Source organism: Natator depressus, chromosome 24 (genome assembly GCF_965152275.1).
Source record: "Natator depressus isolate rNatDep1 chromosome 24, rNatDep2.hap1, whole genome shotgun sequence".
Classification (NCBI taxonomy): Eukaryota; Metazoa; Chordata; order Testudines; family Cheloniidae; genus Natator; species Natator depressus.
In genome coordinates this window covers 9,358,533-9,488,527 of record NC_134257.1, presented here as the reverse complement: position 1 = coordinate 9,488,527, position 129,995 = coordinate 9,358,533, and the positions used below count along the sequence as shown (strand labels likewise).

At 56.6% G+C, this 129,995-nt stretch overlaps 1 protein-coding gene across 1 annotated transcript; it reads right to left on the bottom strand.

The window, feature by feature from the left end:
* Window positions 1-33,375: 33,375 nt before the first annotated feature.
* SEMA6C (semaphorin 6C) lies at window positions 33,376-123,185 on the bottom strand. Its single transcript, XM_074938548.1, has 19 exons — window positions 123,048-123,185; window positions 94,626-94,706; window positions 67,521-67,723; window positions 66,916-67,030; window positions 65,679-65,736; window positions 65,042-65,098; window positions 64,075-64,176; window positions 63,253-63,343; window positions 62,434-62,556; window positions 61,783-61,871; window positions 60,716-60,933; window positions 58,969-59,100; window positions 58,309-58,464; window positions 57,071-57,244; window positions 56,459-56,596; window positions 52,626-52,703; window positions 48,627-48,682; window positions 47,848-47,898; window positions 33,376-35,525 (listed from the first exon to the last, which is right to left on the bottom strand). The coding sequence occupies exons 3-19, from the start codon at window positions 67,636-67,638 to the stop codon at window positions 34,336-34,338; spliced, it is 2,946 nt and encodes a 981-aa protein (XP_074794649.1). The 5' UTR covers window positions 67,639-67,723; window positions 94,626-94,706; window positions 123,048-123,185; the 3' UTR covers window positions 33,376-34,335.
* Between the last annotated feature and the right edge of the window lie 6,810 nt (window positions 123,186-129,995).

Sequence of the window (129,995 nt, the reverse complement as noted above, 5' to 3'; positions counted from 1 at the left end):
AGTCCTCCTTTACTTTTTGCGGATACAGACTAACACGGCTGCTACTCTGAAACCTGTTCCATCTCTAACTCTCTTGGTTAGAGAGGGCTGGTGTCATACCTATCCGTAGCCCTGGCTGTGCTGACTACTGACCGACGCACCTCTGGGTTTAATCGTTACTCCCCTGCCCTGGGGAGGTGGAATTTGGCCCAGCGTAGATGGTATGTAGAGCAGGAAAAACATCTTTCAGCTATAACTTTTTCAGCAAAAGATGCAGGTTTGGTGACATCAGATTGTTTTGTGAGTTCATGGAGCTTTCATCAAATTGTTCATTAAAAACAAAACAAAATTACACCCCTCCCCCTGCAAAATGTTTTGATTTTTTTGGTTCAAAACACCTTTCTATTTGTCAATTTCTTTTAATTTTATTTTAAATTAAGAACATAAAAGTGCTTGAAACTGGGAGTTGAGCAATTTGTTTTGGGTCAAATTAAACATTGTGCTTGACCCAAAATAAGTTTTGTGTGTGTGTGTGTGTGTGTGTTTTTTTTAACTTTATGATTTGCCAAAAATTTCAAAACATTTCCATTTTCAGTCTGATCTGAAATGAAATATCCCCCCAACTTTTCAAAACTGCCAAAAATTCAGGCATGTGTCCAGCTCTGATTGGAAGCTGTTTGGGACAGAGATTTTCCTTTTGTTATGTTACAGAGCTAGTGCAAGGGGGCCCTGTTTCTTGACTGGGGTCTCCAGTTGCTACTGTCATACCCCTAATAAAGAAATGATGACATCTGTGCAGCCCAGAACACCGCAAACAACTGCCTTCAGTGTAACAATGCACTGGTTGGGCCCCTCCCAAAGAGTCGTGGGGGCTTTACAAGGGTCTGATCCTTGCTAGAAGTCCACTGATGGTACCAAATATTGGCTCAAATCCTGCCCATCGCAAGATGCCTGAGGAAAGACTGCAGGATCAAGCCCTTAATTACAACCCCCACAAATGATTTTGTGTACAGTCAACAAACGCGAGCCAATGAGTCAATCCATCCTCAGCCAGAGATTAATGAGTCATGGATGCCTGCACAGAACTGTGCAGATTCCAGAGCAGCTCGTCCCATCACCCTGAAAGCAAGGTTCTTAAAGATTTGATTGGTAATTTTCCCTATAGTTGCTAACTCTCCTAAAGCGCCTTAGGGAAAAGTGGGAGTTGAGCGGGCTTGGATCTAAAGTATGGCTGTAATCTCCAAGGCCTGTCTCTGCATGGGAGGCAGTGTAGGGTGCTAGCCCAGAAGCATGGTTCCGAAACATTATTGAGAAGCCCCAGCCAGGATCAGGACCCCGTTGCGTCACGTGCAGAAAATGAGAGAGCCCCAAAGAGTTTGCAGTGTAAGTTTCATTGGGTGTTTGTGCAACGCCTCGCTCCAGTGGGGTCTTGATCCAAGACTGGGGGTCCTAGGAGTGCTAAATGAACAAATGAGGGCGAGATGGCGCAGTCATTTAGACAAGGTCACGCAGCAGCTCAGTGCTGGAGTCACAACTAGAGCCCGAATCTCTTGAGTCCCAGACTAGTGCCCTCCCCACTAGGCAATGCTGCCTCTCCATCAAGATTCTCTTCACAGCCCAGCTGCTAGCTGCTGTGAGCTCCACTCACTGGAAGGGGATTAGAGATGAGCAAAGCGTTGCTGTGTCAGAGGAGAGGTCTCTGCCAGGCCAGAGCTTCTCCTGTTCCCAGCTGGCCAGTGCAGGATGGTTTCCATGCAGTGTAACCATCTCTAGTGATGGGGTGCCTGCTGCTTACCTAGGAAGTGTGCTCTAGTGAGTTGAACGCTGGCCCATGACTCGGGTCACCTGGCTCTGGTCATCTCTCTGTGCCTCGGTTTCCCCTCCCATCCTGTGTCTATTCGGGCTGTAAGCTCTTTGGGGCAGAGACTGTCTCTCACTCTGTGTCTCTGCAGCACCCACCCCAATGGGGCTCTGATCCCACTGGGGGGCCTCTAGTTGCTATAATATTGCATCTTAATACCTGTCCCTGTCAGGGAGTCTGGCCTGATTTTCAGTGTTCAGGTGTGATGTGATGAGCACCCGAGAGGTGGCCATAACAGTTGATAATCACCTTTTCCTTTCGCTAATTTCACGCCATTGATCTTGGTCTATCTTGGGGTTCAGCACCTTCAAATACATGTACCCACCCCCCACCCCCCATTGCTTAGCAGTCAAACTCCTCCTTGGTGGGCCTGCCTAGATCTCCACCAGGTCTAAGTATGGCTGAGCCAACTCTTTTTAGCCTTTGGCTCCTAAGTCAGCCCGGTGGCTAGTCGCCCTGAGTACGATCCCATCCGAGACATTAGGTATATACTCAGACTGACAGCCGCCCCGCTGTTTGCACCACCTGGGCCAGCACGGCTGTTTTCAGCATGCTAGCTCAACCAGAGCTGGTGCACATACGTCTATCCAGCTGCTGTGTTGAGGTACCGTAGGTCTCTTTGCCTCTGCCTTTGCTCTATCATTGTAACATAAGAACGGCCATACTGGGTCAGCCAATGGTCCATCTAGCGCAGTCTCCTGTCTCTTGACCGTGCTTGGTGCCAGCGGCTTCAGCAGGAATGAACAGAACAGGGCGATTATCGAGTGATCCATCGTCCAGTCCTAGCTTCTGGCACTCAGAGTTTTAGGGACACCCAGAGCATAGGGTTGCATCCCTGACCATCTTGGCTAGTAGCCATTAATTGATCTCTTCTCCATGAACTTACCTAATTCTTTTTAGAGCCCACTTATACTTTTGACCTTCACACCAGCCTCTGGCAACAAATTCCCCAGGTTGTGGCTGTGCACGGTGTGAAGAAGTATTTCCTTACATTTCTTTTAAACCTGCTGCCTATTAATTTCATAGGGTGAGCCCTGGTTCTTATGTTATGAGAAGGAGTAAATAACACTGCCCTATTCACTTTCTCCACACCAGTCATGATTTTATAGACCGGTATCATATCCCTTCTTAGTTGTCAATTTTCCCAGTCTTATTAATCTCTCCTCATGTGGAAGCCGTTCCATACCCCTCATCATTTTGGTTGCCCTTTTCTGAACCTTTTCCAATTCCAATATATCTTTTTTTGAGGTGGGGCGACCACAGCTGCAGACCGTATTCAAGATGTGGGCGAACCATGGATTTAAAAAGCAGTGCTTGAGAGTAGAACTGGTGGAAAATGTTTTGTCCAAACTCGTTTTAAGACCAAAAAATGCCTTGAAATGAGAAAGTGAATAGGGCAGTGTTATTTACTCCTTCTCATAACACAAGAACCAGGGCTCACCCTATGAAATTAATAGGCAGCAGGTTTAAAAGAAATGTAAGGAAATACTTCTTCACACCGTGCACAGCCACAACCTGGGGAATTTGTTGCCAGAGGCTGGTGTGAAGGTCAAAAGTATAACTGGGCTCTAAAAAGAATTAGGTAAATTCATGGAGAAGGGATCAATTAATGGCTACTAGCCAAGATGGTCAGGGATGCAACCCTATGCTCTGGGTGTCCCTAAAACTCTGAGTGCCAGAAGCTAGGACTGGACGATGGATCACTCGATAATCGCCCTGTTCTGTTCATTCCTGCTGAAGCCCCTGGCACCAAGCACGGTCAAGAGACAGGAGACTGGGCTAGATGGACTTGAAAAATTTCCTTGAAATCAAAATCTTTCCAAGAACGTGTAGATTTTGATTACATTTAGCTTTTTTGGGGGAAAAGAGGAAAGAAGCGTTTGCTAACATTGAAACACCCTGTTTTGACTTGTGTGGATGGGGACGTTTTGATTTTTCGGTTTGAAATGACTTTTCACAATGAAATTCATTGTTTTCTATATAATAAATCATTGAAAACACATTTTTAAAGGGTCAAAAGCAGAACAAAAACTTTCTGTCTTATTGGAATGAAATGTTCTGAACGACCTAAAATAAAACCACGTCGGAATTTTGTCCCACTGGAATTTTTTAAATGTTTTTGGTTTCTTTCCATGTGGGAGCAGAATGTTTTTTCAAAATTACAGAATTTCCTACGAAATAGAAAATCTGGTTCCTGCTCTGGGTTTGAGCTTGCAGGAGAGAGGCACAAGGGACCCCGTGGCATTGTCTAACAAAAGCAGGCAGTGGGGGATGGGGAAGGGTGGCCCACGGGAAGGGGCTTGGTAGTGCACAGTGGGCTAATATGCTGGGCTTTCTGCTCTAGAAGACCACGTGTGAATATGGCTTAGGTGTGAAGGGCAGGTGGGGGTGTCAGGACTGAGTAAACATGGGTTGCAGCAGGTCACACTCGAGACGCATTGGTAGCGCTGGAGGGCATGTGGGGGTGGTAGTCCAGGACTAGGGAAGGCTGAGCCTTGAGACTGAGGGGCATTGGCAGAGCTTGGGCAGCCACACAGGGCTGGGATAAAAGGACAGGCTGCGGGTCGGGATTGAGGGGCACCAGCAGAGCTGTCGGGGGAGCCCAGGGCTGGGATAGCAAGGGGCTGTGGGTCAGGATTGAGGGTCAGCGGCAGAGCTGTGGGGGGAGCCCAGGGCTGGGATAGCAAGGGGCTGTGGGTCAGGATTGAGGGTCAGCGGCAGAGCTGTGGGGGGAGCCCAGGGCTGGGATAGCAGGGGGCTGTGGGTCGGGATTGAGGGTCATCGGCAGAGCTGTGGGGGGAGCCCAGGACTAGGATAGCAGGGGGCTGTGGGTCAGGATTGAGGGTCATCGGCAGGGCTGGGATAGCAAGGGGCTGTGGGTCAGGATTGAGGGTCATCAGGAGAGCTGTGGGGGGAGCCCAGGGCTGGGATAGCAAGGGGCTGTGGGTCAGGATTGAGGGTCATCAGGAGAGCTGTGGGGGGAGCCCAGGGCTGGGATAGCAGGGGGCTGTGGGTCGGGATTGAGGGTCATCAGGAGAGCTGTGGGGGGAGCCCAGGGCTGGGATAGCAAGGGGCTGTGGGTCAGGATTGAGGGTCATCAGGAGAGCTGTGGGGGGAGCCCAGGGCTGGGATAGCAGGGGGCTGTGGGTCGGGATTGAGGGTCATCGGCATAGCTGTGGGGGGTGCCCAGGGCTGGGATAGCAGGCACCAGGGAAAGGGCATCAGGTTGGGAACTGAGGGTGATTGGCTGAGCTGTGGGGCAGGGTGGGCAGGACTAGGCTAGCAGGGGGCACTGCAAGCCCAGACTGAGGAGCAGAGATTCCCCCCATTCACACCCCATAACCCCTCCCGCTCTGTTCTTTGACAGCACATTTGAATGTGTGTCTCTCCCCACAAAGGGTTGGGGCTGCGTTTTCACTCATTGCATCATGGGCCAACCTCCCCAGGGCCCCTGCATCCATCTCACATAGGGTTAAATCCTGCACCCGGGGGCAGGAGGACCAGCCCTTATTCTAAGCACCAGCCTTATACAGGGCAATCCCTTGGTACCAGCCCACCGCAGGTCTGCTGCAACGTGGTGTCATTAACAGGGCAGGCACCCTCAGGGAGTGGGGGAGCAGGTGTCACTGGGGGGAGTCAGCCGAGCAGAGTGTGTGTGTTTGTGTGTGTGTGTGTGTTCTGAGTGTGTTTCCATCTGCGTGTATTTGTGTGCACACTGCGTGTGTCTCCCTCTGTCCATGCCTCCATCTGCTTGGGTATGTGTGTTCTGCGTGGGTCTCCGCCTCTGTGCGCGTCTGCATCTCTGTGGGTGTCTGCATGTGCCAGGCTGCCACCTCGGAAGTACAAAAAACATGGGACAGCCGGGATGACCCTGGCCAGCTGGGCTGTGTGCACCGAGCACCTGGCAGATTTCCTGGGTCAGTTATCTCATGAAAGGGATGATCCTGGGAAAAACTGAACAGAGGCCAAACCGGTCTCCAGCTGTGCATACATATATATGTGTTAGCCAAGCCAGTGCCTCCCGCAGCAACCCCCAGGGCCCCCCACTCTCACTCTCTCCCGCTGCACCCCCTCCGTTTAAATGAGGACCAGGGCAATCTACAAGTACCCTCAAACTCCTAGACAGCAATGCTGCTGACATTGCCCAGTTGGGATGCTGCATCCAGACTCCAACCTGCATCCAATTCCTGCAAATGATCAACCCCCGTGCCCCAAAAGGGCTGGCAATACCCACCCCCATTCAGGGCCAGACTGCGCTCTGTTTGCTGGGGCAAATCTGGGGCAGTACCAGTGACCCTTTTGGGGTCCCTGTGCGTTTATGCTGAGGGAAACAGAGCAGAATCTGCCCCCCTAAGCCCGTTGGCTAGTGAGGAACCATCCGAGACCCAGCCGGACCCTGTGCCGCACAGAGACAGCTGGAGTGGAAGGACCTTACCAGGAGGGCAGGGAGGCGAGGGCAGCAGAACAGAAAGTACTGTAAATAACTTGTGGGTCTGGCAGGGGGGCCAGCATGTAAGATGGAGCCAGCTGATAGCTGAGGGCTCGGTGTGTGACAAGGCGCCGTGAGGTGTGTGGGGAAGCTAAGGAGGGGCTCTGCATTCATCTGTGCTAGGGACCCAGGTCTCCCTGCCTCTCCCCATCAGTTCAGGATATAGACACACACACACATACACACAGCCTGGCCTGCCCCTGCAGACTTGTGTGTGTGTGTATACACACACACACACACAGAGCATGGCCCGTCCTGCCCCGACAATTTGTGCATGCCCGTACACACACACACACACACAACCCCCTCTCCCCATCAGTACTGGATATAGACACACACACAGCCTACACAAACACATACTTCTCCCCATTAATACAAGGTATGGACAAATAGCCTCTCTCTATATACAGTATATACCAGGGGTCTCAAACTCAAATGACAACAAGGGCCACATGAGGACTAGTACATTGGCCCGAGGGCCGCAACACTGACCCCCCCACCCGCTGCCCTGGCCCTGCTCCCACTCCACCCCTTCCGTGAGGCCCCACCCCTGCTCCGCTTCTTCCCACCCCTTCCCTGCCCCCATTCCAACCCCTTCCCTGAAATCCCCACCCTAACTCCGCACCCTCCCTGCCCCCAGGGGGTGCAGGAGGGATGTGGGGTGCAGCAGGGGGCTCAGGGCAGGGGGTTCTGCTGCAGGAGGGGTTCGGAGGGTGGGTCCGGCCCAGCGCGCACCGGGGGCAGGGCAGGCTCCCTGCCTGCCTGCCCTGCCCCCGCGCCGCTCCAGAAAGCGGCAGGGACCTGGGTGAGGGGGGGGACAGGGGTCTGTGTGTTGCCCTGGCCGCGCCTCCAGGTACCCTGTGCTCCCACCCCCAGGTCCAGGCCGCTTTCTGGAGCGGCGCGGGGGCAGGGCAGGGAGGGAGCCTGCCCTGTCCCCAGTGCGCGCCGGGCCGGAGCTGCTCTAGGTAAATGCTGGGGGAGGGGAGGGGGGCCGTGGGGAGCTGGCAGGCCGCAGAAAATAACCCCGCGGGCCGCGTGTTTGAGACCCCTGGTATACACACACACACACACCCCTTCTCTATCATTACGCTATCTATATATGTATAGTGTGTGTGTGTATACATACATATACAGACAGACAAACACATTATACACACTCATGTTACATGCAGACATGCACCTTTCCCCACCAGAACATTATATCTGAATCACACACCCCTCCCTCTGTTCTAGAGCCACACACACACACGCTGTATGAGGGACACACAGCACACACACGCTGTATGAGGGACACACAGCACACACAAGCTGTCCCCTGTAAACACAGCACACCCTGGAAGTTGGGAGGATCGGTGACTGTGTCCCACTCCAGAGCATCTCTCCGCATGAGCGTCTCCGAGATCAAGCATCCTGCCCCTCTCCATCCCGCCCCCTGCACAAGAACGAGTGGGGCTGGGGAGCAGGAGAGAGCCACACACCCCAGGAAGAACCAGCCGCGGGCACTGCTGGTACGTACCGCCGGTGCGCAGAACTCCATGTGTGGCGCAGTCCCTCGCCACCCCGGCCAGCGGCTCTGCATTGGCAGCAAGGCCCACGGGGATGCGGAGCAGCAGGGATGGCCTGCCAGGCAGTTCCCTCTCCAACTTGTTGGTGCCCGAGCCGCAGGGTGCTGTACGGAGACGCCGCTGGCTGCCCAGCGCGGGACACGTTCGGTTCATAGGGTCACGGATTCCAAGGCCAGAAGGAACCGCTGTGATCATCCAGTCTGATCTCCTGGATAACACAGGCCAGAGAAGGTCCCCAAAGTTTAACCCTACGCTTGGCCCACATTGGACCCCACGCCCCCTTGATCTCCCAGCCATGCCCCTCTGCCCATTTCTCAGAGACGGCAGCTTGATGACCTTCGATCTCACGTGCACAGCGATGCCTGGGATGCTTTGAAGCAGTTGCCCATGCCAACCAGTATCTATAGCGACGCCCGAGGTAACTCATTTGCTACTAATCCAGTGATGCCCGAGCCAGCGTCCCTGCCCACGCTCTGTGCCCAGGGGCCGGTGCTGCCCCTGGCGGTGCCCAGACCTGCCAACCACCGGGCGGGTGGGTGCCAAGCGGCTGAAAGTGCAGAGGGCTCCAGCAGGGAACGCCTTAGCTCTGCGCGGGGCCCAGGGCATCCCCGGCTCTGCCAGCTGCCGCGTAGGGTGACACGGAGCCCCCAGCAGCATCGTCTGGGCTGGGAATGCACGGAGAGGGGATTGGGGTGGGAATGCACGGAGAGGGGTGGGCCTGCGGGCACAGGGGAGAACATCTGGGGTGGGGTATTTGCACAACAAACACAGAACCACAACCCCCGCACCCACTGACTGGCCAGCATGGACCCCACCGCCCCCTGCAACCTCCCTTCGCCTCACACACACTGATCAACCCCCCCACACACACTGACACCCCCCTCACATACAGACCCCCCACCTCACACACACACTGACCAACCCACCCACAGAACCCCCCCACCTCACACACACACTGACAACCCCCCCCACAGACCCTCCCACCACACACACTGATCAATCCCCACACACATGGACCCCCCTATCTCACACACACATTGAGCAACTCCCCCCCACAGGCCCCCTCACCTCACACACACACACACTGACATCCCACATATGCTCAGACCCCCATGCCTCACACACACCAACAAACCACACACACACACTGACCATCCCCCCGCACAGACCCTCCACCTCATACATACACTGACAACCCCCACACCACCTCTCTCTCACTCTCTCTCTCACACACACACACACACACTGACCATCCTGCCCCCCACTGACAGACACACTGACCCCCCCATTTCACACACACACACACACTGAACCCCCCCACCCCACTTTACACACACAAACAGACCTCTCACCATGCACACGGATCACGACACATACACAGACAGACCTACCCTCCCACCCCCCACAAAGAACGCATGCATGGCTGCCCACACAGCCCCACACCCCTCACGTATACCCGCCACACATACACACAAAGAACACATATACAGACCCACACACCACAACCTCGCCTCTCACACCTACACAAGCCAGACATCTGCACACAAACACATACACCAGACACCCCATCACCCCTAAGCTCACATGCTACATGCTGACCAACACAAACGCACCTACCAGAGACACACACAGGCCAACACAAACATGCCCAGTCCCAGGCCCCGCAACACAAACACAGACCCCTTCTCACACACTCCCACCCAGACCTCCGGCCTCTGGCACTGCCACCCAGATCCACTCACTGTGCGTCTACCTCTCATATACACCCGGTGCCAGCGCTTGTGTTACCAGCACATGCAGCCGGTCGACGCTGAGCCAGTCTCCCACTGAATTCCCTACAGAGACAGTCTAAACAGACGAGGCAGGTAAAAAGTGGGAGGGGAAACTGAGGCACGGGAGGTGACTTGCCCATGGTCACCCAGCAGGGTGGAACTGGCACCTTTTGAGGTCCAGTCCAGTGCACTGTCCACTACATGACACCAGCTGGCAATTCCACTGTCCCTCCCACACCATGCTGGAGACTTTGGAGACTCAGGTGGCCTAGCCAGGCCTCATGGGGCTTTGATAACACTCTGCAGCGTGTGGTGCTGCTAACCAGCAGTGCTGAGCAACCCCTCAGGAATTCCCCAGCCTTTACTGCGATCCTTCCCATGCCATCCCCAAGCACGACATTCAGCCATGTGGGCACCCACTCCTGGAGCGAGCCACAGCACCGTGGCCCTGGCGGGGGGCAGGAGGGGGGTGGGTCAAACCCCTTGCGCCCAGGGGAAAGGGTTTCTTGCAGGAGTGTAGACAGGGGAGGCTCTAGGTGCCTAGAGAAAGGGAGATGCAGCCTCTTCCCCTAGGAACTCCTGATCACGCACAAGGGCCCAATTCTTAGCCCTCCCGCAGGGACACATACGTGCCAGCTGCTGGGATGCTCATCTGCAAAAGCCCCCTCTCCCAAGAGGCCCTTCCAGCAGCTGAGCAAAGCTGGAGTGCCTCTGCCCGGGCCATGCCATCACCTCTGGGCCACTTGGGGAGCTCCCTGCACTGGGGGCTGGTTTAACAGGGCTTTGCAGCCAAGCGCTGTGGAGGGGGGGTGGGGTGCGCTCTGAGCCCTTGGACCCCCTTGAGAGCTGCAGGATTCTGGGACCAGGCCGACCACGCTGGGGAAAGCAGCAGGTGACCGTAGTGCAGCCATCATCCATTCCAAGAGCGCAGGAGCCAGCCCCGGATTGGAGGGAGCCTGCAAGAGCCAGAGGGAACCACGGGGCCTGTCTGTATCCCGCAGCCTCTTCACTAAAGAAGCCCCCTTTGTGCTCATTGCAGCCCAGCCTGGTCCCTTCTCTCCCAAGGGAGCAGGGCTGGGGGCACCGGTGACTCTCCACCCACCCAGCTCACGGCCCATGTGGAATCACAGACTGCGCCGTAGCCCAGCGAGGGGGGAATCCAGAGACAGTGACGCCGGACACGGGAGTTTAGCCTGACATGGCCTGAAGTGGCTCCATGCCAGAAGAGACCAGTCCTGGAGTCAGGGACCTGCACTCCCACCAGCGGCTCTGGAGTTCGTCACAGCAAATAAACTTTGGGGGGTGGGCAGTGGGATCTGAATGGTTCTGGTTCATTCCCCCCTCTGAGCATATTTAATCAGAATGAAACTGAATGAGGAAAAGCTCCTTGCTGCCGAGCTTGGCTGGGAACCTGCCAGCAGCCGGGAGCATGAGCTGGGCGGGTGTGTTGTGGGGTGTCCCAGCAACAGCAGCCTGCATGGGGTGGGGGTGGGGGGCAGTGCCTGGTGGTTCTCCTCCCGCTCACCCTGCGTCCCTGTGTTGGCCCCGGTGCGAGCGAGAGTGGGAACCAGAGCCTCGGGATTCGAATCTACCCAGCCCTTTCTAGTGACACCTCCCCACCCATCACCCTGGCATCTGGGGACAAACCCCAGAGCCGTTAGTCACCTGGGCCGCACCAAATCCCCAGTGCATCGTGGGAATAAAAATTGGAGCTGAGCAAGGATGGGGGGAGGGGGAGTATCATTAATTAGCTCCTGATCACACTTCCCCATCCCATGGGAGCGCAACTGTCCCACTTGGCTTCTCAACCCCGTCACCACCCCCAGCTGCCGTTCCCTCTCCCCCTTTCTGTGGGAGCCCCACTCCTCTCTTTTTCTTGGGTGGGGGGGACGGACTTTTTTCTGATGCTTATTGATTTCAAATGTTTCCCCTTTCTGCGCCCATTTCTCACTCATTCACTGCGCTGGTGATGGCTGTTTAGATCCCAGCTGTGTTTGTTGTACCCTGGGGGTTCCTGGTTTCCTTACCTTGCATGCCTGAAGCACTGTGACCTCATCTGTAAGTGCACCAGGTTTGCACCAGGAGACTTTTCATCCCTAGATCTCAAAGTTCTTGCTAAAGGATAGAGAAACCGAGGCACAGAGCAGGAAGAGCAACTTACCCAAGTTCACCCAGCAGCTCAGAGAAGTGGGAACTGAAGCCAGGTCTTTACCATTCTACCACGCTGCCCTAACCACTAGGCCAGATGGGGTTAGCGCCCTTGATCGGCCCCAAGAGTGAATACAAGCCGCAAACGGCCAGGTACCCTGGTCCACAGAGGGCCCCAATCCTTAGAGACGGGCTGGAATGAGTGGGCCTATCAGACTAGGTGCTAGCTGGGATGAACCTGTGACCACACCAGAGACGCCTTATGGAGGCCTCGCCTGGCAAGCCCTGGTGGGAGACACTTGTGGGGATCTCTGGTGAGCTGATTATCTCTAAGTGTAAGTTCTTTTACGGGTTGTATTGTTTTCTCTGTAGTGCTTCTACCCTACGAATACCTGGGCTCGTACAGGAAGGGCTGGGTGGCACCTGCTCGCTGCAGCAATTACCCTGTCACTGTCTCTGAGCAGAAAGGCAAAGCAGGTTTGCTAAGACAGTCGGATTTGGCTGGTGAATCCACAGTATCATCAGGGAGCTGGGAAGCCCGGCCAGGAGGGAGAGAGACGTGGGTCTCTGCTAGGACAGGTGCCAGCCAGGGGAGCTGGAAGCTGCCTGGTGGCTGCCCGTGTTGGACTTTGGAAGGGGAACACAGGGGCAGTTGCCCTGAATTGTGATAATATTGATCTATTGACGTGTGTTTATATTGTGAGCTCGTCAGGTCAAGGGGCTGGTCACCCATCTTCCTGGGAAGCAATTAGCGTGCAGCTGGAACTAATCAGCATTAAAGACCAGGAGGATTTTCCACGGCACTCAGGGTTCATTACAGCATCCCACCCAAATGCCAGCCCCGCTCATCCATTCCATCCCCCAGCACCCCCCACGCCAGTCAGCTCCTTTTCACTTCCTGTCCCAAAAGGTCACTGTGCCCTGTGAAACGCCGGCCACATCCCGCCACAGAGGTGGCCGCATTGCAGCGGAGACGGCCCAACGGCCCTGTAGTTAGTCTGTCAGCTCGGCAAGGCTGGATTTTCCAAGGGGCAATGGGATTTAGGCCCTTTTGGCAATCCCATCCTAAGGGCTTTGGGATCCTTTGATGACAAGCTACCCTCAAGAGCGCAGACATTCATCCCATCTCTTCCTTGCTTCCAGTGTGGAGCAGAGCCCTGAGCGCTGCACTCGTTTCGAATTTAGTAGCCCGTGGTGCCCTACCCAGTACAGATTTCAGCTTCCTAATGGGGTTTTGCATCTGCCATTTATCCCAATTACTGTGAATGCTGCATCTATCACAATATGTGTGCCTAGGAGCGGAAGAGAACATTGATTTGCCCCTGGGTGAGCGGGGGGGTGTGCGGGGTGGGAAGAGCTTCAAATAATTCTTCCCTTTTAAACAACAAAATGACCAGCTTTGGGGCATTTGAAAAAAACCGCACAGGCTGGCTACGATGGCTGGTCTGCGCTAAGTGAAACAAATGAAGGTTAGAGAGATCGGGGCAGGGGAGGGAAATTCACTAGGGCTGGGGCTGCAAAAATGGTTTCTGAACAGCCGCGGAGACCAGGCGTTGAGCTCTTTGGGGTGGGCAGTGTCTTTTGGTGCTGTGTTCGTACAGCGCCTGGCACACTGGGGTCTTGGGCCATGACTGGGGAAGGTGCTGCCCAAATACGGATGGTAAAAAATAGCAACAACACTTGTGCCAATGTATTCAAATTCAGGGTCTTCAGAGCTGAGTAAATGAACCTCTACTGCTTGAGCTAGAAGACTAGCGTCTGTAAGCCCTGGAAGCCCTGTCATTTGAGAATGGCCAGACTGGACTGGCCAGAACCCTAGGATATAAGTTGGGTGGAGCATCCCAATACATCCTGGCTGGGGCTACCGGTTAAGTGGGACCTACAGGAATAGGCAGCATGGGCCACAGAGAGTTCACAGGCTGGAAGTCTATTCCTGGCTCTGCCGGTGACAAACTGGTTTCTCCTCACACCCTTTGTCCGTTGAGCCTGGGAGCTTGTCAGGGCAGGGTCCGTCTCTCACTCTGTGTCTTCACATCACAGTGGGGTCCTGAATTGGCTTCGGGGCTATAGGGGCTACCTGGCTAGAACGAACAGACAACAGCGAGTCCAAGCGCTGATGAGCATGTGCTGAGCTTGTCTGGCCACGAGGGGGGCCTGTAGGCCCGTCAAATTCTCCCTATAGCTGTAAATGGTGAATGTTGCGGGTCGTAGGCTGGGTTTGAAGGTTCCACCAATGTCATGAGAGCAGAGAACCCACCAGAGTCCGCCAGGGCCATGGAGAGCCCACACAGAACTACCAGGGAAGGACCAAGGGAACTACCAGGGAACAGGTTAGTGTTAATCAGACCCCAACAGCCTCCAGAGGCCCCAAGGTGCTCAGTGCTGTACATACATATGCACATTCCACGCTAACAGATCATGCCTGCCCTAAAGGGCTCACAGCATAAAGAGACAAAGGGCACGAGGGGAAACTGAGGCACAGAGAGGGGTAGTGACTCACTCAGTAGCAGAGCCAGGATAAGAATCCAGGTGTCCTGGCTCCCAGTCTTCTGCCCTTTGGGCTAAAGCATGTTGACTGATTGTTTCCCTCACTCCTGTCTGAACCCCCAGTTCTGGTTTCTCTAAGACAATAATTAATCACTTATAATTGACACGGGGCTCACAGAACCCAACGCAGCACTGCAGGTCACAGCGATCTGCTGGTTTCCCCAACGGGATTAGACGATGGTTCGTATTTTAATCCTTCAACAGCCTAAGGCTTGGTTTGGTTGGTTGGACGGGACGGGGCAGAGGTTTACACTGGGCTGCGTGTAGTAGCGCCCAGTCCTCCGACCTCCACGGCGCGTTGAGAACCCAGCAAGGCACGTGCCTCGCTCAGATGGTTCCTTCCGACCTCTATCGCAGGCCGAAGCACTGTTTTGTTTGCCATTGTGCTGCCTGGCTTGGTCAGGTCCCTCTGAAATGCCTCTAGCCGGGAGGAAGCCGAATTATTTGGCAGAATCTGCATGATTTGGCACTTTGCTGCTCCCCCTCTGAGCTAGATCATCAAGGAACAGATGAGAGGCCAGCCCTGAGCCCACAGGGAGTCCCTGGGCTATTCCCACGCGCGGCCGCAAGGGGATGGACATGTCTGGTACTTCTGTGACAGGGTCTACAACGTCCTGTTTCGATCCGGGCCCTCCTCCCTGCACGCGCCGATCCTCTAGCAGAGTTGGGAGCCACCTTAATGCGTCCTCATGAAGTGTATTAAGGTAGCACCCAGGACCAGGTGCTACCATAACACATCCCGTTGTTAGGATTAATTGTGTATTACGGTAGCACAGTCATGGAGCAGCACCCCATTGTGCTAGGCACTGTACAGACAGAGAACAGAGACAGTCACAGCCCCGGAGAGCTTGCAATAATTGTTACCAGATTTATGTGCACACACAAACACACACACATATAAATGCACACGCACAGGGACACACCAATGTGCACACACTCACAGGAATGTAATTGCACACACACGGAGAAATGGACCCATGCTCAAATGCATGCGCACACACAAATGCAAGTGCACACACCCATGCTCACATAAATGTGTGCACACACAAATGCATGCACGCACACACACACAAATGTAAATGCACACACACACACGTAATATGCACACACAGAAATGCACGCACGCACACACAAATATAAATGCACCCACACAAATGCATGCATGCACACACGCGTGCACACACACACACGTGCCTCCCTCTCCCGGTATTCCCCCGAGCCACAGGCCACCAGCTCTGCCCTCCTTCCCAGAGTCGAGCCACCTGCCCCAGATGGCGGCGGAATGGTTGAGGCGACACAGAAAGCAGACAGGAAACACGGGCAGAGAAACATTCCCAGTCGATGCAGAGAGAGTAACACGGTGCACGATGGATAGATCAATAACTAAACCAGCGGGTGGTGACTGCAGAGCAAACTGCTCCATTCCCCCCAGGGATATTCCGCACGCAGAAAAAAATCCATCCATCGGTGCTATGGTGCAATGAATCCACCGAGTTAGACGGGCGCGCATGTCCTAAGCCAGCTTTAGCCACTAGGGGAGGCTGCTGGAACAAGGACGTTGCTCCTTTTACGGCAAAACTACTTCCAAGGGCCCTGGCTGGCTCCCATTCAGAAGCTCCTGGCTGACTCCGGTTTAGCCCCAGAACCTGGTGCGGCTCCTGCTCGACGCAGAGCAGCGGCCTGGCTGTGCCCCGGGACGTGTGAGGCACACGTGTGCGACACGAAGGGTTTTGTGTGTGTGTGTGTGGGGGGGGCAGGTGTATATTTATGCGTGTGGGTGTGTGCATTTGTGTACAGGTATGGATCTGCCATTGTGCCCCAGGCCCTGCCCACGACACACGCCGGGGTCTCGCGCATGTGGCACGGAAGGGGTGGCTGGATCTCCCCGCAGGGAGCAGCAGATCCGGGGAGCAGACTCCTGCCTCGGGCCCAGTCTTCGTTTGGGGGTTGTGCAGGGCGCGGGGTGACGGAGAAGCACCGGCTGCCCGAGCTAAGCTCCGGCTGCCAGGTCAGGCGAGTCAGCCTCCAGCGGCCTGTCTCCCAGCACAGCCCGGCACGAGGCCGCCGGGGAAGCCACGTCGGCCAGGACGCGAGCCATCGTGTGATGTGGCTAAGGGCTGGCGTGGAGCCAATTGGAGCATGTCATACACAGGATTCACCTCCAGGGCGTGCTAGCAAGACACAAAGGTTTGGCCCAAAATCATTTACAAAATACGAGGGGGATTCGTTCTAGGAGTGGGACAAAAAAAAATTCCCAGAACCCAGGCCAGGCTGAAACCCGGGCTAGCCCCCACCCCCCCTATACACAGTGTGGCGTTAATTCCCTACGTCATCATTATGTTAGGAAGGCGCCAGACAAGACACAGTTAATTGGTGTGGTCTAGCCCAGGGGTAGGCAACCTATGGCCCGCGGGCCAAAGGTGGCACTCTAGCTTATTTCCAGTGGCACTCACACTGCCCGGGTCCTGGCCACTGGTCTGGGGGGCTCTGCTGCCGACCTGGGGTCCCGGCCACCGGCCCAGGGGGCTCTGCTGCCGCCCCCAGCTGTGGCCCACTGGCCCCAGCCTGGGACAGTGAGGGGGGCAGACAAGGACAGGAGGGGGAGCAGCTCAGCACCCCCACCTTAAAAATTGTTCCAGCGCCACTGTACTGGGATATTTTTAAGTCCTGATTTGCTGCTTACCTCACTATCACGCCACGTGGAACAGCGCACTGCGTTTGACGCTGAGATTGGAATGTACATGCAAGAACTGGAATCAGAATTCTCCGAGAGCTTTCAAGATTTCCAGCGGTTTGGCCCAATGCTTTCTTTTCTAATTAAACCTGAAAAGTTCAACGAAAGCGACTTGGATTTGTCTGTATTTCAGTGGATGGGTGTTGGAGATTTCGAAATGCAGCTCACTCAGTTAAAAAGCTCAGAATTGTGGGCATCAATGTTTGGAGATCTGCGGAGTGCACTTGAAGCTACCGAGAGAGATCCTGGGGCCTCTATTCTGACCTGCTGGACGTCCCTGCCAGTGAAATGTAACTGTTTGGAGAAAATTGCGTTTGCAATGCTTTCAGCATTTGGATCCACATACCTGTGTGAACAGGTATTTTCACACATTGAATCTGTCCTCTGTCCCTCTCGGAGACGGTTAACAACTGATCACTCAGAAGCATCCGATGAAGTGAGCTGTAGCTCACGAAAGCTTATGGTCAAATAAATTGGTTAGTCTCTAAGGTGCCACTAGTCCTCCTTTTCTTTTTTCAGAAGCCTGTGTGCAGCTTAAAGTATCCAAATACATGCCAGACATTGGAAAACTCATCAAGGTAAAGCAAGGGCAAGGATCACACTAAACTGATAAGATCTGCCTTTTAATTTAATTTTAAATTAAGCTTCTTAAACATTTTAAAAACCTTATTTACTTTACATACAACAATAGCTTAGTGATATATTATAGACTTATAGAAAGAGACCTTCTAAAAACATTGAAATGTGTTAGGTTTCAGAGTAGCAGCCGTGTTAGTCTGTATTCGCAAAAAGAAAAGGAGGACTTGTGGCACCTTAGAGACTAACAAGTTTATTTGAGCATAAGCTTTCGTGTTATGCTCAAATACATTTGTTAGTCTCTAAGGTGCCACAAGTCCTCCTTTTCTTTTTTTGAAATGTATCACTGGCACACGAAACCTTAAATTAAAGTGAATAACAACAGGTACAGAGAAGGGCTACTCGGATGATCTGAGGAATGGAAAACTTGTCTCATGAGACTCAAGGAGCTTGGCTTGTTTAGCCTAACTAAAAGAAGGTTGAGGGGAGATATGATTGCTCTCTATAAATATATCAGAGGGATAAATACTGGAGAGGGAGAGGAATTATTTAAGCTCAGTACCAATGTGGACACAAGAACAAATGGATATAAACTGGCCACCAGGAAGTTTAGACTTGAAATTAGACGAAGGTTTCTAACCATCAGAGGAGTGAAGTTTTGGAATAGCCTTCCAAGGGAAGCAGTGGGGGCAAAAGATCTATCTGGCTTTAAGATTAAACTCGATAAGTTTATGGAGGAGATGGTATGATGGGATAACATGGTTTTGATAATTAAATATTCATGGTAAATAGGCCCAATGGCCTGTGATGGGATATTAGATGGGGTGGGATCTGAGTTACCCAGGAAAGAATTTTCTGCAGTATCTGGCTGGTGAATCTTGCCCATATGCTCAGGGTTTAGCTGATGGCCATATTTGGGGTCGGGAAGGAATTTTCCTCCAGGGCAGATTGGAAGAGGCCCTGGAGGTTTTTCGCCTTCCTCTGTAGCATGGGGCACGGGTCACTTGCTGGAGGATTCTCTGCTCCTTGAAGTCTTTAAACCACGATTTGAGGACTCCAATAGCTCAGACATAGGTGAGAGGTCTTTCGCAGGAGTGGTGGGTGAAATTCTGTGGCCTGCGTTGTGCAGGAGGTCAGACTAGATGATCATAATGGTCCCTTCTGACCTAAATAATATCTATAAGACTCGGCACACCACTTCTGAAAGGTTGCCGACCCCTGGTCTAGGCAATAGGGCCCTCGGACCTGTGGGGGGCTGGGCTCTAATTCCTGGCTCTGGCCTGTTGGGTGTGTGACGGATTGGATCACAGAAACCCCCTGAGAGCTGCCCCCTGATGTGCCAAGACTACTTCTGCCCCTGCTTTCCTGCCCTGTCAGCTTAGGACTTCAGCTCCCTGCCTGTTTTGAGCCAGACCCGCTAGCCTGCTGCAAACCCAGACCCAGGTCCGAACCACATCCCCTAACAGCTGTGGGCTTAACTGGAAGCAGCTTACAGAAGTTTGCCTGTCTTTAATACTCAGATGCCCAGCTCTCAAAGGAGTCCACACCCTAAATAAATCTGTTTTACCCTGTATAAAGCTTATACAGGGTAAACTCATAAATTGTTTGCCCTCTATAACACTGATAGAGAGATATGCTCAGCTGTTTGCCCCCCCTCAAGTATTAATACATACTCTGGATTAATTATTAAGTAAAAAGTGATTTTATTAAATACAGAAAGTAGGATTTAAGTGGTTCCAAGTAGTAACGGACCGAACAAAGTAAATTACCAAACAAAATAAAATAAAACACGCAACTCTAAACCTAATACAGTAATAAAACTGAATACAGATAAAATCTCACCCTTAGAGATGTTTCAATAAGTTTCTTTCACAGACTGGACGCCTTTCTAGTCTGCGCACAATCCTTTCCCCTGGTACAGCCCTTGTTCCAGCTCAGGTGGTAGCTAGGGGATTTCTCATGATGGCTGCCCGCCTTGTTCTGTTCCACCCCCTTATATATCTTTTGCATAAGGCGGGAATCCTTTGTCCCTCTGGGTTCCCACCCCTCCTTCTCAGTGGAAAAGCACCAGGTTAAAGATGGATTCCGGTACCAGGTGACATGATCACATGTCCTGTGAGACCCCGAGCCTTCATTCCTCCCAGCTGACTCACAGGAAGGCCTGCCTGCAACCAGAGCCATCCACAGTCAATTGTCCTGGCTGATGGGAGCCACCTAGATTCCAAGCCACCGTTAATGGCCCACCCTTTGCATAACTACAATAGGCCCTCAGAGTTATATTTCATATTTGTAGTTTCAGATACAAGAGTGATACATTTATACAAATAGGATGACCACACTCAGTGGATTATAAGCTTTGTAATGATACTTTACAAGAGACCTTTTGCATGAAGCATATTTTAGTGACATTATATTCACTCCTCAGCATACCTTTATAAAATCATATCGAGTGCATCCCAGGGTGACCTTGGGCAGGTCACGGCCCCGCTCTGTACCTCAGTTTGCCCATTTGTATGAGGATCCCCAGCTCCGTGGCCAAGCACTTTGAACCCCTGCAGCACCAGGTAAGGGGTAGGGACAAGGAGGATTATGCTGCCTACAGCTAGGGTGACCAGATAGCAAGAGTGAAAAATCTGGACAGGGGATGGGGGGTAATAGGCGTCTATAGAAGAAAAAAGCCCCAAATATCGGGACTGTCCCAATAAAATCGGGACATCTTGTCACCCTACCTACATTCAAATGTGCCAGGCCTAGTCACACCGCTGCTCTGGCTGCTATTTGGCAGCTTCTAAAACACAGAACACAGCGAGTGTGGCTAGAAGGCTCACAGGCTATTTAAAGGGATACTACCCTATTCCTCTGCATGACACAGTCCCCTGGGCACAGTATTTGCCACTCCCTGGTATCGCTGGGGCAGCTATCAAACAGCTGTCAGGTTCTGCCCTAGAAGTGCAAAGTCCTGGTGCACCAGGCCCGACAGCGCTCCCCGCAGATCCACACCCAACACCACGCACCTGTCCATCCCGGCTCCACACACGCTCACACCCTTCCCGCCCCCGACACTTCGGCATCCACATCCCCTTCCTTTCAGAGCCACAAAACACCCAGCTCCGCACACACAAACCCCTCTGCTCCCAATGCCCACCCAACGGACACCCATAGTGACACACAGACAAACCCACCCACCCACACACAACAACAGGCTGGTCTCCAACCCAACGCGTGGCTGAGCGAGCCCTCGGGTGCATTCAGTGCATGGGGCCCAGGAGAGCTGCAGACGTGTGTAGCTGGGCACAGGCTCATGGGGAGCCCAGCAGGGCAGTACCGGGCTCCCCCCGCTCCCCTATTTCTCCCAGATCAGCTCTGACAATGGCTCCTAGCCTGGCTGCCCAGTGCTCGGGGCCCAGGCATTGTTCCCCGTGTGGATGCATTGTTTGGAGCAGTTCCTTCCCCTGCTGGGCGATGAATGGGCCGCAATAGCTGCATTCACAGCAGAGCTTCCTGCAGGCAGGTGGTGGCGGGGCAAGGGGTGTCACAGGATGCTGGGGAGGGGAGCTTGCACAATGGGGACTCAATGACACCCCATCCAGGCCAGGGAGTTAATTTGGCCCGGTCGAATTTCCCTGCAGCTGCATCTCCAGAGAGGGCTCTGCCGGCTGGATGCCTCTGCTTAGCCCCAGGAAGTGTCTGCCCCACCCCCTGCCCTGCTGGACCCCCTTAGCGAGGCCTGAGGGCAGCCAGCCTCTGCGTCCCATTGGATCCTTGGCCTCTCTGCTGGGGCTGTCCATGAGGGAGCCAGCTGGAGTGACGGCTGTGTGCCATTGGCCTGTGTGCACAAGGAACTGGGCTGAGACCCTGCAAACTCATGTCAGCAGCAGGCTTGTGAAGGGCCTGGTTCTCCCCTGCCCTGTGCAGTGCAGCATAGGCAGCCAGGCACTGGCTCGGGTGGCTTTCCCACCCACTGGGCTCTGGTGTAAATGAGTGCACAAGGGGCAGGGCGCAGGGAAATTGTGCCCTGCAGCAGAGACTCAGGTCTGATGACTTTGAATCAAATCCAGACCGGATTGGAAAACCAGTGGCAGAAAGCTCCACACCTCATTCCCTGGGATCCCCAGGCCCTAGGAAACACTTGTGGTTTCTCCAGACAAGTATTTCACTGCTGTCCATTCTTAAAAATACAAAGGAAATGTGTGTCACCAGCCCTCCGGAGAGAACAATTAGGTGTATTATGGTAACGCTAACTGAGCTCAGACTTCCACCGTGCGGGGCTCTGCCCAGACACAGAGTGAGAGACAAAGCGCTTAGGCCCAGAGCCTCAAGGGTGCATGGGAGTTAGGCGCCAAAATACCTTTGAGGATCTGGGCCTCACAGTGTAAATAAAAGGTGGCAGGGGAAACTGAGGCACAGAGCGGGTAAGTGCCCATGGTCACCCCGCAGGCCAGTGTCAGAGCCAGCTGGGACACTGGAAAAAATCCCCCAGCAAGATTTTCCCACTGGAAAACCCCAGTTTATCGTGGGACATCGGGAAAAGGAACATTTCACAATGGCAGTCCTCTAGGAAGGGAAAAATTTTTGGTTTTGTTTTGGCTTTAAAATGTTTTATTTTGGGAAATCAAAAACGTCCACTTCCATTTTGGTTTGGGGCTTTGGGGTTTATACGCCCTTGTCTATTATTGCCACTGCAGAATGGTTGGGAGAAGTTATGAAAAGGAGAGAAAGTAGCTCCCATTGGCCGTTTTACACTCTAGAATTATTTGGGGGCAGGTCTCTGACTTGGGTTACGTAGGAGGTCAGACGAAATGAGCACAGTGGTCCCTTCCAGCCTTGGCATCTTCTTCTTCTCGCTTTTTTCAGTTCAAAAAAAGTGTAAAAAAATTGTTTCCTGTCCCGATTCTAACCTCCCTGCTCTTCCACTGGAAAAGGTGGATGAAAAGAATCTAAAACTCCCGCACGTGCAATGGTTAAACCAATGGTTTGCCACAGCCAAAGAGCCAAATGAACGGCAGACGAAACCGTGCTGGGGCTGGCAATGTGGATTCAGCACGACGCTGTTTGGTTGAATTTGCCCTTCTCGGCAAATTGAAAATTTGAATGAAAATGGACAGTTGCGTGGGGCAGATCTAGTGGGAAACTGTAGCTCAGAACCCAGGTGTCCTGACTCCCAGTCCAGTGGCCTAGTCACCAGACTGGGTCACATTTGCCAAAGTGCCTAAGTCCCACTTTCAAAAGTACTAAGGCCAAGTTCCTCCAAGGTATTTAGGTGTCTAACTCCTGTGTATTTAGGAGCTTAACACCCAGCGAAATCAGTGGGCATAGGGAAATTACACACCTTGGAATATCTTGGCCTTAGTTATTTTTGAAAACGGGGCTTGGGCACATTGGGACAATTTTTACCCTACAATAAAGCCAGACTGAGCAGGAGACCCTACAATAACAAACCAGCGTTTACCTAGGCCTACGACGCTGATGGGGTGGTTTCTTGGTTTGAGGCTGTTCCTTTGCCAGTCCCTCTGAATCCCACACCAGGATTTGAATCCGTTTCGTTTATCTGAAGTGCCATTAAATACAGAATTATGCAAGGAGCACTTAAACTGCCTTTGGAAAAACTCTGCTTCAAATATTTAAGAAGGAGCAGTGAGTCCCGGATTATTTATGAACTCGGGACGCTCCCAGGCCAATCCTCCGGAGCCCACTCGTTCCACTTGCAGTCCTCAGCTGTGACAGCTGGGCCTCCCGCCGCAGAATATTAATCAGCCACGCTGTAAGAGGCGAAGGTGACGCATGGCGAGCCACCGCTCTCCTTTGAAACAGGACTCCAGCAAGGGAGCAGCAAAAATACCCCTGCTGGCCCTAGAGCGCATCCTCCCATAACGAGCCCCTGCAACACGGATGACCCTACAATAACAAACCAGCATGCACGGCCCCTGCGCCGACTGACCCTACAGTAACAAACCGGCCCCATCGCTGCTGCACAGCCCTATGAAAACAAACCGGCGTTCGTGGCCCCAGCACTCGCGAGCAGTCTGACGATAACAAGCCAGCGTGCACAGCCCTCGCACCGACGGACGAGCCTATGAAAACAGACAGGCTCAGCCCCCGTGCTGAGGCGCAACCCTACAATAACAACCCACCCTGTGCGGTGTAGCTGTCCGTTTTGCCCTCGAAGGGCAGACGAGACCCATTAGCCTGGACAGCTAAAGAACAACCAGCGCAAACACGCGCAAGAGGTTTTGGGCCAGATCTCAGCTGGTGTAAATCAGCAGGGCTCCTCAGTGGGGCTGCATTGATTTCCACCAGCTGAGGATCTAGCCCTCCGCTCTGGCCCTGGCCACAGGAAAGGAGAGGGGAAATTGGCGAGGCTCGCTCAGTTCCTGGCCTTATTTGGCTGCGATCCGTCCAGCGAGGGACACCTGCTTTCGATTGTCGTCGCCTGGCCACTAGCCAGCGAGTCGCACTGCTGTGTATATACATTCCTCTTATTATTTTAAACTAAGCCATTTAAAATCTAAGAGCGTTCGGGCATGGTGGGAAGGGGGGGGGACTTTATAAATAGCACTTGTTAGCGGAGCTGCTAGGAAAACAACCCAAAGCAGATTGGAGCAGGGGGAGGGGGGAGCTGCGTGGGGGGCTGGGAAGGAAAATACAACTTGCAGCCATGTTTCATCCTCTGCTCCCCGGGCTGTCGATTCTTTGGGGCAGCACAAGGGGGCGATGTCAGTGCGGGGCTCTGGGTGCTTCCTCGAAATATGAGGCACGCAGGAAAAAGCCTGGATGATCAGCGGAGAAATGTGTTTCACTTCCTTGCAACGTGGGACCCTTGTGCGTTTGTCTAGTCGGTTCCACCTGCATGATCAGTTGTTTCCCCCAGTTCTCTGTGGGTCTTTGCACGGAGAAGCTGCTTTTGTGGGCAAGGTGTGCACCTTTATGTTGGGAGGTGTGACTACGGGGAGGTGGGATTGGGGTGCGATTAAGTGTTTGAATGTGTGTTTTGGGGGCGTGACTGTGGGTGAGAGTGATGATATTTTGGGAGGTGTGTGATTGTGTATCTGTTGTGATTGTGTGGCGGGGTGTGTGGATTTTGTGTGTGTGTGTGTGTCTGTGATTGTATATCAGTTGTGACTATGGGTCGGGGTGTGTGGATTGTGTGTGTGTGTGTCTGTGATTGTATATCAGTTGTGACTGTGTGTCGGGGTGTGTGGATTGTGTGTGTAATTGTGTATTGAGGAAGATGAGTCACCCCTCACCTTTGACCATGTGGGGATGTGCAGTTCTATTGGCACTGGGTCAGGCACTGCTACTGTTATGCCCACCTGTCTGAGGCCATGGGAGGGGTGGGGGCCTGCAGATCAGAGCAGGAGACTGGAAGCAGGACCCCTAGGTTCTATTCCTGGCTCTGACTTGTCAGGTGAATCATTTACCCATGTTGTGCCTCAGTTTCCCCTTTCCAAAAACAGGGAGACTTCCCACTCCCAGCTTTGTATGGGTGGCCTGTATTATGCAGGGAGTCAGATTCCTGGCCTTAAAATCCGTGAAACTATTTCCCAGAGCAGACTGGACTGATCAGATGAGCTCCACACCCAGTGGGGAGAAGAAAACAGGTTAGGAACATTTCTTCCTGACCTCCTGCTGGGGATCAGTTTATGCCCTGAAGCTTGAGGATGGATGACGAGAGCTTTGCATGTAATGCATTATTCAGCCACTAGAGGACTCTGTCTGCTGTAGAGGGTGTGAGCCCTGGTAAACAAAGGAGACAGTGTTGGAACTTGAGCTGCACAGAAGCCACTTTGTGTCTGTAGTGTGTATAATAGACACAGCCTGTTCAGGGCAGCTGCAAATTCCCTAGCTCATGACTATGTGTCTCAGCCGAGCCAGCGTCACCGCTATTTCTTTGGACCTGCCTCTCACTCCTTTCTTTTTAAATCTTGCTCAGTTCTTTGTTTATCATGTAACAGTGGGTTCCGCAGGTTATTTATGTGCTTCCCATAAGTAGAGCTAGCTGCCTTTCCAGGTGGTGCCTTGGGAAGCCCAAGTGCTTAGCCACATGTCTGGTATTTATGTTCATATTAACATAGCATCTAGTGGTCCCAGCTGAGATCAGGGACCCATTGCACAGACGCAGCATGAGAGACAGTCACTGCCTTTATGAGCTCACAGTCTAAGTAGACAAGGCTGGGAAGGGAAACTGAGGCACAGAGACTTGCCCAAGCTCACCAGCAGGGCTAGGAATAGACACCTTAGTGCCAGGCCAGGGCACTATCCATTATACCGCAATGCCTATTTGCAGACCTGGGGCAATGTTCCCTGAGCTGACGTCCCAGACTCGGGGTGAGGGAGGGCTGCAGGCAGCTGCTGCATGGCCTGGGGTCTGGGGGGGGGGCGGCGGAGAGGGTGTGGTCTGACTGCATTATGTTCAGGCACAGCCGGGTTCAGCAATGGGTCTGCCCTCCCCCACCAGCCCTCCTGCGACTGTCAGAGCAGGGCGGGCGGCTCCTCCCCTTCCCAAAGCAGCATGCACCCCTGCCCTGCTGCTCCACCTCCAACGAGGTCACCCTGCAGCAGGGCCAGCTGCCCTCCACGCCATCGTCGCTCGGCTGACGGTTTGTCTGCCGTCGATTCCCGCCGGTGGGCATGGACTGTGCCACATGGAGCGGCGGGATGGCCTGCGAGCGGGGCACGAGCCCTGGGAGACCCGGGTGCAATTCGCTGCTCAGCTCCGGGCCCCCTGCGTGACCTGGGCATGTTGCTGCGGGTCTGTCTACACTTCCCTGTGGCTCCGGGTCTGTCAGACCCCGGCTGTGCGCTAGGGGCCTATTGCTGCACCCAGGTCTCCCAGCCTGAGCTAACGCGTCCACACCTGCACTACGCAGCCCTTCTGCGTCCGCACTGCGAAATGACAGGGCTCGGACCTGAGTCACAACAGGACTGGGGCTCTGACCTGCTGCCAGCAGGATCCTGGGACCTGGGTGCGTGCTGACAACGGTCAGACTGAGCAGCGGGGCCAGGGCTCAGACCTGAGTGAGACCAGTGCCCAGTGCGGACGTAACCTTAGCCTCTCTGTGCCTTAGTGTCCCCACCTGTCCCCTGGGGACAATAGCCCTGCCTCGGGGGTGGGGCTGGGGGCTGGGAGGCTGAATCCATTAAAGACTGAGAGGAGCTGGAATGGTTTTCTCGCTCCAAGCATGGGGCTGGGATTAGCTGCCGGCTCCGCAGCAGAGCAGGGGCTGTACCACGCCTGTCAGCGCTGGCTGCAGAAGGGATCTCCCAGGATAACGCTGGCCAGACCGGAAAGCCAGAGGGGCCCTGCTCCTGTGTCCTCCCCGGTGCACAGTTGCTGTTGGATGACTGCGGCCATCACAGGTTCAGGCCCTAGAAGGAGGCTGCCCTGGGGCACGGAGAGACCCTGGGACAGCTCCTCAGCCGGGGTTAATTGCCGCGGTGGCTCTGCCGAAGTCAGTTGTGTTGAGGTTGTCTGGACAGGGCCGGCCTCTCCCCATGTGCCTGGCATGCCGATGCCATGATCTCAGCTGGGGCCTGTAGCCTCTGCTTTAACACAAAGAGTAAAGAGAAGGGACCTATGAGTAACGAGGCCCAGATGGGGCTGGGGTGCAGGGCAGCACTCAGGCCTCCGCGGGGCCAGCTTGTGAACCTGGTCCCACTGATCTGGGAGCCAGCCGGAGCTGGGTTGACGCCCGGAGCGTCCGCACCTGGACTGCCGTGGTGAGAGCAGAATCGCAACGTTCTTGGATTTTTTAAATAGGTTTCCAGCCCTCGGGGATGCCAAGAAAATATGCCCGGAGTATAACCGACGCCTGCCTGAGTCTGCAGCCAGCCTGAGTCGACAGCTCCGAGAGGTGTGAACCGCCCCATTTGTTATCTCTGAAACCTGCTGCTGTACTGCGCCCCCCTGGACCGGGGGGGGCCATAGCCCGTGGGCATGTCTACAGAGGGGCACGCCGTGTGGGTGTATGGGACTGTGTTGGCTCCATTGGGCCTTCTCTATGGAAACCATCCCCAGCCTGCTGGGACATTAAATCGCTGGGGCAAATGCGGCTCGGTACGTCCGGCTGGCTGCCGCTGCAGTGTCTAATTCACTGCCCGGACAAATCGCTCCCGCTCGGGCTCAGTAATTTTCGGCTAATTTGTAGAGCCAAGGCCAGCCAATCAGATACGCCGTGTCTCGCTCACACACACATGCTTATTTTTAAAAAACCTCTCTGCTCTTGGAAGGAATTTCAGGTAAGATCTCCGGAGTGCCAGCCTCCTTGGGCTAAGTGCCCTACAGGAGCTCATAATGGGACCGGCAAATCACCCAGAACCCACCGCTGGGGAAAGGATTTTCTGAAAACAGGGTGACAAAAGGATCCCAGCCAGACCTTGGGCTGGGAAGGTGTGATCACCGCTCTTTTCCTTCCCATACCCCATCCTGGGCAAAACCCATCGCTAAGGCAGGCTGGGGTCACACTGAGCAGCACTCACAGAGCTCTGCTCTGTGGTGCTTGAGCTACCACGGTCCCCACTCTTCAGAGCGGGAAACTGAGGCACAGAGTGCCTATGGTCACGTGCAGCCCACTCCCTACTGGCTGGGTTGGCAGATCTGGAGGTGCCTGTACCCCAAATACATTGCTTGAGGGTGTGTGTGTGTATGGCTCGGACAGAAGCTGATTAGAATGGGGGGGATGATGAGGTATTACCCTAGGCACCCGTCTTCACACCCTATGCGCTCAGAGCCATCCTTAGGCATATGCAGTATACGTGGCTGCACAGGGCAACCGAAAATTTGGGGCACCACGGAGACCATAGGTTCCAACTTCTTGCCGGGGGTGCTCGACCCCCCGGCTCTCCTCCAGGCCCTGCCCCCACTCCACCTCTTCCCCCAAGCTCCCGCCCCAACTCTTCCTGCTCCTGCTCTACCCCCACCCCGCCTCTTCCCTGCCTCCTTTCCCGAGTGCACCCCGACCCTGCTCCTCCCCTCCTTCCTGGAGCTCAAACACCGCGAATCAGCTGTTTGCTGCGCCCCGGAAGCACTGGGAGGGAGGGGGAGGAGTTGGTAAGGGTGCGGCCACCGATGCGCGAGAGGCACCTGGGGAAGGGGCAGACGGGGGGAGCTTGGTGCCGGTGGGTGCTCCGCACCCACTAAATTTTCCCTGTGGGTGCTCCAGCCCTGGAGCACCCACCCACGGCGTCCGCGCCTACGACCAGGACAGCAGCTAAGAGCGGGTCAGCTCCCGCACACCCAGCGCACGCGGCAGTCTCCTTACTAGGCAGAAGGCAGGGGCCGTATTCCCAGAGCCGAATGCACCGGCACAGGGGCACCAGTATTCCCAGAGCCGAATGCACCAGTTGCGCTGGTGTAGGGGCACCAGTTTATGATGCTGCGTAGGGCCCCAGAAATCCTGAGGACGGCCCTGTACACGCTACTGCGAGGCTATTTGTAGCAAATCTGCCTTGTGAGCTATCATGCGAAAACCACTAACAGACCGGTCAATGCTGTCATTGTAAAAATCCCTGTGACCGCGTTAGATAAAATTCTCTCCCTCTGATGTCATTGGAACGTGTTTAAAACCAGACGCCCGAGCCCTGGTCAAGGCAAAGAACAGGTCTGTCCTCGACAAAGGACTGTGGATTTGCTTGGCTGAGCAGCCTGGTGCTCAGGCTGACACAAGGATGGGGCACTGGTATAAAAGATAAACAAAGCCATCAGGCTAACGAGGGGAGGAGGTAACGATGCACCCACCACCAGCGGGGGCGGAGAGCATGAAATCTTCCCTGCCCAGGAGGAGAGAAGGGACTTCATCTGAGAACGCACGGCAGCGGTTAACTGGATGATAAAGACAGGGAGGCAGAATTGCAAATGACATGCAGGTCAATAAACTGATTGCAGTAGCTAGTCAGCTCTCTTATGAGCGCTAATGGTGATGAATATTGTAACATGTCTGTGTTAACACTAGGGGAGGAATTATGGCTCCTCACTGGTGTTACACTGTAAGGTCTGGACCCAAAGGATTTCTCCCAGACAGGAGGGAAGGCAGCTGCTACCTGTCTCCAATGAAATTAACAAAAGTGAGGCCAACCCCAATGCAAACCCATTTATATACGAATCGGCAGGAGGTGGGAAGTCCCCAGGCAGGGGAGAACAGCAGGGGATCTGGGGACAAAACCGTGAGTTTAGGACGATATACGAAGCCATCCGGGCATCTGGACAGATGCAAGGGGCCAGAGCTCTTTCAAGCCCAGACAGATGGATCCTTCAAGCAAAGGGGTTGAAGTCCCTGGGCACTGACTAGAGGTGAGAAACCTGCTTAGGCAAAGATGGTTCACCTAGGAAGACAAGAGAAACCAGCCCCTTCCACTTCTGTGCACAGGCCTGACGGAGAGGTCGGCCATGGCTGGGAGGAAAAGGATTAGGCTGGAAATCCGCCTTGACCCAAGGCTGTAGCTTATGACGTCTCAGCCACTTTGTCACTTTTATTTGCTTGTCACTGGTTTATCTTTATCCCTTGGACTGGGGCTCACTTCAAACCTCCAGCTTTTGTCACGAAATGTGTTGTAAATTTAATCCGACCCCTGCCAGTGCTGTGTTTGCGTTGACGGGCTCGTTACCTCCAGGGCCAGGAGTAAGCTCTGCTTTTATCTTTATAAAGGAGGCACAGGGACCTTAATGCTCAGCGTGCTCCAGGAGAGGGCTGGGCGCTTCGGGGCAGACAGTGGCGGGGGGGGGGCGGTGTTTTGGGGTCACCTAGGGTTGCCAGCTTTCTAATCGCACAAAACCGAACATCCCTGCCCCACCCCTTCCCCACGGCCCAGCCACTTCTGAGAGGCCCTGCCCCCACTCGCTCCATCCCCCCTCCCTCCGTCGCTCACTGTCCCCCACCCTCACTCACTTTCACTGGGCTGGGGTAGGGAATTGGGGTACTTGGGGGGTGAGGGCTCTGGCTGGGGGTGCGGGCTCTGGGGTGAGGCCGGGGATAAGGGGCTTGGGGTGCAGGAGGGGCTCAGGGCCGGGGCAGAGGGTACAGGGTGCAGGATCCAGGAGAGATTTTGGGTGCAGGAGAGGACTCCAGGCTGGGGCAGGGTATGGGGGTGTGGGAGGGGCTGTGGGGTCCTGGTGGTGCTTACTGTGGCTCCCAGAAAGTGGCTGCTAGGTCCCTGTGGCTCCTAGGTGCAGGGGCAGCCAGGGAGGCGCCACTCGCTGCCCTCGCGTCCATAGTCACCGCCCTCGCAGCTCCCGTTGGTCACGGTTCCCAGCCAATGGGAGCTGCAGAGCCAGCAATCAGGGCCGAGGCAGTGTGTGGAGCCTCCCTGTGGGACCTGAGCATGGAGCAGCATGGAGCCAGGGCAGGTAGGGAGCCTGCCTTAGCCCCGGGCTCCCCCCGCGCTGCCGACCAGACTTTTCACGGCCCAGTTGTCAGTGCCGACTGGAGCCGCCAGGGTCCCTTTTCGACCGGGCGTTGCGGTCGGAAACCGGACGCCTGGCAACCCTAGGGTCACGGTGCATTCATAACCCAGGCTGGTGGAAACCAGGGCGGGGCGGCCGTGTTGCAGGCAGGCTGGCCAGAGGGCTGACCCAGGGCGGCACAGGGGCACTGGCGGCTGGACTCCGGGCTGTGAGCCGCGGCAGCAGAGCGTCTAAGGCACCGAGGGTTGCACACGCCCTCGCGCTGGGCTGGATCGCACCGCGGCACGTGACACGGGGCATGACACACGCACTCAGAGCTGCTGAACTGCCGCATCGGAGCAGGCCAATCGACCCTCTAGCTTGGCGGCCCGGCCCCACCAGAGGCCAAGGCAGGTGTGCGTGTGATTTCTTTCTCACCTGGCCACCACTGCATGCCCTGCAGGTGAGGTCGATGGGCCCTGTACTGACCAGCTGACCAACCGCAGAGACTAGCCCTGAGGGGTGAGACGGTACAGGGGCCTGGCAAAGCATCCTGGGACTTGTAGTCCAGGAGGACTGGTGGGCATTGTAGACTCAGCAGCAGTGCATGCTGGGAAGGAATGCCAAGGGAATATAAGCAGCAGCCTTCCCGGGAAACAGGGGCTTTCCCCCTCAGCATACCCCTTGGCAATCCCTGCCCCATTCTTTGCAGGCACCTGTCCATTAAAAACCAATGGCGCATTACCCTGCAATGAGTTATGTGGCACAAAACTGTAGTGAGACTGGGTCTTACCGGGTCCCCTAACACAGGCCGGCTAAGCATTTAGCCCAGGTAGAGGGACCAGCTGAGCTCCTGTCTGCCTTTGTACCTGGTTCCCGTGACTTAGTCATGGTGTAAACGGAACTGCCCCACATTCCCTTAACAGGGACAGACCCTTTAGGTCTCCTGCAGGTTCAGTTCTCTTTACACTCCAGTGGTGCACTGGGTTGGCACCGGGCGCCCTGTCCGGAAGACGTGCCCTTTGCTTCACATCCAGCTCTGCTGAGGATCCCAGCACGGCCCACTGGGAGTCACTCACCGGCAAGGTTCCCCCTCCACCCCCACGCGCTCTGCTTTAAAATCACTGGCTGGCTTCTGCGCTCAGCGTGAATCTGCCGTGACTCCACTGGGCTGAGACTCATTTGCGCCGGCTAACGCTCTCAAATTCAGTGGCGCTCCCCTGGGCCTGAAGAGCGGGCTAAACACCAGGAGCCTGCACCGGGCCGGTCAAACTGGTTTCACTCTGATTCTGGGAAGAGGGGGGTTCATTTCTGTGTAAATTAACCCTGCTCCCAACTGACTTCAGCCAAAATTGGAGCGCGCCCACGGTTCAGGTTTCAGTTCCTACCCGTGATTGAAGCTGGGCCAAGCCGAGTGCTCCCATGGCCTGGTTCTTGCCAGCCCAGTACCTTGTGCAGGGCGCCAGATTTCCAAGAGTGCTCTGCTCCCATTGTTCTCAGTGCGGGTGTGGGGAGGATTCGCCATTGTTTTCTATGCCGAGTTAGCCGTTGTTCTCTACAGGCAGGGGGGAAGGATAAGCCATTGTTCTCAATAGTAGTGTGTGTGTGTGATACTCCATTGTTCTCAGTGCGGGTGGCTGGATGCTGACACATCTGAAATTCTAGCTTTTGGGGCTGGATCCAAAGCAGGCTGGAGGTGATGGGAAGCCTCTCATTGACCTGGGCTTTGGACCAGAGCCGCATCCCTGTGCAGCGGGGGGTCAGATAGATCAGACCATATCGCAGGGTGTGTGTGTGTGTGAGATGGATCAGACCTGTACCCCAGTGGGGGGAGTGAGATGGATCAGACCTGTACCCCGGTGCAGGGGGGGGAGCAGGGAGTGAGATGAATCAGACCCATAATCCAGTGGGGGGAGTGAGATGGATCAGACCCATACCCCAGTGGGGGGAGTGAAATGGATCAGACCCGGACCCTCGTGGGGGGAGTGAGATGGATCAGACCTGGACCCCAATGGGGGCGGGAGTGAGATGGATCAGACCTGGAACCCTGTGGGCGGAGTGAGATGGACCAGACCCGGACCCCAATGGGGGGAGTGAGATGGATCAGACCCGGACCCCCGTGGGGGGAATGAGATGGATCAGACCCGGACCCCCATTGAGACTCCCCCCACACATCCCCCCTGCACTTATCCGGCGGGTCAGACGCCAGCCTGAACCCTGGCGCTCTCTGGCGGGGCCAACTCCTGTTTTGGACGCTCTGGTACAAAGCACACTGGAGGGTAACTGACCCTGTCCACCCGCACCCAAAAAACCACCCAAGACTTGGGGCATGACGAGATGCTATAATTCAGGCATCAGCGCGGGCTGTGTCTGTCCCGACACCACACGTACATGGCTGCAGCACCATTGGCTTGTGCACAGTTCGCTCTCCTACACGGTAGGATAAATTTGACTTCTCTTATGTGAAGTTACCTTGAAAGATAGATATATATATTTATAGCTATGTACAGTGTTTATATATATATTCCACAAGGCTCGTAGGGCCATCTGGCTGAGGCTTCCCAGCCCCCTGCAACCCTGTCAAGTCGCTGTCTGGGTTGGGAGCTCTCTGAGCTCCCCCCAAAAATTGATTTTTGCCCCACGACGGGCTGAGGGCTCTGAAATCTGCCCGGCCGCAGTGATGGGACGCAGTCGGCCTCGCTGCGATGTTAACGCTGCCGGGTGTCAAACCACTGGCTCCAGCACGGGCTGATGCTACAATGGGGCCTGGGCGTTTAAATGAGTTTCATCTAATAAATAAAACCAGCGAGCGGCAGGTTACCGGGGGCTTCACGGAGCTGGGGCGCGGCGGGCTGGCCTGGCTTCCGTTCCCTCGGGCCCTGGCAAGCCGCAGGCGATGGCAAGGAGGCGCTCGTGTCTCTTGGGGCGCCACCGGCCCTGCCTCCCCGCAAATCATAACGGGCCGAGCGGGAGAGGAGGCGGCTGGTTGACAGCGTCGCCCCCCCGGCAGCTTTTCATGGAGGGTGGATGTGGTGGCAGGGGGCCCGGGGGACGTGTTCTCCGCCCGCCCCATGGTCTTGAAGCCCCTTTGCTCGGGCGTTAGGAGGGGACATGTGCTGAATGCATGTTAGAAAAACATGCTCTTTTAGAGGCAAAACTACAAATCCAGGGGGCCGAAGGCAGGGCCATTTGCCCGCCGCTGCTGATTGTTCTCCCGTCCCCCACCCCGGAGCGGACGGGGGCTCAGGGGGAGCCGGCAAGCAGTGCCCCCCGGCTCATGCTGGCGGGGTCAGTAGTTGAACTGGGCGGCCGGCTTGATGGGGGACGAGGGCATGAAGAGCAGCTTGGGGGGCATGTCGGGCTTCATGGAGGCCGATCTCTTGATGCCGCCGGGCCTGGGCAGTGAGCTCTGGAAGAGGCCGGGCCCTTCGAGGGGCACCTGGGTGCCCGTGGAGTGCATGCGGGTCAGGAGCGCGGGGGGCGGGTGCTGCCGGACTGCCTGGCTCAGGCTTGGCTGCCGGGAGATCAGCCCCCCGCCCACCGCTAGGTTCATCAGCTTCTGCGCCGAGCACATCGAGTGCCTCTGCTTCTCCAGGCAGGACTGCGGCGTGACGTCGGGGGGGACGTCCAGCCTCCGGGGCAAGCTGTCCCTGGGGAGGGTGGAGGAGCTGTAATAGGGGGCACTCTCGGTGTCCGGGATCTTGGGCTGCACCCTGTTGGCGAAGGACATGGCCGCGTGGGGGCTGATGGCCGGCTGATGGCTCAGCAGCTTCTTCGGGGAGCCGCTCGCCTCATGGAGGTGTTTCAGCAGCTCCTCCAACGTCGTCACCTCCACCCCTTTGGGCAGGTAGCACTGGGAGTGGCGCACCAGCACCCGCTCCGCATTGGGGATCTTCTTTTCCTCTGGGTAGCCGGCCAGCGACGGGTCGTAGCCCTGGAGGTTGCTAGGCAGCACCATGGCGCCAGGGAACTGGAAGACCTGGGCACCGGAGACGGGGCCGGGGAACGGGTGGCCCTTGCCCTGCGACTCCTTGGCGTTGTTGCAGTTCTGGTTCTTCTCCCATTGGTTCCTGATGGCCTTCATGGGCAGCTCCGGGGTGGACTCGGGTGTGGGCAAACCAGACAGCTCCGGGTGCTCCTTCACGCCGGCCTTGCCTGTCCCGTTGTGCAGCTCCTTCTCACTGGGCAGCAGCGTGGTGTACAGTTTCGGAGAGGAGGCTTCCGTCAGCCCATCCTTGGACGGGTTGTCCAGCAGCCCGTTCATCTTAGCCAAGCTCCGCAGGGACAGGGGGCGCTGGATCGTGTTCTCGGGGTCCTTGCTGACGTGCTTGCTCTTCTGCAACACGTGGCTGCAGTAGCAGGAGACGAGCAAGCCGGAAAAGAAGGCCCCGAGGACGAATGCCACAAAGACGCAGCCGATGAGGAAGGTGAAATGGACGCTCTTGGAGCTGTCTTTGTCTTCGGAGTCCTGCCGCACGCCTAGAAACACAACACACGCACACAAAGAGAGAGTTAGATGGGAGGTTAATCCATCGATCCATCAACATCCTCAAGAGTCTCAGAAGAATTGGCTGGGGCGGGAATGGCCTTTTTGTGGGCTGGAGCTGAGTGAAATACCCTTCCCAGGTCGGGGCCCATTTTGGAGAGGACGGAGACTTTAGCTCACAGCGCCTTTCCTCTTTTGTTTTCTGTTCAGAATGAAATAGGGACAAGCCAAGGAAATCGCCAAATTTGTGCTCCTGCTGAATAATCTCTGGGACTGCAGAAAGGGGCAATGACATGGGATGGGGAATGGAATCGGATGGCCAACATGGAGTCAATGAAGGTGCAACATGGAAGATTCCTGCAGGAACTAACTCCTTTGATTTTGCCCAGGGGTGAAATCTGGCCCAGTGGCTGCTGTCCCGCATGGAAAGCTATGCCAGTGCGGAGCCAGTGCGAAACTCCAAGGGTGCCCGAGGTGGGAGAGGGAGGGGGTTATTATTTCTAGTGATGGGCATGCCACCTGAAGGCCTCATTTGGGAGCAACTTCTTTAAAGTCAATAGAGTCACAGTGATATAATGAAGAGGAGATTCAGGCGGTGGGTTCAGATGAGCATCTGAAGGTCATAGATTCAGAGGGGTTAAGAGCAGAAGGGACCATTCAATCATGCAGCTGGGCCTCCCGTATGGCCACAGGCCAGATACTGTCACCCAGTTCCCCCTGGCTTCACCAAAACCTTGCACTCGACTCAAGTTTTGGATGTTGCTCCACATTTTGAATGTTGTTGCTTTGAACTTTGGGCTCACAAACAATATGGATGGAAATCTTGGGGGAACATGGGGGATGTAGGACAGTCCCTGCCTCTGGCAGGGGCAGAAATACTGCCGAGAGAAGATGAAAAACAGCAGCCGGGGGAGGCCTGAAGAACCTGAGTGGGTTCTGGTGGAGGCTGAGGTGATGGGCCCTCACCAGTTTCCCCAGTTGCTCCAGTTAGGGACGGCAACGTGTCAGCTTCCTGTGGGAAAATCCCTTGAAATTCAATCACCCCGTTAGCTGGGCCGCTGCAGCTGTTTCTGCTCCTTTATTCTTTTCCTCCCCTTTGCAAGCCGCTGAGGATTTATTCTAATGGCACCGTACGGAGGGAGCTGATTAATTTCAAAGCTGCGTGCTCCAAACAGGGAATGGAGCCGCCAAGCCCAAGACAGCCAGGAGGCAGGCGGCTGTGGAGAGCAATGAGTGGCCTAAAGCACAGAGTGGCAGGGAAAGCAATCAGGCTGCCGGATGGCTAATTGTGAAAGCTGGCAGCAGAGAAAGAGAGAGAGAGAGAGACAAAGACCAGACAGAGGAATGGAAAACTAGCGAAAAGTGAGAGCAGGAAACATGGACACGGAGAGAGAGGGAAAGGGCCCTCCCCCACCCTGCTCCCTCTGGCTATCAGGCCAACAAGGGGGACTGAGGAGGGGGTCACCATTGGGCCCCAAGAAAGACATGGAGATAAGAGAAAAGAGATTAGCTAAAGGGGGTGTATGGGGTAGATAGATAGATAGATAGATAGATAGATAGATAGATAGAGGGGGGCATGGGGATAGTTTGTCCATAATTTGTCCACTGGCTTCCAAGGCCTTTGGGTTGGGCCGCTTTGTGTAAACTGCCCTGAGCCCCAGGCTGGCGGTATGGCCCCTGTGGGTCTTTGCTGGCTTAGCTCTTTCTGGGGGTGCCGGGTAGCAAAGGGAGAAGGCGAGTGGGGCAGCAGGGAGGGTCCTGCGGGATTTGACTGGTGGAGCAGCCATGGGGCCCGTCCCATCCCTGCAGCTTGTGGAGAGACCCAAGTGGGTCCTGCTGGGAAGATGGGTGTAGGGAAGGGAGGGTTCAGGACTCAGAGGCAGGAGAAACCCTCAAGCTGGAGAGCATAATCCAGCCACCACTCGTGGGGTCAGGAGGGAGCATTCCCTGGGGGCAGGTTCTCCCATTGCTGCAGGATCCTGGCAGCTTCCTCTGATGCAGCTGGTACCAGCCACTGGGCAAGAGGAGACTGCGGCTAGACAGAGCCCCGTCCTGAGCCACTCTGGAGATTCCCATGGGAAGGCAGTAGGGGAATAGAGCCCGGGGACCCAGCTGGGGCCATGGGGGTCAGCGGCAGGGCTGTGCTGTTTTGCAGTTATCCCAAAGAGCACGTGATGAGCACAGGTCTGTCCTGAAACGGCGCAAGACACCAAGGGCTCTGCGCAGGCCAGGCTGACGGCACGGGAGCAGCATGCTGCCCAGACACACGCGCCCTGCCCAGCCCTCCCCAGCCCCGAGGGACTAATCACACTCCGTGCAGTTAGTAATTAAACGAGAAGCATTTGTGCCACTGGGGAATTGGAGCTGCAGGGGGAGCTGGTAGCCGGCCATGGCAGGAAAGCGTGTGCGGGTGACAGCGGCAAGTAACGAGTTCCATGCAGCAACGACGACTGTCCTGGGGGATGTTGCCCATGTGGAGGGGCTGGCGCATGACACAGGATCGGGGGGCCCTCCCCCAAGTACTCACACTCACCCAACAGCTGGTCAGTCGACCAAGAGAACAAAGAGCCATGATCCATGTTTCTGTCTCCTAAAAATATCCTCTTTCCCTCCCTGGCTCTAATTGCCAGACCACATACCCTCCAGAGCCACCAGTGGAACCCAGGAGTCCTGGATTCCAGACCCCCACACTAACGTCGAGGCCCCCTGCCCTCCCAAAGCCAGGCAAGGAACCCAGGTGTCCTGGCTTTTATTCCCTTGCTCTTACAACTAGAAAAACACTTCATCTCAGTGCCATGAACAGAGCTCCAGGGTCCCGACTGCCAGGCTTCCTCGAAGCCTGGAATAGAACCCAGGTGTCCTGACTCCTCCTCCCAAGCTCCGGCAGGGTTCAGATGAACTGTGGGGGGATCGCGATGCTAAGTCATGTGGTCGTGCGTGGTCTCCCACAGCTCGGCCAGACTAGAGGCATTTTATGTTACCACAGGAGTCAGGAAGAAAGGCACCGTCTTCCCATTCATGCCTTGAATTTTTCACACATGGCGCGAGAAATGAAAGAGACGGGAGGGGGCTGATTATTGTGACCAGATACAAAACGCTTTGAGTCAAGGGAAAAAATGATTTTTTCCATTAAAAAAAAAGGGGGGGTAATAAAGTATCCATGGAAACGGGCCATTTCTTTCTACTCGGGCCGGGAGAGTTGGACATCTGTCGTTCTTTTATCCAAGCAGCCGGGAGGGAAGGGGGACCGGAACTGGGTCCGGCCAGCATCTTCCAAAGGCAAACGTCTCCCCAGAGCAAAGCTATCAAAACAGCTCCTTTGCACCCGAGCTTTTGGGAGTTAACACCCCCAACCCAGCCCCTGCTGAAATCAGCCTTTCCACTGGGCTGAGGCCGTAAATCTTAAAAATCCCTGAAGAGGGGGAAGGGGAGAAGGCTGGAAGAGAACTGGGTTTCTTTTCCTTTCTTCTTCATTTCTTTTTTTTTTTAGCTCCATCGAGCAGGAATTTGCTCCCTGGCTGGGAAAACACCAAAGCGCCACATCACAGGCTGGAACCGGTCCACAATCCATCCCACAGCCCCTTCGCCACGGACTTTTAACCCACTGGTACCTAGGAGCCCTGCAGCTCCAATGCCTTTCATTTTAGGGGACTGTACTTTATTGTTTGCTCTGTGCTCAAAGGGGAGACACAAGGGGCACAGTTGTTAATTGAGCTGGGTCCCTGTGGGGCACATGCTAAGTGCTCTTACCACAGCTGCAGCTCCCAGCTTATGATAGCCCCCCTCCACTGCCCTCCCTCCCTCCCGCCCGCGTGCTGCCCGCTTTACAAACCCCAGGCCACGCAAGGCCTTTAAAGAGAAGACAGCGTATCCCTTTAATCCGCTGCATTTCGTCGTGGGGAGCAAGGGGCAGGACTGCTGGAAACAGGGACCCTCTTGATTTTGTTAAAAATGGGAGCTTGACTAATGACACAGGAAATCCGCGTCTGTGCAGAACCAATCTGTTACTCAGCCAAAGTTCAAGGGAATCTGTGCTTTCAAATTCCCTGGGGGTCTGAACCCCCTCCTTTGGCTGGTCAGAACTTCAGCCCCCCAGCGGGGAGAGCACAATTTACGTGCAAAAGATGTTTTATGAGTGTGGCAAGCGCCTCCCCAGCCTGCCAGCGACGAGCTGTAGGGGGCCGAGCTCGTCTCCCCGTGCCACAAGGGGCCAGTTCCTCAGCTGGTGTAAATGGGCGTCGCTCCATCAGAGCCAACCATGCTACAGAAGCTGAGGATCTGGCCCACTGACTCCGATGGAGCAACGCCCATTCACACCAGCTGAGAATCTGACCCCAATGACATGTCCAGCCTCAGGGAGAGGTATAGAGACGGGGGGGGGGGGAAAGAGGAATACTGTGGTTGCCTTAGGCACACTTGGCTATCCGAGGCTGCGGTATGGGGCACCCTGGTCTGCCCTGGGACCTGCCATTTCCAGCTCTGATTTATTTCCCAGGGCAGGCCCCTTTGCTCGCACGCAGGGGAGCTGGTGCCGCCCATCTGCGCCGCGGAGCCTGTCCCAGCACGGCTAACCGGGGAAGCCACGGGGGCTGCGTGGCTGGGCAGGGAAACGTAGCGAGCCGGTGGAACTGGCATCTCAGACTGGATGTTACAGTCTGGGCATCAGGCTCATGTCTAAGCTCCCCCTTCCTTGACACCCCTCCCGATAAACTCCATGGGGCAGGCGAAGGGCTCTGGGGCACCCACGTTTAGCAGAAGGCTGACGGGGGAGCTCGGCTCCCGTCTCATTCCCTCATCCATTACGGCTCAAGGCAGAGCAATGAGTAACCCTGGGCAATGGAAGCAAGGCGGCGGAAGTGTTGCTGATGGAAAGTGGCTGGCTCATCTGGAGGGCAGGGGCTGGCATTGAGCTGCCTTGCGCTGCGGTCCTGGCTCCGCAGGGCTGGGGAGGTTGGAGCTTGGAGGAGAGACCTCCCCCCCCCACCCCCGGCAAAGAGCCTGGTGGATACAAGGGGGGTGCTGACCCCAGTGTCCAGGGAGCTGCAGTATTTCAGGGGAGGCATAACCCTTTGTGGCTGGTGACGATCCTGAGGCACTTTCAGCTAGTGTCAGGGGGTTAACCCCCCTCTCCAGCCTGAACGCTAACCTGCCTAATTACTGTCTACCCTACCCCTGCACGTTCTCTTCTGTGTCCCAGCCTGGTCTGCGGGGCTGTTAAACAGCTGCTGTGTTCCCCCCCAGAGGTGGCTGCATGTTAGTGGTGAGTGACTGGGTCCTTTATAAACAGCTGCTGTGTTCCCCCCCAGAGGTGGCTGCATGTTAGTGGTGAGTGACTGGGTCCTTTATAAACAGCTGCTGTGTTCCACCCCAGAGGTGGCTGCATGTCAGAGGGGGCTGAAGTAAGAACTGTAGCAGTAAAGTCACTCTCAGAGGCTTTGAGAGATTTTGGTTATTAACAACCCTGGCCTCTGCTCAGTCTCCCTAGAATGGCACCAAACACTCTCCTCCTTTTGCTGCAGAAGGCCCTTGAGTTGGGGACAGGCCCCGCGCTGGGGAAGGCTCACCAGGAGCCGCTCTCTTCGCCTGGCTCTGGGAGCAGTGACAACAGATGGTCCTCGACTGACTCCTGGTTAGAAGGTCACGTGAGTGACAATACACTAGGACACCCCCCTCAGGGCTCCCGCCCCCCTGACTTAGCAGGGGTCAGACGCCGTGCCCACGCAGAACTGCTCACCCTGCTGTTCTGGCCCTGCCAGCCCCTGCTCACATGAATTCAGCCTCACGGGCGCCCTGCGAGGGACAGGCGTCCAGAGTCACAGTCAGATCTCTGCTCGGTCCCTGGCTTACACCCGGGACGGATGCGTCCCATTTCCCACCCTTGATGGCTGGGGAAGCGAAGGTGCAGAGGGAGGCAGAGACCGGGCCACACACTGAGTCAGGGCTTGTTCACATGGGAACGTTATCCCGGTGTCAGGACTCGTCCATACGACGGATGCTAGCACGGCCCAGCGATGCCGCTGTAGCACCATAGTGGGGACGCTTCCTACAGTGGCAGACGGGGCTTCCCCGTTGCCGTAGGAACACCACTTCCCTGAGCGGTGGTAGCTAGCTGACTGACGCATCCGTCCACCGACCTAGCCGCGTCTAGGCCGGGGGTTAGGCTGGCACAGCCTCGGAGCGGAGGACTGTGAATTTTTCACACCCCTGAGCGATGCAGCTATGTCGACCTGCATTTTATGTGTAGACCAGGTGTGAATTCAAACCATGCTAGCTATATATAACTGACGAGGGGACGTTTTATCCCAGTATGAGGGGCTTTTTTTTTTTTTTTTTTGGTTTAGCATAATCCCTGTCCAAAGTGATATATGCCAAGCCGAAAAGAAATAGAGCTTTCTCAGGGAGGTTATCCTGGTATCTCCCTAGTGGTTTAAATTCTCATCTTATCTTATATTGGTATAACTTTCCCATACAGACAAGCCCTTGGCAGTAGTCAGAAAGAGAATCCAGGTGTCCCGGCTCCCCGTCCCCTGCTCTAACCACTAGACCATACTCCTCTCCCAGAGCCAAGACTAGAACCAAGGAGTCCCAACTCCCAGCCCCTTCTGCTCTAACCACTAGAGACCACTGCCTCCCTGTGAACAGACACCATGACTCGTGACTGCCATTTATCGGCTCTAACCACACGTGAACACTCCCCTCCCAGAGCCAACTGAACCCAGGAGTCCTGCATCCCAGTCCCGTGCTCTAACCATTAGACCACAGCCCCGCCACTGATTTTTCCAGGCAGTATATATAAGGGGCATGTGTGATGAGCCGTTTTTTCTGGGAGGTGGGGGAGGGTCCCCTGAAATCATCCCCTATGATCCTCCAGTACCCTGCTGGGTCGGTGGCTCTATCCAGGGCTCGGAGCTGCCAGCAATCTGTGGTCCTTCCCCCTGCCCATCCTGGTGCCGGTGCTGACTGGATACGGCCAGACAAGCCTTTCATCTGCAGCGGGGGGAGAAGATAATCTGGCTGCTTTTTGCGACCCATTTCCGCTCACTCCAGAGTCCTCTTCCGAGCACTCGCTGCAATTTGACGGCTATTTTCTTGCCTTCCCTCCTGCCAGGAGCAGCAACGTCTCTCGCTGCTTGGCTTTGTTTTCATAGCTTGGCGTGTGTCTGGCTGTTTTTTTTTAAACAGACATTAGTCCTAATGCCCCAATCGGCTTGGCTTTTAAAAGCCATTTCGGCTCTGGCCCTTCAGCTGTCTCCCAGGCAAAGGGCATCTGTGCCTCCCCTCTCCAAAGGGTTGGACTCATTTTCTTGTCTTCGGCAGGCGAGTTCTGCGTGGGGCAGGAGGGATGGACTGAGAGCCCTGGAGCCTGTCATACCACAAGCCTCAGGTGGGGGAAGGCATCAGAGCTCCCCCGCCTTCGGGTCAGGACGCCTGGGTTCTGCTCTGGGTCCCTGCATTGGGTTAGTGGTTAGAGTGCGTGTCAGGACTCCTGGGTTCTGCTCTGGGTCCCTGCATTGGGTTAGTGGTTAGAGCGGGTGTCAGGACTCCTGGGTTCTGCTCTGGGTCCCTGTGTTCGGTTAGTGGTTAGAGCGGCAGGACTCCTGGGTTCTGCTTTGGGTCCCTGTGTTGGGTTAGTGGTTAGAGCGGGTGTCAGGACTCCTGGGTTCTCTCCCAGGCTCTGGTGGGGGGAGGTGCAGCCCAATGCCTAGAGGGGGGTGAGGGACTGGACTTCAGAGGAGCCACCCCAGTCTTTACCAGCTGCGGATCTGTCTGTGCAGCACAACTCCCAGCCCCAGGACCCGAATCCTGATGGCTCCTTCCCTGTTGGCACTAAGAGAGCAGCAGCAAGTGCCAAGCGGTCGCTCTGATGGCAGAGGGCAGGACACTGGGGTAGCGGGGCCAAAGTTCCCACCGACTGCAGCATGGACACCGGGCCGTCTCCTGTTCTAACCACCTCCCACCCAGCACCTGGAACAGCACCCAGGAGTCCTGACTTGTGCTGGGGACAGGGTGTGGGACTGGCTCTGTTACTGATTCCCTCTGGGGCCCTGGCCAAGTCCCGGCCCCTCTTTGCGCCTGTTTCCCCATCATGACACTGGCTCTGCTGCGTGTGGCCTGGGGGATCGAGGGGAGACGAGCTAAGGATGAGCCGCTCTGTGACACACACACGTATGCACCTCTCACCACACATGTGCACACCTCCCACCGACACACACACACACAGCACCCTGTGCTCACGCCCCCCCCAGCACCCTGTGCGCATGCCCCCCCCACAGCACCCTGTGCGCACGCACCCCACAGCACCCTGTGCGCACCCCCCGACACACAGTACCCTGTGCACACACCCCCCACAGCACCCTGTGCGCACCCCCCCACACACAGAGTACCCTGTGCACACCCCCCCACAGCACCCTGTGCGCACGCCCCCCATAGCACCCTGTGCGCACGCCCCCCACAGCACCCTGTGCGCACGCCCCCCCATAGCACCCTGTGCGCACGCCCCCCACAGCACCCTGTGCGCACGCCCCCCACAGCACTCTGTGCACACACACCCCCCACAGCACCCTGTGCGCACACCTCACACAAACACACACAGAGCACCCTGTACACACGCCTCACACACACACAGCACCCTGTGCACGTGCCCCCCCAGCACCCTGTGCACATGCCCCCCCACAGCACCCTGTGCACGCGCCCCCCCAGCACCCTGTGCACACGCCCCCCCCACAGCACCCTGTGTGCATGCCCCCCCACAGCAGCCTGTGCACACGCCCCCCCCCAGCACCCTGTGCACAGCCCCCTCCCCCAGCACCCTGTGCACACAGCTCTCTCTCTCTCTTTCTCACACACAGAGCACTACAGCCGGGTGGGAACTCTCTCTCCTGGCCCTTGACAATGTTCAGGATTTCAGAACGACCCCTGCATGGCCTGGAGCTAACCCCGCGTCCTTTTGCCATTCTTCACGAAAACCCAGCCGGCGAGAGCGGCTCCGCTCCTCCCCAGAACAGCCAGCAGCCCAGTGATCGGGGCTGTCGCCTGGGATGCGGGAGACCGAGGTTCAGAGCAGGGACTTGACCGTAGGTCTCCCCGTGCCAGGTGACCGCGGTGGTCACTGGGCTATTGGCTTCTCTCTCTCTCTCTGTATTTCTCTCCCCCAGCTCGTGAAATCCCAGCCTGGCTCAGAGAACGTCCTGCGCGAACTTGCAAAAAGTTTCAGTGTCTGATGAAAACCCTGCTGCGTCACCTAATCCCCGCCCCGGTCCAGCAGCACCCCCACCTGCAGTGGCGTTCACCACCCCCCCTGCAGCATCCAGTGATGGGACACTGGGCTAGACGGGCCCTGAGTCTGGCCCCGCACCGCTCTCATACGCACACACCCCCTCGCCTCCCGATCCTGCCCTTCTCCTTGCACGCCAGGGGTTAGGCGCTGAGGGAAGCTGCCCGCCCCCCACCGAACACCACTGAAAGGGAGAGAGCTGGTTATTCTCCGCTTGCAAACAGGTGCCATGCTCCCGTGGGTTAATCCTCGCTCCGGGGAACCGCAGCCGGGGCTTGAGTTAATGGTGCCGGTGACAGCCCGTCGTGCAGCTCCATGCGGGCACATCCCCTCTTACCCTGAGTGTTTACAGCCACGCGTAAGGTGGAGCGCGGGTCGCCGGCACCAGGGGCGGGGTGGGCGTCTCGGGCCGTGCCCGCCTGGGTACGGCCCGTGGGCGCCGGGAAGGGCGCAGCACTGGCGGTGGAGCCAGCGGGTCGGACTTGCCCTGCGTTGCCGGCGACAAAGAAAAACGTCAGGGGGACACAGCAGGCTGGTGATGGCAGCATGAGCCCGCACCCCTGCGGGATCTGGGTAGGGGGTCCCCCTCCAACCTGCTGGAGGGCTTGATCACCCCCCTCCACCTACTGCATTATCACCAGTGACTCCCAGCGCCGGCACAAGGGGCCAGAGGCCCGCAGCAAAGCAGGTAGGCCAGCACCCCCTGCTGGATGGTAAAATACCCCCTCCCAGATCCATCCCACTGGAGGCTGCATCAGGAGCCCTACAGACCAACGCTGGCTCTGCACAGAGCATACGCAGGGAGAGCTTCCCCCACACCCTGCCCCCCTGCCCGGGCCCTGCCCTGGAGAGACCCCCCTTGAGGGAGCAGGAAGGAGGAGCTCACTCGCTGGGCTCCATTCAGTCTTGGCCCCATTGCTCACTGCAGGGTGGGCCTAGGTGCAAAAGCCCTGCCTGTGATACAGCCCCAGGAGAGCCCAGGGCTGGGACAGCAGGGGGCTGCTGGTCAGGATTGAGGGGCACCGGCAGAGCTGTGGGCGGGGGGAGCCCAGGGCCGGGATAGCAGGGGGCTGAGGGTTGGGATTGAGGGGCACCGGCAGAGCTGTGGGAGGGGGGGAGCCCAGGGCTGGGATAGCAGGGGGCTGCGGGTCGGGATTGAGGGGCACTGGCAGAGGTGTGGGTGGGGTGGGGAAAAGCCCAGCACTGCCCAGGAGGAGCTTGCATGGCACCTGCCCATGCTGTGCCTGGCTCCGTGTACACAGCACCCAGCGTGAGCACCATGCTCAGAGCCTGGGCCCAGCACCTCACTTGCTACGGTGCTGCATGGCTGGCCCTGTGTCCTCAGCCCCAGTCCGGAGGGGTGAGAAGATGAGAGAGAGACACCAGCCCCGCGCTCTGCCCCCTGCCACGGCTCTTTGTGACGCTCCACAGGACAGATTCAGCCCCCACCCCATGCCAGGGGGCATCGCCTGCTGCAATCTAACCCTGCTCTTCAATAAACCCAGCTCCTATTTGTGCCCCTTCCTGGCTGCTTTCGAACAGTGACTACGCACGCAGCTGTCCGCCCCTGCTTTCTCCTCCAGACCTGGCCCTGGGGGAAGACAGGTCGGGTCCTGGCTGCCTGGGGTGTGCGAGGAATTCTGCTGCTGCCCACAGAACCTGGATCTGGCCCGCTGGATTCACAGCACGACCTTAGGGGTTAGGGCCGTCGTGGCGGGGCCCGACTCGAGCCGTGGGTTCCCAACCTCTCGCCGGAGCCCTGGGGATCAGCGGCTCCGTCCCTGCCACAGCGGAGGGGGATGCGGGACGTTCTGAGTGACGACGAGCAGAGATGGCGGGTGGGATGATGAGAGGTGACGGGGTTAGCGATGGTGGTTAGGGGACGCGGTTCGTGTCGGTGTGGATGGTGACAGACTAGTGATGCAACCCCCGGCACCCATGGTGGGCACCCTCTGGCCTCTCTCCATGAGCTCCGCTCAGGGCAGTGGCTGCTTACCTCCCCGGCACCCCAACTGCCCACTTGCCAAGCCTCACTGGCTGGGGAGCTCTTTGTCTGGATGTGGTCGGGCCTGGTGGGAGCCATCTTTGGACACCAGGCTTCAGCAGGCCCGGACTCCCAGAGCAGGAGACGCCGGGCCTGGCCCTGAGGGAGCTTGTCGCTGCCCCTGTAGGATGGTGAGGGGGATTTGTGGAGGGTGTTACCCTTACCCAACAGGAAGCAATGGTGATACTGCAGACAGGGGGGTCCTGGCCAGTGGCACAATGCTAATACTCTGGGGGGTCAGGGGATTCCCAACATATGACCCTCATGGAGTAACCCAACATGGCATCACCAAGCGGCATCGCAGCATGGTGTCCCAACATGGCCTCCCCATGAGGTGTCCCAACATGGCATCCCCATGAGCTGTCTCAATGTAACGTCCCAACATGGCCTCCCCATGAGGTGTCTCAATATAACGTCCCAACATGGCCTCCCCATGAGCTGTCTCAATGTAACGTCCCAACATGGCCTCCCCATGAGGTGTCCCAACATGGCATCCCCATGAGGTGACCCAGCATGGCATCCCCATGAGGTGTCTCAATGTAACGTCCCAACATGGTATCCCCCTGAGGTTCCCCAACATGGTGTTGCCAAGGGTTATCCCCATGAGATGCCCCAACGTGACATCCCAATATAGAGTCCTCATGGGGCAGCCCAATATGGCATCCCAACATGGCGTCTGCATGGGCTGTCCCACTGTCCTGTCCTCACAGGCTGTCTCAATACGGTGTCCCAGCATGGGGTGCTCATGGGACGTCCCGATGTTGGGGGTCTCAGCGGAACTGGGACAAGCCCTCTGTGTTGTAACCCACCCTCAAACTCTCCCCGGCCCCAGGGTGGGGGGTGAGAACAGAACCGCGATGAGTAGTAAATCATGTAGGGCCCGTCCCTTCCCAGAGCTTTGGGAGGAGATGTCACAGAGGGTTGGGGGTGAGGGATTTGGGGGGCAGCAGGGTTGGAGGGAGGGTGAAAGTGAGAGGGGGGAGACGGGGTCACTGACCATATGATGAGTCACTGGCACTGTTGTGATTCCCCATGGAGGTCACGGCGTCTGCAGAAAGGAGAAGAGAGCGGTAGCTAGATATCAACAATGAACAAAGCGGGGAGAGGGGGCAGGAATGGGGAGACTGCAGCAGAGCTGGGGGGAATGTCAGGGTGGGAAACTACAGGGCAAGGGACGGGGGGTTCAGGGATTAATCCAGCACCTGGTCCACCCACTCCCTGCGTCTGAGCAGCATCCACTGGAGCGACACCACTAAGGATCTGGGCGGCCTCGCGGGTCTCAGCACTCCCAGCCAGGGAGACCTGGAGCTTGGTTTGCAAACTGGGGCGCTTGTGGGTTCAGTTGTCACAGACTACATGGGGTTTTTGGTAAGAACAGCTAGGACAGACACCCGGTCGGAACCAGAGCCCAGGGGGTGACAGGCCTAGAAAGGCAAGTCCCCATAGCCCATTCCTAGCTCCCCTGAGCCAGCCAGTGCCCCGGCCAGGGCCCAGCTGGGTGCGAGCCTCCTAGCAGCGAAAGGCCCCATACCCCCTTCCCTGCCTCCCGGATCCCTCCACTGCCCCAGAATGGAAACACGAGGATTTCCCCCCCTAGAATCCAGGTCCAAATTTTGCATCTCGCCACTTTTGTTCTGCTTGGCCAGGGCTGTTTTATGGGCAGCCCGGGATGCTGACTCATCCCGTTTCTCCTCTGCGGAGACCCCCAGCGCTTCCTGCCCCTGCAGCTGCCACTGCGGGGGGGGAGAGGGGGAGTGCGGCCCTGGCCTCACTTACCTTGACAGCTCCCCGGCTGCTTGGCCGCGTTCTCAACATCTTGTTCGAATCCAGCCCTGGAAGGAAACCAAGGGAGACGGCGGTGAAGGAGCCTGTCGCCTCGATTAAACCCTCCGCTCGTTAATCGGGGCTCCAAAAAACCATACAGAGATAAAGCTAGAGCAAGGGAGCCCCCCCCCCCAAGCCCCAGCCATCTCTCTGCTTGGAGGAGCCTGACGTGCAGGGCTTTGTTGTAATGTCTTCCCTTGGCTGGTTAGTTGGGTTGATGTCGGATGCAATTCACCGCATGGATGTTTAGGGTCTTAGTCTCATGCCAAAGGTAGGAGGGGGCAGAGGTGGGAAGCAGGGAAGGAGCTAGAGTGAAGAACCCAGAAGATCTGGAATTCAGGTGAGAGGCGGTTAGGAGACGCCTCTTCTACCCTGCCCCCTACAACCTGGGCTCAGAGGCAAATGAGGCTCAATAAAAGGACCCCCCTCCCCACTGCTCTCATTCACACTATCACCCCCGCCTCCAACCCTTCTGGATGCAGGGTCACCGCATGGCAGAGCTGGGCTGCTCTCAGGTCCACACTCTTCCCCCCGGCATTAAGGCTTCCACTTGGCAAACAACATCCAGCCTGTGGCTGCGATGGGCTAGTGGGGTCATGAGGACCCCATAAAACACCCTGTATTGAATAGACAGTGCCTCTGCGGAAGTGTGGTTTAGTGGTTAGAGCAGGGGGGACTTGGCATCAGGACACCTGGGTTCTGCTCCTGGTTTGGGGAGGGGAGTGGCGCCAAGTCACTAGAGAAAAGGGGAACTTGGAATCAAGACTCCTGCGTTTGATTCTCTCCATTCACTCCAGGCTCTCCATGCCTCAGTTTCCCCATCTGTGAGATGGGGGCACTTGCACAGACCTATCTCTTTAGGGGAAGGCTGTGGGGCTTACAGAACAGGTGAGATGGAGGGTGACCCACACGGAGAGATGTTCAGCTCAGGAGGCCCCACCCACATCATCTAGTTTGACCTCCTGGCTGACCGCCAGCCATTGGACTTCCCTGAATTAATTCCTGGTCTGAGTTGAATGCGAGCAGGTCTTTTAGAAAAGCAGCCGGTCTTGATCTGAAAATGTCCAGCGAAGGAGAGTTCCCCGCGCCACTGGGTCATTAGCTGGGCCAATAGCTGGGCCGATGGTTAATAAACCTCGCGGTTAAAAATCCCAGTCCACATGTGTCTAGCTTGAACTCCCAGCCGTTGGATTGTGTTGGATGGAAGAGCCCTCTATTATCAAATTTCTGTTCCCCTCTAGGTACCACTAGACTGGGAGCACCCCTCAATGCTCTCTTTGTTAAGCTTAACAGATTGAGCTCCTTGAGGCTCTCACTATAAGATTTTCCAATCCTCAATCTAATAATTCTTGTCGCTCTTCTCTGACCCCTCTCCAAGAGGGAGGGAGTATACATAAGACAGGGGAACAATGAGGGGTGGGATCCAGGTGGCCCGGACCAGACGACCGAAGGCCGAATGGACCCAATCCAAAAGCATGGCATTGCTACCTGGCACACAGAGTCACAGCGCCACTCAAAGCTGGGCAGGTAATCTGGGCCCTGTCCTTAGCAAAATTCTGGTTGTGCTCGTGACATAGTGCTCTCAGAGAAGAGAAGAGAGCAGGAGGGAGCAGGAGCAGTCTCGGAGGCCTGATCCACACTAGGTCGACCCAGGTATGGGACCACTCAGGGGTGTGACCAAAGCAGTGCAGACATTGCTAGACCCATGGAAGAATTCTCCCTTCGACGTAGCTACTGCCTCTAGGGAGGTAGATTAACGACAGGGATGGGAGCCCCCCCCCCCCCCGGTGTCGACACTGAAGTGTTTCACCGTAAACCATCTAACACCCGCATGATCGCAGGCACTGACAAACCAGCAGCCTCGATTTCTGTCTTTTCCCCACTACCAAACCACTCGGACCCTTTCCAGAGCCGACCAGACAATCCCCTTTCGAGGCTCAGAAATGTATTGTCCTGCCTGGGATGGAAGCCAAGCCTCTCCGACCGTTTTTGCAAAAGAGAGGAGTTGAAATGTCCAAGGACGTGAGGCCAATGGCTGGGGACGGGGGAGTCCCTGCTTTGCCTGGGTCAAAGCTGAATTTTTTGACCTGGAGCAGAATCTGGCTCTTCCCCCAGGCTACAGAACACGACTCCCCCCATCCCCCCTCCGCTCCAAAACCTGGTTCGTCACAGCCTGTCTCAAAACATTTCAGCTTCCGTGAAATTTCAGTTCATAAAAAATCTTCCAACCAGCTCCACCTTCCTCCTCTCCTCCCAGCCCCGCACAGGCATGGGTTCCTTTCTGACACCCAGATCTGGCGGGACTCCCAAGGCTGGCTGAGAACCCAGGAGTCCGGGGGGCCGCAGGAGCTGTGGTGGCTGCTCTGCGGGTGAGCCCAGCCGCCCGTGTAGCCGGGGAGCGGGGTTTGTCCCGAGCTTTCTCAGGGATGGAGCCTTTCGTGTGTCCCCCCGCTAGGCGCCCTGTTTTGCAGCTTCAGAAGGCAACGTGCCGGGGAGCCCTCTGGCTAGTGCCGCTGTGTCTCCCCCTCCGTGCGTGTTCCCAGGCCAAACCAAACCCAGAGCCCATTATTTCCCAGGCAGCTGCTCCCCAGCGCAAGATCCTAATTCGATGCAGCTGGGAGGCAGGGCTGTAATGCCACCAAGCTCCACCCACCCTAGGAGCCGGTGGTGGGGTTTATTTGTGCTGCAGCCCTAATGAGGCTAATTACAGGGTTTGTGCCCTGTGGTTTTCTCATGGTCCTGGCAGAGGCGTCTTCTCCAGCAGGGGGTGCTTCGGAGCACACGCCTAGTGGGTCCTGGCCAGCTGGGGGGATTGGGGAACCAGGAATTGAAGGGAGCGCCTGACACAGGGCAGGACCCGCTGCATGGACACAATGCTCCCGGATGGGCACAGAGCCAGCTCTGCCGCGGCACAGCGGCACTCAGCTTGCATCTGCAGTACGCCGGCTTAGCGCATGCGACTCTGTCTCCCTCTAATGGTCAGCCTGGCAACTGCACCAGCTCACTGAGAAAGGAGCCACTACCCCCGGAGGGGTGGAGCGAGGCAGCTTTGGCATCGGGTGGTGCCCAGCGCCGTGTGCATTACGCTTCCCAAGGGGACCCAGCTGCTGGCATTCCAGGGAGGGTGGGGCTGGGGAAGGAGAGCTCTGCTAACCATCTTTGCCAGCACATGGGCAGGGGAACGAGGGGGCCTCAGGCCTGACTCTCCATAGCCAGGCATGGATAGCACAGGCGGGTACACAGAGCAGGGTGCTATCAGATGGCGCCGGCAGCCTGTCACACCCACTGTGCGCTGGGGAAAACGACCGTGCAATCAGGGAACAGGTGCGCACCAGCTGTGACAACTGGATCACACTCGCCACAGCTGTGTGCGTGTGGGTGTTACACCCCCGCTGAAGGGAAGGGGCTTTCCCCACGGCACCCTCGGGACTCAGCGTGGGGAGAGTTTTCCGTATTGCCGAGCTCCATGGGGGTTTCCGGGATGGGAGCCGATTCAGACCGTGCAAGAGCGACTCGAACGGAGCCCAAGAGTTGGCAGTGACAGAGAGGCCGACCCCGCTCACCAGAGACGCAGAGGAGCGACACGGTGTGAAGGAGACCGGTGCAGAGGGGTGGGGAGAGGACAGGAGAATCTGAGCCGGACTCCCTGCTGCCCTGAAGTGGGGGTGAAAGGCCACTGTCCTGATTTGACTGGTGCAAATGAGCGCACGCCGGGTGGGCAATGTGTAACAGGCTCAGGGATTGGTGGAGTTGGCCAAGGCAGGGCAGCTAGTCAGGGACATACAGTAAATTCTTCCATCCCCCAGCTGAGTTGTGTCAGGGCACATTTGAAACCTGCATCTGGTTTGCTTCAACAGCCCTCCCTTGTGTTGTGCGCAGACACTGACCAGGGACTGGGAAGACCCCTGGGAAATCCCCCGCCCCTCCCAATCTCTAACCAGAGCCACTCACCTGATTTCTTGTCCAAAAGCCACACACGCTCCTGGCCTGAGCCAGACACAGTATGGATCACGGGAGGCCAAGCAGCTCCTGTGATGGATTGGGAAGCAGATCAGACGCAGGATCACAGAAATGCAGGGGTGGACAGAACCTCGATAGGCCACCTGATCCAATCCCCTGCACCGAGGCAGGACTAAATATTATCTAGACCATCCCTGACTGGTGTTTGTTCAACCTGCTCTTAAAAACCTCCAACAACGAGATTCCCAAACTTCCCTAGGTAATTTGCTTGAGTGCTTAACTAGCCTTACGGTTAGGAAGTTTTTTCTAATGTCTGACCTAAATCTCCCTTGCTGCAATTTAAGCCCATTGCTTCTTGTCTATCCTCAGGGGTTAAGGAGAATAATTTATCACCCTCCTCTTTATCACAACCTGTTACCGACTTGAAGGCTGTTATCATGTCCCACACTCAGTTTTCTCTTCTCCAGACTAAACAAACCCAATTTTTTAAATCTTTCCTCGCAGGTCAAGCTTTCTAGACCTTTAATCGTTTTTGTCGCTCTCCTCTGGACTTCCTTCAATTTGTCCACATCTTTCCCGAAGCATGGCCCCCAGGAATGGACACAATACTCCAGGTGAGACCTTATCAGTGCCATGTAGAGCAGAAGAATTACTTCTCGCGTCTTGCTTACAACACTCCTGCTAATCCAGCCCAGAAGGAGGTTCACTTTTTTTGCCACAGTATTACACTGTTGACTCATATTTAGTTTGTGATCCGTTATAACCCCCAGATCCTTTTCCGCAGTACTCCTTCCTAGGCAGTCATTTCCCATTTTGTATGTGTGCAACTGATTGTTCCTTCCTAAGTGGAGTACTTTGCATTTGTCCTTATTGAATTTCATCCTATTTAATTCAAACCATTTCTCCAGTTTGTCAAGATCATTTTGAATTTCTAATCCTGTCCCCGAAAGCGCTTGCAACCTCTCCCAGCTTGGCATGTCCACAGACTTCATAAGTGTACTCTCTAAGCCGTTATCCACATCCACACATATTATGAGGATATTGACTAGAACCAGACCAAGGAGAGATCCCGGCGGGACCCCACTCGACACGTCCTTCCAGCTTGACTGCGACCCATTGATAACTCCTTTCGGAGTACACTTTTCCAGCCAGTTGTGCACCCACCTTATAGTAGAGTCATCGCTAAGCTATATTTCTCTAGTTCATTTACGAGACGGTCACGTGAGACAGTATAAAAAGCCTGACTGAGGTCGAGCTACACCGCATCTACCACTTCCCCCCAACCACAAGGCTTGTTACCCTGTCAGTGAAGGATATTAGGTTGGTTTGACATGGTCTGTCTTGACAAATCCATGTTGACTGTTACTTATCATCTTATTTTCTTCTAGGTGTTTGCAACTCGATTGTTTAATTATTTGCTCCATTATCTTTCCAGGTACCCCACAGTTAAGCTGACTGGTCTGTAATTCCCTGGGTTGTCTTTAGTCCCCTTTTCACAGCTAGCTACTATGTTCGCCCTTTTCCAGCCCTCTGGGATCTCTCCCGTCCTCCATGAGTTCTCAAAGATAGTCACTAACGGCTCCCAGATCTCTTCAGCCATCTGCTTAAGTAATATGAATGGTAGCAGCCTGGACAGGGGCAAGGGATAGCTCAGTGGTTTGAGCATTGGCTTGCTCAACCCAGGGTTGTGAGTTCAATACTTGAAGGGGCCATTTAGGGATCTGGGGCAAAAATTGGAGATTGGTCCTGCCCTGAGCAGGGGGCTGGACTAGATGACCTCCTGAGGTCCCTTCCAACCCTGATATTCTATGAGTCTATGACAGGGCTAGCCAGCAACAGATCATCCTCTGAGGGCCAGGAAGTAATCCCCCACTCCTGGCCTCAGGGGTAGTTAATGCTCATATGGGGGGTGGGGTGGTTTACCTGCCTCCAAAACAACTGGCATGGGACACTGTCAGGAAACCAGACAACATGGATCACTGGTGCGTTCTGGGGCCTGATTCTGCCTTCACTTACGGCCCGATCCAAGGCCAGTGAAGTCAGTGGGGGGCTGTCCCTAGGTGTCAGATCAGACCTGGTTCGATGCCCGTGTCACTGATGGATTGATCCCGGGACACGTGGGTGTGAGAGCAGGGTCAGGATGTCCAGCGTGCTCCTTTAGCTCCTCCCACCCGGAGGGTGAGGGGTGCTGCTGGGTCGGGCAGGCTGCACCGGGCGGGGGAACTACGAATGCGAGGCAGCAGGGAACTCCTGGGTTCTGCTCCCAGCCCCGCCGTCTGCCCGACCCCTCTCTGTGCAGTGAGTTGAACGGTGCTGGGAGCTGCAGGGATGAGGCAGCTCAGAAGCGCTAAGGATTAGAGCGCCCAGCAGCAATGACTAGCCCGTGCAGAGATGACGCAGCTGGTAACACGTGCTGCAGAGACACAAACTCATCACCCCCCGCCTCCGAGCAGCCCCCCAGAGGGCCAGTTTCAGCCATGTAGAAAATGGGGCTCAGAGAGCAGAAGTGACCTGTTCGAGATCACACAAATCACTGGCAGAGCTGGGAATAGAACCCAGGAGTCCTGGCTCCCTTCCCCCTCCTCCACTCCAACCACTAGACCCCAGTCTCCTCCCAGAGCTGGGAATAGAACCCAGGAGTCCTGACTCCCTTCCTCCTCCACAACCACTAGACAGGCCCCCATGCTTTTAATGCCAGCCCAGTGCTGCTCCGTGTGCTGTTATCCCTTCTCCTGATGACTTGGAGGGGGGTTGCTCAGGGCTTCGCTGGGGGCTTTTTATAGGTGGTTTTAATTGCCAGATAAAGGACATGGAAAGGTCAGAGAGAGATTGCAGGGGCTCTGGGTTTCTTGGAACTGGCTCGGGTTGGGCATTCACACCTGTCGGGGCTGGGACACGGGCCAGGCAGGGGCACTGGGAGAGCCAATGGCTGCTTACGGTCCAAACACACCCTACTCTAACACACACACACTCCCCATCAACACACACACACATTCTGTACACCCCCCCACCCTACACACACACACACACGCACACACACACTTCCCCATGACACACATACACATGCTGTACACCCCCCCACCCTACACACACACACACGCACACACACACACACACACACTTCCCCATGACACACATACACATGCTGTACACCCTCCCACCCTACACACACACACACGCACACACACACACACACTTCCCCATGACACACATACACATGCTGTACACCCCCCACCCTACACACACACACACGCACACACACACACACTTCCCCATGACACACATACACATGCTGTACACCCCCCCACCCTACACACATACACTCCCTTGACACACACACACACTCCCCCTCGACACACATACACATGCTGTACACCCCCTGCCCTCGACACACACACACACTTCCCCAACACACACACCCTACACACACACTTCCCCAACACACCTACACATGCTGTACAACCCCCATGCCCTTCACACACACACGCACACACACACACACACATACACATGCTGTACACCCCCCATGCCCTCCACACACACACGCAGACTTCCCCCAACACCCCCCCACACACGTGCACACTTCCCTGACACTCAGATACACACTTCCCTGAAACACACACACATGCTGTACACCCTGCGTGCGCACACACACACACACACACTCCCACCTAGCACACACACAGTTCCCTTCCCTCTCACCCCCACAGCACGCGCACTGTGTGAATGGAGCCCCGGCCCTGCCGGACCTTCGGGACCCTGCTGGGAAGGGTCCCTCCACGCCAGGGGGCAGCAGCCCAACCCACGGCCCATCCCCCACTCACTTCCGGCAGCTCCCATAGGCGTCACAGCGGCTGAGCGGCACACGCAGCACGCAGCTGGAGAAGGCCACGTACAGGGCCTGGTGGGCCGTGTCCAGCTCCAGGCCCACAATCCGCCTGTCCTCCCTCTTCACGTTGCACCTGGGGCCAAGCACAGAGAGCCAGAGTCAAAACCGAGCACGCACCCCCACGCCCCGAGCCCCTCCTTCCACAAGAGCACAGGTACAGCAGAATTGCTCTCCCTGTTTGACAGGTGGGGAAACTGAGGCATGGCAAGACTCCCAGGCTAAACAGCTAGTCAGTGGCACAGGGGAAGAGAACGCAGGAATCCAGACTCCCAGGTCCCTTTGCTAATCACTCAGCCACATCCAGGAACAGAACCCTGAAGCCGAGATCCCCCTCCCCCTTGCTCTAACCACTAGACCCCGTGTCCCCAAAACTGAGGCTAGAACCCAGGAGTCCTGCTCTAATCCACTCGACCCTGAGTCCCCAAAACTGAGACTAGAACCCAGGAGTCCTGCTGTAACCACTAGGTCCCACTCTCTCTAGCGAGTGCTTTGTTTGGTCTCCATCTCTCGTTCCAGGCCGAGCGCATGGTGCCCCAGCTGCACTCACTGGGCCGGGCTGTAGACACTGATCTCCTCCAGGAGCAGGGTCTCCACGCTGGAGTTCTCCTTAGTCCCCGTAAGAACCTTCAGCACCTTCCCGTCCTCCGAGCCGAGGAACAGCACCGTGTAGTTCCTGTGGGGGCCAGCGGCTGGGTCGACTGCCAGCTGGGTCAGCTTGTACCTGTGGGGGGGTGGCAGGGAGCCAGCTCAGGGCACGAGCCTGGTGTGGCAGCCCAGGGGACTTGGAAGCCATTGGACACACAGACACATGAACATGCGTGTGCACCCACATGGCCACGTGTGTGCACTTCAACGCACGTCCCCGCACAAGCACGACTGCCCAGGGGAGAAACATACAGACACACGCAAATACCTGTGCACACGTGATCACACCTGCAAATGCATGTGCACGATGGGCACGCACAGAACCCTATCTGGGCGTGGCGCACACACATGCAAACGCACACACAAGTGCATGCATGCACGCACACCATTGTGCACACACGTGAACCCACCAGTGTGAAGACGTACACATCTGCACACATCGGTACACGTGCAGAGGCCGGTCTGTTGCCAGGGCCCAGGTGGTTTATTCTCACTGATCACTGGCCAAAGACCATTTGCTGGTAATAGTTTACTGGCCCCAAAGGATCCCAGCCGCAAGAGACCAGGGTCGGTTGCCTCTGCCACTGATGGCTGCCCCTCAATCCCACTCAGAGCCTGGTGCACTTCCCCTTCGCTGACTCCTGGTGGGCAGGAGGATCAGGCTGCACGGGGCTGTTTAGGGTGAGCCAGCAGGGACTGGGGCGGATGGGCTGAAACTTGGGTGACCAGATGTCCCAATTTTATGGGGACAGTCCCGATTTTGGGGTCTTTTCCTTATATAGGCTCCTATTACCCCCCACCCCCTGTCCCGGTTTTTCACATTTGCTGTCTGGTCACCCTAGCTGAAACGGAGCCAGAGGACAATTTAGAAGGGAAAGCGTCTGGATGCCATCAGCTCCCGGGGGAAGGGCTGGGAGCCCCGTCCCCGCGGTCCTTTCGCCATAGGATGAGACAATGCCTTGGAGGGCAGAGGACGATCTTGATGGGGTAGATGGGAGTGAATCCGGCACAGGAGAACCCAGCCCTGGGCAATGGGTTAGATGGGACCTGACTGGGCTTGATGGTCCCCCGCCTACTGGCTGCCCAGGAAGCATCGGCCCTTCCTCGGCTGCCCCTCCGGCCCCAGCGCCCACATGGTACCTGCTGGTGGTCTTGGTGAACAAGGGCCTTCCCGTGGCGGAGGGCACGGCCTCGTCCAGCAGCGGGTAGGACTTGATGAAGGCCAGCGTCTCGTCGGGGAACTCGTTGGAGGTTCTGTAGCCGGCCGCTTGGCCAACGCTGGCGCAGCTGCCTGGCCTGTAGGGACAGAGAGAATCCAGCTGCAGGCTTGGGCGGCCCAGGGGTAGCACCTCAGCTGGCTGTGGGTAGGGGGCAGTGCCCCCCCCATCCTGCAGCTGCTCCACATGCCCAGCTCCCAATCCCATCCACAGGGTTGGACTGCGGAGCCCCCAAGGGAGCCGATGTGGTGTTAACCAAACCATGTGTCCATCTCTACATAATTAAGGTGCAAGGGTAGAACCCCCTAGACCCCACTTCCCGCCCTCCCCCTCCAAAGAGGCTCCCACCCATGCTCCAACCACTAGACCATACTCCCCTCCAAGAGCCGGGAGAAGAACCCAGGAGTCCTGGTTCCCAACCCTCTGCTCTGATGCCCAGGCCACTGTTCTAGCCCCTAGCCCCAGTGTTGGAAATAGAACCCAGGAGTCCTGGCTTCTGGCCCATTGCCTCGAAGGCCAGGCCAGGGGCTGTGCCCAGTAACAGCCCACACACGTCCTGCTCCGTTTCGAGGGGGCTGTTTACCTGGGTTTAGGCACCTTCTCCTCCGGCACTGCGGTCCAGACGGAATCCGCGTTCTTCTGCTCCTTGAACTTCCCGGTGAACGCTCGCTCAATGTCGTCCAGGTAGAAGGCACAGACAGCCGAGCCGGTGATGCTGTGGGGGTGGTAGAGATGAGGGGAGGCCTGAGTGGGGCTGCTGGTGGCTCCAACCTCCACTCAGCTGCTGCTGGGCCCAGCTTGGATTATTATTGTAGGGTCTCTGGGCTGTGCACATTGGTTTGTTATTGTAGGGTCATAGAATCATAGAATCATAGAATATCAGGGTTGGAAGGGACCCCAGAAGGTCATCTAGTCCAACCCCCTGCTCGAAGCAGGACCAATTCCCAGTTAAATCATCCCAGCCAGGGCTTTGTCAAGCCTGACCTTAAAAACCTCTAAGGAAGGAGATTCTACCACCTCCCTAGGTAACGCATTCCAGTGTTTCACCACCCTCTTAGTGAAAAAGTTTTTCCTAATATCCAATCTAAACCTCCCCCATTGCAACTTGAGACCATTACTCCTCGTTCTGTCATCTGCTACCATTGAGAACAGTCTAGAGCCATCCTCTTTGGAACCCCCTTTCAGGTAGTTGAAAGCAGCTATCAAATCCCCCCTCATTCTTCTCTTCTGCAGACTAAACAATCCCAGTTCCCTCAGCCTCTCCTCTTAAGTCATGTGCTCTAGACCCCTAATCATTTTTGTTGCCCTTCACTGGACTCTCTCCAATTTATCCACATCCTTCTTGTAGTGTGGGGCCCAAAACTGGACACAGTACTCCAGATGAGGCCTCACCAGTGTCGAATAGAGGGGAACGATCACGTCCCTCGATCTGCTGGCAATGCCCCTACTTATACATCCCAAAATGCCATTGGCCTTCTTGGCAACAAGGGCACACTGCTGACTCATATCCAGCTTCTCGTCCACTGTCACCCCTAGGTCTTTTTCCGCAGAACTGCTGCCGAGCCATTCGGTCCCTAGTCTGTAGCGGTGCATTGGATTCTTCTGTCCTAATTGCAGGACCCTGCACTTATCCTTATTGAACCTCATCAGATTTCTTTTGGCCCAATCCTCCAATCTGTCTAGATTTCTGGGCTATGCACACTGGGTCTCTGGGCTATGCACACTGGTTTGTTATTGTAGGGTCTCTGGGCTATGCACACCACTTGTTATCGCAGGGCCATTTATAAAGAATCCCAATAGGCTTTGCAGGCAGGAAGTGACAGGGCGATGGGGGAGGCACAGCAGGGGGATTTATACATCCAGGCCCCCTCCCACAGTTCTGCGCCTGCCCTTTTCAGCCTTTTCTAGCAGGCTCCTCTGCTCCCTATCGGAGCCCACCACTGGCAGGAATGGATTGATCCTCCCACCCCCCCGGGAGGCAGAGACATTTCCTTATCCCCATTGTACTGAAGAGGAAACTGAGGCACGGTGCGATCAAGTGACTTATCCATGGTCACATGGGAAGCCAGCAGCAGAGCCAGCTCCCTCCTCCCCAGACTGGGGAGTGGATCCCAACTCATCCTTTCCTGTCAACACCTTCAGATTCCTCCCCCCCAGCCCCAGTGCCCCCAGAAGGACCCTGAAGGCACACGATGCCTTGCAGGCATATGGCATCCTAGCGCCATGCTCCAGGGCCTGGTACCCTGGGTGCTGCTGGGCCATTAGCAGGAGGGCCCACGAGGTCCCGCCCCACCGAGCAAGCTGGCAGGGCTGGAGGGGGGCTGCGGTACCTGTTGGACTGCGTGGTGAACACCCCGAAGACAGCGGGGCGCCCGTTGACCTGGAAGACGTCGGTGATGGCCTGCAGCACGTCAAAGTAGAAGAAGGCATCTCCGGGCACGGAGCAGTTGAGCCGGGCCTTGAGGAAGGAGGTCCAGTACTTCTCCAGCACACGGGGCGAACCCCCCATGTCGTTCTTACACACCCGGCCCACGCGCGAGAAGATCACCTGCTGGGGCAGGGCACTGGTTACGGGGAGGGGCCGGCTGGCCTTGCTGGGGGTGCTGACACCCAGCTCCAGCCAGGCTGAGGTGCCCTGCGGCAGGCCCAGCCGGGGCCAGGCTTCGCCTTTGGGCTGAGTGTTTACGCTGCCTCGGATTAAGGGGGGTGAGGGAGCATTCTCTTCCTGCTGTGGGGCTTAACTGAAGCAGGGCCTGGCCAGAGGCCGCAGTGATGGGCACACAGTGGGCTCCAAGCCTAAGGGGGTGGACTGTTCAAAGCTGCTCAGTACCCAGCGGCTCCCACTGAGAATGCCCCCTTGGAGAGCAATGGGGAATCCCTCCCATTCCCCCATGGAGAGCAATGGGGAATCCCTCCCATTCCCCCATGGAGAGCAACGGGGAATCCCTCTCAACCCCTCATTGAGAGCAGTGGGGAATCCCTCCCATCCCCCCATCAAGAGCAATAAAAAATCCCTCCCATCCCCCATCGGGAGCAATGGGGAATCCTGCCCATCCCCCCATGGAGAGCCACGGGGCAGGGATTTAGAAAGTGGCTTAAAGGGTTCAGGGATCCCCTCATCTTTTCTGTCTATGGGATTTAGATGCCCAGCTCCCTTTGATCCCATTGCAAAGCCCAGGCTGGGAGGCGCTGGGCATGGGCCCCTTTGGCCGTCAGGGCGCTACCACATCCAGGCACCGGGGTATGGCCATACTGGGCTGTGGGTGCCACCAGGAGGCAGCCCCAGAGGACACGGTGCCCCCGACCATCAGCATGCCAACCCCTACCCACCATGGTTGCACCCCACTCCTTGAGGCCTGGCTACGCTGAGTCCCCTCGGCCCCCGCTCAGCACTCACCCTGCCCAGTGTGGTGTATTCCATGGAGATCTCCCGGAAGAAGAAGTAAACGTAGTTCCCGTACTCCAGGGCGTGGAGGAAGTGGGGCTCTGGGGGGAGGGGCAGAGACAGGGGGGTGAAGTCGGGAGGAGCCACATAAGGAGCTCAGAGCACTTTGCAGATATTAATTCAGGAAGCCTCAGAGCCCCGCCCCACCGAGGGCTGGGTCAATGTTATCCTCACTACACACGGGGGAAACTGAGGCAAAAGGTGGGGAAGGGGCTTGCCGGAGATAGTAGCAGAGCCAGGAATAGAATCCAGAAGTCCAGTCTCACCTGCTCTAACCACTAGACCCCACTCCCCTCCCAGAACTGGGGAGAGAAACCAGCAGTCCTGACTGCCTGCCCGCTCTTCTAACCACTAGACCCCAATCCCCTCCCAGAGCTGGGAACAGAACCCAGGAGTCCTGGCGCCCAGCCCCCTGCTCTAACCACTAATCTATGCTCCCTGCTAGAGCTAAGGTTCCTGCTAGTTCCCTTGATATGAGTCATTTGCTTCCCTGGGACAGCTCCAAGCAAATCCTGGCCTGGGGGCAAGGCTCCCAAATACGATGTATTCCTGCTGCTCCCCCGCCCCCATCCAGGGCTTCCCCGCGGCTTCCGGCCCTCTCACCTCGCAGCCACTTGGAGTCGTACTTGATGGTGCGGAGCACGGGACTCCTCTCGCCCAGGCTGCGGTAAATCACCGCGTCACTGGCCTGGAAGTCTGCCACGGTGGCTGAGTACAGGTTCCCATCTGGAAGAGGGGAGGAAGAACAAGAGAGAAGAGAGGGAGGGAGGGAGAGTAAAGGGAAGATTAGATACATAGATAAATAAATAGAGGGAGTGTGTGGGGATGGATGGATGGATAGATAGATGGGGTGTATGGAGATAGATAGGTAGATAGAGGGGTTGACCGGGGATAGATAGATAGATAGATAGATAGATAGATAGAGGGGGGTGTATGGGGATAGACAGATAGATAGATAGATAAACAGATAGATAGAGGGGTGTATGGGGATAGATAGACAGACCCCACACCCCCCAACGTCAAGGTGTCAGAATGCAAACCCCCATATGGGTCAGAACTGTGCGTGCCCCCCCCTGCAGACCCAGAACGACCCCCAGGTCTGGACACCCCGGGGGAGAACAGGGGTCCAAACCCCAGAGAATAAGCAACTGACTCAGCTGAGGGTGCACGTTACAGGACTACGCTGCTCACTGACATTACGCTTTAAAGTCTGTGACCAAACAAAGGGAGAAGCGGCTTTTCCCCCGCACAGGGCGACTCCTCTGCCTGTGCAATTGCATATTCAGTGGGGATCAGACCCCCTGTTCTCCCCATGGGGTGTCTGGACCCTGATTGTCACCCCCTCATCCCGGCACGGCATCCGGAGGCTGTCTGCACCACTCAGTCTGTGTCCCACCACCCACCGAGGGCGTGGCAGCGTACCTGCAAAGAGGGCAACGTTGGTCTGCTTGGCATCGAAGGGGCAGCGGGCCTGGCCGTTCAGCTCCTCCCCTTCCTGCTCCAGGCTGCTGATCTGGGAACCAAGGGCCAAGGTGAACTCATGAGCCACGCAAATACCACCCCAGGGCCTCACAGGACAGCACGCCACAGCGATGCATGGGGCCCCGTCAAGGGAGGGCTGGGCTGGCCTGACCCTCACAGGTCCTGGGTGGCCTGAGTGCGGCCCATGTAGCTGATGGCCACCCATCACCTTTGATAGCGAGACGCGGCCCATGGGGCCTCCTGCTCCCAGCATGCATTGCCCCACTCTGACCCTGGGAGAATCGGACAAGGCGCGCTCATACCTGACCTGGGGGAGACTCCAGTCTGTGGGACCCACTCACTCCTTGGCCTCTCCGCCGAGGCTGCCCACAGGGGGGTGGTTTCTGAGTCCTGGACACCTGGGCTGAGCCCTAGCAAACTCATTTCACCCGGGGGTCACCCAGCAGTCGCCTGCCGGCCCAGCCTTTGAGCCCTGAGCCTGGATTGGAACCTAAGAGCCTGCTGAGCTGGGCCAGCCCCTGCAGCACGGTCGCTGGAAGTTCATTGGCGCCTAACAAGATTTGTCCAGCCATGTGGGCCACCAGGAACAGCCCTGAGCATGTGCAGGGCGCAAAGTGAGAAAGGGATCCAGCCAGCAACCAGTGTCCATCCACCCCCCAAACCCCACCACCTCAGCCCCTGCATGAGCTCAGCTTGGTCCCCGTGGGGCTCTGTGATGCTGCAGACAGACCAGTGCGGGGGACGGGTGGCTGGTGTCCTCACCTTGTAGGTCCGGCACATGGGATTGAAGGAATTCGTCCCGCAGGCGAAGAGGGTCTGATCATTCTTGGGCACCAGCACCTTGATGTAGTTATAGCATTCGTCCTGCGGGGGAGGTAGCCATGATCCAAATTAAAGGGGATTGGGGAAGGGGTGGGGGTCACCTGGCATTGGGGTGGGGGAGGCATGGGTTTGCCTAGCACTGGGAAGGAGGGGTCTATGGGGTGGCTGTGGGCTTCCTGGAATACGGGAAGTGTGATCAGGTGGCATGAAGGGGCAAAGAAGGCGGCGTGGTCAGCTGGCTGTGATGGGGATTGGGAGTGAGTCACCTGGGGTGGAGCAGGTGTGTACATCACCCAGCACCGGAACCTGGGTTAAGTGATGAGTGAGAAGGAAAAGAGACGGGAACAAGGAGATGTCACATTTCCCTAGCCCCTTCCAGCCTGGAGGATCTCAAAGCATTTTGGATGCTTGTGCCTAGAGCACCACTGGAATGCAGCCACCCCTGGGGTGGAGGGCAACATCTGAGGGGCATACGGGGCATGGCACAAAGCTGGGGGGTGGGGCCCCGAGCCAAACCCCCCTGAAGCTGTAGATGTCATGGGCTTTGGACTGAGCCCTTAGAGTGCATCTCCCAGGAAGGGGGGGATGAATCTCCCAGGTGCCCAGAGCTGCCCCCTGCTATAGGAGCTCAGACACCCATCAGGAATGGGCGATGGGATGGATCACTTGATGATCACCTGCTCTGTTCATTCCCTCTGGGGCACCTGGCACTGGCCACTGCCGGAAGACTGGATACTGGGCTAGATGGACCTTTGGTCTGACCCAGGATGGCCTTTCTTATGGGCGAGAGAGAGGCTCCAGGACTCGCACAGGGGCATTTTCAGACTCCAGCTCCCCCCTCTCCCTGGGGTGGCCTAGGAGGGAACATCTGTACAGGAACATCTGGAGGTGGAGCCACATTTCTTACCCGCAGCTTCCCACGCATGGCGCAGTTCTTCATGTCCTGGGTCTTCCAGGTGAGATGCTAGAGAAGGGGTGGGGGGCAAAGGAAGGGGGTTAGGAGGGGCACAAAGGTGTTCTGGGGGGGAGCATGGGACCACGCAGGCCTCTGGCTAAGGAAGGGCAGGGCAGGGCAGGATGGCAGCTGAGGTCACAGGCTGCTCTGTGGACAGCCTTGGCCAGCAGCTTTTAACTCTGAGCAGGGTGGGCCAAGAACGCCCAGGCCACTGTTCTAACCCCTCGACCCAGAGGTGAAATAGAACCCAGGAGTCCTGGCTCCCAGCCCCCTGCTCTCACCACGGAAGAACACTCTCTCTGCAGAGCTGGCAACAGAACCCAGGAGTCCTGGCTCCCAGCCCCCTGCTCTCACCGCAGAAGAACACTCTCTGCAGAGCTGACAACAGAACCCAGGAGTCCTGGTTCCCAGCCCCCTGCTCTCACCGCAGAAGAACACTCTCTCTGCAGAGCTGACAACAGAACCCAGGAGTCCTGGCTCCCAGCCCCCTGCTCTAACCACTGCACCCCATTCTGACATGAGGGAAGATTGCCAAACAGTCCCTCCCACCCACCCTCGTACCATGGCCGCGACTCCCCTTCCTCCTTACCCTCTCGGGATAGAACTCCTCTGGGGTCTGGCTGAGGTCAAAGGCATAAACGTGGTCCCTGTGGAGAGAGAGCAGGAATGTGACCATCTCCCGAGCACGTGAGGAGGCAAAAGGACCACGGCTGGGGGCAGAGGGGGGTTGTGATGGTGTCTGCGCATCGGTGTCATGCGCAAGGTGTGTGAGAGGGCTCTGGTTGTGTGAGGGGAGTGCAAGCTGTGTGCTGGGACCCTGCGTGGGATGGGAGAGGAGTGCGCTGTGGCTGGGGGGGGGTGAGGCCACGGGCACCCTGCGGTTGTGCGAGGGCTGGGTGGGGTGTGCGCTGTGGCTGGGAGGGCGCGTAGGAGGGGATGCACGCACTGTGGCTGGGCGAGGGGCGCATGCACAACTGTGGTTGTGTGAGAGGCATGTGAGGCATGTGCGTGGCTGGGGGGTGTGGGGCGGGGTGTGCACACGCGGTTGTGCAAGGGGCGCATGAGGCGTGTGCCGTGGCTGGGGGTGTGGGAGGGCTGTGCTCACGCTGTGGTTCTGCGAGGGCCAGGGGAGGTTTGTGCTGTAGTTGTGAGGGTGTAGGATGGGGTGTGCACACAGAGCTGAGCTAGGGGTGTGTATGTACACACAGCTGATTGAGGGGCGGGTGCACACAGAACTGATCGAGGGGCGTGCACATGAGTGATCGAGGAGCGTGCACACATGGCTGATAGAGGGGCGTGTGCACACACCTGATCGAGGGGCGTGTACACAGAACTGATCGAGGGGCGTGCACACACGGCTGATAGAGGGGCGTGTGCACACACCTGATCGAGGGGCATGCACATGGGTGATCGAGGGGCGTGCACACATGGCTGATAGAGGGGCGTGTGCACACAGTTGATTGAGGGGCGTGTACACAGAACTGATTGAGGGGTGTGCACACACGGCTGGGCGAGGGGCGTGTACACAGAACTGATTGAGGGGCATGCACACACGGCTGATAGAGGGGCGTGTGCACACACCTGATCGAAGGGCGTGTACACAGAACTGATCGAGGGGCGTGCACACACGGCTGATAGAGGGGCGTGTGCACACATCTGATCAAGGGGCGTGTACACAGAACTGATTGAGGGCGTGCACACATGGCTGGGCGAGGGGCCTGTGCACACCGGCGGCTGGGCGAGGAGTGCAGGGGCCCCGCGCTGCACGTGAGGTGCGCCGGCGCGATGCCCCATGGGGACTCTCTCTCTCTCTCTCTCTCACTCACCGCGCGGCAATGAGGAACGTCTGGTTGAGACGCAGCATCCTCTGGAAGTCCAGGCCGAGCTGGGCCGTGTCATTGTCGCCGGCGAGGCCTCGGAAGCAGGGGTAGGGGGATGTCGCTGGTGGCAGAGAGCAAGGGCGGCCATTATACACTTCCACCTCCCCCGGCACAGGGTCCCCGCCCCGGCACGATGGTCACCAGTGACATCCCAACACTGGGGGAGGGGGGGTGTAATTGGAGTGGGGACAGCGGCTGAGGGGAACCCCATAGTGCCCTTCATACGTCACCCCCCCCCCCACTGATAGACCCTGTTCCGTTCCCAGGGGTTCATTCCAGACTTGGGGAGACACCCCCAGCTGGACACCCCAGCCCAGGCAGGGAACATGCCATTTGCTCTCCCTCTGGCACGGGGGGTGGGGGGGTGTCCCAGCCACAGGCCATGCGGTCTAGCGGCTGTGGCCACTACGTGGCTCGCCCAGTGTCCTGTCCTGCAGGCGGCTGCCTTGGGCGACCCGAGCGTGGCAGGTCTCAGCCCAGGCCTGTGGCTCGACAGCCGTGGGTTCCCTGCTCCGGGGGGCAGCGTGGAGGGAGCGACCGGGCTGGCTTACTCGGCAGGCCCACGGTGCTGAGGGGAGTGAGGTCCTTGGGGAAGGAGAGCGCGGACGGCAGCAGGCATCGGCCCAGCAGGAGGAGCAGAGCGGCCGCAGCAGGGCAGGAGGGGGGCATCCTCGTGGCCTTCCCAGCCGGAGAGCAGAGCGGAACCGGCTGGGCCTTAGGACTGGACCATTGCTCGCTCGCCCATCGGCAGGCCCTGCGGAGACGGGGGGGGGCTGTCACTGTCACATCCGCCTCGGAGCCCACGGTGCTGGCTCCATTCAGCTCCTCTTCCTCTCCAGAAGACGGAGGCGCGCCCCCACCGTACCTCATAAGCCCTCGCTCCACCCCAGAGCCAGGGCGGGGTGGACAAAGGGGCTGTGCCAGGTGAGCTTCCCGCACGCTCTGCCTCCTTGCCGACGCGCTCCAGCCCTGCCTTCCAGGCACCCCCTCAACTTAAGCTAGCACCCCCCTGAGGTTGCTGCTGGTTGATGCCTAGTGGGGCATGGCACAGGTACGACGGGGGTTAATCCCTCCAGGGAGAGGGCTCTGAAAGGAGGGTGCTGTGCAGACAGAGAGGACCATCCGCTCCCTATGCCTGGGATGCAGGACAGCTGGCACTGGGTCGGTCCAACCGGGCACAGGGGGGAGGGAATGGGAAGCACACGGGTGCCGTGAGCCAGGCTGGGCAGGCTCCAGAAAAGCCGTAAGGCCAAAGCAAGGTGGTCAATCCGCACCCACAACCTCCGCCCCCCCACAACAAAAAATTCATGTAAGGGTCTATTGGTAACAGCAGAGCCAAAAGGTCAATCGGAGGGAAAGGCAGACACAGGCGATTTGCCAGCATTGACTCACTAAAGCCCGCAGCATCCCTGCGAAGGCATCACCTCCTTGTTATACATATGGGGAAACTGAGGCAGGTGGGAGGCGGGTGTGTGACTACCCCAGGCCATACAGCTGGTCAGCTGCAAATATTGGGAAAGAACCCATAACCACTAGATCACACTCCCCTTCCCTAGAGCCCAGAAGCCCTGACTCCTACATCCTTGCTCTAACCATTGGATTACACTCCCCTCCCAGAGCTGGAGAGAGAACCCAGGAGTCCTGACTCCCAGACCTTGTAGCCTGATTCTTATTTACATTAAGACTCCTTCATGCCCCTCTGGCAGCATAAAGGGTCCATAAAGGGAGCATCAGCTTAATTTACCCCTGCTTTAAGGCCTCTTCATTTTGCCCTGGCTTTCCCAGCCTACCCACACCCCCGCTCTAACCACTAGACACCACGCCCAATGCCAAGGGGCCCTACAAGCAGCCACCTGGGATTTGGGGATGCTGAGGACTGCTGAAAACTCAGGCCTGTTCCAGGCAGGAGCACAGAAAGCCCTGCCCAGGGTGCACCCAGAATACCCGGTCGACGCGGGTGCTCTGGGAGCGCGGGGTCAGCCCCAGCGGGGACTAGCAGGGGCATGGACACTCCCCCCCACCCCCAACCCCCACTTTGTCCTGCGGGCTGGAGCTCTCCCCAGGCCAGGTTATAAAGCGGGTACCAGACCCTGACCCGGCCTGGCTCGCACATGGGGCTGGCAAGCATTAGGGACTAGCAGCTGGCGCAGGGGGTCGAGTTACAGTGGGAGCTGCAGCCTAAGATCTGGGTTGTGAGGGGAGGAAGGGAGAGATCAGAGGGGGGAGAGCGCGGGGGGGGGAGGGAGGGAGGGAAGTAACCCCATTCTCCTCCTTCCCCCCATGCCAGGTGACCCACACCTCTTCCCCGATCCCCTTTCCTTTGGATCACGGCTAACCCCCTGCAGGACGAATGCTAGGGTGCTGCGGCATGAAGTATTAACAGCCCAGACACAGCAGCCCCACTGGAAAACCTGTTCCAGCCCCACTGATACTGGGCCGCGTGGAAGGCGCATGTGTGTGTGAGTGTATACCTGTGTGTGTGAGTGCCTGTGTAAGGGGTGTGTGCTATGTAGACCCCTGGGTGTGTGTGTGTAATGGTTGTGTATACCTGTGTGTGTGAGTGCCTGTGTAAGAGGTGTGTGCTATGTAGACCCCTGGGTGTGTGTGTGTGTGTGTAATGGTTGTGTATACCTGTGTGTGTGCATGCCTGTGTGTGAGCAGGTGTGGGAGGTGTGTAAGGGGGTGTATAACGGTGTGTGTGAGGTGTATAAAGTGTGTGCATGTGTGTGTCTATGTTTATATGTGTGTAAGGGTTTATATGTGTGTAAAGATTGTGTGTGTAGACCTGTGGGCAGGTGTGTAAGGGGTGTGTGTGAGTCTATGTATAAGTGTGTGTGTACAGGCTGTGAGTGAGGGGTCTATAATGGTGTGTGTGTGTGAGGGAGTGTGGGGGTGTGTAAAGGGAGTTGTACAGGCGGTGTGTGTGAGGGGGTGTGGGAGTGTAAAGGGCTGTGTATGAGGGGATGTGAAGGTGTACAAGGGCTGTGTGTGAGAGGGGATGTGGGAGTGTATAAGGGCTGTGTGTGAGGGTATATAAGGGGAGGTGTATAAGGGGTGTGTGTTCAGACTGTGTGTGTGAGGGGATGTATGGCCTGTGTGTGTGGGAGGTGTGGGTGTCTATGAGGGTGTATAAGGGCTGTGTGTGTGAGGGTGTGTGTGTGAGGGGGCATAGATGGGCGGTGTGTGTGAGGGGTACGGGGGTGTACAAGGACTGTGTGTGAGAGGGGATGTGAGGGTGTATAAGGGCTGTGTGTGTGAGGGGGTGTGGGAGTATATAAAGGGGTGTACGGGCTGTGTGTGTGTTTGTGCAGGGTGTGGGGTGTAAAAGAGGTGTGTGTACAAGGGGGCATGTGAGGGGTGTGAGGGTATACCTGGACTGTGTGTGAGAATGCATGTGAAGGTGTATAAGGGCTGTGTGTGAGAGGGGGTGTATAAAGGGGGTGTATAGGCTCTGAGGAGGGGTGTACAAGGACTGCGTGTGTGGGGGGGATGTACCAGGGCTGTGTGTGAGGGAATGTGAAGGTGTATAAGGGCTGTGTGTGAGAGGCAGTGTGGGAGTGTATAAGGGGGGGCGTATGGCCTGTGGGGGGGGTGTACAAGGACTGTGTGTGTGAGGAGCATGAGGGTGTAAAGGGGGTGTGTGTACAAGAGGTGTGTGTGAGAGGTGTGGTGGAGACTCTCCCCAGCTACACACCCCAGGAGAGCCATCCTCTGAGCTGCTAATTAGCAGGCCCTGCCCACAGGGCCCCCCCTGGGTGCCGCGGGCAGCCAATGCCCCGGAGCAGAGGCAGGTGTTGGCGTCAGCTCAGCGTGGTGCTGACGGGGGCTGACGTGGGTTGGGTCCTGCGGGAGCCTCAGGAAATCTCTCCGGTTATTCCAGGACAGAGCTCGGCGTCCCCGGAAAGTCACCGGGGTGAACCCGAGACAATTCCCCACCCTCCGGGAGGGAGGAGACAGTTCCCATGCAGGCAGGATGTCGGCTCATCCCCCGGAGGGCTTCCCAGACCACAGGCAAGGGGGGGTAGAGACTAGCCAACTGGGGGGCAGGGAGACATGGGGATGCTATTGCAAAGCCCAGCTCAGCAGCAGTTTGGAGCAGAGCCCCAGATGGATGGACAGACAGACTTGTTTTAAAAGGAAAAACATGAAAACAAATTCTTTTCCGGACAAGTGTTTCCAGCTCCCCCTCCCCCGCTCTGACCACTAGACCCTACTACCCGCCCTGAGCTCCTTCCCAGCACCGAAAATAGAACCCAGGAGTCCTGACACCCAGTCCCCTCTCCCTGCTCAAACCACGAGAAACCACTCCCTTCCTAGAGCTGGCCATAGGAACCCAGGAGTCCTGACTGCCAGTCACCTGCCCTAACCACTGCTCCATGCCACCTGCTATCTCGGCGCTGCGCCCTTTTCCCTTTGGGCCATGGGAGGAGTTGGAGACCTGCCCCGGGAGTGGGAAATCGCTGCCAAAGCCCAATTAATGCCCAACACGACGGCAGAAAACGACAGTTACAGTGAGGCTTGTGGGGTGAGCTGCGGGGGACCCATTCCAGGGCAGTTTTCCAGCCAGGAGCCAAGAGCCAGGCTTCATAAATAACCTGGCGCGGTCAGGCCGGAGTTGTGAGCCGTGATTAGCCGTGATTATGCCGGAGCTTTAGGGAGTGTCACCTGGGGGGCAGTGGGGCTGGGATCCCGGCTTGGTGCAGCAGGGGTTCGCCATGGGGGAGGAAGGAGAGAAAAGAGGAGAAAATAAGGCACTAAGGACAGAGAGATGGAGGGAGGCTGGGCTGAGCTTGAGAGAGAGGAGGAGAGGGGGGGAGAGACAGAGCATGCCAGGGACAGAGAGGGAGAGAAAGAGGGAGCGGAGCTGAGGGGGGAGAGCTCAGCCGGGAGGGGTGTGAGTATGGAAATGACTGGGAATGAGAGTGTGTGTGAGAACAAGAGTGTGCGTGGGTGTGTGTCAGTGAACGTCGGAATAGGAGCGTGTGTGTGTGTATATCCAGGCAGCAGGATGCATGGCGTGGGGTGTGGGTGAGTAGCTGGGCAGGGACAATGCATGGAGGGGATTACCTGGGACGGGGTGATGTGTGTATGTGTGTGTGTGTATATATCCAGAAAGGATGAGGCAGTGTGTGTGTGTGTAGTCAGGCAGGGGCAATGCATGGTGTGTGTGTGTGCAGCTGCGGGGGCAATGCATGAGGGGGGGTCTAGCTGGGGGGGCCAGGGACGAATGGAACACCATTTCAAGGACACAGCCCCATAGCCATGTGCGAGCTCCAGCTCCGGGTCCTGGCGCTCCAGCCCCTGTGCCTTCAGTGGCTGCTAGGGCGGCCAGGCTGGGATGGCGCCTGCAGTCTAGATGCCAGGCCCTGGCTGATCAGTCCTGGCGCGGTGCTGGCCATGCTGATGGGCCACCTGGGCTGTGGGCTCTGCAGTCCGACAGCAGCACCCACTGAGTGGGAAGGGCTGGAGCCACTCACCCGCCTGGATCCTGGAGAAGAGCACCTGGGCTCCAACCCTGGCCTCCCTCTTGCTGTGAATCCCAGTGCACCCCTGGGCACGGGCCCCAGACTGCCCCTGCCCTGCGAATCTGCCCCCACACAGAGCCCACTAGCAGCTGCAGCACAGCACCCACCACACCTGGGTGCCCGGGGTTTGGCCTAGGGTCAGCCCCCCACCCTCCTGTTGCTGTGCACCTCCTGGATGCAGGCAACATCTGTGGGAGTGCAGACAACAGCTGTCATTCCCATCACCTACTCGCCCCTGCCACGTATCCATCCATCCATCACCTACGCGCCCATCCATGTATCTATCCCCTCCATCAGCTACACTCCCCTCCATGTATTCATTCCTTCATCCCCTATGTGCCCGTCCATGTATCCATCCATCCATCCCCTACACACCCCTCCATGTATCCATCCATCTCTCCATCCCCTACACACCCCTCCATGTCCATCCATCTCTCCATCCCCTACACACCCCTCCATGTATCCATCCATCTCTCCATCCCCTACACACCCCTCCATGTATCCATCCAGCTCTCCATCACCTACACACCCCTCCATGTATCCATCCATCCCCTCCATCACCTACACACCCCTCCATCCATTCTTCCATCCATCTGTCCAATGGCATAATACCCTATATATATACACCTATTGTGACTCACAGCCTTCGCTTTCTCCCTTCAGTCCTGTGCCGCACACACATGCCCTCCTTCCCTCCATCCATCCTGTTCTGTACATACCGCTCCATTCCCTTCATCGCTGTCCGTCCAGTGTCACATGTACCAATTCATCACGACACGTACCCCTCCCTCCATTCCCGTATGCACTCATCTAACCTACCTCTCAGGATACCTGCTTCTCTGTCTACCTATCCATCCATCCATCCATCCATCCACTCATCCATCCATCCAGTGCCATACGTGCGCCTCTCTCCATCCACCTATTATCCTACATGCTTCTCTACCAATGGGTTTTCCTGGAGAACCTGCAGGCAGCAGGATCTGGTCCCTGTGTCTTCACAGCAACCTAATTCTTGCTCAGATAGGGAGCTGGGGTGGGGTGTGCGTGGAGGGAGAGCAGGGGCTGGGAAGAGGGGAATGATTTGAGCTGGCCAGCAGGTTTGCTAGTCCCAGCACCCCATCCCCTCCCGTCAGCCCGAGCTCCCTGCTGCACTGCTAATTATGACGAGCTGCGCCATCCCAATCACCTGCTAATTGGAAGTTGGGACTGATTAGCTGGGAGCTGTAATTTGATTGTGATGAGGCACCAGGTTAGAACAAAGACAGGCTGCCAGGCAGCTCTGCAGGTCGCTTTCTTCGGCAGTAGCCGGGAGGGGCTGGTGGGGGAAGAACCTGGCCCCCTGAAGACGCCCCCCAATGTCGGGCGCTGTTCTCAGCCATGCCCCGCTACTCCTTGCCGTTTACTCAATGGATCCGACGCACGGTCCCCCAAAGTGGGGCGGGGGGACCGGGACTCTGGAGCGGAGGGAGGTACAGTCTGTTGGCTTGGACTCGTGAGCATGAAGAAAGCTGAACTGACGCACTGGGGTATGAAGTGCAGCCAGGAGCCCTTTGCCAACAGGGGAAACACCCAGGCCACATCAAAAAACTCCATTCACGCCCAGGTTGGTTGCTCAATCACACTTATCACCCCCCACAGCCAACAAGAGGCCCCAGGCTCCCGGTGGACGCAGGGGACCTGGGTTCTCATCCCAGCTCAGTCACCTGCTGGATAACTTTGGGCTGGAGAACCCTTCCTCTCTCCGTGCCTCCGTTTCCCCTCCCCTGCATCTGTCTATTTAGCTCGGGAGGGCTTTGGGGCAGGGATTGTCTCTCGCTCCACATCTGTCAAGTGCCCGGCATAATGGGGTCCCTACCCCTACCTCAGTTGCTACCGTAAGGTAACTAAGCCATTGTAAAAGCCAGGAAATCCTGGTTTAAGTCACCCTTAAACCACCAGCTGCCATTTCTCCAGAACCTTGTTAATTGCCCTGCATCCAATGAAATGGAGCAGCTGCCGTCTCAGAGCCAGGAATAAGCAGCAGCAGCTGGGCAAGCCCTTGAGCAGCACGGTTTCTCTGTTTGCATCTAAACTGCTCCCTGGTAATAGGGGGAGATGGCTGCAGCAAACCTCAGGCCCAGCTGGGAATCGGCCGTTTATTGGCATTTTCCAGGAAGTCTCAGCAGGGTCCTGCGGGAGGCTCACTGCATTTTGCTTTTCTTGTCTCCCAGCGCTTGTTCCTGGTGATTGAGTTACAATGAAAATACACACGGCGCCGGGGTTGATCATATGCTTCACTCGTGAGTGACTGAGATGAGAATTTGCCCCCCCTCCCCCTCCGCCAAGCTCACTGCCTGTCAGCAGCCAGGACACCAGAGAATGCTGGTTATGAACCTCCAGACAGCACTGAATGAGGGGTGAGTCAAATCACTCCATTGACATGGCTTGCCAGCTTAGCCGTATGTCACTGCCTGGAGACAGCCGAGCGCCTAGGTTAACATCCTGCAGAAGCTTGGTACAGTTAGGACGGCTTTACTGTTAACCTTGAGCAATGATGCCTAGTGGGTGGATTGCTACCCTGGGACTCAGGAGACCTGAGTTCTAGACCCACCTCTGCCACTAGCCTGCGGGGTGACCTTGGGCACCCGGTGCCTCAGTTTCCCCATCTGTGAAATGGGGATAATCGTACTGACCTCCTTTGTAAAGTGCTTTGAGATCTGTGGAAAAGAGGGAGCTGTTAAAGGGTGTCAGAATGCACAGAGCTCTCCCTGGATCTGGTCTGATTTCTTTTACAAGAAGCATGACAGTAGCGCGGAATGCCCCTAGCTGAGATCCGAGCCCCAATGTGCCAGGCGTTGCACAGACAGAGCAGGGAGCATCCCTGCTCCAGAGGGCTCCCAGCCCAAACACATCAAGGGACAGGAAAGGCAGGAACTTTATCCTCATTTTACAAACAGGAGCTGAGGCCTGGGATGCCTCGGGTGTAACTGCAGCTTGTATGGATACCCCCAAGCTAGCTTTACTCTAGCGAAGCTGTGGCAGGATGGATTTCAGCGTGGGCTAGCTGCCCAAGTAATTACCTAGCGGGTGGGGGGACTTGCGCAGCTGCTGCCAGGGCTTCTCTGCTCCAGCACCTGAGCAAGCCCCAGGAAATCTAGCGGGGGTATGTCTACACATGATGCAATCACACCCCACGATTGCAGTGTCGCCATAGCCTTAGGATAAGACAAGAGACAGCAGGTGGAGACAGCCGGGGGAGCACAAGGAAACCAGGAGACAATATTGGGCCAGCATGACGGGCAGTGAGATCTGCTTCTGCAGAGCTGGCCAGATCCCTTCCCTGGATCCCATTCTAATGAGGAGCCGATACTGATGGGAGGCTCCAAACCAGGTGCCATGAAGCCAGCATGATATATGAAAAGCTGGGAATTTCGCGGCGAGAAACAGACCGCAAAGCCGCATTTCTAATATAGACCGAAAATTAATTTCTTCCACAAACTCCGTGCCTCGATCGGCACCATTCCCAGAATCCCAGCGGGGCACGCTCCGAGCTCTCCTTTGTCTCCTTTGATAAACTTGACGTTCCAGCTGATTTATAATTAGACTGATGGGGAAGGGGCCCTTTTATGTTTTCAACACCATTTAAAAATAGACAGTGAGTCATGTGGAGAGAAGGGTTCTTTTTACCCCAGGGCAGAGAGTAGCCAGCACTCAGCTCTCCCGGCTGCGGCTGGCCCAGGCCGTGGGCTGCAGAGCGATACACGCCGGGGGATTGCAAAGGTGGGCGAGGATCATTTGTCACACTTGACAGATGGAGATAAATGAGGCTGAGAGATGGGAAGTGACTTTCCCAGACCCACGCGGCAAGGAAGCAGCAGCGCTGGGTGTCTTGAGCCACCAGCCCCTGTGCTAACTACTAGATCACACTGCCTCCTATGGCTGGGAATAGAAGCCAGGAGTCCTGGCTCCCAGTATACCCTACTCTGACCACTAGATTCCGCTCTCCTCTCACAGGTGTGAAGAGACTAGCAGTCCTGACTCAAGGTCCCTCCTGCTCTACCTACTAGGCCACACGCCTTTCCAGATCTAGGATTAGAACCCAGGAGTCCTGCTGGTCAGGCCTGCCTACTCAAACCCACTAGATCCCACAGCCAGGAGTTCTGGCTCCCAATCCCATCGTACCTCTAACCCACTACACCTCACTCCCCTCCCAGAGCAGGGAATAGAACCCAGGAGTCCTGGCTCCCTGTCCCCTCCTAGCCCTAATCCACTACACCTCACTCCCTCCCAGAGCAGGGAATAGAACCCAGGAGTCCTGGCTCCCAGTCCTCTGCGCTACAGCCTCCTGGGCAGCCTAAGGGTGTTGACTCATGCCAGTCCTACCAGCTCCCTCGGAGAGTTTTGTGCCAGTCATCCCCAGTGTAACATTAACCCCCATTCCAGAAGCTGAGTAATGGGGGACGAACCAGCCCCCCAAATGCCTCTGAGTTTAGAGCACACTGGACAGGCCTGCTGCTGAGGGGAGCCCCATTGCTTGGGGGGTGTACAACACTGGGCAGTACAAAGCGCTGGATAGACAGACATAACAATTCTGGGCCAGATCCTTACCCTAGTGGGCCTGATCCATGGCCAACGTCCCATTGCATTTCCCTTATTGCATTTCACGGGAGCAGCCCCGGCCCCTAGAGGGTCCATCAGGCTCCGCCGTCTCTGGTCCCTGTAACTCGCCAGTGGGTGAAATGAGTTGGGGGAGCGGGGACCTCGGGCCACAAATGCTCCCAGGGGATTCATCACTCTACCAGCCCCTGATTGGCTGAGTCAGCCGAGGGGCCATGAACTACATGGTCCAAGGCAGCCGAACGGTCTGGTCAGCCCGCGGGTCGACGTGTCCAAGACGAGAAGCCCTGGCGTGGGGTGGCGAGTGCAGAATCTTCCCCTTCTGCTGCTGCCCCTCCTCCCGGCCTCCAGCCCCCCCTCCCCTTCCCAGTCCCTCCCTGCCCATCCAGCCAAACCTCTCCTCCACCAAAGGGATTTAAATAACAAGACTGAACCCAAAGATCCCTGGCGTTACCATGGCATCTGCCCGCTCGCTCCGCATGCACGTTCTATCCCTTCCCCGCCCCCCTCGCCCGTGGCTGTCCTGTCTATTTCGTCTAGGGCAGGGGCTGTCTTGTCCGTACAGCGCCTGGCACAAGGAGGCCCTGTTCTCGGTTGGAAACCAGGCGCTCCCGTCATAAACAAGCTCCCCCGTGGATGAACAGAGTTGTTAAGCTGGAACCTTTCGTAGCAATTTACCAGGCTGGCTCAGGGGCTTAATCTAGCCGGGAGCCTGCATCTGCCAGTGGCTGGCATCAGATGGAAAAGGCTGGCATAAAAAGCCCTCCAGGAGGTAGGGTAACCTGCCCCCACGAGTCAGAACCGGAGACAGTTTTTCTCTCCTAAGCAAAGGCCTCTCTGCTTTGGCTCTTCCCCATGGTGCCCAGGGAGGAGCGTGGACCGATCTCAGTCTAGCTCTGCAGGGCGGGGGAGGTGTTGGGTTTTTTTCCCCCCCGTTGTGCCATAAAAACGTGTCACAATTTTAAAGCCCAGCCGAAGGGAAGGGAAGGGCGGGGAAAAGCACAAATGCGAAGGACGACCCGCCGATAGGCTGAGAAACTGTCGAAACGGCAGCACCGTCACGCCATCTGTCTGGGAGAAAGACACCTGCCTGGGTGGCACTATAGATAGGCCAGGAACGAGCCTGGCGCAGGCGCCAGCGAGCTGGTGTGATAAATGGGAGGGCTGCCAGACAGCGGCGGAGGGGGACAGGGTGGCTCCGGTGCATGGGGACAGCTCACGGGGCCTTTCACCTCCAAGGCTAGGGCTGGAGATTGCCCACTGGATCCTTGGGCTCCTCTGTCTGTCTGCATCTGCTGTCTCTTGTCTTAGACTGTGAGCTCTTTGGGGCCGGGACTGTCTGTTTGTTCTGGATTTGTACAGCACCTAGCACCATAGGGTCTGGGGCTTCTAGGCACTGCTGTAATACACCTAATAGATAATGTACAGCACCTGGTACCATGGGGTCTGGGCCATGACTGGGGCGCCTAGGCGCTGCTGTAATACACCTAATAGGTAATGTACCGCGCCTAGCACCATGGGGTCTGATCCATGACTGGGGCTTCTTAGTGCTACCGTAATACATCTAATAGACATTAATAATAACCCAGTAGCAGGCAAACTTTATCTCTGGGTGGGTCATTGCCTTCCATGGAAATGATTAGATGGGGCACAGGCATCCTCTTCCATGGAGGCCCACCCTTGGCAGAGGAATCAGGGTGGCTGTGTGTATTGGTGGGTGGGGCACTAGGTTAGGCTGTGGGAGCTGTGAGTTCCAGACACAGCCCTGCAATCTTGGGTCACTCACTCCCCCGCTCGGTGCCTCAGTTTCCTCTCCTGGCCTGTGTCTATTTTGACTGCAAGCGAGGGCGAGGGCAGCCCCTGTGTTTGTACAGCTCCGGGCAAAATGCGTCCCCCCCCACCCCCCAAAGATGCTACTGCAGTACCAATGACATGGCCCTGCAGTACCAGTGACAACCCAGCTCTGACTGTGCCCCCTGGTGGGCAGGCGCCGCAGAGAGGCCAAGGATGGAATGGGCCACGGAGTGTGAGCTCCTCTCCCTGCATCACAAGGCAACTCGCTGGGGCAGAGCCAGGGCATTCAAAGGACCCACATACGGTTCCTAAGAGCTGCCTGACCAAATCACACCACTGGGCAGTAGTTTAGCACCCATTCTCGTCACGTGATCGGGTCTTTTCACCAGCCGGGCCTATATCACAATATACCCCAGCCCAGCCAGATGAGCATCACCCCATCTCCCAGCACAGATCACCCAGCCCGAGCCGGAAAACAGCAAACCCCCAGGGCCAGGTTAGAGAGACAGGCCTGGAGCAACCCTTCCTGGGGAGTGAACTCCAAGGGCAGCCCGCCATACAGCAATGATAATAATGCTGGTCTCCGTTATCAGGGATATTTGCACAGCCCCGAAGCGTTATGCAGTGTCTCCCCGCACAATCCGCGACCACTGTGGCACCAGAGATATTCACCCTCTCGGCCGACATGCTGGGGATTTGAACCAGTGACCACTGAAGCGAAACGCACGAGCTGCTAGGCTTGAGCGAAGGCTCCCGAGGTGAGGCGAGAAGAGACACAGCTGTGCCAGACCAGGCACAAAGGGGGGAAGCTGCAACACACACACCCCCCGCAGGGGTTACACAGCCTTTGCATCCTGGCAGCGCATGGGAAGAGCCACAGGGGTGCAACAATCCCACCACACACTTGAGGTCTGAGCTCTTCCCTGTCCCCTGGGGGGCGCCGGCGGGCCAGCCTTTCCACAGCGGGAGGGTGGGATTGGGCCCACCTGAGCTTGGCCACACTCATGCAGGGCGGACCAAGCCCTGTGTTACCCTGGCGGTCAGACGAGATGGTGCCAACGGTCCCTTCTGGCCTTGGAATTCAGGCCTCTGCTTAAACGGGGAAGGAGGGAGGGCCGGAGGCTGCGTGTGCATGTCGCAGGCGTGCCGGGGTGTGTCACAGGCGTGTTATAGGCACTGCGGGGTTGTAGACGGCTAGACACGACCTATAGCGATTGGTCACTCGGCTCTATAGGGATCGGTTAAACTTCCTGAGGACGATCATTTCTGAACCCTTTATAAAGAGGACCCGTTGGACAGGTTTCCCCATGCCCGATGGCGCCGCCAGGGCTGCGGCCCCCGCTGGCGTAAGCTGGCGAAGATCCATTGCCATCCGCTGAGGGTGCAGGTGCTGGCATGAGGCCCCTGAGGCTGTGCCCACCCACCCCCAGAGTGGGTCCTGCTCCCCCCCACCAACCTGAGCTCTCTACAGCTGCCAGCTTGCCCGGTGCCGTCCTGTGATGCAGTCTTGCCTTCCAGGTGGTCCTGCGAGGGGCTCCAGGCAGCTGGCAGGGGGGCAGGGAAGGCATCAGAGCTGGAGGGAGGGAGGGTGCGCAGACAGGTTGGGTTGGGGGGTGCCACCGTGCGGCTGGCTTGGCTGCTCTGCCCCGCTGAGGCCAAACAGGAGGCCACGGATCGAAATCCTCCAGGTGCTGAGGAGTCAGAAGCTCTGGCCTCACTCCAGCTCCAGTTATTGCTCGTTGCCGCTGCCCGGACATAGCTGCTTTCCAGCAACCGGTGGCTGGGATCCCTAGGCCAGTGACTGTGTCAGAGCTGCGGAGAGAACCCAGGAGTCCGGGCCCACCCCGCCATGGCCGGTCTCGCCCTTCCCCCCACCTCTCTCTCTCTCTGAATCCATCAGTTCTTTTTCCGCTCTATTATTTTTAAAGAAAGATCCCAGCGCTGCTGTCGCTGCCACACGCGTCATTAGCGCGGTTAATTACACTGCGGCTGGAAAGCTGGGCTCAGCCTCCTCCCCCCGCCCCCCGGCTGCCCCCAGCCCCTCGCTGGCACGGCACAGCCCTCCTGGAACTCACTGTGTGAGCATGGAGAGCAGGCTTTGGGCCGCTAGAGGTTATGGGATAGGGACTGGGGTCTATTCCCAGGCTCTGGCAGGGGACTGGGGACTAATGATTAGAGCGGGGCCTGGGGGAGCCAGGATTCGTGGGTTCTGTTCCCAGCTCTGGAAGGGGAATGGGGTCTAATGGTTAGAGGAAGGAGGCTGGGGGAGCCAGGATTCCTGGGTTCTGTTCCCAGCTCTGGGAGGGGAATGGGGTCTAATGGTTAGAGCCAGGCGACGGGGGTGGGGGATAGCCAGGACTCCTGGGTCCTATTTCCTCACTCTGCCAGTGTGGCCCTAGGCGAGTTACTTCCCTCTCTCTGTCCCGCCTCTCCCACCGAACAAAGGTTGTTGAGACACAAACACGCTCTCTAGGGTCCTTTCCCCACATTGCAACAGCTCAGTCCCCAGGAGGGGCAGCTGCAGAATGACGCTTAGCAGGCACAAGGCTAACGGCCAGCTACCCCACCTGTGGGTCTGGTCCCTGGTGTCTGTGACCACGGGGTAACAACCATGCACGGTGCTTGCACAGTAATGAAGATACCCCCGGGACCTGTTCCCACCTTCAAGCTGCCCCAGTCTCCCAAGGCAGCTTCTCCCATCCAACAGCATGGGAACACGGGGGGGACAAAGGGCATGGCCCTGCAGAGGGAAGATTCATCTCCTCTCCAGTGCTCAAATCCCCATGGCTCCCTTATCATCCCCGAGAGGGGAGATGGGAGCCTGGACTGCAGTTTCCAGGCCTGACTCTCAGAGGAGGTGTCCCATTCTTGCATGTGGGACAGGGACGGACATGGGGATGGCAAGCTGCTCTGAGCCCCCTTTGAACACCTGTATCCAGGCAGCCCAGCCAGGGTGTAAGTTACAGCAGTCCCGAGGTGGCTCTAACTTACTCTCTACTTCCCATGATCCCTTTGGGGGCAGAGAATAGCCAGAGCGCAGTGTGCTCTGACCACACCCCCAATGCTGGGGGGGGAAGGGGCTGGGAGCAGGGGCTAGCAGCAGGGCTGGTGGACAGAGAGGCTGCTTCCACCCACTCCAAGGTCCTTTTATGCTGCCAGGGTGGGGCAAAGAGGCCAGAGAATTGCCGGCCCCCCCCCCCCCCCCCCGCACATACCCTCATCTCTCATTCAGCAACATTTTGTGGTTTAATGCAAATTTAATGGCAGACAATTAAGCTCTGCATCAAAGAGGATCCAGCCAGTAACAACCGCTCCCGCAGGCCCGTTCAGTGGTAATTTGTGTCAGCCTCAAATTGGTGCTTTGCTGCAATTTAAATATCATCTCTAACTGCAGATGCGTCACCTGGGCTGGGAACTTGTAGAGAAATCAGTGTGCCACAGGTAGAGAAATGGGCTGCATGTCTGGGTGGGGTGCTGAGCCCCAGCGCTACGGCAATAAACAAGTGGAGAGTTCTGGGATTTATCTGCTAAGGTCCTCTTTGTCCCCATTTAACTGGTGGGGAAACTGAGGCACACCACAATTTAAAAAATATATATATATGTATTTGGAGGTGGGAATAGAAGCGGGTCTCCTGGGTCCCCGTTAAGTGTCCTGCCGACAAGGCTACCCCTTTCCTACGTTGGTTTACAGTGCAGCTGAAAGCCCCCTGATCACACTAGGCAGCAGGGCAACCGGCTCCTTACACACCTGTCTAAAATGTGTAGCAAAAAACCAAAAACAAGAACTGCAAGATCATGGGAGATTTCAGTTTGAGTGACACAAACTGGAGGTCTCATGCTGCCAGCTGCGAAACATCCTCGGAATTTCTAAATATTATAGATTGCAATTTCCTCACTCAAAACATGTTGCAGCCAACACAGGGGAATTCTGTATTAGACCTTGTCTTGACAGATAAAGAGGGACAGATCACAGAACTAACAATTAATGGTAACTGAGGTATAAGTGATCACATTTATAATGTACACACAGGATAAAGTCCAGACCAGCAACAGATATACTTGGTGCTTTACAAGGGCCAGTTTCACAAAGTTGAAAACAATTATAAGCCAAATCAGCTGGGAGGAATAATTTAATCAGAAAAATGTGAACAATCATTGGGAATTGTTTAAGAACGCTTTAGTGGATGCCCAAGAAAACACAATTTCACAATCAAGGAAGAAGGCTGTATTAGTTAAAAAAAAGCCAACAGTCTGGTTTAGAGGGGAAGTGAAGACAGCTATAAAAATAAAAAAATAATATATATAAAATGGAAAAGAGGGGAAGTTGATAGTAACAAAAATAAATCAGAAGCTAGGAACTGTAGAAAATTGATAAGGGAAGCAAAGGACACAAGGAGACTGCTATGTCCAGCAGAGTTAAGGACCATAATGAGTTTTTTAGAGTATATAGGGAAAAAAAGAATCTTAATGATACTGGTCCATCAGTAGATGGAAATGGTAGAATTATCAAGAACAATCCAGAAAAGGCAGAAGTGTTCAATTAATATTTCTATTCTGTATTTAGGAGAAAAACAGAAGATAAGACTCTTTTATTTCCACTAGTATCTCAGGAGGATAAACAGCAGCTACTAAAGTTAGACATTTTTAAATCGGCAGGTCTGGATAACTTGCATCCAAGAGTTTTAACAGATCTGGCTCAGGAGCTCGCTGGACCATTAATATTGCTTTTCAGTACATCCTGGAACACTGGGGAAGTTCCAGAAGACTAGAAGAAAGCCGCTGATGTGCCAATATTTAAAAAGGGTAAATGGAATGACCGGGTAATTATAGGCCTGTCGGTCTGACACTGCCCCCTGCAAGACAATGCAGTGGCTGACATGGCACTCGATTAATAAAGAATTAAAGGAGGGTAATATAATTAATGCCAATCAACATGAGTTTATGGAAAATAAATCTGGTCTAACATGATCTTTTTTTGATGCGATTACAAGATTGATTGATAAAAGTAATAGCGTCGATGTAATAGACAAACTTCTGTACGGCGTTTGACTTGGTACTGCACGGCATTTTGATTAAAAAAGTGGAAAGATATCAAATTAACATGGCACAGATGAAATGGATTAAAAGCTGGCTAACTGATAGGTCTCCAGATGTAATTCAAACCATTGAGGGGGTGTGTTTCTAGTGGGGTCCCGCAGGGATCGGTTCTTGGCTTCACCCTATTGAACATTTTTATGAATGAAGAAAACATAAAATCCTCACTGATGAAGCTTGCAGATGATGCAAAAATTGGGGAAGTGGTGAATAATGAAGAGGGCGGGTCACTGATACAGAGAGATCTGGATCGCTGGCTAAACTGAGGGCACATGCATACATCTAGGAACAAAGAACGCAAACCGTACTTACAGGACGGGGACTCTGTCCTAGGAAGCAGGGACTCTGAACAAGATCGGGGGTGAGGGAAGGGGGCTCCTGGTGGATAATCAGCTGAACATGAGCTCCCAGTGCGATGCTGTGGCCAAATGGGCTAATACCCTGGGATGTACAAACAGGGGAATCGGGAGTAGGAGCAGAGAGGTTATTTGACCTCCGTATCTGGCGCTGGTATGGCTGCTGCTGGGATCCTGGGTCCAGTTCTGGTACCCACAGTTCAAGGATGTTGATAAATTGCAGAGGGGTCAGAGAAGACCCCCAGAGATGATTAAAAGGTTAGAAAACCTGCCTTAGAGTGACAGACTCCGGGAAGTGATTCTATTTAGCTTAACAAAGAGAACGCTGAGGGGTGACTTGATCACAGTCTATAAGTACCTAGATGGGGAACAAATATTTAATAACGGGCTCTTCAGTCTAGCTGAGAAAGGTCAAACACGATCCAATGGCTGGCAGCTGAAGCTAGACACATTCAGACTGGAAATAAGGTGCACGTTTTTAACAGGTGGGTAATTAACCATCAAAACAATTTCCCAAGGGTCGTGGTGGATTCGCCGTCACTGACCAAGACTGGCTGTTTCTCTAACAGCTCTGCGCTAGGAATTCCTTTGGGGTAGCTCTCTGGCCCGAGCTATCCAAGACGTCAGAGCAAATGATCACAATGGTCCCCTCTGGCCTTGGAATCTGTGACGATCCAGGCCCCAGGGCGCCAGGCGCTGGACAAGCATATAGTGAGAGACAGAGCGCAGGATCCTCAGGGCGGGAAGGGAAATGGAGGCACCAAGAGGGAAAGTGCTTTGCTCAAGATCACAGAGCTGATCAGTGGCAGAGGCGGGAAAAGAACCCAGGTGTCCTGCCTAGCACCCTGCTCGGGAGGCCGCATTGCCTTTTCTACAGGTTGGCCTTCCAAGACATCACAGCATTAGGCCAGCGAGGCCTCTGGGAGGGGAAATGACCAAAAAGCATCCAGGGGTCAGCTGAGGGGTGAGCTGAGAGGATCTGAAGTCGGGCTGCCCGGGCCGGGTTATGGAGATGCCAGACCTGGGGAGATCCCACCTCTGGCTTAGCGTAGAGGCTGTGGGGCAGCCTATAGGGTAGAGGTGGGGGAGAGCAGGGGTTTAGCTGTAGTTTGAGCTAAAGCAATGGTCGTTCCACTCCGCAGACCTGGGTTTAAATCCTGCCCGAGGGTCACAACGGAGGGGCATCGGCGGGACGACCCATCAATGAACCAGCAGGGACCCCTGTGTCTGGGCTGGAGCTGGCAAGCACAGCAGCTCCCCCTGGCTCTAACCCTGCCCCATTGATCCCTGGTTCCCACGGCCCTTAGCATCTCCTCAGTGACAAAAAGAACGATCCGGGACGCAGCCCCTTGGCCCAAGAGGCTGCTCCCAGATGTGGCCAAGGAGCCTCTCAAACTGCCCTGCCAGGATTGGGGAGCGGGGGGGAGCCCTGGGCCAGGGGACTAAGCACCTCCCCCACCACCCACCACAGCTGTGCTGTGGTTTATTCTTCCATCATCGCTATCCCCCCAGGGGAGGAAGACACAAGCCGCCCTCCCCGGCATGGGGTGAAGGTGGGACCGGCCTCCACTTCCCCCCAGCAGGCCGGTGGGTGCAGGCTGGCCTCGGCCAAGGGGTTGGCTTGGGAGCCCCATGTCTGAGCATCCTGCAAGCCCCTCCCCCATTCTCTCTATGGGGCTGTGTCCCCGGTGCTGCGATTCCCCCCACCCCCAGGCTCTCTCCGGATGACAGAAGAGAATCCTCAGGCCCCGTGGGCACCCGCCCCTGCCGTGTGCCGCTGGGCATTGCGATGAGCATCATGCACCCACCGAGCCGGGCAGCACTGATGCCTCCAAGGTGGGCACAGAGGGGTGCATGTGCCCAGCCTGCAGAGAGGCTGCTCAAGACAAGGCTGCAGTGTGCCACCCCTTCAGCTCTGAGCCAGTGGCCTGGTGACCTGGCACACGAGGTCACCGCGCCACTCAGGACGGCTGGGTGGCTGGGCTAAATCTGCCACCCTAGGCAGCGGCCCAGAAATCCGCAGCCCCGGGCAGCTGCCTAGCTTGCCTGTGGCTAGAACGGCCCCCGGGGCACTCTGGGCTGGGCACGGGGTGGGGCTGGGAACTCTACCTTTGGGCCAAGGAGGGAGAGGGCTCCCCCGCGGTGGAAGGATTTCCGTGCCCAAGGGGATCCCAGCTGCCAGCCCTGGTGTCTCAGCCCAGCGGGGTGAGCACTAGGGAACCCGGTCTGGGTCTCTGTGCCAACTTGGAACTGCCTCAGGGTGCCACCCTCCCCCCATCAGGCCACCCCACAGATCCCTCCCATTCCCCGCTCTCCAGCCCGTTGCCCGCCGCCTCCTTCCCAGCTATTGCACAGCAGCTGGGACCCGGCCAAGCCCTCCAGAGGCCGCTCGACTTCCCAGTGTCTAGGGCTTTTCCAGGAACGAGCCGCCGTTCAGCACCGTGGCCTCACGCCGACCCAGCCGGGCGGGGCACAGCGCCAGGGGAGAGGGGCAAGGCGGGGCTGCCTAACGCTGCCAGCAGTCCACGGGGACACGCCAAGCAGCCTTGGGCCGGTGCCAGGTGCCGGGAGAGCAGGGGATGCCACGGCCTTGGTGCAGGTGGGGCTCAGCGTGAAGGGAGGGGTGTGGAGGAGGGGCATTTGATGGGAACCCGTCACTAGGGCATGAAAAGGGTCGAGAATGCAGACCTGCTTCTCAGCAGCCTCTACCCTGGCTGGGAGGGGGGAGACTGCTGGGTGGGGCTGGGAGTCAGGGCTCCTGGGTTCTAGCCCCAGTTCTGCGGGGGGGCATCTAGTGGCTGCAATGGGGACAGGCTGGGAGCCAGGACTCCTGGGTTCTATTCCCATCTCACTTTAACGCTGTGTGAAAAGAAGAAATAAAGCTTTTAAATGTTCCTATTTACAGATCAAGGCTCTGACACTCGGCAGCTCAGTGTTGCAGGCTGGAGACAAGCGTAGGGAGCGAGGGGTCAGTGCCCCTCATGTCTGCGAGGCTGTTATCCCAAAAGCCCCTCTCACAAACAGCACTTGCCATTAAGCATGTTCCTGCTGGCAAAGGCGGTGAGAGTTCCCCCTCCCTACACACCCCCGCTGCAGTCCCCCTCCAGGGGCCAGGAGAACCAGGGCCGCTGGTCTCAGCTATGCTCTGGGCTGCAGCGCTAGGAAACAAAATCTGCTCGGACCCCAGGGCCAGAGAGAGGTGGAGAAGATGCAATGGGCACACCATCTCCCTCTGCTGGATGGAAACAGAACTGCTCGCCTGTGTGTCAGATTCCCGTCACTGCTAACGGGGATTCTCCTTCAGCTCTAGCTGGGGGTTAGAGCTTTTAACCCCTAATTCTAGCCTTCAGTCACCCTCAAAATGCTTAAAAAACACCCAGGGGTCAGGTCTAAATCCAATATGGAGTCAGGTATAAATAACCCTGTATCACAGAGGGAGAAACTGAGTCACAAGAGGGCAGAGACTTGGCTTAAGGATCACACAGCAAGTCAGTGACTGAGCTGCAAATAGAACCCAGGAGTCCTAGCTCCCAGATCTAAGCACTAGCCCACACTTGCCTCCCAAAGCTGGGGGCAGAACCCAGGAGTCCTAGCTCATTGCCTGATCTAACGACTAAACCACACTCCCTCTGACATCTTTCTCTGCTCCAAGTTCTACCCACTCCAACGTCCCTTTCCTATATTATTCATATCTCAGCAGCACCAGCCCAAGATTACGGCCCTGTTGAGTCAGGCGCTGCACACATGCCTAGTGAGAGACACCCCCAGCCTTGAAGGGCTCCGTCTCAACACACCAGACAGACAAAAGGCAGGAGGGGAAACTGAGGCACAGAGGAATGAAATGACTTGCCCACATTCGCCCAGCAGGCCAGTAGCAGAGCAAGGAATCAAACCCAGCCATCCTGGCTCCCAACCCAGTGCTCCATCCACTATGTCACAGAAAGTGGGATCTAGCTCCCACCCACTGCAGGCAGCTGCAATGCCCTGACCAATATGCCCCACTCACCAAGCAGGCACCAAGCAGTTAAAGGAGCTAATGCTGAGTTAATGGCACAGATTTAATGGCGCTCTATTGAGAAACGTTATTACTATTGAAGACGCTGGGTGTCTGAAATAGACAATGTAATTAAATGAAATATTACGCCAATTAAAACCCAGGCCCCCACATGCCAATATAATTCTTACCTTGGGCCATTCGAAATGTAAATGTAATGTATGACGTCTCATCAGTCCCACATTATATTCTGCTGTCTCGGAGCGGTGGCTAATTTTAGCCCGCGCTCCAGCTGGCTCTTCCGCTTCCTCCAGGCCAGCGACGCTGGGTCGAGGCAAGAGCTGGGCCTTGGCATCTAATAACCAGGTCCGTACAACGCAATAGAGACTCCTTCTCTCAGCTTTACTTCTGCTTCCAACCCCTATTTCACATGAGGTGGGAATGGAACCCAGGAGTCCTGACCCCCGCCCCCCAGCCCGCACTCAGCCCTGCACCCTATGAGTCAAATGCATCCTCCCCCATGCATTAATACTGAGATCCTGGGGAGGGGCTTGGCTTAAAACTGCCCCCTCCCCCTGCACTGGGGCTGGATTCACCCTTTCCCTTCGCAGTAGGGGAGAGGGACAAATGAAGTTAAAAGGCAACTAATGCGCAGCATGAGGAAAGGAAATGTTTTCTAATGAGTGACTTGTGGAACTCTCTGCCCCATGATGTCCTTGAGGCCAAGGGCTGAACAGGGTCCACAGCTAATGGGACCAGCCACTGTTGCATTAGAGAGAAGAAGGGGTTTATAAAGGAATAGGGACCATTCAGCTTTAAGGCCTGAGCCCACCACCAACTGAACAGGGTCAGGAGGGGATTTCCTCTGAATCAGTGACTGTGGGCAAGTCACTCCGCCACGCTGTGCCTCAGTTTCCCTTCCCACCCATTGTCTGTCTGGTCTGTTCAGCCTGTGAGCTCTTCAGGGGAGGGACTGTCTCTCACTCTGTAGCTGTGCAGTGCCCAGTGCAACAGGGCCCTGGGTTCGGGGGCGGGGAGGGGGGAACAGCTGGATCCAGTTGCAGCTTTTAGGAGAGCCCAGCCAGCCTGGTGCACTGTGCCCCCTGAGGAGCCCCGTGAGCCCCTGCAACCTACAGCTTCCCCATGGCCTGACTTGGCTGCCTCCCCGTCGCCTGCTTTGCTGCCTGGGATTGAACCCACAGCCTCTGGAGCTCAGACCCGCTGGCTGTGGGGCTAAGGAACCCTCTGCCAAACTGCTACACATGAACCAGCCACTGGAGGGAGACAGGGAGCCACTCCAGGGGAGGGGGGCTGTTCTGCACCAGTCCCTGTTGGGGAGGAGGAGGCAGGACACCGAGGTGCGACGGAGCGATGAGCTGACCAGGCGCGGCAGCCCCCACTATGTGATTTCAGCTTCCCCATCCCCCTACTTAGCCTGCCCCTCGCCCCTCCTTGTCTCCCAAACCACAACCCCTCCCCACTGCTAAAGGAGAATCCCTGCCAACTGCTGGCAGTGCAGGGGCTATGGTACACACCGCTGAGCAGGTGAGATCCTGGCACGCTCCCCAGACTCGTCCGCCCTGTGCACCCCTCCATCCTTCCCCCGGGCCCTCGGCTGGCTGCATCGGAAATTAAAATATAAATAATTCAGTCCCCGTCGCCTTTATGAATAAGAATATGAACCTGACAGAAACCGATTGGGAGTAATTTATGCAGGGGGAGAAGTGACTCTGCTTTCGGATCCATTTGTGAGCAGCAGGGAGCTGGCTGCGGGGGGGGGGGACACCGAACGGGGGGACCGGGAAGGGGAGTCAGGAGGGACTCGTTAGTTTCAATCCGGGCAGGGCTGTAATTGCTCTTGATCGACACACACACCACGTCTTTGGCAAGCGTCAAAGCCCTGGGCACTGCTGCCAGGAGCGTGGCGGGGACATGTCCCTCTCCTGCTGCCATGAGGACAGGAGGTGACAAAAGTGACCCTGGACCCAGATCCGCAGCAGGTGCAAAGGGGTTTAATGGAGCGGGTTTGCATCAGCAGAGGATCTGGGCCCCTGTCTCCAGCCGCAGCTCCTAGGAAGTGGAGGGGCGTTTCGAAAGCCTGCAGGCGGTGTTGAGCCAGGACACCGCAGGACAGTGAGAACCTAAGAGATCCCAGAGGTCAGGACCTCGTTGTTACATCACAGTGCCAATATTAACACAGACAGGAGCGTGCACCCCTGGCCCAGCTGTGTGCTAGACAGCTCTCACTGTGCTAATGCGAATCACTGCACCCCCACAGCAAGCTGGTGCCAACAGCACCTGGGGCCAGTCACTCCACGCCTGGCATACACCCGCATGCCTTGGGCCAGTCCGCACTCAGCACCCCCCGTCCACACTGGGCATCCCTTCCCCTGGGCCAGACCCGGACCAGTCCATGCTGGGCACCACCCTGGGCCAGTCTGCACTGAGCACGAGCGGCCCCATTTCTGTTCCTGTAACTTTTATTCTGGAAACTGGAACGGGTTATGGTTACGAGCCCCAAACCCGTTGCCATCGACGGAGCCAGGGACGGGTGGGGGGGGGGAGATCACTTTCATTTCTTCTAGGGAAAGGGGCGGGTGGAAACAACCAATCTGACTTGTTTAAAAAGCTGATGCCCGTTTCCTAAGGGCATCTCTGTGCTGTGTTTACTGGCGATGCTGCGTTCCGGCTGCGGAGTCCCTGCCCCCGCACACTGGCCTTGGCGGCATAAGTACAGCGATAGACAGGCTGCCATCCGGCGGCTTCCAAGGCCACAGCAGACGGGGGAGTAGCGAAGGGATGTTCCCCTGGAGAAGCTGCCTGATGTGCGGGAACAGATCAGTGGGTAAAAGACCGGGTGGAAAGTTGTTGGTTTCAGCCTCCCCCAGAAAGCATCATAGAATATCAGGGTTGGAAGAGACCTCAGGAGATCATCTAGACCAACCCCCTGCTCAAAGCAGGACCAATCCCCAATTTTTGCCCCAGATCCCAAATGGCCCTCTCAAGGATTGAACTCACAACCCTGGGTTTAGCAGGCCAATGCTCCAACCACTGAGCTATCCCTCCCCCCTTGAAAGGAAACAAAAGGAATGATCCCGTGTCAGACTGGAAAAGACCCTGCTGAGCTGGGTGAGGGGATCTGTTTTCCCATCCCACAAGGACTTGCATGATTTTGAATTTTTTTTCCATCCCAAATTGAGATGAAAAATCCCAATCGCAAAAGAACAGGAGGACTCGTGGCACCTTAGAGACTAACACATTTAGTTGAGCACAAGCTTTCGTGGGCTACAGCTCACTTCATCGGATGCATTCAGTGGAAAACACAGTGGGGAGATTTATATACACAGAGAACATGAAACAATGGGTGTCACCGCACACACAGACGAACTCGGCTGCTACTCTGACATCACAAAAGTGTCCATGAACCAATTTTTTTCAGTCTGGGGCAATCAAAACCTTTTGTTTTCATCATTCTGAACCGTTTTCTTTGGCGTTTGACATTCCCTTTCTGTGGAACCGGTTTTTTAAATGCCTACATTACGGGACAAGTGGCAACAAAAGGGTGTTTCGAACAACAAAACAAAATATGAAACTCTTCCTTTTGAATAGATCAGAATGCCCCATTTCCACAGTTTCTAGCCTTTATTTCATTAATTTTTTTTTTTAATTTCTACCTGGGAAATTTGCCACATCTGACCCTCTCCCCACAAACTATTTTAGTTCTGACAAATTGGCATTTTTCAGCAAAAAAATTTTCATAAAAAATTTCTAGACTAACTCCAGTTCGGATCCCACCGCTGACACTCATTCATAGCTTGGCCATCAACAAGTCAATGAGGCCAACATTTTCCAAAGTGGCCTCTAATCTTGGTTGCCTGTGTTAAGAGGTTTTAGGGACAGGATTGCCCACAGAGCTCCGGACATGGGGTCTGAGTATCCCAGCACACCAGGGATCTGTGGGGTGTTCGGAGCCATTGACAATCCGGCCCTTCTTTAGGTGCCCGAATCGGAGTGGCAGGTGAACTCTGTTCATACCAGAACCTGGCTGCCTCATATCCAGTACCCAAAGCAGTGGCCACATTCGAAATTAGTGGCCTGAGTGTCTCTGTGCCTCAGTTTACCCACCTGTAAAATGGGGACAACGATAACTTTGTAAAGTGCTTTGAGATCTCAGACCTTCAGTGCAGCGTGGTGTTTGCCAGTCATAGAATCACAGAATCATAGAATATTAGGGTTGGAAGAGACCTCAGGAGGTCATCTAGTCCAAGCCCCTGCTCAAAGCAGGACCAATTCCCATCTAAATCATCCCAGCCAGGGCTTTGTCAAACTGGGCCTTAAAAACCTCTAAGGATGGAGATTCCACCACCTCCCTAGGGAACCCATTCCAGTGCTTCACCACCCTCCTCGTGAAATAGTTTTTCCTAATATCCAACCTAGACCTCCCCCACTGCAACTTCAGACCATCGCTCCTTGTTCTGTCATCTGTCACCACTGAGAACAGCCGAGCTCCATCCTCTTTGGACCCCCCCTTCAGGTAGTTGAAGGCTGCTATCAAATCCCCCCTCATTCTTCTCTTCTGCAGACTAAACAAGCCCAGTTCCCTCAGCCTCTCCTCGTAAGTCATGTGCCCCAGCCCCCTGTTCATTTTCATTGCCCTCCGCTGGACTCTCTCCAATTTGTCCACATCCTTTCTGTAGTGGGGGGCCCAAATCTGGACGCAGTACTCCAGATGTGGCCTCACCAGTGCTGAATAGAGGAGAATAATCACTTCCCTCGATCTGCTGGCAATGCTCCTACTAATGCAGCCCAATATGCCGTTGGCCTTCTTGGCAACAAGGGCCCACTGCTGACTCATATCCAGCTTCTCGTCCACTGTAACCCCTAGGTCCTTTTCTGCAGAACTGCCGCTTAGCCAGTCGGTCCCCAGCCTGTAACAGTGCCTGGGATTCTTCCATCCTAAGTGCAGGACTCTGCACTTGTCCTTGTTGAACCTCATCAGATTTCTTTTGGCCCAATCCTCCAATTTGTCTAGGTCACTCTAGACCCTATCCCTACCCTCAAGTATATCTACCTCTCCCCCTAGCTTACTGTCAACAGCCAGCGCCCTGTGGATCGACAGCACCACCCAGAGGGTCTGTTGGATCGCACGGATCAGCCAGCTGGTTTGTTCTGGCCAGTTAGGAGCAGGGGGAAGGTGCCATGCTATTTCCAGCTCCCAGAGCCGCTCTCACAGGATGCTGTGCGAAGGCTGCATGGGGAAGGGTGACTTTCCCGGCTGGCTGCTGCAGAAGGGCACGGGGCAGGGGAGGGCTGGGTGTCTCCAGCCTTCAAGTCCATGGGAGCTACCTTACTCTGCCTGTGAGTTACTACTCCATGCCAGTGCGGTGCTACCCCATGGCTGACTCAGGGCAGGGCAGACAACACAGGGGGAAAGCCCCAGTCTCCAGCCAATCACTCCTTCCTCAGAAAGCAGGGAACAGCGGCTTCTGGACTCCAGCTCTTCCCTGGGCCTAACCGAGGCCCTAGTCTTACCCCATCCCTGGCCAAGGCAGGGGTGTGTGCAAGTGACAGGCCATGTTACCCACGCAGGGGAGAGGGCTCCCACCGCATCACCATGATGGGATAAGGAGGGGCTCGGCCCAGGCAATCGGTGGGAGAGATCGGGGCTGAGGGACCCAGAAGCATGGAGTTGGCCAGAGGCCATGGGGGCAAAACCAAACTCCCCAGCTGCCCCAGAAGCCCTGCATCCAAGCCTCCCGCGCCCAAACTCCAAGACTGCGACAATCTGAACTGGGACCCCAAGATCACAGCTCTGCACCCCGTGAATAACTTGGAACTGCCACATCCCCTCTGCTTCGGCCTTGAACCACCAACCCTGCCCCGTTCCTGCGCCGTGCTCTGCATCATCCCAAGATCCTGGCTCGCTGGGTCCAAGACCCCATGCCAGGAGGGGCATCAAACTGCAATGGAAATACCCCCGCCCCGCCCCTGAGGAGAGCTGCCAGAGGAAGCCATTGGCACCAAACACACAATCCTCCGAGGTGCACAGATCCTGCAAGGAGCTGGGCTCCATACTCGGCAGGTGCCTGCAGCTGGCCCCTTATCTCCTAACTCTTGACCTATATACATGCCTAGAGCACTCCTGGGACACCACAGAGAGCGCCAGCCCCCACCGCTTTGCAGCCTGAATATTGTGGGGGGGAAAGAGACCCCCTGCTGGTCAGGAGGAGGCATTGCAGAGCACAAGGCGAGAATGCCCCCCCCGCCCCCACACCCTACTGCCGGCCACGGCCTTACCTTAGCTTCCAGGGTCCGTGGGGCAGCTGTGCACGGCCGGGGCTGGCCAGGCACTTGGGCGACTCTGGGGGTCCGGCAAGGCTGGGGGGAGACACAATTCAAAGGGGAGGGAGGTGAGATACAAGGTCAGACAGGCAGCACAGGGGGGGTATCGAGGACCTGTGTTCAGTCAGCTGCATGGGGATGGTACTGAACCAGGATCGTGGCACTGCCAGGGGCACAGTGCCCCAGCCCTGCCGTCTGCTCCACGGCCCAAGTAGCCCATTGGTCCCCAAGGTAATTAACCGCTAACGAACCGAAGAATTCTAGCAAGAGAGAGACAGGCCTGGCTAGGCCAAATGGGGGGGGCAGTGTCTGCCCGACAGCATCTGGGCATCACAGGGCAGCGCTACTCTTCTTTGGCACTGGGCGAGATGCCCACTGGGCACGGGTCCCCCTGGATCAGGTGCCACTGATCAGAGAGGGCGAGGCTGGGAGCTTGTGGCGGACACGCGTGCCCCAGGCATGCACACGCATGTGCACACGCAATCCCCAAATACACAGACAGAGGAAGCAAAGTAGAGGTTAGCCACCCCCGCGTCTGCAGTCAGGGGACAGCCTGATCCAGAGGGGAACTCCCAGCTCCCCCGAAGCCCCAGAGCTAAACCTGGGAACTGGGCATGGGCTGATGGGTCACAGCACAGGATTGGGTGCGGCCAGGGGCATGCACAGGGGCTGTGCTCAGGTTCACATAATTCACAGGCACCCCTGGGAGCCGCCCCCTCCCTGCCCCATAGGCTGGGCACACCCACCCTCATCTGCCACCCTTTCACCTCGTGCCGGCTGGTACCTCTGAGCCAGGCACTCTCAGCACTGTCCCCCGGCGCACACCCCCCGCCCCCCCAGCATGTGACCCTAGTTCCAGTGGGGACACGGCCCCGGGATGGAGCTCCCACCAGACGCTCCCGGGGGGGGCAGGGCGGGGGGGAGTTATTTTTAGCCAGACGGCGACTCCGAAGGAAGCAAAGTCAGCAGCGTGACAGAAATAGCCCTGTTAGAGAGCCCTGCATCAATGGATATAGACCCCTATGGCGGGCAGGGCAGGGCGGGGCAGGGGGGTCTTCAGATAGCTGGCCTCGGCGGAGGGTTGGGGGGCAGGAACCAGACCCTTGTGCTGCGAGCCCTGCAATCCGGCTGCAGATGTGCCGCTGAGCAAGGTTATACATATCCCCCCGTCAGACCCAGCCACATGCTCTCCCTCCAGCAGGTGGCGACAGCCAGCGGGGCTTCCCCAGGTGGGCGCTGCGGGCGCTGACAAGGAGCAGGGGGAGGGGGGGCACAGACTGCCCCATCACGCCCCCGCCTACCCCGAATGGATGGAGAGCTAATGGCAGGGCTGGGTGGGGAGAGTGCAGAGGAGACCGGCAGTGAAAGGGTTACGGGGTTGAGAAGAACGGCTGAGAGGGGGCTGGAAACCGGCTCGGGGAGCAGAGGAGGGTGTCCAGCCCTGACTGTGTAACCAAACCCCCGAGGTGCCAGGGCCAGCAGGACGGGGGAGGCAGGTCCCCAACGATGCCAGCCCAGCAACACAAGCCGCTTGGTCTTCGCAGTCAGGGTCAAGTGGCAGAGCCAGCATCCTAGCAGGGAAAGGGGGCTTCCCCAAATTGCTCTGCCTGGGGAAAGAACAGCGGAGGGACGGACGGAGGGACAGACAGGCAGGCAGGGTGGACGGTGACAGGTACACACAGGGACGCTCCCTGCCTCCAGGTGCCACTGAATTCTCAGCTGCTGCCCACCCACGCCCCCAGGAAGGGGAGCCCCAACGACCAGCGCCACGAGTCGGATGCGGAGCCACGAGCTGCTTCCCCCACCGAGATTCGATCCGGGGCTCCCCGTGGGCCGCATCGTGCTACTCCAGCCTTCTAGGCAGGCAAGCGTGTGACCCAAAACCTGATCTACCCACACCTGCCCCAGCTGCTCTCTCCCTGCCTGGCTGCTCAGACCGAGGCCACAGGGTGTTACCAGGCCGCCTTCAGAGAGGCCTTGAGCAGCAGGGTGAGTCCGAGCCCCTGGCCATGCGACCCCTAAGGAGGCGCGTTATCTGAGCCAGGGATCAGCCGACCCCGCATGGGACAGCGTCCCGTGCAAGAGGCAATTTCGGGATGAATGGGGAGATTCAGTGCAGAGTCAGAGAGGCCTTTTGTTTCCCTGATTGAAGGCTGCCTGGGTGTCACAGGAGCCGTCCCGCTTCATTTGCATGGCACAGAGAAACTCCACGAAGTCTTCCCGCGGGCTGCGGTGCCCGAGGCAGATGCGCCAAGGCTTCCTGGTTAAACGCCAACAGCTGGATCTGGATTACGCCCGCTTCAGGGAGGTTAGGAACAGCTTCCAAGCAGGTCAGGGAGCATGCTGGCTCAGCAGCCGTGGGCATGTGGCCCATGTGCCCGCGGGCAGCACCAGCCAGGGGGGGTAGTGCCAGCCGTGAGGCAGGCAGGGGCAATGCAAGCTTCCCCTGGGCAGCCCTGCTGCCACGCTTTGCTCTTACCCTAGGGCACATGCTGCAGTTCCAGTCTCGGGGCCCCGATCAAACTGTCAGTGCCCCTCTGTCCCAACCCACAACCCCCCGCCCCCCATGCTATCCCAGCCCTGCCAGATCCCATTGCTCCCAGCCTGTACCAAAGGGCTGGCTCTTGGGCAGTGCCCGGGGAGCGTGGGGCGGGGGGGGGACTCACGAGGCGCTCAGCTGCTCCCTGCGGGACTAATGAAGTTCTTCAGACACGGAGGAGGTACAATTGAAGCTTTGCAACCACAGCCTCTTTCCCAGTCAATTTCCCTCTCTCCGTCGCTCTGACATCTGAGTCCAGCTGCGCGGCCGCCACGCCTGCCCCCAGGGACCAGGGATATTCTCACCCCCCTCCCCGCCCACTGCAAACCCAAGATTGCCAGGCTCGCTGGGCTGCGTCGGAGGGAAACGAAAGCAGATCGGATCCGTGACGGAAACGTGGCGTTTTAATTGGGCTCAGTGGAGAGGAAATGAAATGCATGGGGCGGGGGGTCCCTAAGAGAAAGAGCAGGAGGGGGGGTATAACAGGGGTGTAATTGTTGCACTTTCCACTCCAGCTCCCTCAGAAAGGTCTGATCGGCCTTGATTGCTAACACATGTGGGAAATCCTGAGGAGGGAGCCGGTCTCTGTGCAGAGCAGGGAATTGAGGGCAGATTGCCCGCTGCCCACGCGGGGCCCTGCCAGCTCCTGGGGAAGCGGCCGCTGCAAGAGGATCCACGGCCCCATTGTGCCAGGTGCTGCACAGACCCCGGGCGAGACCAGGGCCCTGTTATGCCAGGTGCTGCACAGACACTGACCGAGAGCAGGGCCCCGTTGTCCTGGGTGCTGAATAGACCCCAGCTGAGAGCAGGGCCCTGTTGTGTCAGGCGCTGCACAGACCCTGGGCGAGAGCAGGGCGCCGTTGTGCCGGGCGCTGCACAGACACCGACTGAGAGCAGGGCCCCGTTATGCTGGACACTGAGCTGATCTGAACTAAGGGAGAATCCCTGCCCAAAGAGCTTGGAGACCTGCCCCCCACCCTTTGTCTGCTCTGCTCATGCTGTGAGCTCTCTGGGGCCAGGACTGTCTCTCACCCTGCATCTGTGCAGCCCCCAGCACAAGGGGGCCCTGATCTCGGCTGGTGCCATCACAGCATCCCAAACAACAGTCAGACGGTGCAATGGGACGGCACTGCAGTGAAACGTGGCGAGGGGGACGGGGGACTCCAGAGGTGCAGAGCACTGTGGGGAAACAAAGAGAGCCCGAGCTCGGGGCCCGTACGGGCTTTAGCTTGGAACCACGGGGCAGAATCACCCAGGGGCTTTCCAGGAAACATGCCCTGGCTGGAGAAACTGGTGCCTCACTCATGATCTACGTTCTGCACAGGAGCGTCAAGAGTTTAAGCTGCCTGGGGGAGCGAAGGATGTCCAGGGCTCAGCGACCCAGCTAAGCTGCCTCCCCTGTCATGTTCTTCCCAGCTCCCTTGGCTGATCTCCCGGACGGTTCTCGGCAGAAGGTAATTGCCCCCCATAGAGTTTGCTGTGTGGAGCGTGACACCATGTGCGAGTGCCAAGACCAGCCCCTTGGAAGTCCCTGGGTGCTGGCCAGCCCAAGGCCAGGGAGTGTGGGGCCGATCTCCATCCAGCCTGCGGAGCAGCCGCTGCAGTGAGATCCAGGGCACTGGCTGTTGATATGTGTATTATGGTCATGCTGGCCAAGAGCAGGGCCCCCATTGTGCCAGGCACTGCACAGACCCCGGGCCAGAGCAGGGCCCCGTTGTGCCGGGCGCTGCACAGACCCCGACCAAGAGCAGGGCCCCGTTGTGCCGGGCTCTGCACAGACCCTGACCGAGACCAGGACCCCGTGGTGCCGGGCGCTGCACGGACCCCGACCGAGAGCAGGGCCCCATGGTGCCGGGCGCTGCACGGACCCCGGGCCAGAGCAGGGCCCCGTTGTGCCAGGCACTGCACGGACCCCGGGCCAGAGCAGGGCTCCGTTGTGCCGGGCGCTGCACGGACCCCGGGCCAGAGCAGGGCCCCGTTGTGCCAGGCACTGCACGGACCCCGGGCCAGAGCAGGGCTCCGTTGTGCCGGGCGCTGCATGGACCCCGGGCCAGAGCAGGGCCCTGTTGTGCCGGGCGCTGCACAGACCCCGACCGAGAGCCCGTGGGGTGTGTTCAGTGCCTGGCACAACTGAGAGCAGGGCCCCCCCATGATACCAGGCTACTTGTTCTCATTGACAACTGAGCCAGCAGCCATCAGTGCAATGAGTGGGGTGTTCTTAGGGGCTCACTCTTTATGTGTTTTAATGGAAGGAAATACAGGAAATTCCAGACTGGATCAGACCAGGGTCCATCCACCCCTTTATCCTGCCTCCCACAGTGATCACAGTCACACAACAGGGCAGAGCAGAGCCAGAAATAGAACCCAGTAGTCCTGACATCCAGCCCAATGCTGGGAATGAAGCTCTGGGAGGGGAGTGGGGTCTAGTGGTTAAAGTGGGGGGCTGGGAGCCAGGACTCCTGGGTTCTGTTCCGAGCTCTGGGAGGGGAGTGGGGTCCACTGGTCTCAGTGGAGGGGCTGGGAACCAGGAGTCCTGACTCCTGTCAAATACCGAGTGGTTGATTCCTGTGGTGTGACAAGAGGAAACCACAGCAGCCCTTGTCCTGGTCTGGCTCCCCAGCCAAAGCCAACAGGCTGCTGCTGAGAAGAGACCTGGCCCCGTGAACAATTTGGAGCCTGGTGTTTCCCAGCGCCGGGTGGGGGGCGTCGATACGAGTGCAGCCTGGTGGGGGAGACCCAACAGGAGGCAGTGCTGAGCCAATGCCCTTGTGTGGTACTGGGGACAGGTGGGGAATAGCGCAGCTGCTGCCCCAGCAGGGGGCGCTCTTCTCTGAGCCAGTGCAATGCCCCAGCAGGGGGTGCGGAGCTGTGTGTGTGTGGGGGGGGGGGGGTTCAGTAGGACGTGCTCCTGCCTTTGAGCATTGCTGAGCCAGGGCACCTGGGTTCTCTTCCCAGCTCTAGGAACGGAGCGGGGCCTAGTGGTTAAAGCAGGGTGCGGGGTGGGACCCTGGAGTCCTGGGCTGTGATCCCAGCTCTGGGAGGGGAAAGGGCTCTAGTGGTTACAGCAGGGAGGAGCTGAAGAGTCAGGACTCCTGGGTTCCTCAAAGGAGCATGGTCTCGCGGCCAGGGGAGTCAGGACTCCTGGGTTCGAAGGCAATAAGTTTCGGGCACATCACAGATTTTAGTTAAAGGAGAACGACGGAGATGCTATGCCGTGCCATCCCCGGGCGTGTGCCCCCCCAGGTCAGACCCACTCCTGTCTTCTCCTACTGGTGAGTGCCCCCCAGCTCAGACCCCTGCCCGCCCTCACCCCAACTGGGCGGTCAGCGTGCCTAGTGCCCGGAGCAGCCCGGAGGAGGCGGGGTGTTAAGCATCCATGCAATTGTATCGACTGGACCATTAATGAGGTCAGGACTCCTAAAGGCGCCTTTATTATTTGAAACGTGAATAATTAAATTCAAGACAATAAATCACTATTAATGCCAAGGGTCAGGGCACGGAGTGGTGTGAGTGGGATGGGGGAGGGGAGTGCATCGGGTTGGATCATTAGGAGACCCTACAATAACAAGTCAGTATCTGTGAAGGACCCTACAATAGCATCCATGAGAGACCCTACAATAACAAACCACAAACCACAGTATGCTCAGCCTAGCATCCATGAGAGACCCTTCAAGGTGCTTTACAAACAGTGGCTTATTGTGAAGTGGTCACATGTCAGACCCATGTTACGGGTGGGGAAACTGAGGCATGGTGGGGCAACGTAATGTGCTTCAGGACACGTGGCAGGGAATTGACCCCAGGAGTCCTGACTCTCAGCCCAGTGCTTTAATCACTAGTCCATGCTGCCCAATGACGGCCGGCCTCAAAGGGTTAACCAGGGCAGAGCTGGCTGGCTGGCAGCCCCATTTCCGTTGTGGCACCCGCCCCTGACAAAACGCCAGGCTGCCATGGCCAATGCCCATTCTGCACCAAACTGCAGCTGCCTTTAGCCGCTGTGAACGGCTGACACCGACGCAGGATTCACACAGCTCAAGGCTGGCAAGGCCACCACTACAGAGGAGGAAGCCGGCTCGGCTTTGCACAGTGTGGTGGAAGAAGGAGGGGTTGCTCCACAGGAGAGGAGGGCTTGTGTGTGCACGCACATACGTGTGCTTATTTGTGTGTGCATGTGTGTTTGCACGTGTGTATGCATGTGCACATGTATGGCTGTGCATGTGCATCTGTGTGCATGCACATGTGTGCGCTCAGGTGCATGTGTCTGCATGAGCATGCATATGGACGCCTGCACGTGTGTGTACATGCAGTGTACATGCAGATGCTCGCATGTGGATGCTTGCAAGTGTGCATGTGTGTGCATGAGTGTGCATGTGGACGTATGCACATGTACATATATGTGTCCACATGTGCGTGTGCAGGTGTGTTTGCACATGTGTACGCATGCGCACATGTATGGCTGTGCACGTACATCGGTGTGCATGCACATGCGTGTGCTCGGGTGCGTGCATGTGCACAAGCGTGTATATGGATGCCTGCACATGTGTGCAGGTATGTACAAGAATGTGCGTGTGGATGCATGCACGTGGGCATGTATATATATGTGTGTGCACGTTTGTGCGCGCAGGAGTTTTGCATGCAGGTCTCTATGTTTGTGTCTGTGTGCACATGACGGCGTGGGTGGCAGGTGGCACTTGGAAGCCATCGCTGAAGAGAATGAAGTCACGTCTTCTAAGGAGGCGAAGTAACAGCCCCAGTGTGAATCCCAGCGCAGGCGAGGAGCCATTTTAAGGGCTGCCAACTTTCTTCTTAATTATTAAAGAGCCCACAATGCATCACAGCTAACTACTGTTGGTGTGGGGAGAGTCAACAACGGGGTAAGTTATGGCTCGCCTCGGGCATGGGAACGACACCGGATTGCAGCCGGCACCGTGGCCCAGACCTCACCGGCACGACGCTCGTCAAAGCCAGTCCAGAGGTGCTCAGCTGCACTGATTACCGTGGTGCACACCCTCACACACACACACACACACACACACAGAGCACCGATCTCTATGCACAAGCTATGACGTGCATGGATACCTGCATGCTCATGCAGCTGCCCTCCCACCCCGAATCCTTCCCCTGAACTAGGCTCAGCGGGTCCAATGCCCTGTCGCCCTGTGGTCAGCTAGTCGTTTGCATCGGGGCAAAGAGAGTCCCCCCTCCCACCCACACCCCTCCACTTTGCACAGATGCAGGCAACTGCCCGGCGGCCGGGCCACGGTGCGTCGGCCCCCCTGCATTTGTTATTTGTATTCCACTAACGCCTAGAAGTCCCAACTGAGATGGGACCTGCCGGGGCACTGGGCCCTGAGCTCAGAGACACACCCAGGTGCTTTAAGCACATGCAGGTTTGATTTAATGGGCACGGCACAGAGCCAGATCGTTAGCTGACGCAAGCTAGCGCAGCTCCATTGACTTCACTGATTTAAACCGTGGGGGTTCTGACCCTATTGACTCCAATGGAGTGATGCGCATTTACCCCGTGGGGGATCTGGCCCATTGACTCCAACGGAGTGATGCCCATTTACACCTGCTGGGGATCTGGGCCATGCTCCGTGGGGCTGAGCTGTGCGATGACAGTGGGGGTTTCCCAGGCTGGAGGATGCACTCCGCTGTGGGGGTTCGCAGGGGGGTGTCCCTGGGGCAGTCCCCACCCCTAGGCCTAACTGGCTGGAGCCCTGATCCTTCCTGAGCGCCTCTTGAAACTGACCAGCTGCTTTCCCTCTCCTTTTTGGGGAATTCAAGCATTCCCCCTCCCCTCCCCCACCCGAGGGGCAGTGACCAGCTCTGGGCGGCCCCAGGCTGGCTCCAGCCAAAAGCAGAGCCAATCACGCTGGCTCCTTGCCCGCCCCAGCCCAGAGAGGTGCAGACAAAGAGCAGAAGCCACAGGCGAGCCCGAGCTTTCCAACCTCCTCTCGGCTGTAACTAGCGGGGGACAGAAATGGGCCTGACTCCCATGAGGGCTCGGGGTCTGGAGGCCAAGTGTGCAGAGCCCCCAACAGGAGCCAGATCTTCAGAAGGGGCATGCAGAAATGTGCGTGTGCATTCACACATGTGTGTGGATGTGCGCATATGCATTTGTGCATGCATGTGTGTGTGTGCACGACCGCGTATGGAGAGCAATGTGCATCCAACGTGCAATGCTCTTGTGAAAATTCTGGCTGAAGCCTGGGAGGAGAGGGCTTAGCAGGGGAGAAGGCAATCAAAGCGGGCAGAGCTGCGGGAGACAGGATGGGTCAGTGGGCACAGCACAGGGCTAGCAGTCAGGATGCCTGAATTTCATATCTAGCTCAAGGAGGGGAGTGGGGTCTGGTGGTTAGAGCCAGGGGCTGGGAGTCAGGACTCCTGGGTTCTATTTCCCAGCTCTGGGAAGGGAGTGGGGTGTAATGATTAGAGCAGGGGATTTGGAGTCAGGACTAACACTCCCCCCCCACACCCAATCATTCTCATATTTGGGGGTGAATTTAACACCGTTTTCGGGGAAGGGCCGGGGCTGAAGATTGAAGTTCTCTGACGCTTTCCAGGGCAAGACCAGTCTGGATCCTAACAGCGGGTGCTCCCTGTTACCCCAGATTTAAGGGGTGTGTGTACCCCAGATTGTAATCAAGCTAATTGCAACCATATTATGTGCATTCAGCCATCACAAATTAATCAAATAAAACACCACACAGTAGAGGGTTAATTGGAAAGCAGGCCTTTAGAGGCAAGATCAAAACGAGCTGGCAGTTTCTGCTAATTAGAATGGAAAAAGGGGGAAAACAAGTGAACAAATAAAAGTAAAAATAAATTAAGTAAATAAAAATCCTTATGTCTGGGTGCCTTCAATATGAAACATTTATTGCAAATTTTAAAATGTAATAATTTTGTAGGGGTGATTGTAACCTGTGTCTTTTATAAAAGCGAGTTATAAAAAACTAGCTAATATAGTGGACTTCAAAGCCGTCCTCTGAAGCCATTTTGAGGAATGTTTTTTCATAACACCGGTTTTTCCCCAGTGGGTGAGCAACTGGCCACTGCGAACCCGCTGTTAATTACCCAATATTGTTTCAGAATTAAGGTAAATATCTGGAGTCTCCTAAACCTGTTGCTTCTGCCTGTGTGTGCTTAAATCTAATATACTGTATTTTAGATAGCGCACGGTTACTTGCATTAATCTTTTATCAGACAGAATTGCTGTGTTCCCACTGATTGATTTCCTGATTTCCTGATGCTGTCTGAGTGAAACAGTGAAGTTTCCCTGCTGTGGGTTCTAAAAACCCTGGGTAACATGCCCCCATCCCACAGCTATTCCTTTCGCCTCCAGCTCACCCTTCCTCCCGGCCCTGGTGCCCTGGGCCTCTGTCACCTCCAGGCTGGGTCCCCCTAACTCCACGACAGTGGAGACGATGGACAGCCTGGTACGGCACACGGCTGCCCACCCCCTACGTGGCTCAGGCTACCGTGCGCCAGTCCCTGCACCAGCCCCACTCAGCATCCCCCGCCCGTTTGAAGCCCTGCTCCTAATTCTCCCAGCAACAAATGGCTTAGCAATTTCAGGGGGTGAATATCCATCGACACACACCCGCGACAGCTGAGCGGAGCCGGGACAAGGCAGGCTGGGGCGCGGGAGAGCTGGGGACACAGCTCCCCCAGATCTAGATCAAACTCCCCGAGGAGACCAGGCGGATCCAGAGTCTGACCGGGTTTAGGAGGTGTCGCACCACCTTCCTCTGCCAGGGAGCCTTTCTGCCACAGGACAAATGCTCCTTTTACTCCCAACCCTACCAATCCCTTCCCACCCCCCACAAAACCTACCCTAAGCAGAGTTCTGGGCCCAGAAAGGGAGAAGAGCCAGAGACTCCATCAAGTCCATTACGGGCTTTGCTATTGCTCCTGATTTTATGTGGAAGGTGCCCAGACACCTCAGTGGTAGGCAGCAAGATAACACCCTAAGGGGAAGCTAGTTAGCTAGAATTACCCCATGTGGCTGCCAGCAGGGGAGGGTTGTCCTCATGGACTCTTCAGTCCTTGGTCTTATGGTCCTGAGATCAGGACCTCGTTGCACCGGGCACTGCCCAGACGCACAGTGAGGGACACCCCTGCCCTTCGGAGCTAACAATCTAGACAGACGAGATGGACTAAGGATGGGAGGGGAAACTGAGGCAGAAGATCTGCCAGAGCCAGGCCTAGAACCCAGGTGCCCTAATGCCCAGTGCCTTAGCTGGTGACTCATCCAGCATTGCTATTCAGGGCTCAGCCACCAGGCAGCAGCAGCGCCCCCAAGTGCCACATTGGGGCGTTAGAACAACCACCTCCTCCAATGCCCCCTTTCCTGCAGATTCCGGTGCCAGACTCCATTGGCACCAGCCAGCCGCTGAGCGCCCATCCCGTGGGAGAGCTGCCACCGGCTGAACCCGAACGGGTCACCGCCGCGCCGCAGAAGGGAACTTGGAACAATTTCGTTACCACTTGGGTTCTTCCTCCTGCAGCCAGCAGGACCGTAAATGCCATATTGATTAATCCGTTCGCCCGCTTACTGATAAATAGCGTCTAATTTGTTGCCTCTGGGCACGGCAGCCAATGCAGATGAACCGCGGGTGAGGGAGATTAATGGGTTGCTGGGTGGTAATTTGATTTGATTGGGGCTCTGAGTCACTCCGACTTCAGCAATTTAACCCCATCGCCTGCAATTCCGCTAGCACCTGGGATGTGGCTGCTCCTCCACGGGCCAGGTGGCAAGGGGGATTCCTCACTGCTAACTACCACAGGCTTTCGAGGGTTAAACCGCCCCAGGGAAATAAAATCCTTGCAGGCCAAGGCAGCAGCGTTACCTAGTGGCTTGGGAGACAGCATACCTGGGCTCTATTCCTACTGACCTTGAGTAAGCCCTTTCTTGCTCCGTGCCTCAGTTTCCCTGCCCACTCCTTGTCTATTTAGCCTGTGAGGCCCAGATCCTCAAAGGTATTCAGGTACCTGACTCCCATAGGCATCTAGGCCTACACCCTTGGGGTCAGGGACCGTGTCCCACTCTGTGTCTGTGCAGCACCCTGCATAATGGGGCCCCGATCTCAGCTGGGTCATCTCGGCACTACCTTAATACACCTAATATTATCACCAGCTGGGGATGATGCCAAAGGCCTTGTCTACGCAACAGTGCTATTTTAGGGGGAGCCTCGCCAATTTGGCCCCGCGGACGCACGCGTGTCTCATGGGTTATCAGGGCGAAATGGGAATTTTCCATAGTATTGCTCCGAAGCCCCTGTGCGCCTCAGTTTCCCCCACATTTTGCATTGCTACTCAGCGGGTGCAAAGGGGTTAATAGTGCTCTTGCAGCAGAGCTGGAGATGGGGCATGGGCGGAATAGCCTCTCTGTCAGGGGCAGACCAAAGGGGCCAAGAGAGAATCCGAAGAGGGACAATGCCCAGAACTTGCCCACAAGCAAACAGCAGCCCAGAGGAAGGCGATTTTCCCTGGGGAAGCTGAGTTCTGGGTTCTATTGCCCACCGCTGGGAAGGGAGTGGGGTGCAGTGGTTAGAGCCGGGGGGGCATGGCTGGGAGTCAGGACTCCTGGGTTCTATTTCTCAGTGCTGGGAAAGGAGTGGGGTGCAGTGGTTAGAGCCGGGGGGGGGGCGTGGCTGGAAGTCAGGACTCCTGGGTTCTATTTCCCAGTACTGGGAAGGGAGTAGGGTGCAGTGGTTAGAGCCGGGGGGGGGGGCGTGGCTGGGAGTCAGGACTCCTGGGTTCTATTGCCCAGTACTGGGAAGGGAGTGGGGTGCAGTGGTTTGAGCAGGGCAGGGCGTGGCTGGGAGTCAGGACTCCTGGGTTCTATCCCTGGGAGGAGAGTGGGGTGGTGATTAGAACCAGGTGGAGGGGGGAGGCTGTGAGCCAGGACATGCAGTGAGGTGCTCGCACACTCTATGGATGGACACCGGCAGCTGCCTGGGGCAGTTTGGCTACTGACCTCACTGGGAGCAGGAGCAGGCTTGTGTGAAATGGGCCGGGAGGAGGAGGCGGGTACGTGGCCTGGCACTCTCATACAGAGTCACTCTTTCATGGCCCTAGTTAGTGGGGTGGCTACGCCAGCCGTAATCACCCCCCACGGGCAGCCATGCAGCCATCTCTGTGCCTGAGCCTCCAGACCTAGCCTAAGAGCCAGCCGGGAAGTGCTCTTGGAGCAATAGGCGCTGTATTCCAGCACAGTCTGGTTTAATGGGGGGGGTGTCTTCTCCCCCTTTGAAAGTCTTCCCCGAGGGCATTAAACCACGCCAGGTGGAGCAAGGGAAGGTTGCAGCAGAACGGATGGGGCGGGAGGGCAGCTGCTGGAACAAACCCAGGGCTTCACCACTATCCGGCCCATGGGGTCAGATTTCAGTTCCTCCTGTCACCTGAGCTAGAGGAGAATCCCCCACAGGCTGTTAGCCGTCCAGGGCTTATGACACACAGTTGAGCAGTTCTGATTCCAGCCACCAGGCAGCAGCAGTGATGCTCAGGCTCTAGATAGACTGACACAGTATCCGAGAAGGCAATTCTAGCGGCCAAGTGGTGAGCAGATTATATCCTGACGGAGCCCAGAATGCTAACTTATGAGGATCACCTCCCCTGCCACAGAAGCGCAGCCCCCTCTGGGGTGCAGCACAGCAGCTGGTTAACAGCAATGCTGCAATGGGATTGCTCATCCAGCGCTGACAGGTTGCCATCGCTGGGGTGGGGCACAGCAGCACATTAAGAGCTACCTGGTAAGCGTGCAGAGGGATTGCTTGCCTGGGACTGAAATGCAGCCACCTCTGGGGTGGAGCGCTTCAGTGGTTTAGCAACCACCCCGCAACGCTGCACAACCTTTTAGGGCACACAGGAAGACAAAGGCTGGATCAGGCTAGCAAATTCGCCCTTCGCACCTGGAACCCTGTCATGCCCAGCAAGTGGGATGAATTTCTCGGATTTCAGCCCAGTTTCTGGGGGGGCGGGGGGGCATCGGTGCAGCATGAAGGAGTCAGCTCAGGCCCCTGCTCCGGGCTGCAGCGTGGCAGCGTCTGATTGCTCTGCCGGGCCTGGCTCTAAATCATCCCAGCGGATGCCAGGTACCATCGGCTCCTCTTCTCAGCCTCTGGCCCGGCTCTGATGAGGGAAGGGAGGGACCTGAGAGTGTCTGTGACAATAGCAGGAAGCAAATAACGCTGTGAGACATCCTGATTCGAGCAATGCCGTGGCTCCAAGATCGGCAGCTCCGACCCATTGCATCAGAACCCTTCACCCCAGGGAGAGGAGCAGAGGGGTGGACGGGGCGGGAGACGGTCTGCCTGCCTGCCTGCCTGCCCGGGGACGAATAGCAGACCCCTGACTCCCCCACAGCTCCAGCCTGGGGCTCTGCAACTCTTGTAAGCTGGCTGCTACCTGCTTGGATCCTGTGGTTTGTTACAAGGGCAAATGCCCCTCCCCACACTCCACTGCCCCTGCCCAGCCCCCAGGGAGGCTGGCGTGGAGGGAAGGCGATTTCAGGCAGCTCTTCTGTTTGCACAGTCGCTGGATTGAAGGCACGGGGGGCTCCTGGCAGCTGCCCCCCTACTCTAATTAAAGTGAGCGGTTAGCATGAGGTAATCGCTGGCAGGAGACAGAGCCAAACCTAAGGACACCATGGCCATAAACAATGGGCTCGGGCCGGGCTGTTCCCGGTGCCAAAGCACTGGTCTCTCCAGGCCGTCGGCCGACTGCCTACAAAGGAGGGGGCACAAATCAATCGCTCTGAATCCCCCCCACAGCACTCCCCATCTCTCCCAGCTAGAAATGGGGTGCAACAACCAACGTTAGAATTCTTATCAGTATTAGAGGCTCTAGCCGAGATCAGGGGCCGTCATGCCGGGCGCTACACGGACACACAGTAACCAAGATCAGGGCCCCGTGGTGCCAGGTGCTGCTCAGACACAGAGTGACCGAGATCAGGGCCCCCCCATGCCAGGTGCTGCATGGACACAGAGTGACCAAGATCGGGGCTCTGTCATGCCAGGGGCTGCCCAGACACAGAGTAACCGAGATCAGGGCCCCCTGGTGCCAGGGGCTGCCCAGACAAAGAGTGACCGAGATCAGGGCCCCATGGTGCCAGGTGCTGCCCAGACACAGAGTAACCGAGATCAGGGCCCCATCGTGGGGGCACTGCCCAGACACAGAGTAACCGAGATCAGGGCCCCCCCATGCCGGGTGCTGCATGGACACAGAGTGACCAAGATTGGGGCTCTGTCATGCCAGGCGCTGCACAAACACAGAGTAACCGAGATCAGGGCCCCCCCATGCCGGGCACTGCACGGACACACAGTAACCGAGATCAGGGCCCCGTTGTGCCAAGCGCTGCCCGGACAGAGTAACCGAGATCAGGGCCCCACCATGCCGGGCGCTGCCCGGACACAGAGTAACCGAGATCAGGGCCCCACCATGCTGGGTGCTGCCCGGACACACAGTAACCGAGATCAGGGCCCCCCCATGCCGGGTGCTGCATGGACACACAGTAACCGAGATCAGGGCCCCGTTGTGCCGGGTGCTGCCCAGACACAGAGTAACCGAGAGCAGGGCCCTGTCTTGCCGGTTGCTGCCCGGAGAGAGTGAGAGCCAGTCACCGCCCTGAAGAGCTCCCGGTGTCTACAGACACAGGAAGTGCCCTTGTCCCACAGGTGGGGCCTGGAGAGATTGAGCGATTCCTCCAAGGTCACAATTAGAGTCAGCAGCAGAAGCTGGAACGGGCCCCGGATCTGTCCACAAGCCCTTTGTCTGGGCACTAGCCCAAAGCAGCAAGTGACAGTGACCGTGCAGACCCAGGGCCTCGGAGCAGAGGAGCGTGTCAGGGCACCATCCCCACCATGGCTGAGACACCCCGCCCTGCTATCCCCCATCAGCCACAGACAGAGCCCGATTCCCTCACGCCCCCCACCCCCGGGCACTCACCCCACTGCAAAGCAGGCCTGAAACACCAGCAGAGCAGAGCAGCAGGGCCATCATCTCTGGGGACAAGCCAGGCTCAGCAGGGAGGCTGGAGCCTCAGGGCTGCAGTGTTAGGGAAGGGTGGGGGCTCTGATCAGACCTCGCCCACATGGCTGAGTCTCCTCCATGCAGGATGGGGGGGGGGCTTTCCCCCCTCCCCCATACAGCTCCTCGATCCACCCATCCCTGTGCCCCAGCCCTCGGCAAAAGCAAGTTCCAGGTTTGTTACAATTGCCCTCTCACCACCCCTTGTCCTCTGTAGTGTTGCAGACTTCTGGGTTCTACCCCCAGCTCTGGGAAAGGAGTGGGGTCTAGTAGTTAGAGCAAGGGGGGCTGGGAGTCAGGACTTCTGGGTTCTATCCCTGGTTCTGGGAGGGAGGTGGGGTCTAGTGGTTAGAGCAAGGGGGACTTAGAGTCAAGCCTCCTGGGTTCTATTCCCAGCTCCGGGAGGAGAGTGGGGTCTAGTGGTTAAAGCAGATGAACCTGTCCATCAGGACTCCTGGGTTCTCGTCTCTATGATTTCCTGTGTGACCGGGAACAAGTTCTTTCCCCTCTATAAAAGCAGCCAACCCTGCCTGCCGTGGCTGTTTCGCAAGGTGCCAGATAAGCAAAGCCCAGCTGATACCTGCATGACGGGATGCAGTGCTCAAGGCCACACTGGTGCGACTCCACCGTGCCTGTCGTCAGCCTGGCCCGCTCACTCTGCCCCCACACACAGCCCAAAGGGCCACCAACGCCAACTGCGTGGCTTTCACAGCAGGGCCAGCCCTGGCAACAGGGGTCTGATCACACTGGATACGTCTACACTGCAATTACAGACCCACAGTGCCCGTCTCAGGGTTATGAGACCCTCCCACTTTGCGGGGTCTCGGAACCTAGGCTCAGACGTCTCCTCTGCTACCGTTAGCCCCACGAGCCTGAGTCAATCGACCCAGGCTCGGAGACCTGCTGCCGCGGGCTTTTCATTGCAGTGTAGCCAAAGCCACAGAGACAAGGCCCACAGTGAACCACCGCAGCCCTGACCAGGGCTGGACCGGGGACAACGACCGGAGTGTCTGACTGTAAGAAAACACCTGGCAACTGCAATCCAAATTAGTGCCCTTGGGTTCGATCACCCCAACTCCTCCGGAGCCCGCAGCAGGCACCCAAACTCCCCAGGTGCCTCGGGTGTAGCCTAGGTTAAGTAGAAATTAGCCCAACTCGAGCAGTGTGGGAAATTGAGGTCGGTAGTGTGAGAAAGTTAAAAATGAGCTGGAGACAAGGACAAGACCCGAGGGTAAGCCGAGGCTCTGTTTTGGTTATAACTGGTCTCTGCAGGGCTTTTAACGAGTGTTTTTAAGAACTGTGAATGTTTTATTAAACCGCTATCTATAGTGATAGTATGGGAAGGAGACTGGTGCAGATGGACGAGCTGGGGGAGGGAATATCTTTTACTGGACCAATTTCTGTTGGTGAGAGAGACAAGCTTTCAAGCTACACAGGCTCTTCTCCGGGGCTGGAAACATACTCAGAGAGTCCCAGAGAAATATAAGGCGGAACAGATGGTTTAGCGTAAGTAGTGAACACATATTTCTGGACAAATGTACCATGAAACCAATGATACACCTGAGACACATGGATGATATTTTCCATGATACATCCCACAATTTCAACAACCCCCACCCGTCCATTAAACTCTCTCAGGAACACTCCCACACCAGCATCCACTTCCTGGACATCGCAATCAGCTTCCGTAATGGATAGGCTGACCACCTTTCTAATGGCTGGTAACTGGGCCTCCGAGACCCCACCCCTGCCCTGCCTCTTCCCCCAAGACCCCACCCCTGCCCACCTCTTCCCCCAAGGCCTCGCCCCTGCTCCACCCCTTCCCCAGGCCCCAGCCCATGCTCCGCCTCTACCCCAACAGCCCCGCCCCCGCACGGCACACCACCCGAGCCACACCTACCTTCATAGATCCAGTAACCACCCCAAACACACCAAGAAATCTGTTACCTACAGCCAGGCCCTCAGGTACCACAGAATATGCTCCAAGGAGAAAGTCTGGGATACACACCTTAACACACGCAAAACCACCTTCACCAAACAAGGACCCTGCACCAGATCGCACCATGGAACGGGGCCACAGTTTGGGCATCAGTGCCCCCCTCACACACTTTTAGGGAGCGTCTGTTGCCCCGTCTGTGACCCACTGACAACCTCACCCAGCTGCTTTCCTCCCCCCTACCTCGAACGGCCCCTTGAAACACAATCTGCCCCACCTTGTATTTAGCTGTGACCCTCAGGACGTTTCCCAGCCCTGAAGAAGAGCTCTGGGGAAGCTCGAGAGCTCGTCTCTCTCACCAACAGAAGCTGGTCCAATAAAATATATGCCCTCCCCCACCGCGTCTCTCTGATATCCTGGGCCCTGCACGGCTACAACAGCGCTGCCCACAACGGGTGTAGATGCTATTTCAAATAACGTGTCCTGTAAAGCCCCAATCAGGAGGTGGCGGAAAGGGGACTAGGGTGCGGGGCAGTTTGATGTTCATTAGTGGGATGATGGCTTATCACAGGAGTAGTTTTGTTAAAATAGAGGCGTGCTCCAATTAACACGCCAAGGGGGTTACCAGGTGTCCTTCACTCTGTTGTCAGCGGACCGAGACACACTATCTCCTCGGTGGGGGTGAGAATAATTGTTAGTGTGAGCGGGATGCAAACACAGTGGCAGTATTGTGGAAGCGGTAACTGCCCGGCCTGTTTGCTGACCACCTCATTCTTCTTTGGAACAATGATTGGTTTTCTCATTTAAAGTGTCGGCCCGGCCTCCTCCACTAAATACATCTTCTGTAACCCACCCAGAGGCTCCAACCTGACCTCCGTGTGGGGTTTTATTGCGCCTTTATCTTTAAGAGCTTAATACTAATTGGGAATGTTTCAACATCAAGGGCCTGATCCTGCAGCGTGCCGCAGGATCTGATTGCCCCAGTGTCCAATCCCCCTGGAGCTTCAGGGCCTGATCTCTGCCGGTGCCCCCAGCATCTCAAGGATGATCTCCACCCCCCACCTCCTCGTGTGTGTGATCCACGTCTCTTCTACTTGGGCAGCATTTTGCACGGGCAAAAACGATTCCACGAGACGCAGGCCTGCAAAGGGGCCGGATCCCTGGCTGGTGTGAAGCAGCATTGCTCCCTCTGGCCCTGGTTTCTGAAGCCAGGCGCCCTCTCGCCACACTGGATTGCGGACGCAGCCCAGACGCTCCCACAATGGCTCAGTTCCCACCAGCGAAAGCCACCCCCGGCAGCAAGTTCTGCCGGCCATTTCCCAGGGGGGGAGGGGACACGGCAGGGGCTGGGAAAGCGTGAGATTGGGAAAGATTTCCCCCTTCTCCTGCAGTCGGCCCAGCTCTTCCCATGACTCTTAACACAAACATCCCGTCCCTAGCGTGATCGGAGTGTTACAATCATTCATTCCCCGCCCCCATCCCCGGCTTTGCATGGGGAAGCTGGGAACTGAAAGCTGTTATTTCCGTCACACACACGGTAGGCTTGCGCATGTACCCCATTGTTGTGGTAGGGTTGTGTGCACACACTGCAGTTTGTTAGTGGAGGGTTGCACACATACCCGGCTGTTATGGTAGGGTTGTGCACAGTGATTTGTTACTGTACAATCGCACACAAGCACACACACCCCTTGTTATGGTAGAGTTGTGTACACGCAGCAGTTTGTTATTGTAGGGTTGCGCACTCATCCTGCTGTTATTGTAGGATTGTGCACACAGGGATTTGTTATTGTAGGGTCACGCATGGTTTGTTATTGGAGGGTTGCATACATACATACCTGTTTTGGAGGACTGTGCACACAACAGGTTGTTATTATAGGGTCACACACGCCCCCCATTGTGCACAGAGAGGTTTGTTATTGTAGGGTCACACACACACCAGTTGTGATGGTAGGGCTACGTACGTGCCAGTCTGCTCTTTGCAGGGTTATGCCCATGCAAGCTGGTTACAGAAGCGAAGCCGGTGCCAGGTTGTTATTGTAAATGCAGCAAATCCTTGTTATTTGAGGGTGTGTGCATGCCAGTTTGTTGTTGTAGGGTCGCACATTTGTTATGGTCCCCTTCTCTCGCCACTGGACCACAACTCTTTCCAAACATAGCAACAGGGTCCAGGAGTCTTGATCCCCTCCCCACCAGCTCTAACCCTTAGACCCCACGCCCCTCCCAGAGCTGGAAACAAAAGGAGTCCTGATGGCCCATCTCCCACTGATCTCAGGAGAAGGTTTGGGTGGCGAAAGGGTAAAGCAGGGGTGTTTCCTGTCAAATAGCAAAGCAACCCTGCCATGGGGGCAGGGAATGGGTTCTCAGTCCCCACCCAGTAGAATCCTGGCCCCCACATCACACCCAAGCTGCTCACCAAGGACAAATATTTAAATGCACATTTGCTTATTTACATTTCCCGCAGCTCGGGGCTGGATCCTGGAAAGCCAAGCACCCCCATTCATCTCCACGCCCACCCCAGAGCAGGGAGTGCAGACTGCCAGCGGACGGTGCCAGGGCTTCCCCCTGCACTGCCCCTCTGGCTGTGGGGGAGCAGAGTGCATGGGGCTGCAGGGTGCCCCTATGGCAGGGGAGCAGGCCCCGCACCCCAAGTCACTTCTGTCTTTCGCTGCCCATGGGGGGTTGCAGAGGGGTCCTGGGCCGTTCCCCTAGATCCCTGCCTCTGCACACGCACTGCCCCTTCCCCCCACCACCCTGGCTGCTCCTCTGTTCCATTCCTACCCTATAACCGTGCACTAGGATTAACCGGCCCCATTACAATGCGAAATATTTGTATTCACTCCCAGTGCAAACCCCAGGGGGCAGGGGGGAGGGGGAAATCAATGGGGTGAAGTTGCCCCCTACCCGTCTGCAGAGGCCGCTGCCCGAGAGCACATTTGTATTGCATCTAGCACTCTGCCATCTCCCTGAAAGGTCACCCTGATAAGGCTGGAAGGGGGAGCATAACTGTAACCCACGAAGCCAGACTAGAGATCTTTATTTATATGCTGTTTGTGAAAGCCGAAGCGGCAGCATTAGTAGGAGCGATTCCAGCCGCTGCAGCCGGTAATCAGGGCTGGGGGAAATAATCAATTCACTTATTTTAATTTGGGGTTGGTTTTAAAGGCTTGTAAATACCAGAAACGGAGCAAAGCAGCGACTTGGCAAGCAACGGAGAGCAGGGTAGGGGCTCATCAGAGGCAACTTTTGTTCATTTAAAAGCTTAAACATGCCAAGACAATTCTGGTCCTTTATTTTTTGCAAGCCAGGATCATGCTGGTCATAACATCCCAGCCTGCAGGTGGTGCCTGAGTGCAGCAGGGCAATAGCTCAGTGGGGCTGGGCCACGCTGCCCCCTGCACGACGTGCAGCCCCTGACACCGCTGCAAAGCGAGTGTGCGGTGGGTAGCGACCCTACCACGACAAAGCAGCACTCTCAGCCCCACGGCCCACGAGAGACCCTACAATAACAAACTGGCACCACAGCCCCAGGCCCACGCGAGTACCCTACCCCGTCAAGACGGCACGCGCAGTGCTTGGCAGTAATGTTGCGGTAGAGCCAGTGACTGCACACGGTGCGAGGCACCAGAGCCACATAGCCCAAATGTTGCTCCATTTCCCCCTGCATTCGTAGGGGCCCTGCGTTTCTCTGCCCCACAGCTCAGGGACGTAGTGGCAAAGAGCAGCTGCCCCAGCGCTCGTCACAGGGCTGGAGATGCGAAAACAGAGCCAAACGCCTTCTTCAGGCAAACCTCCCAGTGACCGGATTTGCCCCGAGCGCACCGAAGACCCTACGATAACGAACAACTGGCTGCAGGACAAGACACGGTGCATGTGGGCCAGCATTCCCCAGCCCCCCTGCACTAACAAACCAGCGCCTCAGGGTCAAACGATAACTTTGTTTGCCCCAGCCAGCATTTGCAAGAGGCCCTACAATAATAAAGCCAGCGGGTGCTGCAGAGCACTAGAGAGACCCTGCAACAATAAAAAAGGAGGCGCAGCCCGGCGCTTCGGAGTCACCCAACAACTGTTATAGAGAGCTCCAGCCGCTCAGTGCGGATCTCAACTGGAGGCTCTTTGGAGCAAGGACTATCTCTTTGTTCTGTGTGTGTACAGCACCTAGTGCCACAAGGTTCTGGTCCAGGACTGGGGCTCCTATGAGCTACTGTAATACTCCATATAAATAATGTACAGCACCTAGCACACTGGGATACTGGTCCAGGACAGGAGCTCCTAGACATTATCATAATACATCTAATAGCAATAAAAAGGAGAGTGTCCAGTGGTCCTGGTCCCAGCCTGGGGTGCCTGGGAGCTACCATAATACACCTAATTTCAATACAAATGTACAGCACCTAGCACAATAGGGTCCTGGTCTCTGACTGGGGCTCCTAGATGCTACCATAATACATCTAATAAATAAGAATAATAATAGTTATAAAACTGGTGCGTACAGCAAAGCAGTCACCGGCGACCCCACAGAATCAAACCAACACAGAGAGTCCAGCATTACCAGCGCCACTCCATGCTAAAATTCTCATGCATGCGGCCCAGCAGTCACCTGCGACCCTACAATAACAAACTAGCACGTAAACAAAAGACAGAGAGGAGGAATCATGTCAGGGTGCTCTGTTTCCAGCCTGAGGCACGCGGGCTATAATTAACAGCCAAAGGAAATATATTATATATATATATATATATTAGAAATAAAAATAGATGATGGATCTTGTGCCAGGGCCCCAAGTAGAGGAACCAACCCATACTTTTCCAGAGGAACCAGAGAGGGCGTCTCTTGTGAATGGAAATCTCTGCTTGGCTCTTTCCATCCTTGAGCTCCAAGCGGGGCATGGGATTTGATCTCACAATGGACGCCCTGGGAGAGGAAAGGCCAAGCCCGGTTATTGACCAAAGCTCTGTCACCTGGTGAATGTGGGAGGACAGTGGGTCGATCTCTCCTGTGTCTCCTTGGGCTAGGAGCTGCAGTTATCTCGGGGCCGGGGGGAGGGGGAGAGACAGACACCCCGACCTCCGCAGGAGAGCGAGGACCTGGGTTTGTGGCGTCCCAGCACGGCTCGCTGTTTTGTTAGCATGCCGGTAATCGGTGCTCATAAGAGACCCTACAATAACAAACCAGCATGCATGGCCCGATGGCCCAGGAGCAACCCGATCATTACAAACCAGCATATACAGAGAATTACCAGGTGGGATCACATTTAGTATAGCCCAGTATAGCCAGTGACCACAATCAGCTGCGTCAAAGCAAGAAACCCTGCAGCTGATTCTGGTCACTGGCTATACTGGGCCAGGTGGATCTGCAACAGCTGCAAGAAACCCTGCAGCCATGGGATAGCCTGTCCCCAGGGAAAGGCCCCTTGTGGCGCACCCAAAAACAAGCACACCCGACAAAAACAAAACAGCACACGCAGCCCCAGCCTCACGGGGGCCCTACAATGACAGGGCAGCATACGGCCCCACCTGTACAATGAGCAGAGTTTCATAAAACTGCTCACAGTCCAGGAGTCAGTTCCTCTCTCACTGATGTGCAGCCACTTCTGGGGTGGAGCACCACCACTACTTAACCCTTAAAACACCCACAGTGCTAACAGCTCTCAGGGGGGACATTTTTCATCCTTCCAGCCATCTCTAAATGCTTTACATGGGCGGGTAAGTATCATTACGTTCCTTTCACAGGTGGGGAAACTGAGGCATGGGGAATGACTTCCCCGGGGTCACTAGGCTGGTCAAGACCAGGAACAGAACCCAGGAGTCCGGTGCCTCAGCTGCTGCACTGCATCACATCCCCCTTTCCTCCCCCAGATCTGTCCCAATGGTTCCTCGCCTGCCCATTTGGGACAGGAAGTGAAGAAAAATGCTGTCTCTAATGGAAACCACAAAGGGGTGGAGGCGGGGGATTTGCACAGGAGAACTGAATTCCCTTCCCTGGAGCAGGAAGGGCTCAGAGCTTATGTCAAAGGCTCCTATACACTAAGCCAGGGAGCGTTCGGCTGTACAAAGGGCTCTGGGTCGCAGGCTAAGGAGATGGCCCCAGGGCCTGTGCTGCTGTTTCTGATCCTGGCGAAGAGGCAATCACGGGACCAGAGCGCTGGGGAAATCAGTCGTTGCCAGGCATGTCCATCCACACATGGCTGTGTCACCCCATCCTGCCAGGGTGCAGGCCCCAAACGCAGCAGAGAGATTCTGCCTCAGGGGCCAGGGAGAACTGGCTGGCCTGAGCGTGGGAGATGCAGCGTCCCTCAGCCTCCAAGAGAGGGCGCTGTTCTGCACCCCTCTGCCTGAAACGAGTTTGCTGGGTCTCAGTCCCAGGCCCAATGAGCCGCGTGGCCAGGCGGATGGCAACTGACACCACCCTGCTTGGCATTCACTGGTCTCCTTGGTGAAAGGCCCAGGGCAGAATGGGTCACGATCACAAGCCTGACTCCCCTCTAGAGAGTTGGTGCCTTCAGGGCAGGGCAAAGAGAGTGGGAGAGAGATGCTTCCTGGGCTGTCCCTGATTGGTGGAGTGGGAGTCTCCAGGGCTGCCAAACCGGCAGTCACCCCAACTTCAGAGATGGGGGGGGGCAGGGCTGTTAAACCAGCTTGTTCTAGTCTAATAACAGCTGATTTCCACAGCTCTAATTGCCAATCAAGAGATTGAACAGCCCCCCTAACAGGAAGACAGGGCTGGCAAGACAGAGTGAGTCTCAGGGGGTCTCTCAGCCAATCCCCACATCCGGTTGTAATCCCTGACAGGCTCAGGGGGCAGGGAGGGTATATTTCCGGCTCCCCACCCCTGGCCTCAATACACCAGGAGCTGTGATCTTAGAGGGCCAGAGGGGGGAGAATCCCCGCCCCCCATACACTGGCTGGCTCCGATCAGGGCTGGAAGGGCACCCCCAGCCCCTCACCTGCTCCTCCAGAGCCTCTTCCCATCTTTTATTGTTAAGCATAACTAAAGGGAGGTTGGGGGAGGGGCGGGAGCAGCTCCGCGTCCTGAATTTCCAGTGTGAGAAAGAGATCCCTGCAGAGAGCCACAATGCAAGAGCCGGAATCCGGGGCTGCATCCCTAGGACTCAGCCGGCCCTCACCCTTCCAACGCCGCGCCAGCCCACGCTGCACCTCCCAGCCCTTCAGCAACAGAGGGCAGGGGGGCAGCATGGTGCCTACGCTACAGCAGGAATTAGGCGTCACCCGGGCCAGGGATCCGCAGCCCCACGGCAGGTCTGTGCTGGGATCCGTCTGCGTCCGAGCAGGGGGCAGGTAGGGGGTGGAATGTGTGGGGCATAGGAAGCAGATCTCCTCCCCACTCTTGCCCACCTGGATGGGGAGGGATCACACATACATACACGCACGCACCCGGGGCGCCATGATTTCCCAGCCCCTTATGCCCCACCACCAGCGGTAACTCCACAAAGTTACTGCAGCCTCAGAGCTTTGCCACAGAAGGGAGCGACTTCCCCCTCCCCACACCTCACCCCCTTAGTCGTTGCTGGGGCTCCCAACAGATCAAGATCTAGAGGGTCCTGACACTCAAGCTAAGCTCCCACTGATGCTCCATAGCAGCTCTACCGTGAGCAGTACAGAGCCAATGACACGCAGTCAAGGCATTCCCATTCTATCCAGCAGAGGGCAGTCTCTCCACCAGTTCATAACAAGACATAATGCTCCTCTCCCTGGTGTCTCCTAGAATACATTTCATACCTCCACAGGCTAATAGGATTTGGGATCCATGTAATATGATTCGCAGTCACAGCATAACCTGCTTCCTACTGACATGGTGCAAAACACCTCAGAGTCACTCTAACTTTCCATTAGGAATAATATGGGCTATTACATGTAAGAGAGCAGTGCTTAGACGCCCAAACTGAAAGTAGGGCCCCATTGTGCCCGGTGCTGCACAGACATAGGGGCAGAGACAGTCCCTGCCCCCAAAGAGCTCACAGTCTGAAGAGATAAAGAGCAGGAGGAGAAACTGAGGCACAGAAATGGGACACAACTGATCTAAAATCATCCAGCAGGCTAGTGGTAAAGCCAGGCTTAAAACCCAGGCATCCTGAGTCCCAGACTAGCATCCTACCCACTATATTCCATTGGAAGATTTGGAACAAAAAACCCCTTTCAGCATCTCACGCCTTCGTGAAAGGGAATGCACACCCCCGCAGAGCTCTAGCCATGAATTTCTGCCCTCTCTGAGCTTGCGACCTGTCCCGGGTTGCTCTTCATCAGCAAATAACTTTGGACAAATTGGTTTTGGCCGCCAGCCTTGCTTTCAGATGGTTCCCTTCTGCCACCTGAGGTGTGCAGTTGGGCACCTCTGAATCACATGGTGTCGCTGCTCCTCCCTGATTGGAAGACTGAAATGCTTGAGGAGCTGCTAATTGGTGGCTCTAAAAACCATGGAACTCGGACTGCGTGAACTTTTTTCACACCTTTCCAGTTGCCGAGCAAATGTCTGTACAGTCTCTGGGACAATGGGGATCCGGTCCCTATCTGGGGCTCCTAAATGATACCATAATCCACCTAATAGCAATAAAAATGTACAGCGCCTGGCACAGCAGAGTCCTGGTCCATGTCTGCAGGCTCTCACACGCTACCATAATCCAGATAGCAAATAACCACAATTACAGCCTCGTGCATCACAGTGAAACCTACACGATGCTTTTATTTACACCTCACGGGCCAAACCTGGGGCGTAGCATGAGGGACTGGAGAAGAGAGTGTGACACCCGGGGCTCAGGAGCTCAAGGAGCCTGATTCAGTCTGACTGCCCCATCGGAAGCAGCCCCACGATGGGAGCTTCCGCTTTCCTTCTCGCGTTAGAGCCCATTCCTCTTAAACAGGAGTAACCGAGGCTGGACGCGCACGGCGCTGTACAAACGCAGTCCCAAGGAATCTCGCTCCCTCGTGCCAGTGCCACCCCCCTCGGGGTGCCAGGCATGGCATTATCAGCGGACAACAGCTTCCGAATCCGACTCTGCAACCTGCCACCACCAAGTTATTAAGGAAACGAGCGAGGATCTGTTCCAGCCCTCGCCTCTGACACAACACGCAGGGCCCTTCGTGCAAAGAGTTGACTCCTTTCCAGGCCTCAGGGGCAATATCACAGGCGTCGTCCTCCCCGTCGCCCAGCTGCCAACACTAGTGTGGCGGCGGGCGGGAGGGGAAGGAGCGGTCGGAAAGGGTTAAAAAAACCAGAAGAGACTGTTTTTGTTTTTCCAGGACGAATTTCCACATGCACCATTCAGAGGATCTGAAATTAAATCTGAGCCTGCGGAGAGAGGAGTTTTATTGTGCCATAGGGTTGCAATCTGGGAGCAAATCCATGATCCTGGCATTTAGGGGGAGGGAAAGAGTCAGTTCCACCTTTGATTTCAGGATCCCCCAAAATACCATCCCCCCCCATTCCCCTCCCCGATTGAGACCAATGAAAACAGGGCACTAAAGGAATTTCGCCTTCCAAGGTTTCCAAAGCAGCCATCAGACCCCGAATGGATTTCACAGAGCCCCCCGCTCCTTCCAGCAGCAGCCACCCCGCAATCCCCGGGGTGCCAGATCCCCGGTTTGGGGGGGGGGGATACGGACACCCAGATGGCTCTGTCCACTGCAGCAGCCTGGCTCGCAGAGCACGCCGAGCCTCGCTAGCTGCCCAAACGGGCAGGGGTCCGAGCCAGGGCAGCGGATTAAAATAAACTTGCGCTTGCAAAACAGGAGGGGGATTGAATTCCCCTCACCCCTCCGCCCCATATCGGCGGCCCCCGGGGCTCTTTTCGCCCCCACGCTACCGTGCTGAACGGCAACACCCGGGGGATAAAAATAATGAATAAACTGCAAACTTTCCAGCCAGCCTCCCTGCCTGCGAGCCGGGCTTCTGCACACGCGGCTCGCCGCCGCTCCTGGTGCTGGGGAAACGTGCCGTCACCACAATTCACCAGGGTTGTCTGTATTTGTGGGGGGGGGACAGCCCTGGGCGAAGCGGGGTACCCCTGACAGCTTGTTTGGGGGGGAGGGAGTCTGTCCCCTATAAACGCACCGTCTCCTACAACAGCCCCCCTAGCGCTGGCGTTAGTCCTTGGTGATGCAAAGTGCCGGGTCCCCTTTGCCCGGCCGGTGGGCTCGCCAACTCCCGTGGGACCCCCGGGATCACGGACCCGCACGCCCGTCGTCGCCGGCATCCTGGGGGGAAAGAGGGGTGCACCCTGCCGACCCAGCCAGCGCTCCGGCACCCCCCCCCCGGCACACCCCGCTCTAGGAGCAGGTGAGAAGCCAGCTCCACACCTCCAGCAGGGGGCAGATTTCCAGGCCAGCAGCAGCCGCTCAATCTCCCCCCCTCCCGCCCCCCGAAGAGCTGGGCTCAGAGACAGCCTCCCAGCTGTGTGAGCCTTGGCTGCAACCCACTGGTTTCCAAACAAGACTTCTTGGACGCAGGATGCGAGCCGCTTGCCAAGCAACCCCCCCCCCATGCAATAACTGCCCCCTCCCGTGTCCTCCCCCCCCATTGCTGCCCCCCACCCCCAAGACAAACAGGGGCTTCCGTTTGCAGTGTCAACGCGCGCACCTCCCCGCCCAGGTGGGTTGCCTCCCCCCATTTGCAGAACAGAGACACACAAACACACATCCAGGCTGAACCCCCCCGGCTCCGATCGCCGCCCCCCCCCCCGCCTTTGGGAGAAGTTTCACGCCACGGAGCAAGTCAAATCGCTAACTCCGGACACCCCCCCGCCCCGGGCAGGGCAGGCTCCGCTCAGCCCCGGGCACAGGCAGCCGGGGCTGGCTCCTTGCACGACCCCAGCCCCCGACTCCCGATCCTGGCAGGGAAGCAGCCCCCCGCCGCCGCTCTTACCTCCGATCCCTGCAGCCCCGGCTGAGGCCGCCCCGTCCGGGGCCCGATCCCCTGGCGTGCGGGGAGCTGGCGCCCCGCAGCCGAGTTATAATCCGGCCCTGCGCCCCGACGGCCGAGGCGGGGGATAACAAAGCCCTGCCTGCCACGGGCTCGCCGCTCAACGCCCAGCCGGCCCTCCCCCGGCAGCCGGCGCCAATCTCCGCGCAGCCCCTGCCGCTCCCCTCCCCCGGCCCAGCCCAGAGTCCTCCCCCTGCTCCCGGCCTTGGCAGCCGCCCGCGCCGCTCCCCGGCAGCCGGCGGGGAGAGGGAAGGGGGAAGCCAGGGGGAGCGAGCCCGGGCTGTAGGCCCGTCCCCAGGGTGGTGCCCATGGCCCCGAGGGAGGGGGGAGGAAAGGGAGGAGAAGGGATCAGAGGAGGGGGAGGAAAAGACCGGAGGAGAAGAAGGGAGGAGAGGAAAGACGGGCCAGGGAGGATCGAAAGGGGGCCAGGAGGTGTTGGCCTTCGGTGCAGCCCTGTGAAAAGTTCTCCCTCGCCCAGGGAAAATGGGCAGAAGAGCCACGTTTCTGCTCCCCGGCAATATTCCGCCGTTTCGGAATTTCCTCTTGTCCCCAGTGCGAGAGAAAGGGGGATGTTTCCCCTCCGACGGGGCGTCAGAGCCGTCAAGCTGCCCATCCAGGCCGAGGGCTCGAGGGAAGCGAAACCCCCTTTCCGTTGGTTTTGTGGGCAAGATTGCCCCGTTCCCGCCAGCCCTTCTCTGCGGGGTTGTCCCCCAGCAGTGCTGAGCCCCCGGGGAGTGGCTGGGACTCCTGGAGCCGCTCAGCGATGGCCCAGCTGCGTCGGGGTCAATGCCAGTCCACAAACATGTGTGAAATGCACTCTCCCCGGGTACCCTAGGCTATTGACCCAGGTTTTGAAAAGCTTTTATTCCAGGGCCTTGTCTTCACTGGGAAACGGGGTGTTCGGACCCATGTTAAAACCCGAGTGTAGACAGGGCAGTGTGCATTTTAACATGTCTTAAGCCACTTGGAGCCAGCCCTAGAGGGGAGCCTACGGTTTAGCAGGACCAGCTAACTTGTTAAAGCTCCAGCTTGTCTTCTCTGCCCTAGGGCTAAAATCCTGGCTCCAATGAGTACAGGTGAGGTTTGCCATTGACTTCAGTGGGGTTAGGATTGTAACATGCGTTGGCTAATATATGTCAGCTAACGTGAGTTAATACAGACCAGCTAACACATGTTAGTAAATACATGCCAGCTGACATGTGTTAGCTAATACATCCCAGCTACCGTGTGTTAATTAATACGTGCCAGCTACCGTGTATTAATTAATACGTGCCAGCTAACGTGTTAGTTAATACATTCCAGCTAACACATGTTAGTTCATGCATGTCAGATCACATGTTAATATACGTCCGCTAATGTGTTAATTAATACACGCCAGTTAACGTTAGTTAATGCATGTCAGATAATGTTAATACATGCCAGCTAACATGTTAGTTAATACATGCCAGGTAATGTGTGTTAGATAATACATGCCAGCTAACACATGCTAATGAACACAGATCAGCTGCCACATTAGTTAATTCATGTTTGCTAACATGTGTTAGTTAATACACACCAGCTAACACGTTAAAACCACACCTGCTTCCTAGTGTAAACATGGTTGTAGTGAAGACACACACGCTCTCTCTCTCTCCCTGCTGCGTGTGCAAACACCCACACCCACACTTTCTACCCCAAGTTAGACTTGAGGCTGTGCCAGCCAGAAAGCAACTTGTGGGAGGACTCATTATCTCCGCAGAGAAATGGGCAAGCAGCAGAGAGTGTGTGGAAACCCAGCCCCGCCCCTCGCCCTCCCCCACGCTGCTTTAAAAGGACAAGACTGCAAAGCTGGCCTGGGCTGGCTTGGCAAGATGTTGGCACTGCCCAAGCTCTTCTGCAGAGAGACACCTGCCCAGGTAGCAAGGAAATGCATGGCTAGAACATGTTCTTCAAGCACAGCTCTTCCTGGTGCACAGAGGAGTCCCGGTTTAGTGCCACACGACGGGAGGCCACAAATGGTGCACTTGAGGGTGCGGGGAATAAACACACAACAAATCTTGTGCTAAGTAAAACATCTGTCACTCCAAGAAGCATTTGGGTGCTAATTAGCCAATTATTTCTCTCTCTATCTTTTTTTTTTTTAAAGTGTAGCATCAGTAACGGGGGCAGGTGGGGGGAGGAATTGAATAAATAAAAATACGTGAAGCTCCTGCCCCCAATAAACAGGGGCCTGCGCAAAGGGGGGGGCCAAGCAGGGGCCTGGGCCCCCCCCAAGAATCAGCGGGGGACCAGAACTCCTCTAGCCCTGGGGCCATGGTGGCGAGAGCGAGCTCCTCCAGCCCCTGGGGCTGCGGCAGGGCACAGAACATACCCCTCTAAAAGCAATCAAATTTAAATTCCTGTGCATGCCCCTCCCAATAAATAAATCTAGGAAGAAACTATTTTCATTCAGAAGATCTTAAACCATGCCACCGTTTTCCTGATCTCTCTTAAAATCAGAAAGCACGAAGATGATGAATACATTTGGATGGTGTGTGTGTGTGTTTATAGTTGCGTGTTTTTATTGCTCCATTTGCCTGGGTAGAAAGTGCCGGTGTAATTAGCAACACAGCAGCCTAAGATTCTGGGGTTTTGAAATGAGAAGAAAGTTTTAAAAAGATCAGCCATTTTTTATGATTGTGTGGTTGTCGCTGCGACTTTAAAGGCCTGCTGCTGCCATGTGTGCGTACTCATCTGCAAGGATAGATAGATAGATCTGAACCTGTGCAGCACCTGACACAATGGGCCCTGATCTCGGCTATTCTGTGTCCGTGCAGCACCCGACACAATGGGCCCTGATCTCGGCTATTCTGTGTCTGTGCAGCACCCGACACAATGGGCCCTGATCTCGGCTATTCTGTGTCTGTGCAGCACCCGACACAATGGGCCCTGATCTTGGTTGTTCTGTGTCCGTGCAGCACCTGACACGGTGGGGCCCTGATCTCAGCTATTCTGTGTCCGTGCAGCACCTGACACAGTTGGCCCTGATCTTAGTTGTTCTGTGTCCATGCAGCACCTGACACAGTGGGGCCCTGATCTCGATTATTCTGTGTCTGTGCAGCACCCGAGACAGTGTGGCCCTACTGTAACAAACCTAAGAATACTAATAATGTAAGAGGGAGAAAAGTGCCAAGATAAAAATAGTCTATCCCACATTTCCTATAACCGATCACTCTGGGGTTGTTCAGACAGACTCTGAACTGGCCGATTTACTTCCCGCTTGTGGGTTCACTTTTTGCACTCCCCTCGGCCGGCACCCGTTCTCTGTTAACTTTCTGTTTCAGTCTGTTTTGTTTTCTAGCTCTAGGGTCTGATCCAAACCCTACTAAAGTCCAGGCCAGTCTATCCCATTGACTGTGGTGGGCTTTGAATCAGGCCCCTAATGATTTACACTCAAATTAGGGCAGTTAGTGGATAGTGCACTGGACTGGGAATCAGGAGACCTGGGTGCTAGTCTCGGGTCTGCCGCTGGGTGGCCTTGGGCAAGTCGCTTCCCTGTTCTGTGCCTCAGTTTCCCCATCTATACAATGGCTGAAAACCACCCTGCTTTGTAAAGTGCTGTGAGATCTGCGGATTGAGAGGTGATATTAATATCACTGGGGGTTTACATGCTTTATAGCATCTGTTGGCTGAGCTCACTGCATTCACATGGGGCCCCCTGCATCTCTCCATCTCCTGTGTGTGCCACCCTCTACAGCAGGTTCTTTGTACCCCCCCATACCAGCATCTCCCATTCTCTTCCCCCCACCCTGGTGCCAGGGGTTCTGTGCCCCCCACATCATAATTATTTATGTCTTTCTGTCCAGGAGAGCAGAGAAAGGGCACCAAGCTGGGAGCTAAGCCCTGGGAAGCCCACCTACTAACCCGTAGCCACAGCCTGATGATTTACACCCAACAATTTTGGTTTGGAAGAAATAAAACAAGTTTTATTGATTGAAATACTAACCAGGCCTTGCTGGCACGAGTGGCCGGCGTCAGGGAGCGGGGATGCTGGGTTACCCCACTTCCAAGCAAAGTCAGTGGGAGCTGCAGGGACTCGGGCCCAGGGCTCCTAATAGGGGCACATCCGATGCTGAGTGCCCGTGAGAATCTGGCCTCAAGCATCCCACTGAGTGCTGCAGGCCCTTGGGAGTCCCCAGTTGGGTGCCCCAAAATGGAGGCCCTAGCAATTAGAGACTGCTTTTGGACATAGGAATGGGTAGACTGCAGTCAAGATGCCTGGATTGTATCCTCCAGCTCTGGGGGGAGAGACAGAGTTAGAGCTACTGGGATTGGGAGTCAGGACTCCTGGGTTCCATCCCCAGCCTGGCCTCTAATTTACAGTGGCACCTTGGGCAAAACACACTCCTTCCGTGCCTCAGTTTCCCCACCCATTAAGTGGCCTCAGTAAGACACCAACCACACAGCCAGGCACTGTAGATCAATGCTCAATGTGCTTTGAGATCCCTGACTGAAAGGAGCTGTAGCTGGTTGCTCAATAACTTGGTTCCCACCAGAAGGCCACCCCTCTCCAGAGCAGCCCTGCACCAGGAGGAGCCTGCAGGAAGAGCATGGCATTCTGGGTAGTGAGATGCAAATGAGCACCCCCAGGCTCAAATGTTAAAGGACAGAAAGGCCTCCTAAATGAAGCTGCTGTTCCCTGCAACCTCCCAGGCAAAGGGCTCCTCTAATTCCAGCAATTAGCTTTTGCTCGTTAGCTCGGCAAAGCGGTGATTCGAGAACAGGGCTGCTGCAGAGGTGGCGACCCTCTCACCCCCTTCCCTCACCCCCCTGTTGCCTCTGCTCCAGGATCTGAGACACCCCCGTCTTCTCCCTCCCCTGCCCAGGGGCGCTCCCTGCTGGCGGGGGTGAGATCAGAAGTAGCTGCAGCAGCTCGTGGCACTGGACCGGGTAACATAACGCTCGGCCTGCGGGCTTACACATGCCGATCGGTGGCGCTCTGCCAGCCCCAGGAGGTCAGTGTTTTACCAAACACTCCTTTTACCAAGCTCCTTTTACCAAAGGGGAGCCAAAGCCTGGAGAAGGGGAGAGGTTTGCCCAGTGAGTCAGGGCCGGCCGGACATGGCCATAGAACCCAAGCATCTGGGCTTCCTGCTCCTTGCTCTGACAGCTAGACCACACTGCCTGCCCAGAGCTGCGGATAGAACCCAGGAGTCCTGGCTCCCAATCCCACCACCCTCTCTAATTACTAGGCTGCACTGCCTACCCAGAGCCAGGAGTCCTGGCTCTCTGTCCCCTCCTATAACAGCTAAATCACACTCCACTTGCATAGCTGAGGATAGAACCCAGGAAGAGTCCTGACTCCGCCGCTCCACCCCCCAGTCACTACACCCCACTCCCTACCAGAGCTTGGGATTGAACCCAGGCATCCTGACTCCCAGCCCCTCTGCTCTAACCACTAGATCCCACCCCCAAAGTCTTTCTGGTGAATCTTTCCCAGCTAGTAGCTTCTCAATCCCTGCCATGGGGGAGCACCAGGCCCATGCTCATGTAATGACCAGACACTATGATGATGGGCCCATCAGAAAGAGATGAATCCCAGTCAGCCACGTTCCAGGCCCACAGAGATGGGGAAGATCACTGGAGTTGGGGTGTGGGAAGCCCCCATGATCTCTGAAGACCCCATCTCTGAGGGCAGCTCACCTGGATTGCAGCTGGCAGAAGGGATCCATCTCCTTCTGACCCCCACCCCTTGGGGCCCCACGTCCTGCCTGGGGCAAGGGGAGGAACCCCAGAGCCCAGGACTGAGCAACCCCCTCTGGGATCTGGAACAGGCCGGGGGGAGGGAGGTATGTGACCCTGCCCTGCCTGGGGGGCTGGTGGGAGAGGGTCAAGAGCTCACATAACAGGGCAAAGGGACTGGATAGGCCTGACACTCCTCCCCCCAGCTGCTCAGACCCCACCCCCAACTACCTACCATGCTCCTCTTCCAGCTGCTCAGACCTCCCAACTCCCTATCATGACCCCCCAGCCACTCAGATCCCCCCAATTCCCCACCATCACCCCCAGCTGCTCAGACACCCCAACTCCCCATCATGACCCCCAGCCACTCAGACCCCTCAACTCCCCACCATGCTCCCACTGCCTGATTCCCCACCACGCCCCCCCTCTCCAGCAGCTCAGACTCCCCCCCACCCCCCCGGGCCTGCCTGCATCATAATGCGCCTGCCTTATTTATTTATTGACTCAGAAAAACTTTGTGTTGATTAGGATGTGGGGGTCCCGGTGGGATCCAGCGCCTGCCACACATGATTTCCCTGGCACGCTAATTACCAGCAGTGCTAATGGAAGCGCCAGCTGGAACTAATGAGCTCAAAGCGGGATGGGATGGGGGGGGTGGGCGCCGAGCTGGCCTTTGGGGACTACTCCGTGGGTGTTGATTTCCTTGATCTTCTCCCCTCCTCCCACCCTCTGCAAAAAAATTCTCCAGCCCCCTTGAGCACATGTGGATGGGGAGCTCTGGGAAGACAAGGTCCCACCTCCGATCTTGGGGTCAACATAGGAATAAGAGCTCGGGAAGGTCTCTTTGAACAACTGGTACTTCCCTCCGCTGCAATGTGGGATGACATCTGGAGTGACGGGGGGCTGCCACAGCCGCCCCTCGGCTGGCAATGCTGAGATCTCCCCACCGGGCAGCTTCCCCTGCCCTTCAGCCTTGGTTTTCCTTGGCCCCGTGCCCCCGTAGAGGAGCTGGATGGGCCCGCTGGGGAAAGGAGGGAGGATCTTGATGCTGGACGGTGACTCAGAACAGCTGGGCCCAGTTCCTGCTACAGCCCGGTCCTGGGCCCCCATTGGGCTGGGCACTGTGCTCACAAACACAGCCCCTGCCTCAAAGAGCTTCCAAAGGCTAAGACAAGAGACACCAGGCGAGCC

What these genes read in the sequence shown, in the direction of transcription:
- SEMA6C (XM_074938548.1), bottom strand. Translation starts at nt 67,638, where the DNA reads ATGCCCCCCTCCTGCCCTGCTGCGGCCGCTCTGCTCCTCCTGCTGGGC. An exon ending in CCATGCGTGGGAAGCTGCGG is followed by an intron (nt 64,177 to 65,041) that starts GTAAGAAATGTG and finishes CCTCCCCCGCAG; the next exon opens with GACGAATGCTATAACTACAT. An exon ending in AGTGTCTACAGCCCGGCCCA is followed by an intron (nt 56,597 to 57,070) that starts GTGAGTGCAGCT and finishes GCTTGGCCCCAG; the next exon opens with GTGCAACGTGAAGAGGGAGG.